This window comes from Hakea prostrata, chromosome 2 (genome assembly GCF_041222555.1).
Source record: "Hakea prostrata isolate BN-2017 chromosome 2, UWA_Hpros_2, whole genome shotgun sequence".
NCBI lineage: Eukaryota > Viridiplantae > Streptophyta > Magnoliopsida > Proteales > Proteaceae > Hakea > Hakea prostrata.
The window spans coordinates 71880498-72024676 of NC_142601.1; the positions used below are offsets into that span (position 1 = coordinate 71880498).

The 144179-nt window shown below is 40.7% G+C and overlaps 3 protein-coding genes across 4 annotated transcripts; 2 read left to right on the forward strand and 1 right to left on the reverse strand.

The window, feature by feature from the left end:
• Positions 1 to 59834: 59834 nt before the first annotated feature.
• On the forward strand, positions 59835 to 97808 carry LOC149026254 (anaphase-promoting complex subunit 8-like). 2 transcript variants are annotated; one of them, XM_089143278.1, is made up of 5 exons: positions 59835 to 59957; positions 60042 to 60348; positions 63343 to 64593; positions 64746 to 64867; positions 97716 to 97808. In XM_089143278.1, exons 1-4 carry the CDS (start codon positions 59872 to 59874, stop codon positions 64830 to 64832), a joined length of 1731 nt encoding a protein of 576 aa, XP_088999404.1. In that variant the 5' UTR covers positions 59835 to 59871; the 3' UTR covers positions 64833 to 64867; positions 97716 to 97808. The 2 variants fall into 2 exon arrangements, with proteins under 2 accessions (XP_088999404.1, XP_088999405.1); XM_089143279.1 differs by lacking the exon at positions 97716 to 97808 and adding an exon at positions 65001 to 65254.
• On the forward strand, positions 81464 to 82324 carry LOC149026255 (uncharacterized). The gene has a single exon (XM_089143638.1). It carries the CDS (start codon positions 81464 to 81466, stop codon positions 82322 to 82324), a length of 861 nt encoding a protein of 286 aa, XP_088999764.1.
• A 15020-nt stretch (positions 97809 to 112828) lies between the features above and the next one.
• Positions 112829 to 114991, reverse strand: LOC149026256 (aldehyde oxidase GLOX-like). Its single transcript, XM_089146501.1, has one exon. The coding sequence runs from the start codon at positions 114917 to 114919 to the stop codon at positions 113279 to 113281; it is 1641 nt and encodes a 546-aa protein (XP_089002627.1). The 5' UTR covers positions 114920 to 114991; the 3' UTR covers positions 112829 to 113278.
• Positions 114992 to 144179: the final 29188 nt, after the last annotated feature.

Sequence of the window (144179 nt, forward strand, 5' to 3'; positions counted from 1 at the left end):
GGCCGGACATGGCCTCCTAAGGCTTTCAAGGATAACAACATTGAAATCAAGGTCCAACTTCAAGGTCTAACATCAAACAAGTCTTTCTTTATCCCAAAACAAATAGGGTATCCCGGGCTAGGTTTGGGTTGGATTTCACAGGGAGCGTCTGACCGTGATTGATGAAGTCTATTTTTATGAAGACGTTCTTTATAAAGTAGAATAGACTATAGCTTAGTTAGATTATATCTTTCTTTCTTGTCTTTAGAACCAGTTGTAATCTTCTTTGACTTTTGATTTGCATTCCGTTGTACTCATGGAGTGAGATTCCACCTCACTCTACATTTGATTTTATATATCTATTGGTATCATTTCCGCACTTTGATGATTATCTCGTTACTTTACTTTGATTCATTTAAATAATATTGTTAACCTTGATTTAGTCTTGTTCTTGATTATATTATTGTGAATGTGGGAGGTTGATTTACTTGATACTAGATCTTATTGACTATGGATCACACACTCGGGTATGCCTGATAGGGTACCGGCTGGGTGGATGTGACAGAGTGGTATCAGAGCCCATAGTTCCAAGTAAAATCCTAACCACAGAAACAATGATAGAACATTCCTAAGTCATAAATCCAGAAGTGAATACTAGGACACTTAAATTAGAAACTTAAAAGTCAAGAATAATATATTTTGTATAATACACAATAAGTATGATTTAACAAACATCACATAATGCAACAAAAGAAAATGCATAATGCACAATAAGACGGTGAAACAATAGTGAACTTCATTAATTCTAGGAAAGTTCTACAACAAGTTACATTTGAGAAACATAAAAGGAAATCCTAATACAATCTATCTAGATTACTGTCTCTGCTCTCTCAGTACTTTAATATCCTCTACAACCTGAGTCAACTGTGACTCCATCCTCTCCTGCCTCGCCTCTATCCTCCCTAAAATGGATGTCATAGAGCGCATCTGCGCACATAGCTCTGCAGTCTCTTGAACTGTGAGTGAAGGACCTCTGATATCAAAATGTGATGATGTGGGGATCTATTGATGACCCTGATCTGCGTCATGCATCTCAATGTCATCTCCAGTCTAGTCATCTGTATCTGGACCAGCATCATAGTCACCACCATCCGACTCATCATCATCCTCATCTGTCTCACCATCATCCTTATCATCTGACCTCTCAGTCTGAGTAATGTGCATCTGATGAATAGTTCTCGTCCCGATATCATAGCCCAGCAATCGTGTCTGCATCAGTGTATCCTCCAGCCTCACTCCGAAATGCCGGAAGATAAGTATGAGTAGACGTCCGAAGCAAAGGTTCCGTACGCCTGGAGATGTCACAACCTCTAGCATGACGTTCTGGATGATGAAGGAAAGATCAATCTCGAAACCCCGGTATATGCGGAAAATCAGTAGAGCATCCATCACTAATACTCTCTCATGATGCCTCGCCTTCGGGATGATGTTGCAACCCACAATGCGATCGATGATTCTAGCCGAATATGTCATTTGTGCACTAGTCCGTGGTGTATAGCACCCATCATCTTTCCAAAGTGTGATGCAAATCTCATGCAGCTCGTGTGGTAGTAGAAAAGCATCTATCTCTGCCCGAATAGGTATCCATACACACTCATGAGGGTAGTGAGGTACCCGGAAGATCTCTGCTAGTGTGCTAGTAGAAAATCAAATCTGTGTCTCTCGAACTCGACTCTCTAGGATCAACTCGTATGGACCTCGCCTCTGACCCTCCTTGACTAATGTAAGGTTGTTGAAGAACAACCTCACTAAGTCCGGATAGACCGGAAGATCCTCAGTGAAAAGATGCGTCCACTCCATCATATCGAATCTCTGACGGATCCAGAAAGTGCTAAGCTGTCGTAGCCTGAGTACTCGGCCATACTCAATGTGGCACCGCTCGAAGAAGACCTCATACAAGTACTGTAAAACCCAACCTTAACCTTGACCCGGAAACCTTGTTATTTGTAGGTCCGATGACCCGAAGTAAAGTAAGAAGTCAGCTTTGGGCCATCCCAGTAGAGGACTTGGTGTCTGGCTTTGGATCCATGAAAGTTGATGATGAAGTTCTATTTATGGAAACTGAATCTTGATGAAGATCGGATTAGTTGTTGGACTTGGAGTGCTCTCTATCTTGGTTTGAAGGCATTTCTACCTACTAGGTAAGTCACTTGACAGGTGTGCAAAACCCCTTTAGGATTGGATTTGATCTGGGCCTTCAATTCCCTGTTTTGGATTTGTGTCCAGCATTGGTCGACTGGGCCAGTCGACCAATCCACTCGACCAATGAGTGCTGTCTTTGGCAATTAGGTTTTTCTTGCTCTATTTAAGTCCAATCTCGAGTCCACTTCGTATTTGCTGCCTCCAAACTCTTTGGAACGAACCAAAGACCTCTGCAAGTCATCTCCCTTGCATCCTTGGTGTTTTTTCTTGACGGATCTTCGTCGAAACTCTTCCTTCTGCATCAAAAGGTATGTCTACACTCTCTTCTTCTCCTCTATCTCTTATTTTCTTTCCTTTTTGAGTTGAGACAGTAGAGGAGATGCTGCATTCTCTGTTGCAAACATCTCTGGACTTGTTCTCATGATCATCCTAAGGATTAGAGGCTAGAACAATGATCTTAACCATGATCATTGCAAGCTTTTGAAGGAATCATGATCAAACCATGATCTAATCTTTGTTAAACTTCTGATTTGAATTCTGATCTCCTTGGATCTTCTATTTTGATCATGTGAGTAGTTAATTACTATGTTTTCTTTTCATGATCCATGATCTATCAATCTCTAGTTGTTCTCTTCTACCATACTATGTGTTCTTCATGAATCATGGTAGTTACATATATGGTAGGTTTTGTTTCCTTATTTAGATTTATGCTTCTAAGCCTATTTCCTTGAAGATCTAGGTATGTTTTCATGATACCTTTACCTGAAGCAATGATCCATCATCCTATTGTTCTTGTCTTTGATTTCTATTTCGAATTCATCAAGATCCATGGTTGATCTAATTATGGTAACTTTTTGTTTCCTAATTTGGATCTTGATGTCTTGTTTGAATTAATGTTTTGAGGTCCCCTATATGTTAGAATACTACTGATGTAGTTTACCCCTTGATTAGTACCCTTTTGAACCACCAAATTCGGATTTCATATCTTAAAACTCTGTTTTTTTAGGCTTATCGTCTGCATTGGTCGATGATTGGTCGTTGGACCGATCGACCAATCCACTCGACCAATGAGTTCAAAGCAACTCCAGAATTGGTCTGTGTTGGATGTTTTGGTATCTTTTCTGTTAGGGATCTTTCCTAATATGTTGTATACACTTGTTTAGGACCTTCTTCTCAAGTTTGCCAAGATCTTACTTGACTTCTTAGGATTCCTTTGCGAGTTATAAAAGGTAAGGATGGTTATTCCCTTAATTACATAGATAGCATGAATCTAGTTTCTATATTTGAATATCATTGATATGTTTCCTAAATTAGATTCTTACAATGATATACTACTGTTGCATAATCTTGATTACAGTAGCATTGCTTAAATTGATTCATGTATGATTTACTTACCAATTATATACAAGTTGATTGTAATTATTGATTTCTTTCCATATATGAAGTTACCATATATGTGATGATATGAATTGATGCATGTGTATGCTTAAGTATGGTTTGGAAAGGAGAGGTGTCCTTTTGACACTTCTGTCCTTGGACTACTACGGGAATATTATGGGATGTTTCCGGAGATGCCCTCTGGACACCTTCCTAAACTGTTGGATGACATATCTAGGATTGTCTAGTAGTGTTTGGCTAGGATGTCCTGTTATGTCAGACCCTAATCGGAGGGGTATTGAGACCGAACGACCCGTGGTAGCAATGGGGATTCATGGGCGCTCAAGACCGGTAACCAACTCTGTGAGAGGACAGGGAATCACATTGTGGGGGCCATTTATTGGTAGGGTTGCATATGGTTAGACTTGGGCTCACGGGCGCTTAAGACCGGTAACCAACCCGTGAGAGGACGTGAGAGCTTCCCGTTTACCATATGTGGATGATCAATAGGGTTGATGAGTCCGTAGTCAGGGACTATGAGGACTCTAGTGTGAAGGATACCGGAAAGGATCGTCGGGGACGAGGAATGGACGTATCTGGATCGACTTGATGTAACCGAGTAGAAGACTTGCATTTGGCTAGGTTTTACCCCGACATGCGCCGGTACTTATGCCAAATGGTTGTGAGAGAGTGTGTTGACTTAACCCCCTGCCATGGTTAGTCCTGAGGGATGAAGGACCCATTACCAATCGGCTGCTCAAGACCGGTGAAATGATCCGTGAGAGAATCCAAGATATCTTAAATGGTTGAGGATGTGAGCGGACCTTCCTAAAGAAGTATGGTGCTATGACTTAAAGCATGTCTGCCAATAGAGACCAGCATACATAGAGTTAGATTCATTCATTCATTGCTTGTCTCATATCATATTGCATTTATGTTTGTTCTGAAATCCTGCCATTTATGATATTATGGATTTAACTGCCTTACTGAGTTTCTTTGAAACTCATTCCTTTATTGTACAATGTTTGTTAGACTATCCTGCAGGTACTGAATACTATGACGGTCCCTATGAAGAAGCACAAGGCGAGGAGGCATATCTCCAGGAAGGTGATTGCGGTTACCACAATTACACTGAAGATCCCGTGAGTGGTTATGCTCCGTACGATGCTTAGTCCGACCATTGAGTGGAAGCGTCCTTGTGCCATTTATGAGATTTACACTTATAAGGATGTTGTCTATAAAGTGGAGAACAATTTAGTTACCCGATGTACTTGCTACTGGGATTAGATTCTGTCTAGTTTATTCGAGCTACTTTTCCGCTGGTTGTAGAGTGGGATTTTTGCCTCACTTTACTTATCTGTCTGACACTCTGATTATATCTAGTATTCTGATTTATTTATGATTCATTCTCTCCTTATTGGATCTATGGTTTATCTTCCGCACTTTTATTATGATTGTTCATGATTATGTTATTGTTTATGTGGGAGGTTGATCACTCGATACCTGATCTTCGGGCTGTGGATCACACTCTCGGGTACGCCAGATAGGGTACCGGCTGGGAGGACGTGACAAGTACTCTGCTCGGGGTGTACTAAACAGGTCTCCTCGAATGACTACATCTCGTGGCTCCAAAAGTGGAACCTAACGTCTGCCTCTGCCTCTGCCTCTCCTACCACCCATATGTCGACCACGAGGAGGCATGATGTCTGTATAGCTGTAAAGAAGACAAAAAGAGACTTGACGTTAGTAGAATTACAAAATTCAGCATGAAGGGTATTTTCGTATTTTTTTCGAAAATTTTCGATTTTGGTGAAATTTCAAATTGAGCATACTAGCATGTGCACGGTACTTAGAAGAGTGTGTTAGCATGTTTTATTTGAGAAAAACATTCCAATTTGGTGGTTTAAGGTCAAAATTCAGCAAGCATAGAAAGGGGGAAATTCCCAATTTAGGTCAAAATGCGAATTTTGAAGTTTGGATTTGGCTCAATCAATTTACATGCACATGTTTATCATATCATCGCAAGTATGTAGGAATTGATTTGAAGTCGTAACTCTTTTTGGTTTGAAAATGTGAGAAGATTTTCAAAAGAGGGTTTTCGGTTGAGAAATCGTTAACAAGAGACCATGAAATTGATAGCAAGCGTTGTAAAGACATGGCATTGTGTTAAAATCACCTAGAACACGTTCCTATATGTTCATAAACATGATTCCTAACATTTATAACAAGTAAATCATGTTATTTGGAAGAATGCATATCAGTTTGAAGTTGTTAAGCAAGGAAAAGAAGGAAATTTACCTTAGTTGATGTTGCAAGAATATTGGAGACTTGTTGTTGATGCTAAATGGCTTAGAATGACTCTTGAAGACCTTAGAGAACCTTGCCTTAGAGCTCTCCCTCGAAGTCTTGTGTTTTGGAATGAGTTTGAAATGAAAAATGTGATTTTTAAGGTGCTTTTCGTGCACTATATGCGTGGGTCGACTGGATCACTTGACCCAGCCAATCGACCCAAAGAGTAAAATTTTGGAACTTTGGATAAATTTGGGGATTTTGATATATGGTTCATGAATGACTATTTGATGATTAAAGTGATGATTTGAAGCCTTATTTGGATACGCTAAGACTAAGGTTGAGTGATTATTGATGGTATTATTGGAATTTCGGTGTTTTTGACTTTGTTTCGTTTTGCAGAATGGTTGTGCTAAGGAATCACAATATTAGTTCTAATAGTACTGGAAATGAGGAAGAAGTGTTTCACGAAGATACTCCTAATGGTAGCACTGGTCAGCACACTCATGTGAATAGTGATAATACGACATGTATACCTAATGCTCCGGAAGTGAATAGTTTTCGTGATATTGCCAATATCATGGGCAACGTCATGCAGGAGCAGTCAAATCAATTCAACCAGATGATGACGGGTTTCATGACACTACATAATGAGACTCATACTGGTGTGAATGGAATTCCTCATACCGCAGCCCCTAATGCGGAAAGGCTAGCTGGAACTCCTCATACTCGTCTGATGGAAAGTTTTCTGAAGATGCAAGTGCCTTCTTTCACTGGTGTTACTAAGGACACCTTGTTCCCTAACAAGTGGCTGAGGGGATTATAGAAAGCATTCCGTCACCTGCAGTGCTCTGAGGCACAGAAGATCTTGTTTGCCGAACAGAAGCTTCAGCAAGAAGTCGACGCTTGGTGGACCTCCACTCGTCCTATTTTGGAAACCTTGCATATTGGTGGATTGACTTGGGAGATTTTCGAGGATGCATTTTGTAAAAACTATTTCCCTGAAGTAGTGACTGATGCTAAGGAAGCTGAGTTCATGGCCCTTATGCAAGGACCTTTGTTTGTGTTGGAGTACCAACAGAAGTTTGAAGAACTATTTTACTTTGCCCTGAATTCTGTGAGACCTGATGTGCCAAGGCAAAGAAATTCTTCAAGGGATTGCGTCCTACAATCAAGGCTTATCTTACTGTGATTCTGATTGAGAGCTACGCTCAAGTAATTCAAGTTTTGAAGAAGATTGAAGAAACTGAGAAGGAAAGTGCGCGTGTACAAAGAACGTGGCAGCCAAGGAACACTGGTTTGGTTGACCGTACGGAGAGAAGGTTCACTAGACCTACACCGTATCCTACTCCTAATTTTCAACCTAGGAGTGTAGGCCAAAATTCTAGTTTTGCACCTGTAAAATCCAGCTTTTACCTAACCTTGACTCGACCCGGTCATTGTTGTGTTTGTAGGTCTGAAAACCCAAAGTGGTGGTAGGAGGGACTTATGGGCCCTACTGGTTGATGACGTAATGTCAGAACTCCAGTTTATGGACATTGATGATGTTGCTCCTTCCTTGAGCACATTACCAGTGTTAAGTTAGAATCTGCGCACTGATGAAAAGTGAGACAGTTGAGATATCAAACGGACTCCAGTGCAAAATCCGAAGGTACTCCCTAAAACTAGACCTCTTGAGTGAACTGTAGGAGAAAACCTCATGCAATTTGACCTTGTATAGCCCTCCAAGTCCGCACCTAAAGTTGCTGAACTATTCTGTAAAATTCTGCAGAAATATGTTTTGGTCGATACTATTGGTCGATACCATCGACCAAAGGTATCGACCAACAAGTTTGCTGAACCCAAATTTAAAGATTCTTGGAATATTCTTTTCTATTTATTTATTCCTCGAGACTGGAGCCCTATTCTCGCGTTTTTAACATCTGGGAACGTGGGAGAGCCTCCCAAGAACTCCTCCTTGGTAGTGGTGAAGCATCTTCTTCATCAATCATTGCCAATCACTCATTCTTACTTTCTTGTTCCACTTTAAAGGTATGACTCTCTCTCCTAATCACTTTCTCACTCATCTTTCCTCTATTTCACTGTTGGGACCATGGCCGAGGTGCTGCAACCTTGCATACACCTTGCCATGAACCTTCTAAACCCCATACAATGATGTTTTCACCGATATGACTATGATGGATTCATCTTATGATCATTAACTACACATTTCCATGATTTATTGCTTACCAACTTGCTTTATTTACCAAAACTGAGATGAAGCTTATGATTAACCTAATCTATACCTTGCATATTAGTTCAATGTTACTTCTAAATGATTCCCTACCTAATCCCCCATGCTTTTCCCCAATTTGCATTAAGATGTAGCCAATGCCATGATTTACAACTCTTAACCTTGGTATGTCAATTTGGGGATTTCCAAATGGGCCATTGGATTATGAAAATTTTCTTGATAATTAGTGTCCCCATGTTGTGTTTAGACTATCCTCCAAGTTTCGTGTCAATCCGAGACCCGGAAGACCAAATCTAGGCAAGAATCCAAAAAGCTAGCTTGCTGTCCTGGAATTGATTTGGTCGATACTATTGGTCGATACTATCGACCAAATGTATCGACCAATAGAGTTGCTGTTAGCAACTTTTGCCTAGTTCTGATTCATTTGATCTCTAATTGTTCTGATTTCTTCTCTAACCTTTCATATATGCTTGTTTAGGACTTTAAGGCTATTTGGGCCACTTGCTTGTGATCTTGGACCATTCTCATCTCCGATTCAAGGTAAGGATAGTTATCGATACAATTACCTAAGATATGCAATCTTGACTTGGTATCCCTAACTTAGTAAATATAGTTTCTATTTCATATCCTTATCATGTTAGACTTGCTACATATGTCTTTCAACAGTAGCTTTGTGTCTACATTATGCTATTTCAATGTCTTATCATGTTTATCAATTTCAATATATGATGACTTATGTCAATGTTATGAATTAAATGTTTATTATGATGTTGTATCTTGTGAACTGATATGATGGACTTGGGCATGTGATTGCTTAAGTATAACTTGGGATTGAGGGTTACCCTACTGGTGCTTCTGTCCTTGGACATCGGAGGGAATAGTATGGGATGTTCTCCGAAGGTGTCCATCGACGCTTCCCGGGTTATTAAATGACATACATAGGACTTGTCTAGATGTATGGCTAGGATGTCCCTATCATATCAGACCCGATTCGGAAGGGCATTGAGACCGAACAACCCGTGGTATTGGTGTGGATTTGTGGGCGCTCAAGATCGGTATCCACTCCGTGAGAGGACATAAATCGCATTACGGTTACCCAAAAGGGGCCATTTATTGGTAGGGTTGCAAATGGCTTGACTTGGGCTCACGGGCACTCAAGACCGGTGAAATGATCCGTGAGAGGGACGTGAGAGCTTCCCGTTTACCATTTGTGGATGACCAATAGGGTTGATGAGTCCGGTGAGTAATATCCGTGACTCTAGTGTGAAGGATACCGGAAAGGATCCCGAGAGGGGAGGAATGGACGTATCTGAAATTGACATGATATGATTAAGTAGATGACTTGCATTGGGCTAGGCTATACCTTGACATGCGCCAATACTTAGACCAAACGGTGATGTGAGAGAGTGGTGACCGAAACCCCCAACCATGGATTTGTCCGAGAGGGATGCAGGACCCAATTTCCCCCGGTGATGAGTGACTGAGACTACCCAAAGAAGTATGGTTCTATGACTTAAAGCATGTCTACCATAATGACCAGCATACTTAGAATAAAATCATATTGCATTATATGCTTCATATCATCTGCATCATGTTATGATTATCTTGTGGTTTATGTGTGGTGGAATAACTTCCTTGCTGAGTTCTTTTGAACTCATTCCTTTTCTGTTGCAATATTTTGTTAGGCTATTCTACAGGTGATTACTCTAATGACACCCTCTTTGAGGCGGACCCGGATACCTCATACTACTATCCGGAGGCTAGCTACACTGAAGACTTCGGTGACCATACCGAAGAAGATCACCCGGCGTACCAGGGTTAGCCCTGGAGTTGTATGGGAGCAATCATGTTGGATCTCCATGGTCCTCACCTTTGAGGAGGACATATCCATTGTGGAGGAGACTTATGAGTAGTTACCCCTTCTTTTTGTGACAGTTAAACTTAGAAGAATTGTAATAACTTTAACTTACCTTCATAACTTGAGACTTGTACTTAACTAAATTTTGACCTCACTTCTGCTTGGTGAAGGAGTGGATTCCGCCCATTGCCTTCTTAATTTATCTGATTTGATATTTATTTCCGCACTCTGATTATCCTTGATATCTTATTCCTGAATTCTATTTTATTGGTTGTAGCTTAATATTGATTGTTCATGATTGTGTTATTGTCGATGTGGCTGATGTGGTCTCTGAACTATGGATCTTCGGGGCTGTGGATCATATCCCAGGTATGCCAGATAGGGTACCGACTGGGTGGATGTGACAGCACCGGCCGGACAACATCGTCAATTCATTGGGAACAGACCAATTGTGAATGTTCCAAATGCTAGGCCAGTGAATGTGAACCCTAGATCTATGGGTCAGAAGCCTCCAGTGGTAGCACCTTCAGTTGGGCAGCCGGTTTGTTTTGTTTGTAAGCAGCCCGATCATTTTGTGCGTACATGTCCCAAGAAGCCTAATCAGCCCTATGTTCATGTAGCGAAGAGTGTACCTGCCCCTGTGCCTGGAAAAGTGTTTAGTATATCTAGTACTGAACAAGATGCAAGCCATGAAGTTGTGATAGGTACTTTGTTAATCGCTTCTATTCCTGCATTTGTATTGTTTGATACGGGTGCATCTTATTCGTTCATCTCATCTACATTCGTTAGGAAGACCGACTTGTTACCCAAGAATTTGTCTAGTTGTTTAGTGATTAGTACTCCTACTAGATCAACTATGAAACTAGATAAAGTGATAGAAGATTGTCCCATTTTGATTTGCGAGAAGGAATTGAAAGCCGATTTAGTGATTCTTGACATGAAAGACTTTGATGTTATTCTTGGAATTGATTGGTTGACAGCCCATAAGGCTGTAATTGTTTGTTCTTCAAGGAAAATTCAATTTCAGATTAGTAGTAATTCAGCCTTTGAGTTTCAAGGTGATAAAGGAAGAGTTAGCAAGAAGACTTTGACTGCTTTGATACAAGTTTGTGCACTAGTAGAAAGTGCTACAGCTGAAAGTGAAGTCAAGGAAATGAAGAAGAAGCTTGAAGAAGTTGAAATTTGTTTGTGATTTTAAGGATGTCTTTTCAGATGATTTATCATGATTTATCAGGATTACCTCCGGATATAGAGTTGGAATTTTTGATTGAATTGATTCTAGGAGCTGCTCCGGTATCCAAAGCTCCATATAGAATGGCGCCTACCAAGTTGAAAGAACTACAAGACCAGCTGAATGAACTCTCAAATAAAGGTTATATACAGCCTAGTGTATCGCCTTGGGGAGCCCTTGTTTTGTTTGTTAAGAAGAAGGATGGTAGTATGCGTATGTGCATTGATTACCATGAGTTGAATAAATTGACCATTAAGAATAGGTATCCGCTACCTCGGATTGATGATCTTTTCGATCAGTTGAGAGGTGCAGCAGTGTTCTCAAAGATTGATTTGAGATCCGGATATCATCAGTTGAAGGTGAAAGCTAGTGACATTTGAAGACAGCTTTTAGGACAAGATATGGTCATTTTGAGTTTAGAGTCATGCCCTTCGGTTTGACTAATGCTCCTGCTGTGTTTATGGACTTGATGAATCGAGTATTTCATGATGTGCTAGATAAGTTTGTTATTGTCTTTATCGATGACATTTTGATTTACTCAAAGAATGAAGAAGAGCATAGAAAGCATATTGGTATTACTTTGCAAAGACTAGAGAGAAGAAGTTGTATGCCAAGTTTAGTAAGTGTGATTTTTGGCTTTCAAGAGTGGTATTTCTTGGTCATGTCGTTTCAGCCGAAGGTATTCATGTCGATCCTGACAAGGTTAAGACAGTTGCCGAGTGGGAAAGACCGAAGACTGTGTCAGAAATAAGAAGTTTCTTAGGTTTGGCTGGTTATTACAGGAGATTTATTGAGAACTTTTCTAAGTTGGCTGCTCCTATGACTAAGCTAAGTAGGAAAGAGGAAAAGTTTGTTTGGTCTGACGCATGTGAGAAGAATTTTCGAGAATTGAAGGATAGATTGACAAGTGCCCCGGTTTTGACAATACCGGATAATTCTGGTGGTTTGGCAGTCTATACCAATGCATCTAAGATTTGTTTAGGTTGTGTTTTAATGCAACATGGGAAGGTGATAGTTTATGCTTCAAGGCAATTGAAAGAATATGAGCGGAATTATCCCACTCATGATCTAGAACTTGCAGCCGTTGTTTTTGCCCTAAAGATTTGGAGACATTATTTGTATGGTGAGAAGATTGCTATCTTCACAGATCATAAAAGCTTAAAGTACTTCTTTACCCAAAAGGAGTCAAATATGAGACAATGAAGATGGTTGGAGTTAGTCTCTAATTATGACTGTGATATCCAATATCACCCTGGTAAAGCAAATGTTGTTGCTGATGCTCTTAGTAGAAAAAGTAACAAGAAGGAACTAGATTTGAATGCTTTGAGCAAGTTGTTGTTGAAGTCAATTTCAGATTCTGAATTGGAAGTTGTTTCACAAAGTTCAGATGTTGTGCTTTCAGCCATGACAGCAAGATCCACCCTTAGGGATCGAATTGTTGCCTTGCAAGATTCGGATCCGGAATTGAAAGAGAAAATAGAGAAGGTTTCTTTAAATTCTGATTTGGACCCTGATTTTAGTATATCTATGGATGGTGCTTTATTGTTTAGAGGAAGACTTTGTGTGCCTGCAGTTGAAGAAGTTAAAAAGGAAATTTTGAAGGAAGCACACCAGTTGATCTTTACCGTACATCCTGGAGGTACTAAAATGTACAAGGACTTGGAAGAACATTTTTGGTGGATTGGATTGAAGGCTGATGTAGAAGATTTTGTAGCTAAGTGTGAGACTTGTCAATGTGTTAAAGCTGTTCGACAACCCCCGTCTGGATTATTGCAGCCCCTACCTTTACCTAGTTGGAAATGGGAAAACATTACTATAGACTTCGTGACTAGCTTGCCTTGAACAAGTAGAGGTAATGACACTATATGGGTAATTGTTGATAGGTTGACCAAATCAGCCCACTTTATTCCTATGAAGATCACTCATACTATGGATAAGTTAGCTAGACTTTATGTGGACAATGTTGTTCATCTGCACAGAGTGCCTGTGAGTATTGTGTCTGATCGTGACCCTAGGTTTACTTCAAGATTTTGGAATAGTTTGCAGAAGGCCTTAGGAACCCAATTGAATTTGAGTACTGCTCATCACCCACAGTCTGATGGACAGTTTGAGCAGACAATTCAGATTTTGGAAGATATGCTCAGATCTTGTGTTGTTGATATGAGTGGTAATTGGGATAAACATTTAGCTTTGGTTGAGTTTGCCTATAACAACAGTTATCAGTCGATGATAGGCATGGCTCCATTTAAAGCTTTATATGGAAACACTTGTAGGACACCCTCGTATTGGACCAAAACTGGAGAAAGGAAAGTGTTAGGTCCAGAAATGATTGAAGCTACAAGTGCGATGGTAGACATGATAAGAGAAAGGATTAAGTCTGCTCAGTCAAGACAAAAATCTTATGCTGATAGAAGAAGGTCAGATTTGGAATTTCAAGTTGGCGAGAACGTTTTCCTAAAGGTATCACCTATGAAGGGTGTAATGAGGTTTAATGTTAAAGGAAAGCTTAGTCCTTGTTACATTAGACCTTATGAGATTCTTGAAAGGATTGGATCTGTTGCTTACCGTTTGGCCTTGCCTCCGTCACTCGCTGAAACTCATAATGTATTTCATGTTTCAATGCTTCGGAAGTATGTTGAGAACCCAGATCACATACTACAGCAAGAAATTGAAGGACTTTGTGCTGATCTGTCTTATAAGGAAGAACCGACCAAAATCTTGGATAGAAAGGACAAGCAGTTAAGGAATCGAACTATCCCTTTGGTGAAGATTCAGTGGAAGAACCATACCCTGAATAAGCGTCTTGGGAGAAGGAAGAAGACATGAAGGAGAAGTTTCTTCATCTTTTTGGAAGTTCAGGTATGCTTTCAATTTTGAGGACGAAATTTCTTTTAAGGAGGGGGGAATGTGAAACCCGGCCCTAACCTTAACCCGCATACTCTTTTGTCTGTAGGTCCGAAGACCCGAAGTAGAAGTGAAAGTCAACTATGGGCCATATCAGTAGAAGATATAGTGCTCGACTTAGAACCTATGGAGATTGGCGATGATGCCCCATATTTGAAGATAGCGTTGGATATAGAAAAGAGACTACGCCTTGATGAAGAGAAGATTGGTTGATGACCTTAGAGCTTGGTGGGATATGATTTATAGCCATTTTTCCACGCTAGGTAAGTTATAGTATGTGTGTTTAAAGTTTTGTTTGATTGAGTAGTGGAAGGCCCTTAATTCCCTGACTTTGGCTTTGCTGTCTGCCTGGGTCGACTGCTCGGGTCGATTGGGCCAGGCTACCCAGCCAATCGACCCAAAGATGCTGAACTCGACCAGAATCTTCTGTTTAGGTTATATTGCTATATATACCTCATGACTTCGTGATTTTAGTATCCCTAGCCTCCAAAACACTTAGAGAACGAAGGGAACTCATCTCCAAACCTCCAAAAGTGTTGAAGAAGACCTAATCTTGCAAACTTGCTAGTTCTCTCTCTTGTTCTTCAATCAAAAGTTAGTATTCAATCTATTGTGTTATTGATTCATTCTTTCTATGATCACTCTCTTCTCTAAACCGAGATTACGATGAAGATCCTGCAACCTTGTAGTCATATCTTTACAATCTCTTTTCATTCTCTTATGCCATGATCATCTTATTCATTCTCAATATGATTTTTTTTATTTCTTCTTAAACTATGATCATATTCTTATTTTGATTTATTCTAGCATTGTAGATGCCTCTCCATGATTATTCATACCTCTGATTTATTGTGTTCTTGTACTAGAATGAGATCTCATCATCTCTAGTTCATCTCTTTCATCCATAGCATGTTTCCAATGAAAACCATGATTTTTACCAAAATAGAAAGTATGATTTCAAATTAGTAAGTAATGATTTTAATCGTTGTTTGATGTCTAAATTATGCTTTTTAGTCTTAGACTACTGTGTTAGACATTCTCTCCAAGTTTCGTAGCATTCAGGATTGTATAGCATAGGTTTCGGATCAAGATTCTATTTTTGAACTCGGATTTACTCCTGGGCAGATTGACTGGGACAATGAATCAATCAACCCAGCCAATCAACCCGCAATGACAGAATTGGATTTCTTCATCCGTTTCGATTCGATTGATGCTCATTCTTTTAGGACTACTTCCTAATGACTGTATGATGTTATTCTATGGTTTGTTTGCTAACTTTGGATTCATCCTCTTGTCCGTCCAGAATATATTCGGATCTATTTAAGGTAAGGAAAGTTGTTACCATATTAACATAGATTGCATAGAATTAGTTTCTAATTTGGGAACTACTTAGATTTGCTACTATTATGTTAGTTTCTATTATGATATGAATGTTGTAAGGATAGTAGAATCTTATTTCCTTATTTAATATATGTACTTGGATCATGTATGAATACTTATTCATGTATGTTGCTCATTATTTCGATATTGTCTTATTATACTCTTTCATATGATGAGATATCTGTCGTGGATGATATGACTGAATTATGATTGTGATTGTTTAGGTATGATTTGGGATTGGGGAATGTCCATTTGACATTTCTGTCCTTGGACATCATTGGAGATAGTATGGGATATTTCCAATGTTGCCCTTTAACACTTTCCCAGATTATTGGTTGTCATACCTAGGACTTGTCTAGCAGTGTTTGGCTAAGATATTCTCTATTATATCAGACCCGATTCGGAAGGGTATTGAGACCGAACGACCTGTGGTAGCAACGGTGATTCATGGGCACTCAAGACCGGTAACCAACCTGTGAGGGGACATGAATCACATTGTGGGGGCCATGTATGGGTAGAGTTGCATATGGATAGACTTGGGCTCATGGGCGTTCAAGACTGGTAACCAACCCGTGAGAGGACATGAGAGCTTCCCATTTACTATATGTGGATGACCTAAAGGGTTGATGAGTCCGTAGTCTGGGACTATGCTGACTCTAGTGGAAAGGATACCAGAAAGGATCGCCCGGGGCGAGGAATGGACTTATCTGGACCTGAGTTGATAGGACTAAGTAGAAGACTTGCATTGGGCTAGGCTATACCCTGACATGTGCCAATACTTAAACCAATGGTGATGTGAGAGAGAGGTGACCTAAACCCTTAACCAAGGAATGTCCAAGAGGGATGCAAGACCCAACTACCACCGGCAGACCCAAGATGCCAAGATGGCTGAGGGGTAGTGATTGACCTTCCTAAAGAAGTATGGTGCTATGACTTAAAGCATGTCTGCCTATAGAGACCAGCATACATAGAGTTAGAGTCATACATGCATTGTCTGTCTCATATCATATCACATTATGCTTTACTTATGTTATCATGATATTTATGTAATTATGGAATAACTTGCCTTGCTAAGTTTCTTTTGAAACTCACTCCTTTTGTACAACATCTTTTGTTAGACTATTCTACAGGCATTGATGACTATGAAGGCCAATATGAAGAAGCGCAAGATGAAGAAGCGTACAACACTCAAGGTGTTGGCAACTATGAAGATTAAATTAAGGATTCCTCGAGTGGTCTTACTTGTTACCAAGATTAGCCCTACCGTGGAGTGGGAGCGTCTGAGCGTGATTGATGAAGTCTATGTTTATGAAGACGTTCTTTATAAAGTAGAATATACTCTAGCTTAGTTAGATTATATCTTTCTTTCTTGTCTTTAGAACCAGTTTGTAATCTTCTTTGATTTTCGATCTACATTCCGCTGTACTCATGGACTGAGATTCCGCCTCATTCTACATTTGATTTTATATATCTATTGATATCATTTCTGCACTCAGATGATTATCTCGTTACTTTACTTTGATTCATTTAAATAATATTGTTAACCTTGATTATATTTAAATAATAGAATCCTTGCCTTAGAACTTTATAAGCCAAAGCCTTCCCGCCTAGATGACTTCCACAGATTCCTTCATGGACCTCTGCCAGAGCATACTGTGCATCGGATGGTCCCAAACATTTCAAGAGTGGACCCAAAACTGTTCTTTTATATAACAGTTCATTCTTTACAATAAACTTTGCAGCTCTTCTTTTCACAGTTTTGGCCTTTCCTCTGTCTTCAAGGAGAATACCCTCTTTTAGATACTATATAATAGGATTCATCCAAGATATTTCTGCATCAATTTCCATTATCTCTGGCTCTGAATGTGCTGGGATATCCAGTTCCTCAATGTATATAGCCTGCGATAAAGAAGTAGATTTGGCAGATGCTAACTTCGCCAGAGAATCTGCCAACGTATTTTGATTTCTAGATATTCTCATGATCGAGAATTGTGAAAACCACCCTTTACACTCCAACACCTTCTTGAGATAACTGATCATCCGATCATCCTTCGCACCATACACTCCTATAACTTGATTGACCACCAGCTCAGAATCACTTTTTACTTCAATGTTCTGCACACAGAGGGATCTAGCCAGTCGTAAGCCCGCAATGAGAGCTTCATACTCTGCTTCATTGTTTGAAGCGTGAAAATTAAATCAAAGTGCATTCTGAATTACAAATCCGAACAAACTTTGTAAAATCACACCTGCTCCTAATCCCTGTGAATGAATTGATCCATCCACATGTAGAGTCCACTCAGCAGATATTTCATTGGAACCTTTTTCTTCTTCCGGTGATAAAATACTCTCAGCAATAAAATCAGCCAACACCTATGCCTTTACTGCAGTTTTGGGTTTATAATCTATATCATGTTCTGTCAGCTCTACCGCCCATGACACCATTCTCCCCGCAAGATCAGGCTTATGTAATATTTTCTTTAAAGGACAGTTAGTAAGAACAATAATTGGATGAGCCTGAAAATAGGGCCTAAGCTTTCTGGCCGCTATTATCAAAGCTAAAGCCTATTTTTCAAATTCTGGATATCTAGACTCTGCATCTAACAATGTATGACTCATAAAGTAGATAGGATTTTGGATAGTACCTTCTTCTCGAATTAATACCGCACTCACTGCCGCTTTCGAAGAAGATAAATATATCTGCAAGACCTCTCTTGGCTTTGGTTGAGATAGAACTGGTGGACTGGTTAGCCTCCTTTTCAAATCTTTAAATGAACTTTGACAGTCTTCTGACCACCTGAATTCGTTAAGTGCATTTAGATTTTTCAATGCCTTGAAGAATGGTGCGCATTTATCTCCTGATTTTGATCTAAACATGCTCAATGCCGCAACTCTTCCTGTTAAACTTTGAATTTCCTTCATACTGCTGGGTGCTGTCATATTCAAAATAGCCCTGATTTTCTCTGGATTCGCCTCAATACCCCTCTGTATAACCATATAACCAAGGAATTTACCAGACGAAACTCCAAATGCACACTTTTCAGGATTGAGTCTCATTCCATTCCTTCTGAGTACATCAAAGCATTCCCTTAGATTAGTGAGATGATCAGATTTAAATTAACTTTTTATGAGAAGATCATATCACATCCTCCCAGCCGGTACCCTAACTGGCATACCCGAGAGTGTGATCCACAGCCCCGAAGATCAGGTATCGAGTAATCAACCTCCCACATAAACAATAACATAATCATGAACAATAATAATCGATGTGCAACAGATAAACCAAAGGTCCAAATAAGGAAAGAATGAATCATATATAAATCAGAGTACTAAATATAATCAGAGTGTCTAAATCAAATAAGTAAAGTGAGGCGAAATCCCACTCTACAACCAGCGGAAATGTAGTTCTAAAAGAGAAGAGTGAAATCTAATCCCAATAGCAGGTACAATAGGTAACTAAATTGTTCTCAATCTTATAGACAATATCCCTATAAGTGTAAATCTCATAAATGGCACAAGGGCACTTCCACTCTATGGTCGGACTAAGCATCGTACGGAGCATAACCACTCGCGGAATCTTCAGTGTAATTGTCGTAACCGCAATCACTTTCCTGGAGATATGCCTCTTCTCCTTGCGCTTCTTCATACGAGCAGTCATGATACTCAGAACCTGTAGAATAATCTAACAAAACATTGTACAAAAGGAATGAGTTTCAAAGAAACTCACTAAGGCAGTTAAATCCATAATAACATAAATGGCAGGATTACAAAACAAACATAAATGCAATATGGTATGAGACAAACAATGAATGTATGAATCTAACTCTATGTATGCTGGTCTCTATTGGCAGACATGCTTTAAGTCATAGCACCGTACTTCTTTAGGAAAGTCTCATTCACTCATCATCAGTTGGTAATGGGTCCTTCATCCCTCAGGATATTCCATGGCTGGGGGTATAGGTCACCACTCTCTCACATCACCATTGGTCTAAGTATCGGCGCATGTCAGGGTTAAAGCCTAGCCAAATGCAAGTCTTCTACTCAGTTACATCAAGTCAGATCCAGATACGTCCATTCCTCGCCCCTGGCGATCCTTTCTGGTATCCTTCACACTAGAGTCCTCATAGTCCCTGACTACGGACTCATCAACCCTATTGGTTATCCACATATGGTAAACGGGAAGCTCTCACGTCCTCTCACGGGTTGGTTACCGGTCTTAAGCGCCCGTGAGCCCAAGTCTAACCATATGCAACCCTACCGATAAATGGTCCCCACAATGTGATTCCTGTCCTCTCACGGGTTGGTTACCGGTCTTGAGGGCCCATGAATCCCCATTGCTACCACGAGTCATTCGGTCTCAATACCCCTCCGATTAGGGTCTGACATAACGGGACATCCTAGCCAAACACTACTAGACAGTCCTAAATATGTCATCCAACAGTTTAGGAAGGTGTCCAAAGGGCATCTCCGGCAACATCCCATAATATTCCCGTAGTAGTCCTAGGACAGAAGTGTCAAAAGGAACACCTCTCCTTTCCAAACCATACTTAAGCATACACAAGCATCAATCCATAACATCACATATATGGTAACTTCATATATGGAAAGAAATCAATAATTACATTCAACTTGTATAAAACTGGTAAGTAAATCATACATCAGTCTATTTAATATAAACAAGTAATGCTACTGATATCAAGACAGTACAACAGTAGTATAACATTGTAAGAATCTATTTAAGGAGATAAACTAACAAGATTCAAATATAGAAACTAAGATATACAACTTATGTTGTTAAGGAAGTAAACATCCTTACCTTATATAATTTGCAAAGGAATCTTAAGAAATCAAGTAAGATCTTGACAAACTTGAGAAGAGGGTCCTAGACAAGTGTATACAACATAATAGGAAAGATCCCTAAAAGAAAAGATATCAAAACATCCAAAACAGACCAACCAAATCTGGAGTTGCTGTACTCATTGGTCGATTGGATTGGTTTACTGTTTCAGTCAACCAATCAGTTGACCAATGGAGACAGTGGCCTACAAAATCAGAGTTTTAAGAATAAAGAACCGAATTTGGTGGTTCAAAAGGGTACTAAACAAGGGGTAAACTACATTGGTAGTATCGTAACATATAGAGGACCTCAAAACACTAATCGAATCAAGTTTTCAAGTTACAAATTAGGAAACAAAAAGTTACCATAATTAGATCAATCATGGTTCTTGAAGAATTCAAAATACAAATCATAGACAAGAACAATAGGAGAATGAATCATTGATTTTGATAAAGATATCATGGAAGGCATACTTAGATCTTCAAGAAAATAGATCTAAGAACATGAATCTAAATAAGGAAACAAAACTTACCATAGATGTATCAGTCATGATTCTTGAAGAAAGCATGGTATGATAGAGGAGAAACAACTAGAGATTGATAGATCATAGATTATGTAAAGAAAACATAGCGATTGACTACTAATATGATCAATATAATAGATCTAAGAACATCAGAATTTAAATCAAAGATAAATGAAGACGAGATCATGATTTAGATCATGATTCCTTCAAAAGCTTGCAATGATCATGATTACGGACATTGCTTTAGCCTTTAATCCTTAGGAAGATCATGAGAGATAAGTTCGGAGATGTTTGCAACGAGAGAATGCAGCATCTCCTCTCTTGTCTCAACTCAAAAAGGAAAGAAAACAAGGATGAAGAAGAAGAAGAGAGTGTAAACATACTTTTTTGTATAAGAACACAAGTTTTGACGATGATCCGTCAAGATAAACACCAAGAGTGCAAGGGAGATGACTTGCAGAGGTCTTTCGTTCATTCCAAAGAGTTTGGAGGCAGAAAATACGAAGTAGACTCGAGATTGGACTTAAATAGAGCAAGCAAGACCTAATTACCAAAGACAGAACCCATTGGTCGAGTGGATTGGTCGACTGGTCCAATCGACCAATGAGTCGACCAATTAGTTCAGCAAGTTCAAAACAGGGAATTGAAGGCTCAGAACAAATCCAAACATAAAGGGGTTTTGCACACACACCAAGTGACTTACCTAATAGGTAGAAATGCCTTCAAACCATGATAGAGAACACTCCAAGTCCATCAACTAATCCGATCTTCATCAAGATTCAGTTTCCATAAATAGCACATTGTCATCAACACTCATGGATTCAAAGCCAGACACCAAGTCCTCCACTGGGATGGCCCAAAGCTGACTTCTTGCTTTACTTCAGGTTGTTGGACCTACAAACAACAGGGTTTCCGGGTCAAGGTTAGGGCTGGGTTTCACAGATCATCTACATAAACCTCCATATTTCTTCCAATCTAGTCAGCAAACAATTTATTCATTGCCCTCTGATATGTTGCTCCAACATTTTTTAATCCGAAAGGCATAACCTTATAACAATAGCTTTCTCAATTTGTCATAAATGTTGTATGGGGTTGGTCCTCCTTCACAAGAATTTGATTATAACCAGAATAAGCATCCATAAAGCTTAACATTTGTTGACCTGATGTAGCATCGATCAACTAAATTCGTTGCAAAGGATAACAATCCTTAGGACATGCTTTGTTCAAATCAGTATAATCCACGCACATTCGCCATTTGCCATTATGTTTCTTCACCATTACGACATTCGCCAGCCATTTGGGACATTCAATTTACTCAATAAATTTAGGTTTTCTAAGCTTTTCCACTTCAACCTTGATCGCATCATGCTTTTCTGATGAGAAATTTCATCGCCTTTGTCTTACTGGTCTGATAGATTTATCTATCCAGAGACAATGTTCTGCTACCTCCCTGCTTAAACCTGGCATATCCTGTGCTGACTAGGCAAAGACATCTGCATTTTGTTGAAGAAATTCTTTCAACTGGTCCTTGTCTTGATTGGTCTGATCAGCCCCAATCATGGTTCCCCTGTCTGGATTTTCAAGACCAAAACAAATTTTTTCTAGCTTTTCTACTGGTTCTCCTCTTTGAATTTTTTCTTCATCCCTGTTATCCATGACCTCCGCAGTAAGAGCAAGAGCTTTACCTTGTGATTTTGAATCTTTCAAAAAAGTTGTATAGCTTTGCCTCAAGGTTCTCTGATCAGATTTGCATTCTCCAATGCCTCCTTCAGTTGGGAATTTTACTTTTAGATGCCTCGTTGAAACCACAGCTCCGATAGCATTCAGAGTTGGCCTTCCCAGAATAATATTGTAAGCTGACAGATTCTTTATCAACAAGAATTTAGTAACCGTAGTTACTATTTGTGGATGTGTTCCCAATGTGATTGTTAACTCCACAGTTCCCTCCACCGAAGTAGATTCTCCAGTAAATCCAAATAATCTTGTCCTGCAAGGCTTTATCTTGACCGTATCCATCTTCAACCGTTGAATCATAAGACATAATGTCTACAGAAGACCCCGTATCAGTTAAAACCCTATGAATATCCCTGTTTGCCACCTCAATGACTACCACAATGGCATCATCATGTGGCTCTTGAATTCCATCCATCTCCTCTTCTATGAAGACTATCTCCTTCATCTTCTTGATTCTTTTAGGAATAACATGAGATTCGACAACATTGGCATACCTGGCATGTGCCTTAGACATTGAAATTGAATTTAAATCTAAACTCCCCAAAAATCTCCCTTCGCCTGGTCCTCCCTTACTGGTGTCCGGACCTCCGTTTCTCCTTTGAACATAGTGATCCAGTCTCCCTTGACTGATTAATCGTTCAATTTCATTTTTCAAGATTCTGCAATCATCAATATCATGACCATGATCCCTGTGATCTCTGCAAAATCTGTTTGGATTCCTCTCCTATGCCTTTACTATCATTGGTAATGGCCATTTTATAATTCTCTGATGTTGACTTCGCATCAAAATTTCCAACCTTCTAGTATTAAGAGGAGTGTAATTTTCTTGGAATGGCCTCGGAATATCCCTTTTGAAATGGCGATCAGGACCATTTCTTGGAAATTTTCTATTATTCCTTCGATCCCTCTGATCAGATCTAATGACTCCATCTTTTTTCTTTTTGCCTCCATCGCCATCAATCTCCTTCCTCGCCTGAAGAATATCTTTCATATTAGCATACTGATTACAGCAAGTTGTCAACTCTGCAATATTGGCTGGCTTGTTCATGATCAGGAATTCCTACAAATGATCGTCCGTCAAACCTCTGAACATAGCATCATACGCTATTGCCTCATTCAAGTTCTTTATCTGAATTGATTCTTGATTGAATCTTTTCATATAACTTCGAACTGACTCTCCTGATTTTTGGCGAATCGCAGCTAAATTATCCACTGTTTTACTACTCTTCATACTACTTTGGAATCTCGACAAGAATATTTTTGTCAATCTCTGAAATCTCTAATAGAATCCGGTAATAAACTGAAGAACCAAGTTGTTGCGGGACCTTTCAACGAAGATGGAAAGGATCGACACTTTAAAACATCGGAATTACTCGCCCGGCATCATAACGGAATTGAATTGAGCCAGATGCTCCATTGGATCTGTGCTTCCATCATACATCATAAATACCGGAAGCTTAAAATTGTGCGGCAATGGCGCTGACATAATATCCTTAGAAAATGGATTCTGATTCATCGCTTCTTCCACTTTTTCTCCGTTATCTTTGTTTGTCAATCTTTGAATTTGATCATCCAGGATAAGAAATCTTTTACCGATTTTAGATCCCGAACCTCGAGATCTGCTACCTTCGACCTCCTTGTTTCTCTTTTATCTCCCCTATCACCAAGACTTCTACTCTTTTTACTTTGAATGTGGCTTAATTGATCGTCCTTGGATGATCCTTGATCTTCGGATTCTAGAAGAATATAATTTGGATTTGCACTTTCTCCCAATCCTTCCCGAGAATTGATCTTCTTTGGCCTTCTCTTGACCTCCGGATCGAGGATTCGGAACAAAGATCATTTCAGCACGAGAAAGAGTTCGAGATCTTCTAGCTAGTGAGATCGGAACTCTTCCCTCTGGCTGAATTCCAATTTGCTTGATGAATGTCCTCATCAGATTTTGAGTTTCCAGTATTTGATGTTGCATACTTTTGAATCGCTCAGTAATTTGATTCGGATCCAGTTCCAGATGAGATGCTGTCAACGTATCTATGAGTTGCTTCTCTTGTCTTTCGAACATGTCAGCAGGATGAGGTGAGCGATCTTCAGTCATCCTTTGTCTTTGCCGAGTCTGCATAGTCGGAATTTGCAGCGCTGGTACCGTTTCTCTTGTTCTCCTTTTCTGATTTACTCTCCTTGGTTCCCTCTGGCTTGTTTCTGCCATTTCAGCCGGTAATACTTCTTCTCGCTCAGGTGATTGAGCCATAACCTCCGTTTTGAACTTCTTCTAGTTAAATTTCCCACAGACGGTGTCAAAATGTTGGTGCTAAAATTGTTGATAGCCTTGAACCGCCACCTTTGCACCGAACTCCTCAGATCTAGATTGATCTGGTTGGTTTGATTCCTCCGTTAGTCTCTCGTTCACTAGAAAAATGAAACACACTGGTTAGAAACGGAGCCGATCGTCTTGATCGACGTCGCATCTCCGACGGTCTAATTAAATTTATGAAGACAGTGCTAGAGCTCGAAGGAGCTTCTGAGGTGTTCTAGTGGAGTAAAACCAGGAAAGAATCCAGTGTTTGAATTGATCTGAGAGACTTACCCTTTACGAATCCTTCTTCCCCTTTTATATAGAATTTTCCACTCATAATGCTTTCAATCATGATCGTCGAGATCATGCCTCGATTGAATGGTATTGATCATCTTTTCTTTATAATCTCGGGCGAACCCATAGGTTCTTTCATCTCATCAGCTGAATTCGGTTAAACCTGATTAGACCGGTATAAACCGAAAGTGGATATTTTAGTCACAACAGCCCCAAATTAGACTATAAGCCGAAAACTAGGCCAAGAAAAATATCCACTTGGTGCTGAAAACTAGGCCAAGAAAAATATCCCCAAATTAGTCACACAGCCCCAAACTAGTTTTGTAACCAATTAATTATGACCTTTGAGAAAAAATGAATATAATATTGATTATTATTAGATGTATGTAACGTAAAATTACAATATTAGGCATTACTTAGCCATATAAAATATACAATTGTTAAGGATTTTTGAATAATCAATAACTAAGCACCCAACCCTATCTTTTACAAAGTAATTAGGTCTTCCTATTGTGATGGAATACGACCCTTCCGTAGCGCCTTTTGATCTTCTACTCTTTTCTCTAACTAAAAAGGAAATGTTACTTTAGGAATTCAAACTATCATGCCAATGGTCCCAACCATGTTTCAAGTCTTGACAACCAAATTGGTCAAGAGCTTTCTTGGGTTCATGGGAACCAAATGCACTCTTAAAAGGAAGATCGTGTTCTACTTTATGTTGATAAAAGAAGAGGCCTAATGATTCTTGAAGAGTTCCTTAAATCTATAGGTTGGAGTTTCTTTTACTGTTGACCCAAAAAAAAAAAAAAAAAAGAATGGAGATTTTGAAAATTTTTAATTTTTAATTTTAGTTTGAGTAAATTACAAATACACCCATTGAATCTATATATTGTTACATCAACAACCTGAAAAGATTTTTTTTCTATTATGTTTGCACTTCAGATTGTATATCAATTAAATACCTACTATTAGAATAATGAGGATAAATACTAACTCATATTAATTGCAAGAAGATAAAATGAAATATATTTCACTAAAATTTTTTTTCACTCATGATCTTTAACAAAATGGTGAAATCAATGTTCAACGAATTCATTCAAGTAATAATTTGCACTCTTTTTCCCTTTACCAAAATTTTGTTCCACTGTATTTTTTTAACAAGGTTTTTATTGCAGCAACTGACAAGACTTATTATTTAGATATGTATATTATTTTTCTTTCATTAATATATTTTTTTTCCCACATGGTTTTTTCTAAGTATGTTTTTAAGGATGTATATCATCTATTGATAAACATCTAATTGAAAGTGTTATAAATAATATTGATTTGTGTATGTCCATTATCACCAAAAAGATAATACCAAAAGTTATATATTCCAAATTAATATCTCAACAATTTCAGTGTGAAATCTTGGTGATCCACATTCCCATATAACTGAAGATCATAACAATTTATCCTTCTCAGTAAAGAGTATCTTATTTTTTACATATATTGTATTTCTTTGTAGACTCTAATATTTCTAAATCAGAGAATATGATACTTCTACTATAAATATGTAATGCATACAACTCAGTGAGAGAGTTCAATTCATCTTGTCCTAATTTTTTCCTTGTCTTTAATATATCTTCTCAATTTTATAACAGTTACTTGTAATATTTTGTATCTCATAATATAAAACTACAATGAAATTTACGACTTTAGTTTACTAAAAGGACTACTTTAAAGTCAATAAATTAGAGTTAGTTTAGAAAATATGAAATTATTTAGTTTTCTAAGATAGATTTTAGAAGGTCACTTGCCAATTTAGTATAGTTTTAGGATGTTTGTACTTTTTATCAATTAACTTGAGGTGACCCTAAAATTTCTTTCAATACTTAAGAAATAATAACTAGAAAATCAAATTTTATTAGGGTCAGTTGCTAATTTCAACCATGGTTATACAACTTGAAGGTTCCATGAAATTCTTTTTGTTTATAAAAAAGAGGGTAATTTTCATATGGACCCCCTAAGGTTTGATCCATGTCATTTTGAGTCAAAAAAAAAATGGATACTTTGCATCTGCCTCCTCTGAGGTATTCAATAAGATCAATTAAAGACAATTTGTGAGTTTTATGACCAAAATACGCTCACATCTATTCTACCATAAGATTTGCATATTATCTTCACAATTAAATCCAACGATGAAAATCAAAAGAGTAGGGTGTTTACTGGATTCGCTCCTGTACCGACATCCTCCCATTACCTCCAGTTGGCCGTTAGATTTTAGACACCTGGGTCATTCCAATCGGATGAATATAAATCTATTTGAAAAAAAAAAATACACATTTCTAAATCCCAATTCTCTCTTACATCCTTCATCGTCTCCATCTTCGTCCGGCGTCGCCACCATCTCTGCCTTTTCCTCCTCTTCAACTCCAGCAATAGTAATGTGTTCATGTGTGTATGATTTTTCTGGTTTTGCGACAGGAATTTCAGGATCAACTGCAGAATTCTCTTCGGCATTCTCAATTTCTAGTTCTCCTTCAGAATTGGGCTCTAACAATGAAAAGTGGGTTCTTACGTCGAGCGATTACAAGAACGAATTTTAAGTCAAAGCCATTTGAAGAAACCCTAAGTGATAATTCGGGTTGAGCAGAGAGAGGATGAGCAAAATGAGGATGGTGAAGAAGACCGTAGCTTCTTTGAAGAGTAAGGAGAATGACATGGATCAAACCTTAGGGGTCCAGATGAAAACTACCCTAAAAAAAGAAGTAGAAACCAAACGACAGGAAGCAAAAATCATAATGATAATGTTAGGCTCCATGGTTATTGTTTATAAATTTATACAAGCTACCTGTCAGCAGTGGCCCAGAAATCTTGTATCCTTTCATTTGTTCAAAGATCAAGTAGGAAAAAGATGGAATATTGCTGCGGTTAGTGGACCATTTCCCCAAAATCTTTAAGTCAATTAATCACGTGTTTTACCATTTCTATCATTAAAGACAGTAAAGGTCTCACAAACCACTCCCAACTTTCTGTAACTTCATATTTTTCCCCACCCCCACCAAAAAGAAAAGAAAGTGAAAAGATAAAAAATGGACCACTAGGCACTATCCCTATCCATCTATTTGTTCCTTGGTGGGCTATTAAATCTAGCATAGATATGCTGCCTTTTATTAAAAGTTGAAACAAGACTTAAAAAAAAGAATGACATGGGCAATCTATAAAGAAAAAACTAACACTGTTTGATTGTGTTCCATTAGTCCCACCCACACCCACACAAAAAAATAAAAGATTGTGTGCCCATAGAGATGGTCACTTCAGAACATGATGCGTGTAAAAACGATTTGTTTACTGAAATGATCCGGTTCACATTAAAATCTATCATTAGTAGAAATTGTGAGACCAAGTTGGTTGGTAAACCATTTTCGGTGATTAAGTCAGTAAAGAAACACAACACTTCCCCAAAGTTAAAGCTAAGAAAATCCAGGCGTTGTTATCTTTGTAAGTATAGTCTTGAAGCAAATCTTGATCCTCTAGAGGATATGCACGTTTCCTCGCTCTCCTGAGCTGGTGCTGTCACCTTAGGGATCACCACGATGAACCCCCAGTTAACCCGGATTTGAAGTGGTTGGTTCATTCAGTTGGGATAGAGCCGGTCCACTTGGTTGAATCTGTCACCACAGGACACAAATATTCTTTTAAGAATGAAAAAACTATTGTGAATTATCTCAATTTGGAAATGATAATTTCAAGATATTCAAATAGTTTGTGTTAGGGACATAATCCGCATCTTGCGCATGATAGAATAACATATATCCATTGATTATAATTTAATAGTGATGTAACTTCATGGGTTTGAGTCAAAGCATATGCTTTTAACCATCATTTTAAGGCATAGGGGGTGTCAATACAAACCACTACTTTAGCAGTAGGTGGGCAAGGCACTCTTTATCACATTAATAGAAAATTAATGGTTTGACAAGATGACTTTGAATCACTTTAGAATTCCTCAAGAAAAGCTGATCTTACCAATAGATAATGGATAGAAGACTCCTTTTTAAGTTTGAAAAAGCATCATGAATTGAACCATTGAAATGTGATGATTATGATTGCAAATCTAACAAGAAGAATGGAAAACCAAAAAAAAGAAAAAAGAAAAATTCCATTGCAAATCTTCTTGGACCATTATGAAACTTCATACCTGTATTCTTGTATTTTTCCTCCCATTATTCTCTTAATTTCTATGATTTTTGGTGACTTTAGAGGTCGTTTCGTTCTTTTTATCCTCTATATTTTCATTAAGAAGATGATTAAAATGGAGTGTGACCAAGAATAGACTTCCCTTTCAATCAAAAGTTCTCATCATTTATTTATTTTCCAATCATATAGTTTCGAAAGAGGTGTACCATTCTTCTTCAGATATGCACGCTCGTAGAATATGATTCTTGATAAGATTTTGAAATTTTATTTTGTCATGCTCTACCTTATCTGAAATATAGAGAGTTTGTTTTGGAAGACAACATTAAGGTGATGGCTTGTCCACATAATCCAGCAAGTGTGAGATTTAGAGATTCTTAACCCAGTCCATGTTCTTCTGCTCTACGGTGTGTCCTTTTGCTAGTGCGGGTTTGCCACACTCCATCCAATATAGGCTGGGTTTACCTGTGTGACTTGAACTTATTACAGTAACTATGTACAGAACAAGAAAATCCATCAGGTGCGATCAAGCACAAGCACTGACCTGACAACCGCAAGTTACATCAAACTACACATTCTCTGGCGAAGTAAATGGATACATGAATTCTATGCACAAAATCCCAATCAATTAAAATGCTAGGTCTCCTAAGAATCATGCTGATATAATTAAATGACACTTGTATTCCAGGAATCACCACTCAACAATGACTGGCTTATCTTCCTTGCAATGATGCTTCAAAGATGTACACAATAGGTGAGAGGTCAGAGAATAGTGAATGCGAGGAGTTAAGGGTTAGTTGATCACTTGTAATAGTGTATATTGAATGCAAAGGGTCAAGTCTTTACTCTCAAGGTATGTGGGTATTCACAGTGGAGGTGGTGTCTTATGACACATCCCAACGGCTCTTTACTAGTCACATTTCAGCATAAACGGCTCGCCCTTTGGTGAAACGCTTGCCATTTCAGTATGTGATCATCGGAAAACTAGTTGTTGGGGGGAAATGGGTTGTTGTTTGATGAAATGCTTGCTGTTACATGTCCTAGACCTATCTAGCAATGAAATGGACATGATGCATGAGTGTGTGTTACCATGGACGTGTTTGTTTTAGGTGCAGTTGTTCCACTTGAGCTTAGTTGTCGGTTGATCTTCGAGTCTTTCAGCTGCAAGCTTTCACACTCTCACTTCATTTATTGGGTCCTGACTTGGGCTTCATTTGTCTTGATCCACCTCACTTGTGTCTTGGTCATCTTAGTCTTTGTTACATTTACTTGACTTTCTTCATTAGGCTCAATCTAATTTGACGTAACTTAAACAAGACATTAGAACGATGTATTTGTTATCATCAAAATTAATTAAGAACTAATGTGGCATTCCCGACAAAAACACTCGATCGATTCTATGGTGATCACAAGTTTGGTGGGTGAGGGAGAGAGGAGGGGTGGAGGGAAGGCAAACCTCCCCACTCTCTATCTCTACCATAGAATGACCACCTCTTATAGTGTCTTAATTTTCATTATTGGGGGTGGGGGCATATATTCAAAGCCCTGAAAAGATTGAATGTGCCACTTAGCTAAAAATGAATAAGTTTAACCTTTTCGGGTACATTTTGCATTTTGCTTTTGTAGAATTGTTGGATCAATTACAACCCTTGGCTAAGTGCAGGATGAGATGACACTAGCAAATGGTTTGGCTTTCAAACCATACCTTTATAATTACATTCACCATTTCTTGGTTGATTGGTTCATAAACAGGTTTCATCTAAGAACTTTGATTGTTACAGTAAGTTTATCTTTTATACGGTCCACAAATTGTCATACATAGCATTTTTTAAATCTAGCGACTATGATAATAAGGATAAGGGAGATTACATGACCATTGAAATTCAAAATACCACATATCATGATTTGAGAATTACACCAGAAATGCCTATACTAACAGCAAATAAAAATTCTTCATCTAAAAGGTAAGTGAATTCTAGACACATATTTGGTGGACAGATCTAATTAAATCTCGACCCATTAACTAGAATGGATCTTATGGGGTACGCACTAGCGAAACAGGGAGCCCATTATTATTAGCATCTCCATTAAATGATGCAGAAGCTATTTCAAGTCCATGAAAAGAGGGAAAAAAGCTATTGCTTTTCTTAGGATAAGATTACTATATATCCTTCTCCCCTGATATGGATTGTAATATCAAAGGTGCCCAAAGCACAAGATAAGCTCTAGAAGACAAGGTAAAGTGGCTTAGGGGGAAATGAAATATAAGTGACCCTAAAATGCTCTTATGTTAAGTTCACAACATTGGCACTTGTACTGAAAAGACAAAGAGATATTGGATGAATTGGAGATTTTCTTCCTAGATGGAGCGATCAAGTAAATAGCAAGATTCAATATTGGATGCATGTATACCATGTAGATATCGATATCAATATTAAGTCAATACAATAGAACTCATGAGCCCGACCCTCAACATATGCAACCCTATCATTGCATGATAATAATGAATATGTATCTCCTCACGGACTGGATACCTCTTTTAGACGCTCATAGGACCCAACTACTACCATCAAGGATTACTTAGCTTCAACTCCTTTGCCGAAAAGGTGGTAGCATGTAGTGGATAATCTAACCATGCATTTAGACTTCCTAAACATGTAAAATAACGACTAAGAAATATACAACAAGCACCAAAAACAATGGTCAAAACCATAGTCCCTGATGTTTAAGGCTAAGAATACGAATCCAGGCATTCCTCAAGTCAAAGCCACACAACCATCATATTACATCATATATTAAAGTAAAGAATAATGATTAATTATTCATGATTCACATATAGTAAACAATCATGTATAAACAATAATTACAACATATTAATATGTCATAGATATGCAGAGGATATTAAGGGAACTTGCATATCAAACAATCCAATATAACGTAATTGTTTCATTACCTATTTAATGGATAAAATCCAATAAATTACCTAGTTCCACACAACCCAACACTCTAGTAGATTCAGTAAGTCCTATGATCATGCCCATATAGTTACACTTATGCTTAGGAATAAAAAAATACCAAATACAACATCGAAATAGATTCTAGGACAGGATTAGTTAATTGAGTTGGTTGGTTCAATCAACCTCCTACAGCAATCCCTTGGTTAAACAGACCATTTCGAAATCCAACCTCTAATCTCCCATTCTAAATAGACTTTGAGGTGATTCTAGGCTTATATTATGACCTTGACTCACCAAAATAGCATTCCCAACTTTGAAAACACGGAAAACTAAATAAAACTCAGATTTAGAACTTATAAAATCCTCTCTGAAAGTATCTACGATTAAAATAGATATAAGATCTATTCTCCTGGCATGATTTGATTGAGATCATAGGTAAATAAATATTTTCCTAATTGAATCCTTTTCCAACAAAGGTTTTGCACGAAAAACCACCCTTAGAATAATAGAATAATGAAGAGAGAGAGAGAGAGAGAGAGAGAGAGAGAGAGAGAGAGAGTAGTTAGTCTACATACTTCTAAGATCCGAAAGTCAACGAAATTCCATGAGATTCACAGCAAGAATGGGTGCTCCTTTCATCAACAAGTGCTCTCTAACTTTGCAGCAGCCCACACCATCCTATTGCATTAAAATAATTCAAAAATGGGTTTAGGAGGCTTTAAATAGAGTGCCAAGGGATGAAGCGGTAAATCTGCCTGTATAGTCCAATAGACTTCCTAGGTGGCGGTTGCTTGACCAATCAAGTGCCTTATGTGACCGCCCCCTAGTACTTTGTTGTACTTCGGTGCTTTGCTCTCTCAGTTGGTCCCAAACATTGGTGTAGGCCTAGGGATCATTTAAAAGGCTCTTACCTTGCTCATTGGCACCTCTCAACTTTGTCTTTCTGGAAGTAGATATCCACCTGCCCAACCCATCCAGATTCTAACTGGATCTTCTTCTGGTTCCCAACAAGGTAGGAGTATCACCATCTTTACCATCAAGAGCTGCATGGGTTCTAGGCCAAATCATGGGCTTCAATTCAGATGGCCTACAACTTCATCCTAATGGAGGCTCAGGTTCTTGGACTTGCAATTCAGGTTTCATGTTATGATCACGGGGGTTATCACAAAATAAATGAAGCATAATGAACCTAACATGATAATGCATGATAATGATGTGAAATAAATACTCACATAATGATAGAAATCAAGTGAAGCATAAGACACAATAATATGAAGAAAATAAACAAAGATAAGTGCATAAGTCATAAATAGGTTCATATTGACCCAAAATAAAATGTAAGCGCATAATGAAACATGCATTGTGATATCCATCCCTAACCTTGACCCGGAAACCTTGTTGTTTGTAGGTCCGACCCGAAGTGAAAGAAGAAGTCAACTACGGACCATCTCAGTGGAAGACATGGTGTTTGACCCAGAACCCATGTAAGTTGATGATGGTGCTCCATACTTGGAAGCTTTGGCAGATTTGGAGATAAAACTGCACATTGATGAAGATGAGATTAGTTGATGGACTTAAAGCCTTATTGGACATGGTTTGAAGGCATTTTTCTATACTAGGTAAGTCATATGTTGAGTTGGGAGAAGCCCATTTGATTTGGATGAGATTTGGGCTTTGATGTCCCTAGTTTGGCCTTGCTGACATGCTTGGTTGACTGCGCCAGTCGACTAGCCAATCGACCAACAAGGACCAAATCTTTGTAGATCTCCTGTTTAGGTCTTTTGGTGCTCTATATATTAGAACTACGTGTTTCTTAGCCTCCTTTACTTCTAAAACCCTTAGAGAACGTGGAGAACCTCTCTCAAAGCCTCTTTTGGTGTTGAAGAAGATCTACTTGCAAGTTTTCAAGTTTTCATCTCTTGTTCTTCAATTAAAGGTTAGTAATCTTTTCTACTTGCTATCAAATTCATTCTTGCCATTATCAAATTCTTATTATTGAGATTATGAAGAAGGTACCGCATCCTTGCAATTATCTTTTCTACAATCTCCATTCATTCTTATGGTGCTATGATCTTCATACTTGATCTTAGCCATGATTCATATGATTTATTCATGAAGCCATGATCATTCTTTTGAATTGATTTCTCTATCATGTTAGATACATCTTCGTGATTTTTCTTATCTCTGATCTACTATTTTTAATCTACTAGAATGAGATCTTATCATCTCTAGTTCTTCTTTTGAGTTCATAGCTTGTTTTCATTGAAAACTATGATTTTTACCAAATTAGAAAGTCATGTTTCCAAATTAGTAAGTATTGATTTTGACCATTGTTGGTGTCTAATCTATGCTAGTTAGTATTAGATTACTGTTCATAATGTCCCTTTGAATTTTTGGAGTGTTTTGAATCCTGGAAGATGAGTTTCGGATCAAAATTATGATTTCTGTTGCGTACTGTTCATGTGGTCGATTGCTTGGTCGATTGGACCAAGCTACCACCCAATCAACCAAGGCTGACAGTAACTATGTTCTTCATCCGAATTGATTTGTTTGACCTCTAATCTTCTAGGTCTTTTTCCTAATGTTGTATTTATATTTGTTTAGGGTTTATTTGCTAACTTTGTAACCATTCCATTTGATCTTCGGATATCCATCAAAGTTAATTAAGGTAAGGACAATTGTTTCCATATTATCTTAGATTGCGTGAATCTTATTTCTAAATTGGGAAACACATGTATTTGCTACTATTATTACATTTTCTAATTATGTTGTTACTGTTGTAAGTACAATAGGACCTTACTTATGTATTTCTTTTATTACTTGATCATATACGGATACTTATTCATGTATGTTATTTATTCAATTGATCATGTCTTTATGTATTCTTTTATGTGATGAAATATCAGTTGTGTATCTTATGACTGAATTGGGAATGTGACTGATTAGGTATGATTTGGGATTGGGGAATGTCCTTTTGACGTATTTGTCCTTGGACATCAGTGGGAATGATATGGGACATTTTCGATGGTGCCCTTTGACTCTTTGCAGGATTATTGGTTGTCATACCTAGGGCTTGTCTAGTGGTGTTTGGCTAGGATGTCCTTGTTATATTAGACCTAATTCAGAAGCATATTGATATCGAGTAACCTGTGGTAGCAATGTGGGTTTGTGGGCACTCAAGACCGGTGAGTTATATCCGTGAAAGGACATGAATCACATTGTGGAGGCCATTCATTGGTAGGGTTGCATTTAGTAGACTTGGGCGGGCTCATGGGCATTCGAGACCGGTGAGTTATATCCGTGAGAGGACATAAGAGCTTCCTGTCTATTACTTGTGGATGACCAATAGGGTTGATAAGTCCGTAGTCTGAGTTGGTTGTAGTCATAGGATACGATACGATACGCTGACTTTAGTGAGAAGGATACTGGAAAGGATCCTAAGAGGGGAGGAATGGAAGTATCTACTTTGAGTTGATATAACTAAGTAGAAGACTTGCATTGGGCTAGGCTTGACCTTGACATGCGCTAGTACTTATACCAAATGGTGGCGTGAGAGAGTGGTGACCTAAACCCCAGCCATAGAATGTCCGAGAGGGATGCAGCACCCATTACCAACTGGAGAACCCAAGATATCGAGATGGTTGAGGGAGAGTGATTTGGACCTTACCCAAAGGAGTATGGTGCTATGACTTAAAGCATGTCTACCAATAGAGACCAGCATACATAGAATTAGATTCATACATGCATTGTCTGTCTCATTTCATTTTGCATCGTGTTATGTTGTGCCAACATGCTTTATTGAGTTGCTATGGATATAATTTGCCTCACTGAGTTCTTTTTAACTCATTCCTTTTTGCAAACATCTTTGTTAGATTATTCTACAGGTATTGACGAATATGAAGGCCATTACTATGAAGCGCAAGCCGATGATGCATACTACTCTCAAGGTGCTGCAGTTACAAAGATTACGGTGAAGATCCCTCATGTGATCATGCTGTGTACCAGCATTAGCCCTATTTTGGAATTGAAGCAGCTGTGCTTAGTTTCTCTAGTTTATGTTTATGAAGACGGAAGAGACCTTAGTTTAGTTTGATTATTTCTTTTATTTCCTTCATTTGGGAATCAGTTGTAATATTTTCCTTTTAATTTTGAGCTACAATTCCATTGTAGTTGTGGAGTGATTTTCCACACACGCTACATTTTGATTATTATATTGGTATCATTCGTTCCACACTCTGATTATATTGTCATTATCTTCTTCTTATCTTGATCTCTTTGTTTATATAATGTTACATTGATTTTATCTTGTTCATGATTATGTTATTGTATATGTGGGAGAATGATTTCCTTAATACTTGATCTTCGGGGCTGTGGATCACACACTCGGTATTCTAGGTAGGGTACCGGCTAGGTGGATGTGACATGCACAATAATTTATACAACATGTCCAGCATCAAACATAAACTGAAATGAGATAACTAGTAACTGAAATTGTCATAGGACGAGCAAGAACATCAGTGGTCACGTGGTGGTGGTGGAATCAGGTACTGGTGAAGGAAGTCCTCCCAATAAGTCACTCGACGCAGGACCTCATGCAACTGTTGGGCATCTTCCTTTGTCGGGCCTCCATTTGGACCTAACGGGTCTCCATATGATGCTAGTAGTCCTTGATCCTCCCAAGTGCAGCAAGAAGTATAGGCCACTGAGTGGGATCCATTAGAGGGGCAGTTGGTGCCTCCAAAGCATCTTGAGCTTGAGAAGACTCATCGACCTCCACATGGCGTTCAGGTTGATCCTCCCCATGAGTCTGATCCTTACCACCCTCAACTCCCTCTCTTGGTAGCGTAGGTGAACAAGCTCCCTCTTGAAGGCCCGTCTGGGATATAAGCCTTTTGCCGATGTGGTCCCCCATGCCACTAGTAATATCCTTGGTGTTGTGCAAGTTCATCCTAAAGTGTCGGAAGATGGGAATTAAGATGCCCGAGTGCCATATTTGCCCCACTAGCATGCTCAACTCTCTGAATCATGGCCTTTGAATGATATAGGCCAGATCAATATGATACCCCACATATAGAGTGAAGGTGATGAAAGCCAGTAAGAGTGAGATCTCATCCTGGTGCCCTCCCTTGGGCATGATGTTCCTACTCACATTACGAGAAATGACTCTAGTAGAGAGGAGCATATAACTACCTCGACAAACTTGGTCACACTCTTTGTTGCAAAGCATGGAGAAGATAAGAAAGCGCTCAATGTAGTGAAGTGCATCGTCACCGCCCATGTGGGATCCATCTCTTCTCCTCAAGAATGTAGGGCACACCAAGGATACTTGAAAGTGTCTCAGTAGAAAAGTGAATGAAAATCTCTAGAACGCAGGAGGTGATTGCAAGTCATGTATGTCACATCCCCCTAGCCAATACCCTAACTACGATACCCGGAGGTGTGATCCACAAGTCCCATGGTCAAGTTAAGGATGATCATATACCCACATTACACAATAGCACAATCACGAGCAAGGAATAATCAATGTTCAATGATGTTAAGAAACAAATCCAAGAATATATCTTAAAGTATAATCAGAGTATAATTAGAGTGCGGAACAATATGTACCAATCAAAGAATAACTATAGAGTATAGTGGAAAATAACTTTATAGGTCAAATGCGGAAGAGTAGATCACCCTAAAGTATAAACTATTACAACTAAAATAAAGTCTAGAAGAATAAAGACTAAGAATATTCTAAGTCTTCCATAGGCTCTTCGTGTTCTTCTTCTTCTTCAGTCTTTGTCTTCTTCACGTTGGGTTTATGCACCTGCATCTTCGGATTAGCATCTAACTCACGATCCCAACGGTGAACAAGGCGGTGTCTAGTGCTATCAATATGAGCCGTCAAAGTGGTCCATACCGGTTTATGGGTCGTACCACTGGTCACTAGCTTCTCCCATTGAGTCTATAGCTGCATCAAATAAGGAAGGGTCCTCCATATTGGTGCACGGAATCTCTTTCAAACTTGCAAAGTCATCTAAAAGCATATCCCCTGAAGGGTAAGCTAAACAGAACTTAGCAAGTAGTTTAATCACAATAAACAACTACAAGCATTTCAAAACAAGCATGATGCAATGATATGAAACAATGAATGCAAGTACGCTTCTAACTCTATATATGTTGGTCTCTAGTGGCAGACACACGTTAATATAAAACACCATACTCCTCTGGGTAGGTCTCATTCACTCTTCCCTCACGGGCTCTGAAGTACGTCTTTTGGGTTCTCCGCAGTAATTGGGTCATGCATCATTCTCGAACATTCCATGGCTAGGGTTTAGGTCAACTCTATCGCTCACCACCATTGGCATGAATATTGGTGCGTGTCAGGGTTGTACCTAGCACAATGCAAGTCATCTACTGAGTCACATCTACTCAGAGTCGGATACCTCCCTTACGTGACTGTCTCAGATACCTCCCTTCCGTGCACTAGATAGTCTGTTCCGATATGATAGCCTCCCTTTCGTGCCTAGACAGTCCGTTCCTGTATCTCCCTCCCTAGAGTCACCCTCACCCTCTCAATTGCGTAGACTCTTAACCCTATTTGTCATCCACATATAATAAACGGGAAGCTCTTACGTCCTCTCACGGGTTGGTTACCGGTCTTGAGCGCCCATGAGCCTAGGCTAATTATGTGCTACCCTACCAATGAATGGCCCCCACAATGTGATTTACGTCCTCTCACGGGTTTGTTACCGATCTTGAAAATCCCCATTGCTGCCACGGGTCACTCGGCCTCGATATCCGTTCCGATAGGGTCAGATATGACAGGGTTTTCCCTTGCCAAACTCATCTAGACTCAACCTAGGTATGTCATCTAGTAGTTGGGGAAAGCGCCAAAGGGCACCATAGGAAAGCATCACATACCACCTCCACTAGTGTCCAATGACAAAAATGCCAAAAGGGCATTCCCCAATCCACAACCACAAGTTAGGCAATCACAACACATCAGGATTCCATAAATATCACAATAGAATCCAACTCACAATTAAATCAATCACATTCAATACAAGGATGTAAATCATATCATGAATAGCATACTGTAATTACAGGAATATAACATTAAAGAAAGAGCAAATTGCACTGGCACCCCAAAATGGAGGCCTTAAAGCACTGACACCCCACTTTATGTTTAAAAAGCACAGAGACCCTAAAAATGGATTTTCGTTGGATATATTTGTCAAATTTATCACTGAAAACAGTTAAATCACTAGTTATTTTCAAAAATATCCCTATAATAAATAGTGTTTGAAAGGTTTTCAATGATAAATTTGACAAATATATCCAATGAAAATCCAATTTTGGGGTCTCTGTGCTTTTTAAACATAAAGTGGGGTGTCAGTGCTTTAAGGCCTCCATTTTGGGGTGCCAGTGCAATTTGCTCTTCATGAAAAGTACTAACTACAGTAGCTAACACATGCATATGAGTCTTAACATATCAAAGCATATAATCATGTAAATTGTGAGTGACGTACTCACCTTATATTCACTTTTGTAATATTCAAGAAAGAGATCAAAGTGCAAGTCCAAAATCACCAAAATTACCCTAAACAAACATGTATAGAATATAAGGAACAAACCCTAAAGATCTAAGATGAAGTGGAGACAAAACAAGCAAAGCTTGTTGTCTAGGCTCCCTTTGGTTGCTTGCTTTGGTCACTTGGGGTGACCAAAGCATCAATGTACGGGCAAAAACTTTCAACTTTGATCGGAATCTCTTTGTTCGAAGTCCGAACACTCAGAAATTAATAGGAGAATTATAAAATAATGAACTAAGACTATCTATGATGTTTTAAACATCAAACAAGGCCATTGGGATAGAAATCTAATAAATCACATAATATGCTTGATATGTTGATTCTCACGGAAATACTAGAATTAATGGGGATTCATTCTAAAGATAAGAAAATAGTAGATCAGGCATAGGAAACAACTTAGGAATAGATCTAACATATAATAGAATCAAATAACTCCAGTAAGAATAGATCATAGTCTTCATACTAGGTTAAACATCGAAATCCCACCGTGACTACAGAAAGAATAGAGCGAATGGGAATTCACTTTAAGACTATGAGGATGAAGAAGTAGGTCATTACAATTGTGAAATCCAGCCCTATCCTAACCCTAACCTTGAGTCGGAAACCCGGTTGTTTGTAGGTGCGAAGACCTAGAGTAAAGGAAGTAGCCAACTATGGGCCATCTCAGTAGAAGACATGGTGTTTAACCCAGAACCCATGGAGATTGATGATAGAGTTCCATACTTGGAAGTCTGTGCTGATCTGGAAAGAAAGCTGCAGTTTGTTGAAGATGAGTCTAGTTGATGGACTTGAAGTATAGTTGGACATGATTTGAAGGCATTTTTATATACTAGGTAAGTCATATGTTGTGTTGGGAGAAGCCCATGAGGTTTGGACTTGAGTTGGGCCTCCAATTCTCTATTTGGGCCTTGCTGACCAGCTTGGTCGACTGGTTGGTCGATTGGGCCAATCGACCAAGCAATCAACCAACAAGGTGTTAAATCCGAGAAAATCCTCTGTTTAGGGTTTTTCACTTTCTATTTAAGTAAACTTTGTGTTCTTAGTATCATCTGCCTCCAAAACAGTTAGAGGACGTGGGAAGACTCTTTCAAAGCTCTCTTTGGTGATTTCGAAGGATCTTTGCAAGATCTGAATATCCGATCTGTGAATCTTAGGTTAGTAATCTCTTCTATGTTATGATTTACTCTTCTATGATCTTATTCTTGATTGAGACTAGGAAGAAGATGCTGCATCGTTGCAACCATCTCTTCCATAATCTCCTTCTATTCTTAAGGGTTTATGATCATCATAATGACCTTAACCCTAACCCTGGTAAACTCTTCTTGAAACCCTAAATTTTCCTTTTTGATTCACTTTCTTATCATGATTGGATCTAATTTTCATGATGGACTTGTGTAGGACTTCCAATTATCTTCTAGAATTAGATCTAATCTCCTTTAATCTTTCTCGAGGTTTCATAGTATATTTTTTTTATCGAAAACTAGGGTTTTCACCAAATTGGGAAAACTAGGATTTCAAATTGGAAGGTAGTGTTTTTAATCATTGTTAATGCGTAATCTATACTCCTTTAGAATACTGTTCTAAAGGTTTCTTCCAAATTTCATAGAGTTTCGAATCTTGTAGATTGAGTTTCGGACCAAAATTCATGTTTTTGCTTCGTACCGACTCAGTTGGTCGACTGGGTCAGTAGACCAACCAATCAACCAAGTAAGTCAGTAGCTTTGTAACAGATGGTATCGACCAAAAGGATCGACCAAAATATTTCCAGCAGAAAACTAAGGTTTAGAACAGCAACTTCAAGTAGGGATTTGAAAGGCTATACAAGGTCAAATTGAGTGAGGTTTTCTTCCACAATTCAATCAAGAAGTCTAGTTTCGGGGAATACCTTTGGATTGTGTACAGGAGGTCATTTGGTACATCAACTCATGGCAAGGTGTTTGCAAGGTTGCAACACCTTGGCCATGGTCCAAACAGTAAAAATAAGAATATAGATGAGTGAGAAAGAGACTAGGAGAGAGAGTCATACCTTGAGAGTAGAGTAAGAGAGTAGAAGTGAGTGGTTGGCAATGATTAGTGGGGAAGATGCTTCACCATTACCAAGGAGGAGTTCTTGGGAGTCTCATCCACGTTCTCAGGTGCCTCAATGATTAGAATAGGGTTCAAAACACGAGGATGGAATAAATAGAGTAGGGAATATTCCACAGAATCTTTACTTCGGATTCAGTAACATTGTTGGTCGATACATTGGGTCGATGGTATCGACCAATAGTATCGACCAAGACATGGTTCTGCAGAATTTTTCAGAATAGTTCAGCAACTTCAGGTGTGGACTTGGAGGGCTATACAAGGTCAAATTGCATGGGGTTTTCTCCTATAGGTCACTCAAGAAGTCTAGTTTTGGGGAATACCTTCGGATTGTGTACAGGAGTCTGTTTGATATCTCAATTGTCTCACTCTTCATCAGTGCGCAGATTCTAACTTAACACTGATAATGTGCTCAAGGAAGGAGCAACATCATCAATGCCCATAGAATGGAGTTCCAACACCACGTCATCAACTAGTAGGGTCCACAAGTCCCTTCTACCACCAATTCGGGTCTTCGGACCTACAAACACAAGAATTTCCGGGTCGGGTCAAGGTTAGGTAAAAGCTGGATTTTACATTAGTAATCTCTTTAGCGTCGTGAATTGTCTTTCGATCTTGTTCTTGATTGAGATCAGGAAGAAGATGCTGCACTCTTGCAACCATCTATTCCATGATCTCATTTTATTCTTTGAGATCTATGATCATCATTGTGATCTCAACCCTATCCCTGAATATTCTTCTTGAAACCCTAATCCTTGTATGATCGTTTTGGAACCCTTGGGTAACCTCCCATGTGAGGGTAGCCACATGGGTTATGTTTCTGTTAACCTAAATCTTTTCGAATGACTTTCTTGTCATCAAATTACTAAGCAAATTAATCCCTTTCATCTTGTAACCCTAGCCTTTTCATGAGAGCCATAAGATTGAAACCCTAATTTCTTGGTTCAAATCAAGAACCTATCTTTTGACCTTGACTTGATGTTTTGACCTTCCTAGATAGTTCTAATATGCTCTAGGAAGCTCCCCTTCGAATTTCGGATCAATCGGACTTCAAACGAAGAAGTTATGACCAATTTAGTTTTTGCAATTCCGTACTGACTCGGTTGGTTGACTGATTGGTCGACTGGGTCGCAGGACCAACCAATCGACCAATAAGGACAGTAGCTCTATTTTTTGCTCGATTTGATTCGTTTGCTCTCTGATCTTTCAGGCTTCTTTCCTAATGTTGTATATATGCTTGTTAGGGGTTTAATTGCTAAGTTTAGAATCTCTCTCTTTGATCTTTGGATAATCTTCGGTGATAAGTAAGGTAAGGACAATTATTTCATAATAACATACATCGCGTGTACTTTGGTTTCTAACTTAGAAACTCTGAGTTTAGCTACTAATATTGTATCTTATACTTATGATGTACTATTGTAAGTACAGTAGCACTTACTTATGTTCTCTTTTTCGTTATTCAAGCTTATATGAAATGCTTATTACTGCTTGATGTTTAATGATCGGATTATGCTTTTACATACTCTTTTATATGATGAGTTGTTGATTGTGTATGTCATGATTGATCTGAGGATGTGATTGATTAAGTATGGTTTGGGATTGGGGAGTGTCCTTTTGACACTTCTGTCCTTGGACATCGGAGGGAATGGTATGGGATGTTCTCCGAAGCCCATAGACGCTTTCCCAAATCATTGGTTGTCATACCTAGGGCTGTCTAGCAGTGTTTGGCAAGGATGTCCCTGTTATATTAGACCCGAATCAGAAGGGTATTGAGACCGAACGACCCGTGGCAGCAATGGGGATTCACAGGCGCTCAAGACCGGTGAGTTATATCCGTGAGAGGATGGGAATCACATCGTGGGGGCCATTTATGGGTAGGGTTGCATATGGATAAACTTAGGCTCATGGGCGCTCAAGACCGGTGAGTTATATCCGTGAGAGGACATGAGAGCTTCCCGTTTACTATATGTGGATGACCTATAGAGTTGATGAGTCCGGTGAGTGATATCCTTGACTCTCGTGTGAAGGATACCGGAAAGGATCCCAAGAGGGGACGAATGGATGTATCTGGATCTGACTTGATGTAACTAAGTAGATGACTTGCATTGGGCTAGGTTTTACCCTGACATGTGCCAGTACTTAGACCAATGGTGATGTGAGAGAGCGGTGACTTAACACCCAGCCATGGATTGTCCGAGAGGGATGAATGACCCACTACCAACCGGCATTGTGAGATGAGACCTACCCAAAGAAGTACGGTGTTATGGCTTAAAGCATGTATGCCAATAGAGACCAGCATACATAGAGTTTAGATGCATACATACAATATTTGTTTCATATCGCATTGCATCTTGTTACGTTCTGTTGCATGTTATTTATGTTGTTATGAGTTAACTTGCCTTGCTAAGTTCATTCGAACTCACTCCTTTTTGTGCAACCTTTTTGTTAGATTATTCTACAGGTACTGTGAAATCCAGCCCAAACCTAGCCAGCACACCCTATCTGTTTTGGGCAAAGAAGGGTTAGTTTAAATGTTACACCTTAAGGTTGGACCTTGATTTCAGTGTTATTATCTTTGAAAGCCTTAGGAAGTCAGGCAAGACCTTTCCCTTAGGGTAGATCTGTAATGTCCGGCTTATCCTAACCTTGACCCGGCTTGGAATCTGTTATGTTTGTAGGTCCGAAGACCCAAAGTGGGGGAATAAGAGACTTGTAGACCCTTTTGGTTGATGATTTGGTGTCGGAGCCCAAGTCCATGGACATTGATGATGATGCCCCTCACTTGAGAGCATTGTCAGTGTTAGTGAGAAACTGCGAATCGAAGAGGGGTGAATTATTTGAAGTACTTAATGAACTCCCGTGCTCAATCCGAAGGTATTTCTAGAAACTAGACTTCTCAATTTACTTGTATGAGAAAACCCCACTCAATTTGACCCCGTATAGCCCTCCGAATCCCTGTTTGAACCTTGCTGTTCTGCTTGGTCGACTGATTGGTCGACTGGACCACTCGACCAAGCACTCGACCAAAGGATTGTTAAATCCGAGAAAATGCAATTTTAGGGTTTTTCACTTCTATTTAAACCCAACTTCGAGTTTCTTAGTTACGGCAGCCTCCTAAACACTTTTTGAACGTGAGAAGACCTCTCCGAAACTCTCTCCAGTGATTTCGAAGACTCCTCTGCAGATCTGAAGCCTCTCTTCTTTGATCTGACAATTCAAGGTTAGTATCTCTTCTAAATTTCTAATTATTCTTTCTTCGTTCTTGTTCTTCATTGAGATTAGGAAAAAGATGATGCATCCTTGCAACCATCTATTCCATGATCTCATTCTATTCTTTGAGATCTATGATCATCATCATGATCTTAACCCTAGCACAATAAATTTCTTGAAACCCTAACCCTTGTATGATCTTTCTGGAAACCTTTGGTAACCTCCCATGTGAGGGAAACCTCATGGGAAATGTTTCTATTAACCTAAACTAGAATTTCTATGATTTCTTGTTATTTTCTTGATAACAATCATTCCCTCTTTTTTCGTGATCATAACCTTTTCATGAGAGCCATAAAGGTTGAAACCCTAGTTTCTTGGGTCAAATCAAGAACCCATATTTTGACCATGACTTGAGGATTTTATCTTCCCATATGATTCTAATACATCCTAGGAAGTTCTCCTTCGAATTTCGGATCAATCCGACTTCAAACGAAGAAGTTATGACCAATCTAAATTCTACAATTCCGTACTGACTCGATTGGTCGACTGCTTTGTCGACTGGGTCAGTAGACCAAGGCACTCGACCAATGAAGGCAGTAGCTTCAATTTTCGCTCAGTTTGATTCGTTTGCTCTATGATCTTTTAGGTATCTTTCCTAATGTTATATCTATGATTGTTAGGGGTTTATTTGCTAAGTTTGGAGCCTCTCTCTTTGATCTTTGGATTATCTTCGGCGATAATCAAGGTAAGGACAGTTATTTCATAATAACATAGATCGCATACTCTCTAGTTTCTACTTTAAGAAACTTTGAGTTTATCTACTGTTCTTGTATTTTATATTTCTGATATACTATTGTAAGTACAGTAGTACTTATTTATGTATTCTTTTTCATTATTCAAGTATATGAAATGTTATTACTGCTTGATCGGATTATGCTTTTACATTCTCTCTTATATAATGAACTGTTGGTTGTGTATGTCATGACTGATCTGAGAATGTGTTTGATTAAGTATAGTTTGGGATTGGGAAGTTTCCTTTTGATGCTTCTGTCCTTGGACATCGGAGGGAATAGTATGGGATGTTCTTCAAAGATGCCCATCGACGCTTCCCCGAATCATTGGTTGTCATACCTAGGGTTGTCTAGCAGTGTTTGGCTAGGATGTCCCCGTTATATCAAACCCAAATCGGAAGGGTATTGAGACCGAACGACCCGTGGTAGCAGTGTGATTCACGGGCGCTCAAGACCGGTAACCAACCCGTGAGAGGACGGGAATCATATTGTGGGGGCCATTTATTGGAGGGTTGCATATGGCTAGACATGGGCTCATGGGTGCTTAAGACCAGTAACCAACCCGTGAGAGGACATGAGAGCTTCCCGTTTACCATATGTGGATAACCAATAGGGTTGATGAGGTCGTAGTCCGGGACTATTAGGACTCTAGTGGAAAGGATACCGGAAAGGATCGCCCGGGGCGAGGAATGGAAGTATCTGGACCTGAGTTGATGTAACTGAGTAGATGACTTGCATTGGGCTAGGCTTTACCCTGACATACGCCAGTACTTAGACCAAATGGTGATGTGAGAGAGAGGTGACTTAACCCCCAGCCATGGATTGTCCCGAGGGATGCCAGACCCACTACCAACAGGAGCCGTACGCGTGACCTACCCAAAGAAGTATGGTGCTATGACTTAAAACATGTCTGCCAATAGAGACCAGCATACATAGAGTTTAGATGCATACATACATTATTTGTTTCATATTGCATTGCATCTTGTTATGTTCTGCCGCATATTATTTATGTTGTTATGAGTTAACTTGCCTTACTGGGTTTCTTTCGAAACTCATTCCTTTGGTACCATATCTTTTGTTAGACTTCTCTACAGGTTCGGAATACCATGATGGTACGTACGAGGAAGCACAGGGTGAAGAAGATGAAGAATGAAGAAGAAGAAGAGCTGACTTTTATGTGGAATAGTTTTCTCTACATTCTTCTTGACTTTTACTTTACTTGTATTAGCTTAGAGCTTTACTTAGATTTCGATCTACCTTCCGCATATGTTGTGGAGTATATTTCCACTATACTCTACGGTTATCTTTTGATTTGGTATCTTGTTAATTCGCACTCTAATTTTCTTAGTGATCCTTCTGAGATCTTTTCTTGAATTTTATTATTAACTTATTAGAATACAATGAATTGTTCTTGCTTTTGATTATGTTATTGTGCGGAATGGATATGATCGTTCCTAAACTTGATCTTTTGGGCTGTGGATCACACACTCGGGTATGCCAGGTAGGGTACCGGCTGGGTGGATGTGACAGATGGTATCAGAGCCTAAGTTTTCGGACAATCATAACCATAGAACACAGTAATGAAATCATCCTTGAGTCATAGATCCAGAAGTGACTCAAACTTTCTTAGAAGTGAATAATAGAAAATTTGAATTAGAAACTTGAACAAACAAAGCATAATATACCAAGTTTGAATAATACATAATAATTAAAGTTTATGACTTGTAGTTGGGTTGTAGTCATGGTTAGAGTTAAGTTGTCAGTTTTAAGTTATTGGGTATGTGTGTTGAGTTGTGAGTTCAGTCTTGCTTTGAAAGTTGTCGTGGTGAGTTGCTTTTGTGAGTAAGTTTTCATTGTGAGGTGTTGTCGTCATGAGTTGTCATACGAGTCTTAGTCATGTTGTAGTCATGTGTTGTCGTATAAGTCTAAGTCGGGAGTTGTCGTTGGGAGTAATGGTCGTGTGTAGTCATTATGAGTTATAAGTCATAACCAAACATTAACAACTACTAATGCAAAGAGATGCATAATGTACAATAACACAAGTGAAACAAACTAAAATTCATTAATCACATAAGAGATTTTTACAAGTCTAAAAGGAAATAAATCTAAGAAAGCATAAAAGGAAATTCCTAGTACTATCTATCTAGGTGATCGACTCCGGTGATCTGTCTTGTCCCTCCTAGATCTGAACTCTTTTTCCAATCATGCAAATTTCTCTCCCAAGGTATACATATAGGACTCTATCCTCTCCTGTCGAGCCTTTATCCTCTTATGTGTGGAAGAAATCAATGACTGATGAGAAGCCACACCTGGAACCCCAAAAGTTGTATGTGACGGACCTCCAATCTCACGGAAGCGTGGTATAGGAATCTCCTTGTGTCTCGGAATCTCACCCTGATCTTGATCCTCATCTCCCTGATCATCAATAACATCCTCAACCTGAACTAGAACCCCATCATGATCATCATTGTCTCCATGCTCATCCCCATCATCATCATCATCATCATCACATCACTGTCGTCGGCATCCTCATCCTCTATGTCATCAGCCTTGACAATGTCACCCTCATCCTTTGACCTAGGTACGTCGCGAAGCCCCTATGATGTCCCTGGTAGTGAAACTGATAGCTCTGCCTCTAACCGTAGACTCGATGACAATTCTAGTGCTATTTGTTTAGGAAATTGTTCCTGCGAATCGAGCTGACCTCTCATTGTGAAACCCAGCCCTAACCTTGACCCGGAAACCTTGTTATTTGTAGGTCCGATGACCCGAAGTAAAGTAAGAAGTCAGCTTTGGGCCATCCCAGTAGAGGACTTGGTGTCTGGCTTTGAATCCATGAAGGTTGATGATGAGGTTCTATTTATGGAAACAGAATCCTGATGAAGATCTAATTAGTTGATGGACTTGGAGTGCTCTCTATCTTGGTTTGAAGGCATTTCTACCTACTAGGTAAGTCACTTGACTTGTGTACAAAACCCCTTTAGGTTTGGATTTGATCTCGGGCCTTCAATTCCCTCGTTTTGGCCTTCCTTGTCCGCATTGGTCGATCTGATTGGTCGATCGGGCCGATCGACCAATCCACTCGACCAATGGGTCTTGTCTTTGGCAATTAGGTTGATTCTTGCTCTATTTAAGTCTAACCTCGAGTCCACTTCGTATTTGCTGCCTCCAAACCCTCTCGGAACGAACCAAAGACCTCTCGCAAGTCATCTCTCTTGCATCCTTGGAGTTTTCTTGGCGGATCTTCGTCGGAACTCTTCTTTTTGCATCAAAAGGTATGTCTACTCTCTCTTCTTCTCCTCCATCTTTGTTTTTCTTTCCTTTTTGAGTTGAGACAGTAGAAGAGATGCTGCATCCTCTCGTTGCAAACATCTCCGAACATGTTCTCATGATCATCCTAAGGATTTAAGGCTAGAACAATGATCTTAACCATGATCATTGCAAGCTTTTGAAGGATTCATGATCAAACCATGATTTAATCTCTGATAATTTCCTAATCTGAATTCTGATCTCTTTGGATCTTCTTTCATTGATCATGTTAGTGGTTAATGGTTGTGTTTTCTTTCTATGATCCATAATCCATAGAATTCTAGTTGTTCTCTTCTACCTTACTATGTGTTCTTCATGATGCATGATAGTACATATATGGTAGGTTTTATTTCCTTATTTAGATTTATGCTTCTAAGCCTTATTCCATGAAGACCTATGCATGTTTTCATGTTTTCATTACCGAAAGCAATGATCCATCCTCCTATTGTTCTTGTCTTTGTTTTCTATTTCAAATTCATCAAGATCCATGTTTGATTTATTTATGGTAACTTTTTGTTTCCTAATTTGGATCTTGATACCTTGATTTGATTAGTGTTTTGAGGTCCCCTATATGTTAGAATACTACTGATGTAGTCTACCCCTTGATTAGTACCCTTTTGAACCACCAAATTCGGGTTTCATACCTTAAAACTCTGATTTTTAAGCTACTGTCTGCATTGGTCGACTGATTGGTCGACTGGACCACTCGACCAATCCACTCGACCAATGAGTACAGCAACTCCAGAATTGGTCTATGTTGGATGTTTTGGTATCTTTTCTGTTAGGGATCTTTCCTAATATGTTGTATATACTTGTTTAGGACCTTCTTCTCAAGTTTGCCAAGATCTTACTTGATTTCTTAGGATTCTTTGCGAGTTATAAAAGGTAAGGATGGTTATTTCCTTAATTACATAGATAGCATGAATCTAGTTTCTATATTTGAATATCATTAATATGTTTCCTAAATTAGATTCTTACAATGATATACTACTGTTGCATAACTTTGATTACAGTAGCATTACTTATTCATGTTGAATTGATTCATGTATGATTTACTTACCAATGTTATACAAGTGATTGTAATACTGATTTCTTTCCATATATGAAGTTACCATATATGTGATGATATGAATTGATGCATGTGTATGCTTACGTATGGTTTGGAAAGGAGAGGTGTCCTTTCGACACTTCTGTCCTTGGACTACTACGGGAATATTATGGGATATTTCCGGAGATGCCCTCTGGACACCTTCCTAAACTGTTGGATGACATATATAGGATTGTCTAGTAGTGTTTGGCTAGGATGTCCTGTTATGTCGGGACCCTAATCGGAGGGGTATTGAGACCGAACGACCCGTGGTAGCAATGGGGATTCATGGGCGCTCAAGACCGGTAACCAACCCGTGAGAGGACAGGAATCACATTGTGGGGGCCATTTATTGGTAGGGTTGCATATGGTTAGACTTGGGCTCACGGGCGCTTAAGACCGGTAACCAACCCGTGAGAGGACGTGAGAGCTTCCCGTTTACCATATGTGGATGATCAATAGGGTTGATGAGTCCGTAGTCCGAGTTGGTCGGTGCCATAGGATACGCCGACTCTAGTGTGAAGGATACCGGAAAGGATCGTCGGGGACGAGGAATGGAAGTATCCTGGATCTCGACTTGATGTAACCAAGTAGAAGACTTGCATTTGGCTAGGTATTACCCCGACATGCGCCAAGATTTATACCAAATGGTTGTGAGAGAGTGTGTTGACTTAACCCCCGCCAAGGTTTGTCCCGAGGGATGAAGGACCCATTACCAATCGGCTGCTCAAGACCGGTGAAATGATCCGTGAGAGAATCCAAGATATCTTAAATGGTTGAGGATGTGAGTGGACTTTCCTAAAGAAGTATGGTGCTATGACTTAAAGCATGTCTGCCAATAGAGACCAGCATACTTAGAGTTAGATTCATTCATTCATTGTTTGTCTCATATCATATTGCATTTATGATTGTTCGGAATCCCGCCATTTATGTTATTATGGATTTTAATCGCCTCTTACCGAGTTTCTTTGAAACTCATTCCTTTATTGTACAATGTTGTTAGACTATCCCCAGTGTACCGAGTACTATGACGGTCCCTATGAGGAAGCGCAAGGCGAAGAGACATATCTCCAGGAAGGTGATTGCGGTTACCACAATTACTCTGAAGATCCCGCGGGTGGTTATGCTCCGTACGATGCTTAGTCCGACCATTGAGTGGAAGCGTCCTTGTGCCATTTATGAGATCTATACCTACAAGGATGTCGTCTACAAAGTGGAGAATAATTTAGTTACCCAATGTACTTGCTACTGGGATTAGATTTTATCTAGTTTATTCTTTCGAGCTACTTTTCCGCTGGTTGTAAAGTGGGATTTTTGCTTCACTTTACTTATCTGTTTGACACTCTGATTATATCTATTATTCCGATTCGTTTATGATTCATTCTTTCATTATTGGATCTATGATTTATCTTCCGCACTCTTGTTATGGTTGTTCATGATTATGTTATTGTTTATGTGGGAGGTTGATCACTCGATACCTGATCTTCGGGCTGTGGATCACACTCTCGGGTGGGCCGGGGGGGGTGCGGGGGTGGGGGGGGGGGCGTGACACTCATAGCCTGAGACTTTCATCTTAGTCGTGTCAATTGATCTTCTATAGTGTATTTGTGTGCCTCCATCCTCAAAACTGTTGAGCTAGAATAGTTCCCTCCTCGTCTAACTGAACTTCCTGATTCTCCTCCTCATCATCTTCATCCTGATCTTAAACCTCACCTGAAGTTTGGATTGTTGTCTCCTTATCCTTGTATTATTTCTGCTTATAGCATAGGAATAGTACTCTGATCCTCATCTCTGCCTCCCCTAATCCTTAAGTGTTTTCTTCGTGGTGGTTTGATGGGACTTTGAAGAGTCAAGTTGAGTTTTGCATTGCATGAGTAAAGGATGTTAAGCAATGCAATATTTGGTGAAGAGGGGCATTTTGGTACATTTTTGGAAAAGTTTGTTTTCGATGGAAACTGCGATTGGGACATGTTAGCATGTGTATAAGAGTTGGTTTAACATGCTAAGAAGGTTTGTTTGGAGAAGATCCATCGAAACCCCTGGAGTTTGGAAAAAATTCTGCAAGAAGGGCATTTTCGTAATTTTTTTTTAAAAAAAATTTTGATTTTGTCAAATTTTCGATTCGAACATTCTAGTGTGTTCATAAGACTTGGATATACATGCTGGGATGATTTGTTTGAAGAAAACCCATTAATTTTGCTTTATGGACATGAAAATTCAGCAACTTTGGATGAAGGAATCCTCTTATGGACAAGGTGTTGTGATTTTTGGAAAGTTGGATTTTGACCGAACGGAGAGTGGGAGTATCTTCCCCATATTAAATCAGTCTTGTGGGAATTAGTTTGATGTTAAAATTCAATTTGGTTTGAAAATGGGACAAGCGTTTGTAAAGTTGGAATTTGGTAAAGGTGAATAGTATTTTTGAACCAAAGTGTGGGAATCTTTTTTTGTTAAAGCTTGGTTTTGCTTGGAAAATAATGGGAACATATTTCTAAACATCCCTAGGCACTATTCTAACCTTCAGCCTCAAGTATTTCTCAGTTTTGAAGAAAAACATACCAATGGTAAATGAAGTTTGAAAGAAAAGAGAAGAAAGAGAAGGTCTTACTTGTGTTGTTGATCAATGAAGGTTGTAAGTTGTCGTTGAAGCCTCTTGAGAATCTTGGAACCTTAGGAGCCCTAGATAACCTTTTTCCCTGAGCCAAACTTGAAGTTGGAAGTGTTTGAAATGGGATTGAAATAGAGAAAGTTGTCCCTTTAAGGCTGTTTTTCAAGCAGGGCGATTTTGCTGTTTTTTTGGGAAATATTGATTCTGATGCATTGTTTGGATTTTAATGACATGTGCAGTTGAAATCAAGTATGTTTGACATATTGGAAGTGAAATTTTGAATTTGGACATATTCTCGTAGATTTTTGACTTTCGATTGGTTTGTTAGAATGACCGGAAGGAACTATGGTGCTTCCTCAAGTCGGAATGGAAAGAGAGTTGTTCCTAAAGCTAGAGTGTCCTCTGGCAGTGTTGAAGCCCAGAAACCTTCGACAGGTCAAGCGACCGGTAACCCATCCGGTGCTCCTCCAGTGGTCAACTACCAAGAAATCATTAATCTTATGGGGGATATGTTGCAACAGCAGAGTGCACAGTTCAACCGAATCTTGACTGGGATTTTGGCCATGCACAATGAGACCCGTGCTGTTGCCCAGGCAAACCCTAATCTCGCTACTGTGCCTGATGTTGGAAGAAAAAAAAAGAGAAGTTTGGTCACCAGAAGTCCCTACCCAGTAGAAATTCTAGCTATGTTAAAAGGACCGACAGAAAGTTCACTAGGCCTGCACCGTACCCCACCTCGATGTATCAGCCCCGGACTGTGGGACAAAGTGTTGGGAATGCAAACCTCAATCAAATTGCTGCAGACCTGAGGCCAGTGAATCGAAGATCTCTAGAGCCAGTGCGACCTTTAGGACAAGGAAAGTTTGCTTGTTTTTACTGCCGTCAAAAAGGACATTTCGCCCGTCGCTGCCCTCATAAGCAAGTCGTCGAGCTGCTTCAGCTACAAAGTCAGTTCAAGCCCCTTCTGCCAGTAAAGTGTGTAGCGTAGTTGGAAGCGAGTTAGAACCAAACCCAAAATCTTGCAACCGGTACGTTGCTCTTATCCTTTAACTTCTGCTATTGATCTATTCTTTACTTATGCATTGTATAAATACCATATGCACTGCTTTGATTTATCTTTGCTTGCGCATTGTATGAATACCACATGCATTGCCCTGATTTATTCTTTACTTATGCATTACATACATATCATATGCGTTGCTTGATTCCATTCCTTACTGATGCATTGCATATAAGCCATATGCATTGTTTTGATTTATTCTTACCATATGAGTTTACCTAGTTCGTCTGTATGAAGTGCATGTGAGTATTGTTTTGAATTCCTCTTAGCTGTTTAAGGAGTCAGCCAAGAGTCCAATGTTCTTTACCTATTAGATCTATTTTTCGTTGTACCTTCCATCCCTTGGTAAAAATTCGGTGGAATAATCACACCCCTGAAGAAGTTTCCTCATCTTAGTGGAAGCCCAAGGATGTTTTCAATTTCGGGGACGAAATTATTTTAAGGGGGGGAGATTGTGAGATCCCACTTAACCCTAACCTTGTTGTGGTACCAAAGGCATATATACCATATGCATTGTTCGATTTATTCTCTGCTGTACGAATTGCCTAGTTTCGTTTGGTAGAAGTTTACCCCAAAGCTGATCTATTCTCTCCACGATTTCTCCTTGTGCCTTACATTCCCTTTGATAGGAGGATGATCTTAAACCATTCCCATGACTGATCCTTCTATCCCTTCTGTTCTAGAGTGGATCTCCATACACTCTATAACCTTGTGAATTCTCCACATGATGATTTCGAAGAGAAATCAAGTGTGATCTTCATGATTTGTTATTCCTTCTAATTGTTTCAAGACTTCAAGCTTTTCATCTCCTATTCTTCATCCAAGAATTGTAATCTCTCTTGTGTTGTATTGATCTACTCTTGCTATGATTTATTCTTTGAGATTGAGAGTATGAAATAGATGTCGCATCCTTGCAACATATTGATCCTTGCAACCATCTCTTCTACAATCTCCTTTCATTCTTAAAGCTTTATGATCCTCATATTAATCTTCGCCATGATCCTTGTGAAATCTTCAAGAAGCCATGATCATACTTTTGATTTGATTCCAAAGCATGTCAGATTTACTCCTTGTTTTCTTACAAAAGACTTATTGTTATTTGTTTTCGATGACTTTGGGCGAAGGAAGCCAAGATAATAGGAAAGTACCCCTGTCTTTCGGAATCCAGGAAGTCTCCCAATTTCGAGGACGAAATTATTTTAAGGGGGGGAGAATGTGAAATCCAGCCCAAACCTAGCCAGGACACCCTATCTGTTTTGGGCAAAGAAGGATTAGTTTAAATGTTACACCTTAAGGTTGGACCTTGATTTCAGTGTTATTATCTTTGAAAGCCTTAGGAAGTCAGGCCAGACCTTTCCCTTAGGGTAGATCTGTAATGTCCAACTTATCCTAACCTTGACCCGGCTCGGAATCTGTTATGTTTGTAGACCCGAAGTGGGGGAATAAGAGACTTGTAGACCCTTTTGGTTGATGATTTGGTGTCGGAGCCCAAGCCCATGGACATTGACGATGATGCCCCTCACTTGAGAGCATTGTTAGTGTTTAGTGAGAAACTGCGCATCGAAGAGGGGTGAATTATTTGAAGTACCTAATGAACTCCCATGCTCAATCCGAAGGTATTTCTAGAACTAGACTTCTCGATTTACTTGTAGGAGAAAACCCCACTCAATTTGACCCCGTATAGCCCTCCGAATCCCTGTTTGAACCTTGCTGTTCTGCTTGGTCGACTGATTGGTCGACTGGACCACTCGACCAAGCACTTGACCAAAGGATTGTTAAATCCGAGAAAATGCAATTTTAGGGTTTTTCACTTCTATTTAAACCCTACTTCGAGTTTCTTAGTTACGGCAGCCTCCTAAACACTTTTTGAACGTGAGAAGACCTCTCCGAAACTCTCTCCAGTGATTTCGAAGACTCCTCTGCAAATCTGAAGCCTCTCTTCTTTGATCTGACAATTCAAGGTTAGTATCTCTTCTAAATTTCTAATTATTCTTTCTTCATTCTTGTTCTTGATTGAGATTAGGAAAAAGATGATGCATCCTTGCAACCATCTATTCCATGATCTCATTCTATTCTTTGAGATCTATGATCATCATCATGATCTTAACCCTAGCACAATAAATTTCTTGAAACCCTAACCCTTGTATGATCTTTCTGGAAACCTTTGGTAACCTCCCATGTGAGGGAAACCTCATGGGCAATGTTTCTATTAACCTAAACTAGAATTTCTATGATTTCTTGTTATTTTCTTGATAACAATCATTCCCTCTCTTTTCGTGATCATAACCTTTTCATGAGAACCATAAAGGTTGAAACCCTAGTTTCTTGGGTCAAATCAAGAACCCATATTTTGACCATGACTTGAGGATTTTATCTTCCCATATGATTCTAATACATCCTAGTAAGTTCCCCTTCGAATTTCGGATCAATTCGACTTCAAACGAAGAAGTTTTGACCAATCTAAATTCTGCAATTCCATACTGACTTGATTGGTCGATTGCTTGGTCGATTGGGTCAGTAGACCAAGGCACTCAACCAATGAAGGCAGTAGCTTCAATTTTCGCTTAGTTTGATTCTTTTGTTCTCTGATCTTTTAGGCATCTTTCCTAATGTTATATCTATGATTGTTAGGGGTTTATTTGCTAAGTTTGGAGCCTCTCTCTTTGATCTTTGGATTATCTTCGGCGATAATCAAGGTAAGGACAGTTATTTCATAATAACATAGATCGCATAATCTCTAGTTTCTACCTTATGAAACTCTGAGTTTATCTACTGTTCTTGTATTTTATATTTCTGATATACTATTGTAAGTACAGTAGTACTTATTTATGTATTCTTTTCCATTATTCAAGTATATGAAATGTTATTACTGCTTGATCGGATTATGCTTTTACATTCTCTTTTATATAATGAACTGTTGGTTGTGTATGTCATGACTGATCTGAGAATGTGTTTAATTAAGTATGGTTTGGGATTAGGAAGTGTCCTTTTGACGCTTCTGTACTTGGACATCAGAGGGAATAGTATGGGATGTTCTCCGAAGATGCCCATTGACGCTTCCCCGAATCATTGGTTATCATACCTAGGGTTGTCTAGCAGTGTTTGGCTAGGATGTCCCCGTTATATCAAACCCAAATCGGAAGGGTATTGAGACCGAACGACCCGTGGTAGCAGTGTGATTCACGGGCGCTCAAGACTGGTAACAAACCCGTGAGAGGACGGGAATCATATTGTGGGGGCCATTTATTGGAGGGTTGCATATGGCTAGACTTGGGCTCATGGGCGCTTAAGACCGGTAACCAACCCGTGAGAGGACATGAGAGCTTCCCGTTTACCATATGTGGATAACCAATAGAGTTGATGAGTCCGTAGTCCGGGACTATTAGGACTCTAGTGGAAAGGATACCGGAAAGGATCGCCCAAGGCGAGGAATGGAAGTATCTGGACCTGAGTTGATGTAACTAAGTAGATGACTTGCATTGGGCTAGGCTTTACCCTGACATGCGCCAGTACTTAGACCAAATGGTGATGTGAGAGAGAGGTGACTTAACCCCCAGTCATGGATTGTCTCGAGGGATGCCAGACCCACTACCAACAGGAGCCGTACGCATGACTTACCCAAAGAAGTATGGTGCTATGACTAAAAGCATGTCTGCCAATAGAGACCAACATACATAGAGTTTAGATGCATACATACATTATCTGTTTCATATTGCATTGCATCTTGTTATGTTCTGCCACATGTTATTTATGTTGTTATGAGTTAACTTGCCTTATTGGGTTTTTTCGAAACTCACTCCTTTGGTACCATATCTTTTGTTAGACTTCTCTATAGGTTCGGAATACCATGACAGTACGTACGAGGAAGCACAGGGTGTAGAAGATGAAGACTGAAGAATAAGAAGAGCTGACTTTTTCGTGGAATAGTTTTCTTTACATTCTTCTAGACTTTTACTTTATTTGTATTAGCTTAAAGCTTTACTTAGATTTCGATCTACCTTCCGCATATGTTGTGGAGTATATTTCCGCTATACTCTACAGTTATCTTTTGATTTGGTATCTTGTTAATTCGCACTCTGATATTCTTAGTGATCCTTCTGAGATCTTTTCTTGAATTTTATTATTAACTTATTAGAATACAATGAATTGTTCTTGCTTTTGATTATGTTATTGTGCGAAATGGATATGATCGTTCCTAAACTTGATCTTTTGGGCTGTGGATCACACACTCGGGTATGCCAGGTAGGGTACTGATTGGGTAGATGTGACAGGTACTGACTACTATAAAGGACAATATGACGAAGTGCAAGCCGATGAAGCATACTACACGCAAGGTGCTGGCAACAATGAAGATTACACTGATGATCCCACGAGCGATCACGTTGCATACTACGATTAGACCTAACGTAGAATAGGAGCATCTATGTTGGATTGATGAAGTCCACTATTTTGAAGATGTCATTTATAAATTAGAAAACTCGTAGTTCAGTTTGACTTAATTTCTTTACTTTCCTTTAGAAACAGTTGTAATTCTTTTTAGATTTACGTACTACATTCCACTGTAATTGTGGAGTGAGATTCCGTCTCACTCTACTTCTTTTGATGTGCTTACATCTGGTATCATTTTCCGCACTCTGATTATACTGATATTCATTTCCTGATTTGGATATTTTGTTTATAATATTAAAACCTTGATTATTTCATGTTCATGATTATGTTATTGTATATGTGGGAGGATGATTTCATCGATACTTGATCTTTGGGGCTGTAGATCACACACTCGGGTATGCCAGATAGGGTACCGGCTGGGTGGATGTGACTGTTTTCATCCCGTATGCTCTGTTCTGCAAAAGAGGAAGAAGGAGGTGCTAATGGTGGTGGTGGCATCAGTGTTACAGGAGTTGAAGGTGGAGAGGGTGAAGTAGTGGAGAGTCGAGTGAGGAGAGAGAATAGATTTGGCCCATTTTTTTCTCCTTAAATTTTTGTAAGGGCATTTTTGGAATTAAAGAAAATAAATATTGGGTTAATGGTTTTATTAACAATATGAATTGGGTTGTCTGTGTTTTACAAACTTAAAGTGGGGTGTGAGTGCTTTAAAACCCCTATTTTGGGTGCTAGTACAATTTGCTCTTTAATAACATTGTAGGGCTTGACAGTAGCATAGGGAGATGAATGCTCAAGAGTCAAAATAGCCTCTGCTGCAGATCTACCTTATTGAAGTTGCTTCTAAGCAAGGATCGAAATGTCGCCGGGTGTCGCCGTGTCGGTGCCCGGTGACATAGGCGACATTTAGGTCGACTTTTTGAGAAAAAATCAAACAAAATCAATGATGACATCTGCAATGGGAGAGACCAAGAGCGGTGTAGAGAGAGAGAGAGATCTCTGACTGGGATTGTGGGAGAGACCGAAAGAGATCACAGAAAAGAGAGCGGGAGAGAGTCGTGAGGGTGTCAAGAGAGAGAGAGAGATCTGTAGTGGGAGAGACTGAGAGAGAGAGAGATCAGTCATCAGAGATCGCAGGGGTGAGAGAGAGCACGAGATTAACGGCTTCTTTAGGTACTCCGCCATGGTTTCCGGTGGCTTCCATTTTGCAGAGAAAGAGAAAGGAAAGAAATAGAAGAGATCGCAGATTTGCAGGTCACAGAGATATTTTAATATTTTTAAATGAGAGAGTAGTTGATGCGAAATTTTCAAAATTTGAATTTTTAAATTTTTCGATATTTTGAGAATTTATCGATATATAGCCGATATTTTGACGATTTATCGTCGATCTTTAGAAAAATCGTATCGCTGGTGTACCGTGCTTCTAAGTTGGGGATTTGTTACTAAGACGCAAGCGTTGCACAAAGGGAAGTTGAAGTTCAAATTGGTGTAATGGGTTCGAAAGAGAGTTGCAGAAATGAGCTCCGAATCGCAGTTCGTCAACTAAGCGATCGATGCCTATACACTGCTTCGAAATGGTACCTGGAAAACTGGAACCCAAAACCGTGGTCTAGTTTTGTCTAGTTTCTATGCTCATTCTTGTTCCTGTCTATTTCTTGCAGGGCAGCTGAACAACTGGTTGGAATTGAACAAGACCCAGCGAAGACAACACCTTCTCACACCAGATTTCAGCGTGGCAGTTCCAGCATTCGCCGGAGATTCCATACAACTGACAACCTTTCAACACCTGTTGCAGGCGTTTCATATGTGACTACTCCAGTTCTTGAGGAAGATTACACTGTTGATGGTGACTGTTACCTTCTTGCCAAGTCATACTTTGATTGTCGTGAATACCGAAGGTCTGCCCATGCACTTCGAGATCAGACGGGGAAGAAAGCAACATTTTTGCGCTGCTATGCCCTTTATCTGGTTTGGTTTGATCTCTTGCCCTTTTAGTTAAGTTAAAATGGGTATTCTTTATTTTCATTTTATCCTTTTTATTTGTGAAGTCATTGATGAAAAGAGAAAGGGATCTTATCTTTTTAATATTTCAATATGCAACATGATTGGCCTTGGGAGAGAGAGATGGAAGATTTTGATTCTATTAGTTGATATGTTTCTGTAGCGAAAACAATTACTCTTCTCAAATGGCCAAAGGGCTAATTCATTTTGAGAGATGGTACACTATTGATGCTACTTACGTGGAACATTAGGGCAAAACAGAGGTTGGAGTTATCAAAATCCACTATCCAGAACTGAGAATTCGTTGCCCCGGCTAATAATCTTATTGTTACATCAAAATATTGTTCTAGATATTGTATTTTAGTGGAACTTGAAAGACTAGCTGCCAAAATTTATTGTTTACTTCTCTGTATCACACAATTTTGATTATAAGGCTTTTCTGTTTTTAGTACTTGATGTCTCAAAAACCGTAGTACTTTTGAATGCAAGTAGTTTTCATATTATCTGCAATGTATCTGATGTAAACTACGGATCTAGGGTTAGGGTTTGGGTGTAACTTCCCGAGAATGTGGCTGCCGAGGAGGTTTCCTGCAAAGGTATAGAGAGGGTATTCTGGGGTTTCTTCAACTGTCTAGGTCTGCTGAAGTTTCAAATCCTAGGACAGCTGGGTTTTGTCTATGGTTTGGGATGGGTCTAGGGTTGGCTTTCCTGCATTCAGAATACTAATGATGCACTATTCTGCATTGTAGAAACTGATTTTGAGAAACAGAGTTGAGGTTAAGGGTTTAGGAATTTTCTAGAATTTCTCAAAACTCTGCAACTTCCACTCAAAGAAGATGAAGTGCAGAAATTCTGAAAAGCAGAATTTAGGGCTGCTTTGGGGAAACTAGGGTTAGGACTTGGTTGTATAGTCTTCTCTGATTCTAATAGAGGTAGAATGGTGTAAAACCGAGCAAGGGATAGGGGAATCCCAAAGTGGTTGGGATTTGGGAGCCGTGGGAAAGAGGGAGGAAGGGGGGGGAAGGGTCTTTAGGGTTTGTAGAAGGGGCTGGGTTTGCTGGGACTTGAAGGCGAAGGGACAGGGACTAGATGCGATGGGATTAGGGGTGGTTGCTAGGTCAGACAAGAGGGGGAAGGGGCTGGGGAAGGGTGCACAAGGCAGAGAAGGTGGGGGAGGGCTTGCGTGGGGCAGAGGGAAGTGGGAAAAGGGGCTGTGACTTACTGGGGATTCCTGGGATCCTTAAAAAGGCTGCTGGACTTGATGATGGAGGCTTTAGACTTGATTGTAAGCTTGCTTGAATGCTGGAATTTAATTTAAGAATGCTCACAGAGACAACTGTAGGATCCCCCTCTTAGGAATCCTGCCAACACTCGGGCAATTTCTTAAACAAATTTTAATTCATCAAATCTAGAAATTAACATTGCGTAAAAGGTTATTTATAGCCTAAATTAATAGACTCTGACTCAACCTAGGAGATCCTTGACAGATAAGGATTCCAATTATATCACATTGGACTCTTAATAAGGAAACAACTCTAACTGGATAAGATAGGGAATCCTATCCTATCTCAACTATGATTCATGACTCTTTCAAACCTAACTTCGATTCAAGATAAAACACTTAAATAAAATCCTAACCAGACTCAAACTGACTTGACAAAATTTTGAAATAAATTCTAAATTAACTCGAGGAGTTAATTAAGGGCTAAAATGCCCAAAATACCCCATGTAGGGTTTGGCCACTTCATGGAGGCTTATTGGATCCTTCATGGGGCCCCCACTTAGGGTTTCGGCTAGGGAGGTCTTTGTGTTCACATCAATATCATAAATAAAAATAAATATTGACCAGTCTAAGTCATAACCAGTTATCAAGAGGATCACAAATTGGAAACAGTGAGCAATTTGATCAGTTCTCAGGTGTGCAGGTTATTTGTTACAATAAAATAAAAAAAGAAATCAAAGAAGGATTAAGAAAGGGTAGTTTTCCTCAGATTTGGATATCTCATCCATGGCCTTTTACTCTGTTTGTTCTTTCACCAGTAGCCTCTCATCATAATCTCACAGGGAAAGTACTCTGTGCGTTTTCTTTTCTCCTACCTCATTAATAAAATTCATGCACAAGACTGTAGCCCCTAGCAGACTCAATAACTGGCTGAAACACTAAAAAGGATAAGGTTATATAAACTGACTAGGAAACTAAAATAACAAAAGAAACTGACTCAAAACAAGATTGGTAACCACTTGGAATGGATGAAATTCATATTTAGAGGGGGGGGGGGGAGAAACATTGAAGTAAGCTTAAAACTCCCACATAGATGATTCATTGTGAACCATGAACGAGCTGAGTTGGAATGGAAGAATCATCTTTCCTAATTCATGCCATTATATCCAATAGATTTTGGACTGGATAATCATCTATCCAGTTTTATTGTCTTCATTGTGGCATTCTATTCATTTTCTCCTCACTTTGTAAACACTCTATAACCTTGAAACTTATTAGAAAAAAAGAACTAAGATATTTGCACCCCAAAGACAACCAACCAGTCGAATTTGTTGTACGTACACAAAGAATAGTTCACAGCTCATTAAGGGTTACATTGATGAATATTTTCTTCAGTTACAACAACAAGAGTAGGACTTATCTGGATTATTGCATCCTCCTCATCGTGGAAGTTCCAGCCATGAAATACAATGGAAAGTAAAAGTACTTGCTCTATATTCTAGCCTGGGTGTGTAGTTTTCCATGTTTTTCCTCTGTTAGTTATGTTACTTTACATACGTTGCTTATGAAATCTCAGAACTCGTGTCAGAGTTTTAATCTCATTATCAATAATTTAGAATGTTTTGATTTTAAACTATAGCTAAATGACTGAAACTTTTTCATATAATACGTAAAAATGAATTTATCCTTGTTTATTCTTTTGGGTGAATTTATTTATCCTGGTTTATTGCTCAATGTAGGCTGGTGAAAAGCGGAAAGAGGAAGAGATGATAGAACTTGAGGGTCCTTTAGGAAAGAGTGATGCTGTGAATTGTGAACTGGCTTCTCTTGAGAGGGAGTTGTCAACACATCGCAAAAGTGGCACCATTGATCCCTTTGGACTCTACTTGTTTGGGCTTGTGCTTAAAGGGAAAGGGCGTGAGGATCTTGCACGGACAGTCCTTATAGAGTCTGTGAACAGCTACCCCTGGAATTGGAGTGCTTGGTTGGAGCTGCAGTCACTATGCACCAACATTGACATCTTAAACGGCCTCAACCTCAAGAACCATTGGATGAAGGACTTCTTCCTTGCCAGTGCATACCAAGAACTCAGAATGCATGGTGAATCCTTATCAAAATATGAATATCTACAGGGAATTTTCTGTTTTAGTAATTACTTACAGGCACAGGTTGCAAAAGTTCAGTACAGTTTGAGGGAATTCGACCAAGTAGAAGTAATCTTTGAAGAGCTCCTGAGAAATGATCCTTATCGAGTGGAGGACATGGATATGTACTCAAATGTGCTCTATGCAAAGGAATGTTTCTCTGCCTTGAGTTACCTTGCCCACAAGGTGTTTATGACTGATAAGTACCGACCTGAGTCTTGCTGTATTATTGGAAATTATTATAGTTTGAAGGGACAGCATGAGAAGTCTGTCATGTATTTTAGGAGGGCCCTCAAACTTAACAGAAATTATCTATCAGCTTGGACACTGATGGGTCATGAGTATGTTGAGATGAAAAATACCCCAGCTGCCATTGATGCCTATCGACGTGCTGTAGATATAAATCCTTGTGATTATCGAGCCTGGTATGGGTTGGGACAAGCGTATGAGATGTTGAGTATGCCCTATTATGCACTCTATTACTTCAGAAAATCAGTGTATTTGCAGCCAAGTGATTCTCGGTTGTGGATTGCCATGGCGCAATGTTACGAAACTGAACAGCTTCACATGCTGGAGGATGCAATCAAGTGCTACAAAAGAGCAGCTAATTGTAATGATAGAGAAGCAATTGCATTGCACCAACTGGCAAAGTTGCATAAGGAACTTGGGCACTTAGAAGAGGCGTCGTTTTACTACAAGAAAGATTTGGAGAGGATGGAAGCTGAGGAGAGAGAAGGCCCAAATATGGTAGAAGCTCTTTTCTTTCTTGCTGGATATTACAAGGAGCAGAAGAGATTTGAGGAAGCAGAAGTTTACTGCACCAGGCTTCTGGATTACACTGGCCCTGTAAGTTTTCTTCCAATCTCTCACAATTCACAAATATACTCAGTTTACGTTATTTTGGAAGGATAAATAAATGAAGTGCCTATCTTAAATGATACCTTATAATTTCCTCTGATTTTGCATTGACACTGCTTCCTTCATGTCCGTGGTTTCAGGAGAAAGAAACAGCCAAAAGCCTTTTACGGGGAATGAGGGCACAGGCTGGTTTGCCTCCAATGGATGTTGAGCATTTCCCTCAGTGAAATAAAGGGAATATTCTTTTTGAAATGATATCCAGGTGAGAAAGGTTTAATTCTTCACTGTGTTCTTGCACCCCCCCCCCCCAAATGGGCTTTTACCTTCTTTTTTCTTTTTTGGGTGTATCTAGAGATGAACTACTTTTCATTATTAGATTTGTTGTGTTAAGCCAGTTTATATCCCTAACATAGTACGGATAGAAGAGGAATGGATCTTGCCAATGCTTAAAAGGAGCTACTGTGAAAATTGCCCCTCAATGTTTGCAAGACAATGCTGCTGATGGTTCCTTTGATGTGGTATCTACATTCGAAGAAAAGGTTTTTGATGTGGTTGTTGAAGGTTAATATGTTTTTCATTGCATTGATTGTTTATTGCTGGCAGAGCAACCTGGTTATTGTTCCGTCCAATATATATTGAATCAAATGAATAGGGCTTTGAGTAGTTTTTATTGGTAATAGTTCGATGATAATTCTTGCTTGAAACATGAATATAGCTTACGATTGTCCTTCCTAGCCCTCTTTTTTTGTTTTTGTCTGAACTGCATCAGGGCTTTAAATTGTATTTATGGTTCAAGTTAGACTGCTACTGAGGGATGTATTGTTAGTTTAATGGCTGCTGGTCTTTGATACTTCTTGTGTATCCCCTTTTTAGGGTATTGGCTGTGGTCTTTAGCTACAATTTTATGGCAGTCATAAAACTATTGTCAAAATGAACACCAAAGAATGTACAAACAGAAATGAAAACAAATCACAGGTCTGAGCAGAACAGATCATTTGGGTCCCCATCAAATGTGTTAAAGAGTAGGTCAATCTTCAAATGAGGTAAAACATTTCGAGGCACACATAACGGATTTTTATCCGCTCCAGTACTGACACCCTCCCGTTACCTCCAGTTTGCTGTTAGATTTTAGACACGAGGATCATTCCAATCAGATGAACAAAAATTCATCTGAAAACACACACCTTTCTAAGTTCCCAATTCTCTCTCCTCTCCTACACCGTCTCCATCTTCGGGCTGGCCAACAGCGTCTTCTATGGGGAAGGTTTGGTGGCAGACTGCCATGTCTTACCGGCAGCCTCAGTCTGGGCTTCCAAAGGGGAAGAGATACGGTAGTACATCAGTGCGGCTAACGGTGGAAATAAGAAAGGCCGCGCCTCAAAGTCGACAGCGACGACGATGATCACCTTCAACATCTTTCTCTGCTAGCTCCGGCGATGTCCTTGGCTTGCAAGTATGTATCTGGGATAGGGCTCCAAGTCGGTCAAAAACCCCATCATTGCTTCCTAAAATGAAATCACTACAGCCGAAACTGAACACAATTCCAAATTTCAGATCTGAACTTGTTCACGAAAAAATGAAGTTCCTCATCTCCCATAGATCCGTGCTTATGTGGAGTCCGCTGCTGAAAGCAGCTCACCTGGAGTGGAGTTTGGTGACCATATGATCGGCGCTGATGACGAACGTGGCAGTCTGCCACCAAACCTTTCCCATCGAAGACGCCGTTGGCCTGCCGAAAGATGGAGACGGTGAAGGAGAGGAGAGAGAATTAAGAACTTAGAAAGGTGTGTTTTCAGATGAATTTTTGTTCATTCGATTGGAATGATCCACGTGTTTAAAATCTAATGGCGAACTAGAGGTAATGGGAGGGTGTCAGTACTGGAGCGGATAAAAATCCACACATAACAGCTACTCTTTATGTGGGTTAAGTGTTCAGCACTACAATAGTATAGGCGTGTTTGCTTTTGTTTTTGTTTTGTTTTGTTTTTTTTTTTTTTATTTAATTTTTGGTTTTGCTAGCCTGGATGATTTTCACATGAGTTTCTGATGAGAATTGAAGCAGTGGTTCAACATCAAGGAGGCCTATTTGTGGTAAAAAAAAATGTTATCCTAGGGATGGTTTAAAATATTAAAAAAATGTTTTGATCATTGGAAGCATTACCTATTAAGGTCAGTTTACTGTCTATACTCTTGTTTGTCTAAGTTGGTGAGTCCTGGCACAGTGGTTAAGTTGCACCATTTCAAGTTTCGGTTGCGAGTTCAAAACTGAAATAGAGACTTCAAAAGCTGCATATGTTTGCCAATTTCAGACCCTGCAGCTGCAGGTGTCCTGTGCACCAGAATGCTGATGTCCAGGAAAACCTATAAGCCAGGGTTCCTACAAAGGCTGGTTGGCAAGCAATTTTAAAAGAAATAAACCCTAGGTGTGGACCATAACCATTGACTGGGAGCAGGATGTTTGATAAACATCAGCGTAAAACATAATTCATTGAAGCATTGAACAATGCTTTAACTTTCTCAGCCTATCATGCTGGCTGGTTGAATTGAATATGACGGTAGCTCTCTTGGCAACCCAGGAAGGTGACTTCTTTATAATTTTTCTGGATATTTCCATAACTGTATGGCAGAGTTAATGCCTTAAATTGGAGTTGAAAAGAGGTAATGGTCTCATGCTGACCTGTTTATAAATTGAATGTGACTTGGTGGCAGTGGTGCTTATGGTCTCAAAGAACTTGGTTTCCTGGTTTGTTTGGTACCAATAGTTGGAGCTTCCAAAATATCTTAATTCCATGGAAGGTTACTGAATGCTACAGTAAAGCAAACTGGTGGCACATTTTCTTACAAAATCGTCACCAAAGTTGGAGTTTTCCTCTCAGTTAGATTCTTAGCCAGCTTCAGTATTGGATGAGTTGCGAATTGATGCTCAAGGAAGATTCAGATTCCGTTGGTTTAAATGTCCCTGCTCATTTATTTTTCTTTGTAGCTGCTTCCTTTCCTCCTCACCCAAAAAAGGATGCTAAGAGGGGCATAGCATAGAAGGTTTTGATATTTTTCAAGTTTTTGTCTATGGTGGTTCCTTTTTGTAGATTCCCTTTTCACCTTAATACAATTCCGACTTTTAGTTGGAAAATTGGCTGCTGCATTAGGTCTTTAAATATGCAGACAGTAAACAGAGAAATAGCAGGATTGAATGCAAATAACCTGTAGAATAATGCATTTACATTAGCAATTAAAACTATAACACGCAGGAAGGGGGGGAAGGAATTTGAGTGCAGTTGATTTATTTTATTTTTATTACTTCTGTGCGGTTTTGGGGGGGGGGGGGCGGAGGGAAGATCACCGATGAAGAACAAATAGAAGAAATCCATTATTCTCCGCTATATAGTGCTATTGTTCATGGTACTCTAGCAGCAACAAACAGAGAAGAAACAGAAGAAACAATGGGAGAGAGATGGGATCTTGAACTTACCTTTGCACCAAGAGGAGATCAAGAGAGGAGAACCATGAAGGAGGGGAGTCGTGGGAGAGGCATCCAGATTGATTATATTCACTTCGAAGTTTGATTCTGTTAGGAGTTGTTTAGGATTTGACTTACTTTCTCTTTCTATGGTTAGGGACAGGATATTTTCTCAGCTTATAAACCTTGTAAGACTGGCCAAATTGATTACCGATGGAATAAATAGAAACTAATATGAATCCAAAGTGCCCATGTGGGGCTGAACTAGAGAGGGTAACTTCCCCGAGAGGGTTTCGGGCAAGTCGAGTTTCATCCTGATCATCCTCCCGGTTGGAATGTTCGTCTCCATCTTCCCTGAGGTTTTGATCTTTTGGGCTTTTGTCTCTAGTTGCAGTATTTTGCCGGGTAGTTTGTCCAGTATTGTTCATTCATCTTGTCATGACTTGTTATCTTTCCAACAGACGACGCCAAAGACTGTTGTGTCTCAGATCTGACTGGTCCCATCTAAAGTGGATTGACTCCTGATTGAGGTCCCGACTATAAAGAAGATAAGACCTGCAAAAGAAGTTAGACGCAGGCCGGCTTAGATGTTGGGCAACTGCCTCCGATGGCTAAGTCAGTCGAGGATCAGATGAGGATTCCGAGCGAGTGTTGCTCAGAGATTATCCATAAAATGTTCGTGCCCTTACTTAAGTGTTGAGACCTTGTTAAATGATGTATGGGTTACCTTTCTTAGAACCGACAAGGTCCCAAGCACTCGCCTGCCCAACTATTTCTAGGAGAACCTTCTGTCTATGTTGGCATTTCCTTCTGTCTTAGCGTTAATGGAGCATTCCATATTTGTTACATCTGACCAGGATATGTCCCAACCATATAACTAGTTGGAAACTCGAGTATAAAGCTGACCCTAAACAGTGCATGTCTACATGTGTGCATCTTATCTGTAACACATGGGAATGGTGCAAATCCTTGAGTAGATCTGGTGCATCTGATTTGTTATTATTAGATGTTGGTTACATCTGCTTCACTAATTGTTCTTATTTATTCCTTAACCAATTTTCCTGTTGTTAATGGGGGCATTATCATCCTGCTAATTAACCAAGCAAAATTTAGGCAATTTAAATGCTTGCTCAGATTAGCTTATGAATGTGTCATGTAGCAGCTAGGGCTCTGTTGGTAATTCTTTTCATGTAATAAGAATTATTAATGTATTTGTATGACGATTTTTTTAATTTCTTTTTTGCGACGGTAGAAAAATTCTGCAGCGAAAGTTATAACTCAAAGTATTTGCAACGGTAGGAACTTTTCGTAGCAAAAGACAAAGTCCATGGGTTCCATAGTAGCAAACTATTTGCTACAGTAACCAAAAACCGTAGTAGAAAGTGAAGAAAAGTTGACCCTCACGGATGGTTAAATTTTTGCCTACGGGGGAGACTAAAAAAGAACGGAACCCCACCCAACTCCCCTGTTTTTACCAATCGCCTGCGCTGTCTAACCAATGCAAATGCGACGGAAATTTTCCGTCGGGTCAAACTAATTGCTACAGTAATTTACCTTGGCAAAAGCCCTTAGTTGTTGTAGTGATCGGCCATGATTGAGTTATAGCTTTTCAATCTTCTCCCAAACTGGCTCCAAACAAAACATCTTTTCTGAATACTTTCTACCAAATGCTTAAACAAAACACGCAATTCTCAATCTTCTACCACAGCCTCCGCCCTGAGAAAAGGTTTAACAAACACTATTTCATGGTTCGAAAACATCTTTTACACAGACCAAGTCGAGCGTTGGAAATCTGTTCTATTAGTTATGACTGAAAATGAATTTAGTCGCCGTGTTTGGTGTGCTTTTGAATTTTCTCTCTTAAAAAAATCTTAAATAGTTATTTGGGTAATCATTGAAGAACTTATATTTCTGTTTACTTAAAATTTACTTCATTGGGCAATTAACGAAAAAAGATTAACTTGAAGAAAATAAAGGTAACGATTGAAAAATATCAAGTGAAAGCGGTTGAGTACCACAACCTTCAAGATTAAGGTATCAGGTGATGAGGTAGAATTAATAAGTGAAGTCGTCTGATGTACTAAGTGCTAGTGGTTGCTGTGATAATATGTTTGTTGAATAAGTCCAATTTAAAACTTACGGTTGTTTGGATAAGACCATTTCTTTTATGAAGTCATTTAAAGCTAGTAATATATAGCTGATGTGAAATTATTATTATTATTATTTTTTGGGTACAAAGAGGCTTAATGGGGATAGGAATATTAATATGCCTTAACAAGAGTCAAACATACGACCTCTTCACTAAAGAGGTGTTGGTTTCATCAATAGAACAGCTCTGCGTTGGCAGAAATTAATTTTTAAATCCATACATTATGTATCTAACCAGTTCGTCTCAACAGCAATACGGATTTTGACTATCGTCCATTTTGGATCATAACTTGGTCGATGTAACTTTGAATATTTTGATTCGTATTGCATTTTAAATTAGGATAAAGGACTTATTTTCATGTGGGTCAACTTATGCACGTCTCAATTATATCCTTATGATATATTTTTTAGATAATTTAAATATATCACTAGAGAAAGTTGAACCTATAATCTCTTCACCGAGAGGTAATGGTCATTGTTAACTGAACAACCCTTTGGCGGTGTGAAAACCATCATTACTGTAGGATCTATCTGGCCAATTTGGTAGATTTATTTGGCCAGGTCTAATGCTGTAGGATCTAGTATCATTCTCGAGTCACCATCCTTTAAGTGTAGGTTTTGCAAATGCCCATGTTCCTACATGCTCATGGACTTGGAATCCAATTGGGTTCTTACGAAAAAAAAGAAAGAATCTAATTGGGTGATCTAGCTTTGTTCAACTAGGTCTAGCAAGGACTCGAGATTTTAATCATGCCCTCTTTGGTAGTGTTAATGATCAAATATCTAAAACGGACCGACCACGGTTCGGTTCGACCAACACCCAATCCAATGAACTAGTCAAGTACAATTGATGAACGGTTCGACCATAATGATGAATACGGAGATCAGTTATCAAGACCAATCAGAGTTCTAATCGCAACAAACTACCAAACAGATAAGGTCAAGTGATTCCCCGAATAAGATGAGTCTGGAATGAACTCATCAGCAAGAGTCCGAGCAAGACTTAATCACTAAAGGGAAGGTAAACTTCTTAGAATCTATATAAACAAATTTGAGGACGAGAAGAAGGTAAGAAAAACCATTCCTGAATTCAGAGAGCTTGCCCATTTTATTTCTCCTTATTGATCTCCTGCTAACTTGCTCGTCAAAGACGCATCTCGACCAGCATAGTCAAATTCGTTTGTGCAAGCTAGCAAATCTTGGTGGACGAGGAGGATTTTTGAAGCAACAATTGGTGTCGTCTATGGGAAAGTGATCAAAAAGTCATCATGCATACCAAGTCGGGCAGGTTAGTTGGAGAGGAATCAAGTGAAGGAGAGCAGGAGATTAACAAAGAGGAGGCCACATCAATAGTTGAAAAAAAATTCTTGAACATGATGCCCTCCCAGATCTAGCTGATCAATTTGTGACAATGGGTCGATTCAACGAATTGCAAAAGCAAATCCTAGACTTTAACGAGTTGATTAGGGCAAGCATTCGTCAGCAAGTGGCAACAATGCCAAAAACTAGCCCACAAATTATTCCCATCAATCTTGATGACAATAAAGAAAGTCAATTCATGCGATAGGAGGTTAGAGCACATAACCTCGACCACAAATCTCGACCATCTCAAAGAAACCGAGAGAAGGGAAAGGAAAAGGTCGGGGAACATTCCCGACCTTCACAAGAGGTAGCATCCAAGGATCCTCATCCAGGCGACCATCTTAATGATTGAGATAGCAGCTCTCGGCCAAAGGATAATGTCCACAATGGAGAAAATAATGAACTCCTAGCGTAGCATGCTGATTACGTGAACAAGCGATTTGAAGAGCTTGACAAAAATTTGAAAAAGTTAAAAGACTCGGGTAAGGATGCTTTATACTCGGTACTGAAGGAAGATCCATTCATCCAAGCAATTCGAAGCCAGAGATGCCAAGAAACTTTAAGTGCCCAACTTTTACTATGTTCGATGGGACAAAGTGTCCAAGGCACCACATAATGCATTACAAATTTGTTATGTCCTCATATAGACATAGTGAAGCGGCCATGTGCAGGATCTTCCCTACCTCGCTTATTGGATCAGCATTCGAATGGTTTTTGGGACTCCAGAATAATACGATAGAAAATTTCGACCACCTTGGTCAGGTATTTTTATCTCGCTTTCAAAGTGGAGTAAGCACGAAGAAAAGGGAGGACACCTTATTCGCCATCAAGCAAGGGCGTACCGAGTCAATTAGAAGTTATCTTTGGAGATTTAATGATCTGCCCATTCAGATAGAAAATCTGGATGAGAAGATAGCCTTCCATGCTCTATATCATTGACTCAATCATGAGGGACTCTTAGAGCATCTTTTGTTAGATATGCCTGAGACATATGCAGATCTGTTGAAGCGCTTCCATAAACAAGCTGAAATATCTGAAACCAAAGAATTTTGAAAGAAGGAGACAGCTGTAGAAGCAAATACTAACAGGTAAAGCAAAAATCCGACCACAAATCCTGGCAGAAGTGGTCGGCCTAAGTCGACCAAACAGCTTGAAGGAGCATACACCCAGCTAAATACTAAAAGGTCGAAGATTCTTATGCAAGTCAAGGATCGAGGACTTCTGAAGTGGCCAAGCAAGCTTGAATCCCGACCAGAGTATCGCAATAGGAGAAAATATTGTGAGTTTCACAAAGATCATTATCATTGGACCGATGACTGTAGGCGGCCGAAGTCAGAATTGAGAAGTTAATTTCACAGGGGAACAAAATATGTCCGAACAAAGCAAATAGCTCCCCCCCCCCAACCAAGTGGGGATAAGAAGAGACTAAGGTCGATCAGCAGAGAATGACTAAGGAGTCCAAGTAGAAACCGAGCAAGACTCGGTAACGACAAGGAAGTGATCTCCAATTTACATAATGCTCGGTGGCCCAACAGAAGAATCTACCAGACAAGCCAAAAGGAAGGCGCGTTACTTTGGTATGCAAAGCTAGAAAGAACAGTTCCAAGGACTGGCTCAGAGCCAATCACCTTCTCATCCACAGACATGCAAGGATGGAAAATTCGCCACGATAATGCTCTAGTCGTAAAAGTTATGATAATAGGAACTGAAGTTCACATAGTTCTATTAGATACACGCTCTTCAGCCGACCTGTTATCTTTAGAAGCATTTAGGAAGTTAAAGTTAAGTGAAGACATGCTCGTCCCTTATGGAACACAATTGTATGGATTCACAGGATCTTCAACTCGAGCAGAAGGAACGATCATGTTAGATCTTCGAATCGAAGACCATCCACAAGACAGGGTCATTCAATCAAATTTCATAGTCATTTGTGATCTGTTCGCATATAATGTAATCTTAGGGAGACCAACTCTTTGTGCTTTAGAGGCGGTGGTCTCAACATTGCGTATGAAGATGAAATTCCCGACCAAGAACGGGATCGGAGAATGTAGATCAAAAGACTAGCTGGTAGAGTTACGTCAATTACATCAGGAAGAAAGCAAAAACTAATTCGACCATTTCCATCGAAATTAGAGATGATCGTGATGAGGAGGCAATGCAGAGTGCCGAACCGGTCAAGAAGCTGGAAAGAATTAGTTTGAATCCTGAACAACCAAGTCAAGGAACTTTTATAGGGGTTGAACAAGAAGCAAACTTCAAGACTAGGCTAACTCGATTTTTGGAACAAAATTCAAATGTTTTTGACTGGTCGGCAGACAACATGCCCAGAATCGACAAACAAGTAGTCGAGCACAAACTATGCATTGATCCTCAAGCCATTCTGATTGTCCAAAAAAAGGGGGGAAAAAAATCTCTATTGGGAAACATGAGGCAATCCAAACAGATGTTCAAAAGTTAAAGCAATTTGACTTCATAAGCAAATTGATCATCCTACTTGTCTTGCAAATGTGGTAATGGTCAAGAAGGCTAATGGAAAATGGAGGATGTGTACGAATTACACTGATCTAAACAAGGCATGTCCCAAGGATTGTTATCCACTTCCAAGAATCGATCTTCTTATAGACGCCACTGTAGGACATGAATGCTTAGCTTCATTGACGCTTATTCGGGGTACAATCACATTCTGATGCATCCAAATGATGAGAAGTACATTGCTTTCATGATGGATAGGGACAATTACTACTATAAAGTAATGCCTTTCGATTTAAAGAATGCAAGAGCAACGTATTAGCTAGCAGTCAACAAAATCTTTGCCAACCAGATAGAAAGAAACATGGAAGTCTATGTAGACGACATGTTGGTCAAAAGCACATCAACAACTAACCACCTAGATGACCTGGTAGAGGTGTTTGATGTGCTCCGAATATACAGACTGAATCTTAATCCAGAAAAGTGTGCCTTTAGAGTATCATTTGGAAAAATTTTAGGCTTCATGGTGTCTCAAAGAGGAATCAAAGCAAATCCAGAGAAGATAAAAGCCATCATTGAAATGAAGCCACCAAGGAATGTCAGGGAAGTCTAGTGTTTGACAGGTTGGGTAGTGGGATTGAATATATTTATAGCCCGGTTAGGAGAGAAGTGCTTGCCATTCTTCAAGGCCCTAAAAAATATTACCAGTTCGAAGAGTGAAATCTGGAATGAAGAGTGTCAGAGAGCTTTTGATGAGCTAAAAGAAAAGTTATCCCATCAACCTTTGCTCATTTGTCCAACTCCCATAAAGAATTGCTTCTGTACTTAGCCACCTCGCCAACCACTGTCAGTGCTATGTTATTTCAAGAGAATGACATTGTTCAAAACCCGGTTTATTATATAAGCTAGGTTTTGATTGACGCAAAAACAAGATACCCTGAAGTAGACAAGCAAGCACTAGCCCTGGTAAATGCTGCATGAAAACTCAGGCCATACTTTCATGCGCATCCGGTCACTGTTCTTACAAACTTTCCATTGAAAAAGATACTTCACCAACCAGAGTTGGCTGGTCGGCTTGTAACTTGGGCAGTTGAACTAAGTGAGCACCAAAATACAGTTTCACCATCAAAGGTCAAGCATTGGCCAATTTTGTTGTTGAAACCCAATATCCTAAACACAGTCAAGCGGAGGACGAGCAAAGTTCCGAGCAAATCATAAGATGGATCTTGTTCGTTGATGGATCTAGCAGTTCACAAGGAAGCGGAGCAGGCTTACTTCTACAAAGCCTTGGAGGGTTTGTGATAAAATACACATCAAATTCAAAACTTCCAACAATGAAGCAGAATACAAAGCACTTCTAGCCGGACTTAGATTAGCGACAACCCTGGGGATCCAAAATTTGGAAAACAGAAGCGATTCGTAATTAATTATGAATCAAGTAAATGGAGCATACGAGGCTAAAGAAAAAAGGATGGAAAAATACTTGAGCTTGGTCAACAAATATAGACCAAATTTCATTGATTTATTGGTGAAACAAGTACCCAGGAAGGATGGGAAAATACTTGAGCAGATGCACTATCTCGATTAGCAACAAAAGACCTGGATATTGCCAAGCCAGTAGTATATTTGGAAGAACTCATGAGTCCAAGCATCTATATGACCGACCACATGCAGATAGTTACTAAACATGGCTGGATGGAGCTGATCATTCAATATTTAACAATCAGCTTCCCGAAGATCAAAAAGAAGCTTGCACAATATAGCAAAGATTTGCTAGGTACAATCTCAAAGAAGGGTGATTGTACAAAAAATGGTTAACTCGACCATTTCTACGGTGCTTAAGACCTCCAGAGGCGATCAAAGTCTTGAGAGAAATCCATGAGGGAATTTGTGGGGCACACATAGGAGCTCGGGCACTAGTAGACAAAGTCTTGAAGCAAGGATTCTTTTGGCCGACCATGCAAGCAAACGCAAAAGACTTCATTCAAAAATGCAATAAGTGTCAAGCCCATTCGAATATACCACACAATCCTTCTATGCCACTAACATTAGTTCAATCACTTGTTCCTTTTGCAAGATGGGGTATAGACTTGGTAGGAAAACTACCTAAGGCTTCAGGTGGAAGAGAATATATGGTCATTGCAGTTGATTATTTCACAAAGTGGGTAGAAGCAGAACCCTTGGTGATGATCAATGTTGATCAAATGAAGCACTTTGTCAAGCAGAATATCATATATAGGTACGGAGTACCAAGAATATTGGTCACTGACCACAAAAAGCAGTTTGAGAATGCCACCTTTGAAAATTTCTGTAAAGAACATGGAATTGAACATCATCTTTCCTCGGTAGCATATCCTCAAAGTAACAACCAAGTGAGGTCACCAACAGAATTATGCTCGACGGCCTCAAGAAAAGGCTCGACTAAATGAAGGGAAGATGGGTTGATGAATTGCCCAATGTCTTATGGTCGTATCGAACAACTGGAATGACGACCATAAGAGAAACACCATTTAGGCTCACCTATGGAGCAGAAGTTCGAGTACCTATTGAAATACAGATCAGGTCCCTAAGAGAAGAAGAATTCGACGAAGAAGCTAACATTGAAGGAATGAATAGCAACATAGACCTCATAGACGAGGCAAGAGATAAGGCTCAATACCGACTAGAAGAATACCATAGAAGAATTGCTACAAAATTATAGTGCAAAGGTAAGAATGAGGCAATATCTTCCTATCGAACTCATTCTTCACCGAACAGTTGCTTATGATCCAACCAACCAGGGAAAGCTCTCCCCAAATTGGGAAGGACCATACATAATAATACAGCAAGTCGCCCCAGGAGCTTACCATGTCACATCCTCCCAGCCGGTACCCTATCTGGCATACCCGAGAGTGTGATCCACAGCCCGAAGATCAGGTATCGAGTAATCAACCTCCCACATAAACAATAACAAAATCATGAACAATCATAATAAAAGCGCGGAAGATAAACCATAGATCCAATAAGGAAAGAATGAATCATAAATAAATCAGAATACTAGATATAATCAGAGTGTCAAAACAGATAAGTAAAGTGAGGCAAAAATCCCACTCTACAACCAGCGGAAAAGTAGCTCTAAAAGAGAATAAACTAGACAAAATCTAATCCCAGTAGCAAGTACAATGGGTAACTAAATTGTTCTCCACTTTATAGACAACATCCTTATAAGTGTAAATCTCATAAATGGCACAAGGACGCTTCCACTCAATGGTCGGACTAAGCATCGTACGGAGCATAACCACTCGCGGGATCTTCAGTGTAATTGTGGTAACCGCAATCACCTTCCCGGAGATATGCCTCTTCGCCTTGCGCTTCTTCATAGGGACCGTCATAATATTCGGTACTGCAGAATAGTCTAACAAACATTGTACAATAAAGGAATGAGTTTCAAAGAAACTCGGTAAAGCGATTAAATCCATAATAACATAAATGGCAGGATTTCAGAACAAACATAAATGCAATATGATATGAGACAAGCAATGAATGAATGAATCTAACTCTATGTATGCTTTGGTCTCTATTGGCGGACATGCTTTAAGTCATAGCACCGTACTTCTTTAGGAAGGTCTCAATCACTCATCATCGGTTGGTAATGGGTCCGGCATCCCTCGGGACATTCCATGGCTGGGGTTAAGTCACCACTCTCTCACATCACCATTGGTCTAAGTACCGGCGCATGTCGGGGTAAAACCTAGCCAAATGCAAGTCTTCTACTTAGTTACATCAAGTCAGATCCAGATACGTCCATTCCTCGTCCCCGACGATCCTTTCCGGTATCCTTCACACTAGAGTCCTCATAGTCCACGACTACGGACTCATCAACCCTATTGATCATCCACATATGGTAAACGGGAAGCTCTCACGTCCTCTCACGGGTTGGTTACCGGTCTTAAGCGCCCGTGAGCCCAAGTCTAACCATATGCAACCCTACCAATAAATGGCCCCCACAATGTGATTCCTGTCCTCTCACGGGTTGGTTACCGGTCTTGAGCGCCCATGAATCCCCATTGCTACCACGGGTCGTTCGGTCTCAATACCCCTCCGATTAGGGTCGACATAACAGGACATCCTAGCCAAACACTACTAGACAATCCTAGATATGTCATCCAACAGTTTAGGAAGGTGTCCAGAGGGCATCTCCGGAAACATCCCATAATATTCCCGTAGTAGTCCAAGGACAGAAGTGTCAAAAGGACACCTCTCCTTTCCAAACCATACTTAAGCATACACATGCATCAATTCAGATCATCACATATATGGTAACTTCATATATGGAAAGAAATCAATAATTACAATCACTTTGTATATAATTGGTAAGTAAATCATACATGAATCAATTTAAGCAATGCTACTGTAATCAAGGTTATGCAACAGTAGTATATCGTTGTAAGAATCTAATTAAGGAAACATATCAATGATATTCAAATATAGAAACTAGATTCATGCTATCTATGTAATTAGGGAAATAACCATCCTTACCTTTTATAACTCGCAAAGGAATCCTAAGAAATCAAGTAAGATCTTGGCAAACTTGAGAAGAAGGTCCTAAACAAGTGTATACAACATATTAGGAAAGATCCCTAACAGAAAAGATACCAAAACATCCAACCAGACCAATTTCTGGAGTTGCTGTACTCATTGGTCGAGTGGATTGGTCGACTGGTCCAGTCGACCAATCAGTCGACCCATGCAGACAGTAGCCTAAAAAAAACAGAGTTTTAAGATATGAAATCCGAATTTGGTGGTTCAAAAGGGTACTAATCAAGGGGTAAACTACATCAGTAGTATCCTAACATATAGGGGACCTCAAAACACTAATCCAATCAAGCCATCAAGATCCAAATTAGGAAACAAAAAGTTACCATAATTAGATCAACCATGGATCTTGATGAATTCAAAATAGAAATCAAAGACAAGAACAATAGGAGGAGGGATCATTGCTTCAGGTAAAGGTATCATGAAAAGCATACTTAGATCTTCAAGGAAATAGGCTTAAAAGCATAAATCTAAATAAGGAAACAAAACCTACCATATATGTAACTATCATGATTCATGAAGAACACATAGTATGGTAGAAGAGAACAACTAGAGATTGATAGATTATGGATCATGAAAAGAAAACACAGCAATTAACTACTAACATGATCAATATAGAAGATCCAAGGAGATCGGGAATTCAAATCAGAAGTTTAACAAAGATTAGATCATGGTTTGATCATGATTCCTTCAAAAGCTTGCAATGATCATGGTTAAGATCATTGTTCTAGCCTTTAATCCTTAGGATGATCATGAGAGACAAGTCCAGAGATGTTTGCAACAGAGAATGCAGCATCTCCTCTCGTCTCAACTCAAAAAGGAAAGAAAATAAGAGATAGAGGAGAAGAAGAGAGTGTAGACATACCTTTTGATGAAAAGGAAGAGTTTTGACGAAGATCAGTCAAGAAAATCACCAAGGATGCAAGGGAGATGACTTGCAGAGGTCTTTGGTTCGTTCCAAAGAGTTTGGAGGCAGCAAATCTGAAGTAGACTCGAGATTGGACTTAAATAGAGCAAGCAAAACCTAATTGCCAAAGACAACACTCATTGGTCGAGTGGATTGGTAATGCTGACAGCAATTCCAAAACAGGGAATTGAAGACCCAGATCAAATCCAATCCTAAAGGGGTTTTGCACACATGTCAAGTGACTTACCTAATAGGTAGAAATGCCTTCAAACCAAGATAGAGAGCACTCTAAGTCCATCAACTAATCCGATCTTCATCAAGATTCAGTTTCCATAAATAGAACTTCATCATCAACTTTCATGGATTCAAAGCTAGACACCAAGTCCTCCACTGGGATGGCCCAAAGCTGACTTCTTACTTTACTTCGGGTCATCGGACCTACAAATAACAAGGTTTCCGGGTCAAGGTTAGGGCTGGGTTTTACATACCATCTTCGTAATCCAGAGACTGAGCAACTGATTCCTCGATCATGGAACTCGAGCAACCTTAGAAGGTATTATCGGTAAATTGGGTCACTACCTTGGCCGAGTAGCTTTATTTTGAAGACAATTTAGACTTTGCAAATTTCTTTTTGGGTTGCCAAACCAAATTTTGTTATAATATAACTATATCAAGCAAATTAACTCAATTGTTTTCTTAAAAGAATCTATATCTCTAAACACACACGTTCTAAGAAAGTATATCCGAACAGACATGTTCTAATTACTTATATCATAGCACATCAGTTCTGAACAATTATATTAGAATATACATGTTCCAATCACTTATATCAAAAAACACACATTCCAAGCAACTATATCCAAACATACATGTTCCAATTACTTATTGATACGAGGGAAATTGCACTGAACGTTTTGAACTGGGTTCATAATCTATGTTCTGATCAAACCATGACGGGGACTCACTCAAACCCTAATTTAATGATCATAAGGGCGCCGCAGATCAATTAATAGTCTGGTACGACTTCCCGAATATTATGGTAGGAAAAGCTAACTTGCAGGAGGTGACTGTCATGAAGCGGAGAGGAAATCGTGCCAGGATAAATATCTACTTACGGCCCCGAATATCTAGGGAAAAACCCTAGGATCGGACGGTCATTAAAGGAGATCAATAAGCCATTTCAACAATCGAAGATTAGAGTAAAATCTATATAAACCAAGGACGAACAACCCATCGGTATCTTGAATCGTTTCCTAATATGTATTCATTATTCTTATGCTCTGCAATTAGTTAGAGCTTTTTGTGATCAATCCAGTTATTGACTTAAGCTTCAGAGGTGGCCTCCCGACCTTAGCGGTCGGGCCACGTCTAACATTATTTTTGCAAGTCATCTTCACAGATCCATAGGCTTAACAATTTTCGGACGCATCATTTGGCGCCGTTTGTGGGAAACGCTTCAAAAAATCATGGTGACTAGATCAGCAGCAGCAGCAACGGCTTTACGAGAAATTAACATTAGCTCTTAAATGGAGATTCCGGTCATTAGACCCGAAGGAAGCAAACTTCCGAAAGTTCAGGAGGGTGGAAGGGAAGAAAATCAGGACCCTCCCAATCCTCTCCAGGAACAAATGGAGCAGTTACAAACCCAATTCTTGGAAATGCAACAAATGCTCTGTCTACTAGCTAGACAGGTAGTTGCACCACAAGCACCTGACCAAATAGAGGCAAGAGAACGCGCACAAGAAGCGATCTTGACTCCACCAATAGCCCCGGCACCGGCACCCTCTCATCAAGTAGATAAACGGCAGGGCAAAGGCTAGAATTACGGCCAAAGCCGCCAAGGGAACCGTCAGGATCCAGCCCGAGAAGTCAGAGTCGGCGAACCCCTCGGGAAAGATGAGCGGCACGATAGGCCGCAGGCGAGCCAAATGGGAACAACCATGAGGAGGCGAAGGGGAGTCCATACCCATTCACCAACCTCAAGACGTTCAGGAAGGGAAACTGTCCGGACGGAGGATGGACGATCACTTCATATTGGCCGTGAACTCGCCAACATAAATCAAAGATTGGGGCAACTGTCTCGAGGTAGAAAGGCCGATGATATTTACTCAGTCATCCGAAAGACTCCTTTCACCGATGCTATTGCTTTATTCGAATTTCCACATAACTTTAGGCTTCCAATGTTTACGACATTTGACGGATCAAGGGACCCCACGGCCCATTTATTATCAACAAACGATGGCAGTGGCTGGAAACGATGCTTTATTCTTTGCCGAGTGTTTGCTTCTTCCCTAACCGGGGTAGCCCAGAAATGGTTTTCAAACCTTCCTTCAGGAGGAATTAGTGGCTTTGAGAATTTGGCACGCAAGTTTATTGGCCGTTTCCAGAGTGGGATCCAGATCAGGAAGACAGAAGAGACGCTCTTTACTATCAAGCAAGGAAGGAGCGAATCAATACGGGAATACCTAAAGAGATTCAATAAAGTTACAATGGAAATTGGCAACTTAGATGATCAAGTGGCCAAAACGGCCCTCTTTACAGGGTTAACTAACCGGAAGTTACTGGAGTATTTACTACAAGATATGCCGACCACTTACGCCGAGTTAGTACAACAGTGCCAAAAGCAGGCAGAGGTGGCGGAGATACTTGATGCCTGGCAAGGGGAGCCTAAGGTGGTGACAAGAGAGATAAAGTTCCGGAAAAAGGACCAAAGCAGAAACTGCCCGATCGGGAACGCGTGCGAAAGTCACGCTCGTCCTGGAGAACGCGATCCCCTGACCAAGATGAATATACACCGTTAAATACTACTCGGTCTGAGATACTGATGCAGATAAAGAATCGGGACATTCTAAGATGGCCCCCCAAGATTGTCACAAAGATAGGCGAAAAGAACATGGAGGAATATTGCTGCTTCCTTAAAGACTATGGTCATTATACTAATGACTGTAGACATCTCAAGGCAGCTATCGAAAGGTTGATAAATCAGGGACACCTTACGAATTTCTGAAAAGTAGGGAGGATGATAAGGGAGCGATCAATGAAAAAAAAAAGAGGTCGTTCGCCAAACCAGGAGCGTCGGATTGAAACATCAAAGGCCAAGAAGGGAAAGGAAGTCGCGGGACCCAGCAGGTCCCCGATCCTCACTATATTTGGGGGACCTGAACTCGAATCCTTACGAAAGTTAAAATCAAAATTGAGCTTCATGGGATCGGGAGAGGCTCAGAAAAGAAAAAAAATGGACGAATTATCAATTACTTTTGGTGAAGAAGACGAACGAGGCGTCTGCATCCCCCATGATGATGCGATAGTCATCAAGGTAGAGATTGGACGGAGGGAGGTGCACAGGGTCCTGGTTGACACAGGATCTTTAGTTGATCTTCTATCTTACGAAGCTTATGAAAAGCTAAATCTTGAATCAGGGTTGATGAAACCATCCTCAACTCATCTATATGGATTCGCTGGTTCGTCGACCGTGGCGGAAGGAACAGTTCAGTTGGATCTCTCTGTAGGGAATTTCCCGAAAGAATCAACCGTTCGGGCAAATTTCTTGGTAGTTCGGGATCTTCTTGCATATAACATGATTTTGGGTAGACCTTCGTTAGCAAAGCTGGGTGCTGTGGTATCGCCAAAACACATGAAGATAAAGTTTCCAACGCATAATGGAATCGGGCAAGTAGTTTCGAATAAAAAACTATCCCGGCAGTGTTATGTGGCTTACCTAAAGGACAAAGTAGGACCCAAAAAGGCCACCGCCCTGCCAATTGAAATAAGAGATGATCGGGACGAAGACATCATGCAAAGGTCCGAACCAGTGGAAAGATTTGAACGTATATGTTTACAACCGGAGGATAATGTGAAGTACACTTACATCGGTTCTGAACAGACTGAAGCTTTCAAAGAGGAATTGACAATTTACCTTCGGGAAAACATAGACGTATTCGCGTGGTCAGCCAGTGATATGCCAGGAATTGACAGAACTGTGGCCGAACACAAACTATGGCTCAATCCCGATTTCAAAGCTGTAATTCAAAGGAGACGAAATTTCTTAATAAAAAAACACGATGCTATCCGGGTGGAGGTGGAAAAACTGGAGAAGTCTGGTTTTATCAAGCCCATTGAGTGTCCAACATGGTTGGCTAATGTGGTAATGGTAAAGAAGCCCAATGGAAAATGGAGAATGTGTACCAACTACACCGACCTCAATAAAGCATGCCCAAAGGACTGTTATCCTCTGCCGCGAATAGATTTCTTGATCGACGCCACGGCAGGATATGAAACGTTAAGTTTCATGGACGCATATTCTGGATACAACCAAATCTTGATGAATAAGGAAGACGAAAGGTTCACGGCATTCATGACTAATCGGGAAAGCTGTTTCTATAAAGTCATGCCAATCGGTTTAAAGAATGCAGGGGCTACATATCAAAGGGTTGTAAACAAAATTTTTACCAACCTTATCGGGAGGAATATTGAAGCATACATGGATGATATGTTGGTAAAAAGTCTTTTACGAACAGGTCACATTGAGGACCTTCATGAAATATTTTCCGTCTTAAAAAAGTATCAGATGAAGTTAAATCAGGAGAAATGTGCCTTTGGGGTTTCTTCGGGCAAGTTCTTGGGATTCATGGTTTCTTAAAGAGGAATCAAGGCAAACCCTGCCAAAATACAAGCATTGATTGACATGGATTCCCCAAAAACAGTTCGTGACATATAGTGTTTGACAGGACGAATAGTAGCTCTAACCCATTTCATCTCGCAAGCGGGGGGAAAATGCTTACCTTTTTTCTAGGCGTTGAAGGACTTGAAGGGAAATAAAGAGGCTCGCTGGACAGAGGAATGTCAAAAGGCATTTGAGGAATTAAAGAAAAGACTCAGACAGCCGCCATTACTTTCTCGACCCGAAAAAGGTGAAACCCTGCAGGTATATCTAGCAACTTCACAATCGGCGGTAAGCGCAGTCCTCATTCGAGAAAAAGACAGAAAACAATGGCCTATTTACTATGTAAGCCATGTACTCTTGGATCCTGAAAAAAGATATTTGGCGATCGAAAAATAGGCGTTGGCCCTTATGATAACAGCCCGCAAGTTAAGGCCATATTTCCAGGCTCATCCGATTGAGGTACTGACCAACTTCCCTTTGAAGAAGGTACTTTTTAAATCGGATTTGTCAGGAAGAATGGTCGCATGGTCGGTAGAGTTAGGGGAATTCCAAATAGACTTCAAGCCCCGAATGGCTATAAAGGCACAAATGCTAGCGGATTTCATAGTAGAATCCGTAGTACCAAGCGAGGGGGAAGAAGAACCTATTATGCCTAGCATGTGGCACGTTTAAGTCGACGGCTCAAGCAACAAATCTGGTTTCGAGGCGGGCATCCTGTTAAAAAGTCTGGGAGGATTCTTAATCCGGTATGCTTTGAGATTCGAGTTCTAGGCGAGCAATAATGAGGCTGAGTATGAAGCTCTTATTGCAAGGCTCAGGCTAGCAAAAGCGTTGGCGGTAACTGAAGCAACAATATACAGTGATTCCCAACTTATCGTCAATCAAGTAGATGGAGAATATGAAGTAAAAGAGCTACGTCTACAGAAATACCAGGAGCTGGTTCAGATCCTGAAGAAAGGATTTAAAAACTTCAAAATATGCCAAATACCTCGGAAGGAGAATTCGGTAGCGGATGAACTTTCAAAATTGGCCAATGCTAAGGAGAAAACCTTGGAGCCGTCAGTATACATTGAGGAACTAAGTCTCCCAAGCGAAAACATAGAATTTGTATCATACATCGAGAGTACAAGATGTTGGATGGATCCAATCATCGAATACATACAAGATGATAAACTCCCCGAAGATATAAAAGAAGCCCGATCAGTTAGAAATCGCATAGCAAGATTCACCATCCAGCATGGAAGATTATATCGCCAGTCTTTTGCGGGACCCCTACTCAGGTGTATCAGCCTAGAAGGGGCCAGTACAGCGCTGGCTGAGGTTCATGAAGGTATATGTGGAGCACATTCTGGAGGACGAACCCTGGCACATAAAATCCTTCGCCTTGGATTATATTGGCCCAAGTTACAAGAGGATTCCTTCAAGTACGTTCGGGAGTGCCCCCAATGTCAGATACACTCAAACGTGCCCAGACAACCAGCTACGATGCTTACGTCAATACTTAACCCAATTCCCTTCGCAATGTGGGGAATAGACTTGATGGGCGAGTTACTGCAAGCAGCGGGAAGGAAAGAGTATTTAATCGTGGCAATCGATTATTTTCCAAAATGAGTAGAGGCTGTTCCGCTAGCATCAATCAAAGAAAAGCAAATGGAAAAGTTTGTACGAGAGTCAATCATATTTAGGTTTGGGATTCCCAAAGTATTGGTTACCGATCATGGAACGCAGTTCGACAATCCCCAATTCGAACACTTTTGCAACACCTATATGATAGATCATCAAATGTCATCGGTAGCATACCCTCAAAGCAACGGGCAGGTGGAAGTCACGAACCGAACGCTATTGGAAGGAATAAAGAGGAGGCTCGAGACAAATAAGGCCTTATGGATAGAAGAACTTCAAAATGTGCTATGGGCATACCGAACAACGGTTCGAACCCCAATTGGAGAAACTCCATTCAAATTAACTTATGGGGCGGAAGCACTGACTCCAGTAGAAGTAATGGCAGGAACCATTAGAGAACGAGAATACGAGGACCAGGTGAACGAGAAAGGAATGCTAGATAGCCTTGAGCCATTGGATGAAGTATGCACACGTGCAGTAGCACGAACTCAACAGTATCATTGGAAGATAGCTTCATACTATAACGCTAAAGTCAAGAACCGACAATTTCAGGTGGGAGATTTGGTTCTAACAAATACTCTGGCCTCCGACCCACGTCACCAGAGAAAGCTGGATCCCACGTGGGAAGGACCTTATATGGTTATAAAGAAGCTTGGTCCAGGAGCATACAAGCTAAAACATTTAGAGACCGACCGCATTCTGGATCAATCGTGGAATGCAAGGCATTTGAAGAAATTTTTTTCTTGAAGTCAAATTACACTATCATTGTTTAGCAATTTTGACCTATGATTATTTAATGCAAATGAATGCTTCCTTTTTAATTCTTTTTGATTAAGGGACCATATAAAGCATAAAGTAGCGTACATTCAAAATCAAAAGAATCATCAAGGCATCGGGAAAATACCTTCAGGTAGTACTGTATGAGACCATCGGGCGTACATCCAAAATCAAAAGAATCATCAAGGCATCGGGAAAACACCTTCGGGTAATACCGTATGAGACATTCGAACATCCCAAAGTATTCCCCGGAATTTTTGGGTAAAGGCATCGGGTAGCACCGAGTGGGCCCTTCAAAAACCAAAGAAATACCTTTTTATAAAGGAAATTTCTTTAGGTCTAAGGCTCCGGGTAAAATCGGGTGGGTCCTTTAAAAGCCTTGATGGAATTCTAAGAAATTTCCTAAGGTAAAGGGTATCGGATAAATTCCAAACGAACCTTAAAAGCCTAGGAAGTTTAGTAAAAAATCTTACTTTCTAAGGTAAAGGCATCGGGTACCGAATGGGTCCTTCGAACGCCACAATTTTTCAATGAAAATTTTGTGGTCACAGGCATCGGATAATACCGAATGAGACCTTGAAAATTCACGAAAGTAAAGAAATTTTTGGGGATCGGGTATAATCGAAGGTACACCGAATATAACTTTTGTATCCTTAGAAAAATTTCTTAAAAACTTTCGCGAATCAAAAATGGTAGAGAAATTGGCTAAAACCAGTATGCTTGATCCTTTATTCATTTATGAAGGCCGAACTAAACAACAGTCTGTAGTTACAAGGCATTCTAATATCTTGGACAAGGAACATTTCAACAATCAAAATAGCCTTTGGAAAATGAGAAAAATCTTGGACAAGGAACATTTCAACAGAAAAAACAAAAGCTTGACCAACAACTGGGAGGAGTAGCCCGAATCCATCGACTAACTTTTCCAGGATCCTTATCCTTCAATTGACAAAGAGACCTCATCTTCGGTCGCTGAGATAAGAAGGAAAAGTAAATCTGGCAAAGCAGGGCTAAGCCCAATCTCCTCCTGTTCTTTGGATCATTGTGGAAGAACGATTGATGCCCTTCGGATTGAGATTTGGAGCGTCAACTTCTTCCTTGTTTTCTGCAATCTCCTCTGATATTGGAGAAGCAGGAGGCGAGTCGTCAAGGTATAGCGTGAGGTCCGGATTAGGAGTCGGCAGATCTTCTACATCTTCGGCCCATTCGGGAGGAGGAAGCCCTAACTTGGTGAAGACTTCGGGATGGCACAGGAGCTGATGAGGAGCCGTGTCAAAATTCGGATTTCTCCTCAAGATTGATTCAAACACCTCATTTTGACTGTCCCGATAAGCATGATCATTCAAGATATCCAAAAGATTACGAAATGGCTTACTGTCTAGATATTACGGACGCAGGCCCTTCGGGTTTCGGCAGGGATAAAATCAAGATCGGGAGGAATTATCTCTTTCCGCAGCTCTTCAACCTTGGCTTCGGACTTATTTAGTTCTCCCGAATGATTAACAACCCTTCGCTCAAAACCACGAATTTGTCCATGGGCGGTATCAAGAGCATTAGAAAGATGTAAAATCTCGGTATTCCTTACCTTTACCTCTTCCCAAAGCCTATCCTGAAGGCGAGCGATCTCCCGATCCTTGGACGAAGACTCAGCTCGAACTTTGGATAGGTCAGAGTGCATTTTTCCAATTCGGTAGGCCACCTCCGCTTGTTTGTGGAAGTTATCCACATTACTCCTGCAACAAAGCATTTTCAGAATAATCAGGAGGCATAGACTGAAGTGATGCATGGACTCAAAGAAACTCACATCACCAAAGATTTAAGGAAGGCGTCATCGGAAACAGAGTCAAAAGCTCTGTTTTCAGCCGGAGTTTGGGTCAAGCTGCTCCACTCCAACGCTCGGTCAAAACTACTGGTAACACGATCTGAGTGTCGCAACTTCCAGGGAGGCCTATAAATGTCCTCAGAAAGGAAATGGCAAGGCTCAGAAAGTTGCTCTTCTCTGGATTTCTCTCGTCCTGTACACTTCAAGGATGTTGCAGCAGAAGGAGCATCAGAAGGATCCATCAGCAATAACAACATTTTTTACAGGTTGTTGGTTTGAAACGCCAAAGGTTCACAAAAAAGAAGTAAAAGCCAGGGTTTAAATAGACATAGAAGTCATGGCGCTAGAAGGATGACGAATCATCCAACGGTGAACATAAGGCGACACTTCAAATTTTGGAGATCCAACGGCGAAATTCCAGGGATGATTCAAATTTTTGATCAATGGATAAGAAACAACGGAAAATGGGAGATGATAGCAATGAACGGTGGATATAAAAAGATGCCTGGATTAACAAATATCGAGGACTTAACATCTCTCCACGTGGCGAGAAGGCGCCGATTACGAAAATCGGCGGATTCAGGAGGATAACCGTCAATCAGAGCATTAAACACTTGAGTGACATTTGACGTTCCCTATAAAGACAAAATTCCAGGATAGGCTGGTAAATACATTAACTGCTTGAAGACCGAACGCAGACAAGGGATACCCGAATCATCCGAATGCCAAAACTGCAAATAATTTGGATAAGGGGGCATGGAAGTATCAGATAACAACGGTAAATCCAACAATTTCTCAGTTTATTATTGCTCATGTTCCGAATTACACAAGTTCGCGTTCGGATTGTACTGGAAAAAGCAACCAACAAAATTACGGCAAGCAATAAGCCTGAAAAGGCACCATAAAAAAAAAAGTGAACATTTACATATTGGCAGAAGACTGAGGGTTATGTTCAGGATCGACGTCGGGAGTTCTTTGATCGGAGACGCCTTCGGGAGTTTGTTGATCCAACTTTTGAGCGGAGGGAATATTATCCGCGGCTTCTTCGGCATTAGAGGGAAGAGCAGGCTCGTCATCCAAATATTTGCAAATAATGGTATAGCTGGGGTTGGTTGGTGGAGGATTGTTCTTTTTAGCAACCCAGGCAGGAATAGGAAGATCCAGATCCACGAAGGTCTCCTCAAAAATCAAATCATTATGCTCCTTGATCGGGAAGGAAGGGTCATTTGTGAGAATACTTTTCCACACATCTTTAACACCCTCCCGATAGGCAACAAGATTGTACAGATTGAGCAAATCACCGAAGGGCACGCTGTTCAAATATTTTAGGATATAGGCTTTCCGAACCTCAAGTTTCAAATCCTTAGGACCTTCGGGAGAGGCCATGAAGGCCAGTTTCTCTTTCAACTCCTCCTTCTCTCGAGAAGGAAGGGTCGTTTGTGAGAATAATTTTCCACACATCTTTAACACCCTCCCGATAGGCAACAAGATTGTACAGATTGAGCAAATCACCGAAGGGCACGCTGTTCAAATATTTTAGGATACAGGCTTTCCGAACCTCAAGTTTCAAATCCTTAGGACCTTCAGGAGAGGCCATGAAGGCCAGTTTCTCTTTCAACTCCTCCTTCTCTCGGGTAAGACCCTCGATTTGACATTCTGAGGATCGAACGCTGTTCTTCAACTCCGCCAATTCTTTCTTTGAATCCTCCAACCGGGCCTTGGCAACTATAAGCTCACCCGAGACTGGACGAAGACGGGACACCTCTTCCTCCAGTGCGGAGATTTCCCCTAATCTTTTAGTAGCAAGTTCCTGACTGAGACGAATGTCTGCACTCAAACGACTGACTCTCAAATTTGCTTCCATCTCGCGATGGAAGTTCTCGGTTAGAACCCTGTTGCAACAACACAGAAACTAATAAGTTGCTTGGAGAGATCATGGCCAAAAAGACGAACATAAACACAAACTATGGAGTTCCACAAACCTGATATTGGAATTCACCAATTCGTCATCAGGTGTTTCGTTCAAAGTTATCCGATCGCAGGGGGTCCGGGCATTGACAGCCCAGTCAACAGACGCCTCAGTATTCAAAAGGATGGGATCGCGGAGAGTAACTTTCCATTTGGGAACGTAGATTTCCCCTTGGTCAACTTTGCTTCTCTTCGAAGCAGCATCATCGGTCAGGTCCCTTTATCTTTTAACAAGGGCGGTATCGTCATGGGTAGATTCCTCGACAATCACTGGATCTTTCCCCCTAGCAGCACGGCCGGGCCTAGACCTTAAAAGCCCCCTCGGAGGAGTAACCCCTTTCGGGACGGCAATAGACGAGGCCCTCTTCGGCGATAGGGGGAGCATCGGCAGTATCTCTTCTCCCCTTTCGGGAAACTCTCTCTTCAGCCTCGGCAAAACTTTGTTGGGCCAGAGACTTAACGACATTACGGTAAAATTTGGGAGGCACTACATTACAAAAAGAGTAAAAGTTATTATAAGAATTCCCAATACAAAGGAGAAGGGCAGAAGCTTTTAAGCGCTCACCATAACTTAAACCCCAGTAGCGGAGGACTGCCTCATACTCCATGACATATCCATGGATTTCGGAACACCAGGGAATGGATCTAATGACTCGAATGGCATCTCTATCGCGATCGGAGGGAACCGAAAGACGGTTGATTTGGGTATAAGAATCCCGAATGTTCTTTTTCAACGAAAATCCAAGGCAAGATTCGGGAATTCTACAGAAAATAAATTTCTCCCGCCATCCTTTGTTGTTGGAGGGGCAAGTACCCCCTACGAGGATTCCCCCTTCCCATTTCAGTTCGACTCTCGAACGCTTGGAAAAGAATACCCATCCGGGAGGATTCGACTTATTCAGGATGTGGAAATGGCGAAAAACACCCAAAGAGGGGGGTATTTTAAGATCATGGCACAACCCCAAGTAACTAATAATAAGCCTCCAGCTATTCGGGAGAAGCATGCTCGGGCAAATATCCCAGTGTGTGAGAATTTCAGTGATAATGGGGGAATAAAACTGTATCCGAACCCCACTCTTGAAGGAATCGTCATAAAGGGAAAACTCTCCGGGAGGATCAGAATTAACCCTTTCATCCTCGCCCGGGACACGAAGAAAGCAAGAAGAAGGAATTGAGTAATCAGAGTAAAATTTAGTAAGACCCTCCGGGTGAACGGAAGATTTTACATTTGAGGGTTCTGTAGAAGGCCTCTTGGATGGACGGATTTTCCTGGCCGGTGGTCTTTTAGTTATTTTCCTTTTCTTTAAGGAAACTCCTTGAATCAAGGGGACATTACCAGAAGGATCCCTGGGGACAGCAAAAACAGACTGAATCCAGCCTACGGTTACCCTAGGCCCCTGGTCATCGGAAGATTCGAGGGAAAGCGGTTGGGGATCTAAGTTCAGCGGACTCTTTCCCTGAAACCAAATGATCGATAGAATCACGATTGGCAAAATCATCATTAGAAGTCTGACCACTACCCATACTAAAAAGAAATAAGTTGAAACGAAGAAGGAAAACAAAAGCAAGAAGAAAGAACTTACTTGTGATTCCTGAAACTCTAAGTAGACAAAGCTTGGTTGTTGGTGAGACTGAAAAACCAAAGCAGGAGCTTTTTTTAAAAACACGAGGAGATGAAGGAGAAAAATATCTTTTATGGATTAGAAACATGAATATAATTGGTGGAGAAAGGCACACACCGATCCGCCCGAAGGAAGTGAACGCTCAGGATTATCATCCATCAATGGCCGATAATCCTCGACGGTTCAAAAACCGTCATTATGGCAAAAAAAGCTAGGGACGCGACGGTTTGCGGTAACTTGACAGTGTGTATACTTTCCCGATTGACACGTGGCCACTATGCACAAGAAACGAAGCGTTCAAAGCATTTCGACGGCACCTCGTTGGCGAAAGGTGTCAGTGATATTAACTACAAGGTTGTTCGTGACTAAAAACAAAAATATCTTGAACTTACTCACATTCGGACGAAGCATTGATCCAAACCAAGCATCCCACATCTGACTCGAATGCTTGGCCTGTGGGGCAAATGATACGAGGGAAATTGCACCGAACGTTTCGAACCGGGTTCATAATCTATGTTTCGGTCAAACCATGACGGGGACTTACTCAAACCCTAATTTAATGATCATAAGGGCGCCGCAGATCGATTAATAATCCGGTACAACTTCCCGAATATTATGGTAGGAAAAGCTAACTTGCAGGAGGTGACTATCATGAAGTGGAGAGGAAATCGTGCCAAGATAAATATCTACTTACAGCCCCGAATATCTGGGGAAAAACCCTAGGATCGGACGGTCATTAAAGGAGATCAAGAAGCCATTTCAACGGTCGAAGATTAGAAGTAAAATCTATATAAACCAAGGACGAACAACCCATCAGGTATCTGAATCGTTTCCTAATTACGTATTCATTATTCTTATGCTCAGCAATTAGTTAGAGCTTTTTGTGATCAGTTAAGTTATTGACTTAAGCTTCGGAGGTGGCCTCCCGACCTCAGCGGTTGGGCCACGTCTAACGTTATTTTTGCAGGTCATCCTTCAGATATCCATAGGCTTAACAATTTTCGGACGCATCACTTATATCAGAACACATCAATTCTGAACAATTATATCCGAACATGCATGTTCTGATCACTTGTATCAAGAAACATAAGTTCTGAGCAATATAATCTATACACATATGTTCCGATCAACACAGAGAAAACAAAGCCCGAACAAGGAAACTTAAGGGTTCCCAAACAAGGAAACTTACACGCATCATGTAAAATGATAGAATGTTAGCTATACAACAAAGAAATACCAGCGTTGCGATAAATATCCATCTGACCATAAAAGGGGCGAGAATTTAAGTTTACAATGCCCAACTTACAAAGTACTTAGAAAAATATTCGAGGAAAAGCACCCGAGAAACCATGGAATGAGCAACATAACTTAGAAGAAGAAAAAAAATACAAGGAACAAAGTTTTCCTAAGGAACAAGGTTTTCCTTGTACAAAATAAGGGAAAAGTAAAACAAGTTACTTTGTACAACTAAAACTACAAAATAAAGTTAGAAGTAACATTGTTCAAAAAAAAGGTCATGCATTGGTCGAAATAAGAAAAGAAAAGAAGCTTGAAATCAAGTGGACGGTTATTCTTCATCAACTTGCTCGAAATTCATTTGATCGTCATTGGTCGGCTCAGTTTCATTTGAAGACGTGCTAGCATGAGATACCTCCTCAGGGGTCGGCTCCGAGTCAGAGTCGAGAAAATCCCGAACATCCACTTCTTTTGCCCGAGGAAAGCTCCACTTGCCCACTGCCCATTCTGGTCGGAAATCTTCCAGATCATCAAAGATGCTAGGGTCTATGAACTTCTCAAACTATTTTAAGTCAAGACCACGGAACTCGCCTATAATACTAGCAAATGTATAACGACGACCATCATTGAATCCCAGAGCAGCCACCTTTGCAATGACCTCTCGACACTTCTTGGTCTTAACCCATCTACGAATGACCTCATTTCTGAGTTCGTTGGGAAGATCCTCGAAAGCGGTCAAGGAATACCAGGCAATTTGTTCTTGAAGCTACTTGACCAACTGATTGAAACTCGTTTTCTCTCCTCGAACAACTTCAACCTCCTTCTCTTTGCTCGCTAAAACAATCTTCTGCTCCTCCAACTCTTGTTTAAGGGCGGCCACCTGATCCTCAGCAAATTTTGCTTGACGTTCCAAAATAGTGATCTTACCTTGCAGCTCGGTCTCCTTGCTGACCAAACGATCATTTTCTGCTCGGAGGTTGGATATTTGGATGCCCATATCCTTCACTTTATCACCCAGTTGGTGAGCGGCCACGTGATCTTTACAGGTGGCTTCCAAGGAACCGCCCAATGCTTGTGTCAAACGACAAAGCAACCTAGTACAAATTCAATACAAGTATTAATACTCATAAAAGAAAGTTGAATTCCAAAAAAAATAAAAAAAGAGTAAGAGAGAGAGAGAGCAAAAGGATGTGCTAACTCACTTGGTCGTGACATCATCTGTTCTCATATATGACATATACTGCTCAAAAATTGCTGATCGGCTAGAAGGAGCACCCTAGACATCCAATCATGAGCAACTTTTGTTCCCTTTTGTTGTTTGTTGATTATATATGAATCAGAGGTCAAGGTCCAACTAGGATGAAGAATAGAGGAGTCCAAAGTGGAAGTGCTTGGGGAAGTGCTCGAAGACGGACGAACAGGGCTTGAGGGTGGAAGAAAAGGTTCCACTTCTACCTCCCCTGAAGATGTACCAACAGAAGTAGCCAACTTCTTTTCTGGTAAGGGTGGGAGATTAGAGGGAACTTTGTGTGAAGTACCTCCTTTCTGAGTCAATTTGGGGGCTGGGTCGGTTTGTTCCTAGACCTCGAACGTTCTAGCTTGGTTGGGCAATGGTTTTCTGCTTCTTCCATCTCCTTATTAGCTGCCCGGGCACATTCTTCTAGATTTAGCAACACTACAACAAAATGAGATGAGTATCAAAAATCCCGACCAAGCAAACATAGAAAGAAAAAAAAAAGGTGAGAATATATGACAGAAAATCACCGGGAAGAAATCCACAGTGGTGCAAGACATTAGGGTATTCCGGACAATGGCCGTTAACAGCAAACCGGTTCTTATCCTCAGAGGGTAGCTTGAGGATGCACACCTTGGCTCGCTCCTCGGCTTCAAAGAGATCTGGGATATCATTAGACCCTTCAGCTGGTCCTCGAACCCAGAAGACCGGGAATGAAGGTTCAGAAGGTGGTCACACAAAGAAAAATTTGGGGCGCCACCCCTTGGTATTGGACAGGAGCGTACCATTCCCAACAAAGTTCCTGTCCCAACCACAGAGGGAAGAGGTTCGCTTGGATAAATAAAACCATCCATATTGTTCTTGCTTCTTCACCATAAAAAAGTGGGGAAAAAGAGCAAGTGTGAAATCCCCCGGATTTCTACCCCTTTAACCCGTGGCTTCAAAACCAAGAAAACCGGGCCTCAAGTTGACGGAAAATGTGGGCCATTCAAGTGGAGCCCGAAGGGTTGGAAATGGAACCAATGTTGGTGGATGACCCTTCTGATGACTCATCAACTCTCCTAAAATATAATTGAAGAGAGAAGATTAATCATGATGGTGCAAAAAGGGTGATCTTGGAACGGCCATAAATCGGTGATGGAGAATCCGATTGACACGAATAAGGTATCAAAATGAAGAGCGTCGAAAGACCTTTCCAACAAGCCAAAGATCTCCCAATTTGGATTTCATTTGGCTCCTAAACCAGGGCCGGTCGTTCGGGCCGATTGAAAGGCAGGTCGACCGCCCCCAACCCAGTTCGGGGCAGAATCGGGTTTTACCCTTTAAAACCCTATTTTGAAGCTCTCTTTCACTCATACTCGCATTTTATGTTGCTAGTACGAGGCTGAGGCTCAAGGAGGAGGTGAAACCAAGGGAGAGGAAGGTTCCTAACCGTTCGGACGTGTGCTGGCACCCGGATCATTGCGGAAACGTTAGGAAAGGTAAGTATCATCAAACCCTCTTTTTTGGGCTTTGTTTTAGGAGTAGTTCTTCGCTATAAATGTTGGATTTGAGTAGTTGTAACATGATAGGTGTTTTAAATGCTTGCAAATAGTTTCATTTATGTTTCCCTTTTGTTTGTGAGTGGTTTGTGCAATCGTTGCAAACGATTTTGCATTTTGGCTCTTAGACTCAGTCGAGAGCACTCGCGAGAGCCCAAAATTGGGGCTTTTTGATTGAAATGGAATTAGATCAAATTGAAGGTATACTTAGGACCCTATTGCTGCCAATTATACATTCCCAAAGTTTCGTTTCGATTCAACTTTGAATCGATGGTGAAATTTGAGTTTCGCCGAAACTAGGTTGAGAAAGGTGGGTTCGACACTAGTTGGCAGATTAGGCTTTTGTTGGGTGATTTTGGGAACTTTATTAAAACCCAATTGACTTCTAATTTATGTCTAATGATCCTCTTACATGATTAGGTTTATTTTGATTATAATCACCAACTCGTAAGTGTGACTTTGTGGAACTTTGGAGAGCTTATGCTAACTAAAAAGGTGAGGAATATACTAAACCTTGTCTTGCATGTTTAATTATGTAATTAAATTTCATTATTGATATATTGCCTTGCTTCAATATTTATTACCTTGTGATTTTGTGTGGGACTTTGCACGAATGAAAGGTAAGCAAGTATCTTTGCTTCTATTTTTAATATTCTTTGAAAACAATATGAGAATGTATGAGATGGGTGAGAATGAATGGATTGAGTGTTTTCTTTTATTTTCAAATTCTAAATTATTGATATGAAAATATATGGATGATGTTGAATTAAATTACTCTTTTTATTTTCTGTTCCAAACTAGGGTTGTGGGTTCGCCCATTACCTTAGTGAACTTACATGAGTATGCATCTAGACTTAAGTACATGAATGCTAAGTGTCTAGAAGTGTTTGGCTAGGTAACCTCATGAGTACTACTACCCTTCCGGCAGGGGTATTGAAGCCGGTTAACCCGTGATGTTAGTGGCTGGGTCCTGAGTGTCAAGCAGGCCCACTATCATCATAGAGAGGTAGGGTTGCATATAATAGATAAGGGCTCCTTGGCACTCAAGACCGGTGAAATGATCCGTGAGAGGACATGGAGAGCATCATGTCCATTATATGTGGATGACCACTGGGTTAAGGAATGTGATCCAACAGATGCCTCCTGTTGAGGATTCCATTCATAGGTGGAAAGGTATTGAACCAAAAGGGCACTAGGCATTAGGGGAGATATCCGGACCATATGTAGTATGAGACCGTATGACTTTGCACTGGGCTAGGATTATCCTTGACACGCGTCAATCTCATACCAAACGGTGATGTGAGAGAGTGGTGACCTATACTCCAACCATGGCTTGACAGGACTTTACCCAACAACCACGGAGAACCCAATAGACGTCTCTTGTTGAGGGAGAGTGATTGAGACCGCCCAAAGGAGATTGGTGTACAAACTTAATGCGTGTCTACCATAGAGACCTCATGATAGATTTAGGAGCATAATATCATAATCATTCATACATCATATTACTATCATTAATTACATTATCGATACTCAAGCTATGTGTGTGGTGTGGGATATTGTGTACGAATGCATGATATGATATGGAATCTTGTGTACGAATGCATGATATGATGTGGAATCTTGTGGACGCATGTCTGGTAAGATGTTGAGTTGACCTCACTGAGTTCTGTTGAACTCATTCCTTTTTATATGTCTGTTTCTATTAGAATATTCTGCAGGTTATGAGGACTCCTTCCAAGTGGAGGATTCGTCGCCGGCAAGCTTTCTTGAAGGAGTGACTGAAGAAGATGCAGACTTGCATGGAGCTTCATGCCCGGGCAAAGATTGTTCTTATGAGGTTGGATTCCATTAGGGAATCAGTTTAGTTTAAATTCCGCTATGACAATCTATGCTTCCTTCAAACTCTGATGTCCATTTTGATTAACTTTAGATAATGGATGATTGTAACCTTTTGATAATTCAGATTTAATAACTTATTATTAGAACTTGATTTATTCTTGTCCTTTTAATTATGCTATATCCTGTGTTGTATGGAATTGTCACTGAACCTAGGTCCTACGGTGTATCACCCCCACGAGTATTAGGGTATGGCCGGATCCGGCTGGGTGGGGTGTGACAGCAAGGGATGGTCGGACTCTAACCTCCTTACCTTGGCAAAAACCCCAAAAATAGATAACATTGCGCCAGCTATTTGGCACTAGCATACCCGGGCACATTTGGAAATGTATCAAAATTTCTTTGAACAATGTTTGGACGGGAAGCCGAAAACCCTTTTGAAAGCATCTTCGTAGATAGAAAATTCCGTTGGTTGGGGAGTGTTAGCTCTCTCATTAGACAAAGGAACGCGGAGAATGTATTCGGAAGGGATCTCGTACGTATGATGAATATAATCCAATCTTTCTTCGGTCATATTGGAAGGTTGGAATCATGGACTTGAAATAGTCAGATCACATAGTTTATGTGGTTAGGGGTTAGATCTTTGTTTTGTTCTAACTTATACTCTGCAAGGGATAAACTATCCTTCCACCTTTTTCTCTCAACTTTGAAACGAGCCTGAGCACTCAAGGTAGTCCGTTTTTGGTCGTGGTGCTCTGAAGGTAGTGGTCGAATTTCTAGTCTGGATACTTCCTCGTCATTTCTTGGTTGGTCACTGTAACAACCCCCATATTTCTAATCCGGAATCCGTATTGCAGGTCCGAGAACCCGAAGGTCTAGTCAGATTAATTTTGTGGAATGTCTGGATAGAAGTCCATGATCCATATCCAAAACCCATGGATCTGGATTCTCTTGTTGAAGAACCTACCTTACTGGGAAGTTGGATCTCTGGTAGAAGGCAAGTGGTGTTTGGAGATGTTCGGAATGAAAGTAAGACCTCCCCCATGTCTTCATTAGGGCTAGGTTGTGTTTGGGTTTCAACCCCCTGAGCAAAGCACTCTTGTATAGCAATATACTTGGGGGTGGTTGCTAGTGGAGGTTGATTAAACCAAGCGACCACCACTTTCTGCTTGCAGGAAAATGCCCTATTTTGCCCCTTGTTCATTATAAATAGCATCCCTCGCCCTATTAACGCATTATTATGTTCGGGATTGCTATTTTGGGCGATTAGGCGGCAGTGGAAACGTGCTGGAAGGTGGGCGAAGTGCTGTTAGTGATCTAGAACATTTTCCTTTCTATTCTTGGTGATTCTAGTTATGGTAATGAATCTCCATCTGCTATTCTCTTCTTTTTAACCTCTAATTGATATGAACCCATCCCCATTTTGTTAGTGGTTACCCAATTGATTAGTTGTAGCTCTCTTTCCAATGTTCTTGATGAGATCATGTCCAGAAATGAATCCCTGCATTTGTTAATGGATGGATCTAATCAAGGGGAATGATTTGGGTGGTTGATCTTTGTTAATTTTAGGGTTTCTTGTTACCCCTTTGTTCTAGACCTATTAAGTTTGAAATTCGGACTAAGATCATCCCAAAACATATTGAAATCAGATGATCAAAAGTCTGATTTTCAGAGTTGGAAACTGTCTGAAACAGGGGCGGTTGCTTGTGGAGGTCGCTTAACTTAAGCAACCGGCACAAGCAACCGGCTGGTTTCCAGTGACTGTGTAGGTTTGATTTTGGATTTGTTTTGACTCTTGACTCTTAAACATTCTTGTAACTGATAACTCTATGAAATAGAGTTAAGATTTATAACTTTTATACTTGAGATGGCTTGATTTAGGAGTATTTTGTCTTTGTTTTAGTGATAGTATTCATTAGGTGTTGTCTTATTTAGTCTTAACATGTTGCATTTTGTTTAGTTCATTTTTGTCACCATTGCATGAATTTCCCTTCTTTTTATAGATGAATTTGACTGTTTCTCTTTCTCTTGAACATGTAGGTGAAGATTCATAATAGAAGAACATGTCCTCTAACTTTGTTGTAGAGTTGTTGCTGCATTGCTACAACAACGGAGCAGAATATTCTCAGATCCAATTCAAATGGAATTGACCAAAAAGGGCTAACTTAAGTGGACTAAATTCTTGTAAATACATGATGGTTTTCAGCCCTTGATCTCAGGAGGAAAGTTCTAATCCTATGGCCAGAATCTAACCTAATGATTGAAGACATTTATGGAAGAAAGAGAAGAGAGGCAAGGAGGACAAGAGGGGAGATTCGACCAAGGTGTGGAATAGAGACTTGGCTGAGAGGAGGGAAGATAGAACCAAAGCTGGAGCTCTTGTGGAAGCAAGGAGCTGCTGGAGTTGCTGATTTCTTTGAAGAAGAAAATTTGGAGCTCATGTGGAAGCATTGAAGCCTTAGTTTATTCTTGTTTTTATAACTCTATCTTCTTATTTTCTAGTCTCATGTCAACTATACTTGGTTTTATGCATTTGAATTCTGTTATGGGCTAAATCTTAGCTGTGTTGGGATGATAGTAGTACCTAAACCTGAATTTTGATATGTAACTAATCATGTGTTCTTTAGTTTTATTGCAATCCACTTTATTGTTAATGAATTCAGCATGTTATATTGACTAATTTCAGTTCTTGAATGATCTTTCTTGAATGAATGCTATGATTTCATTAATTGGAAAATTAATGAAGTCTAGGTGTTTGTTGAATGGTGTAAGTTAGCATCATCTTTAATTAGGTTGTGTTAATTAGTAGGTTGGGTAGGAATACCCAATTACCTCACATTACCATTGATTGGATTGGGTTTAAATTGCATTCTTAATTCAATTCTTCATAGGAATATGCTGATGTTGATTTAGGATGCTAGCTTATGTGTATTGGAAAATACCATATTGCCATTCATTCCAAGTTCTTGATTTATCTTGGGGTTGTAGTATTGCTTTAGTATTTGTGTTTTAAAATTCAGGGGAAGGGAAACTTGATTCCTAACACACTTGTCTCTCATTAAGTTTCTTCCATTGCTCAAATCTACATTTTAGTTCCTTAGTTTTCTTTACCTGTCATTTGGTTAATTAGTTAGACAAATACCAATCAACCTTGTTAATTTCATTTAAATCAATTTTATTTTTACATTGAAAGTTAAGGATATAATTCTCCGTGGGATCGATTTTGTACTTATCATTTATTACTTGATTGCGATACGTATACTTGCGTAATATCTTGAGATACAAGCAACAGTAACCTTGCATATAGGTGTCCTCTGTTTCTACTTAAAGTTTTATAATTGTATTTGGATTGCAATTTAAAGGACTCCTACTAAATTACAGGTAAGGACATGCATTTATATTTATATGCAATTACATATATGTTGGTGCAACCTAGAGGGGGGGTGATTAGGTTGCAACTAGTGGATTGTCCCAATTTTTTGGTTTGTGCGGAAATACACGGTAAATTGAAAATTCAAATGAAACTAAACAATACAAGCAACCACAACATGAGATTTATAGTGGTTCGACTATACAAGTCTACGTCCACTCCTCTCTTGGCCTCAAGAGAGTATTCCACTATTGATTCTCTTTCAATACAATGGGTAGAGATCAAACCCTTACAATAATCTTTGTTGTGGGGCAAGAGAACCCTTTACAATCTTTGTTTAACAAGCAGGGCAAGAGCACCCCTTAACAATCTTTGTTTATGGGCAAGAGCACCCAATGACCAATTCTAATCTACCAACCTAGACTAGAATTGAAACAGTTACAAAGGAAGGATGTTACCTTAAGAGGTGTGACACTTTACCTCTTGTGTGAATGTGATGCAATGTGAGTTGTATGCTCAAATGGAAATGTATGCACCACCGACGCCTTCAATCACCTCAAGCTTGGCTTCCACAAGCTTAGAAACACCTTGGTATATTTCTTCAAGGTTGGGAGAAGGTGAAAGGCAAAGCACAAGGCTTTCTTGCAATTTGAGAGCTTTAGGATCACTTGGGGGGTGGGTGATCAAGTGTGAGTGTTGTTACTCTCAAATGCGGTGAATTGGGTTTATATAGAGCACCTTTGAGTGCCAAAACCCAATCCCCAACAGATAGAAAACGGACACATTTTTGTCCTGTTTTTCAGCCCAGACGGACGTCCGTCTGGTCAGACGGTCATCTGTCTCAAAATTATCCGTTGCAAACAGATGTAGAGGATATTCTCTTTAAACTAGCCGTTATAGTCAAATCTGGGCCAGACGAACATCTGTTTGGCCTGGACTGGCTCAGACGGACATCCGTCTGCCAGACGGAAATTCCGTCTGGCCTTCTGTTGTTTTCTGAGAAACAGAGTTATCAGTACAGACGGACATCCGTCTGCTCAGACGGCTGTCCGTCTGAACTCTATTTTGCTGACTTAAGTTGGGGCTAGGACATGGCTTGGGTTTTTGGACTTTTTGGTCAACCCTAAGCATTGTACACCTCACTAACATGTCCTAGGTCACTCTAGTAATATGAATTACATATAATTGATGCATTTACATGAATGTGTATGCGAGAGTGTCCTAAGCCCTAATTCAACCTAAGTCTTGATCTTCGACTTGATCTTCAACTTGATTTTGTGCAACGGTCTTCATGTCCATCTTGGCATGGTCATCTTGACTTAGACTTCATGTCCATCTTCATGTCTGTCTTGGCATGATCTTGGCTTTGACTTGCATATGGCTTTGACTTGGAGTTGGTCCACTTGTTCTCATCTTGAACTAAAACATCATAACTCAATATAGCCATTAGTAATTCATGCTTATTATCATCAAAACCAATAGAGGCTGATGTGGAAAATGCTGACATGGCATTTCCCAACAATATACATGATGGTTCAGCTGTTCTATTTACTATTCTTTGATCATGTAACTTGTTGTAAGTGTATAAAGCATGTGAATCTTATTGTATACTTGTTGTTTGTGGTGTTCCTTGATGTACTTCATCTTTTATGATGTTGCACAACTGTTCATGGTATGATAAAGAGTGATGTAGTGTAATTGTGATGGAAAGGGTATTCCATTGGGATATCTTGCCAGGAGATATCAGAGGGTTGTGGTATGGGACACATGCTCACTGATGCCTCTAGCACTATCATGATTACTGGATGACATACCTAGGAGAGTCTAGAATTGCATGGCTAGGTACCCCACATGCTATTACCCTTTCGGCAGGGGAATTGAAGCCGGGTGACCTGTGACAATGGTGACGTGGCTCTGTTTCATCCTACAGTGGTAACCAATCCCGTGCGAAGACTCAGTGGTCCACTATTGGTCATGCAATGGTAGGGTTGCATATGTTAGGGTTGGTGTCACATCCACCCAACTGGTACCCTATCTGGCATACCCGGGATGTGATCCACAGCCCCGAAGATCCATAGTTCAGAGACCACATCAGCCACATCGACAATAACACAATCATGAACAATCAATATTAAGCTACAATCAATAAAATAGAATTCAGAAATAAGATATCAAGGATAATCAGAGTGCGGAAATAAATATCAACTCAGATAAATAAGAAGACAGTGGGCGGAATCCACTCCTTCACCAAGCGGAAGTGAGGTCAAAATTTAGTTAAGTACAAGTCTCAAGTTATGAAGGTAAGTTAAAGTTATTACAATTCTTCTAAGTTTAACTGTCACAAAAAGAAGGGGTAACTACTCATAAGTCTCCTCCACAATGGATATGTCCTCCTCAAAGGTGAGGATCATGGAGATCCAACATGACTGCTCCCATACAACTCCAGGGCTAACCCTGGTACGCCGAGTGATCTTCTTCGGTATGGTCACCGAAGTCTTCAGTGTAGCTAGCCTCCGGATAGTAGTATGAGGTATCCGGGTCCGCCTCAGGGAGTGTGCCATCAGAGTAATCACCTGTAGAGTAGCCTAACAAAATATTGCAACAGAAAAGGAATGAGTTCCAAAAGAACTCAGCAAGGAAGTTATTCCACGACACATAAGCCACAAGAAAATCATAACATGATGCAGATGATATGAAGCATATAATGCAATACGATTCTATTCTAAGTATGCTGGTCATCTATGGTAGACATGCTTTAAGTCATAGCACCATACTTCTTTAGGTAGTCTCAGTCACTCATCACCGGGGGGAAATTGGGTCCTGCATCCCTCTCAGACAAATCCAAGGTTGGGGTTTCGGTCACCACTCTCTCACATCACCATTTGGTATAAGTATTGGCGCATGTCAAGGTGAAGCCTAGCCCAATGCAAGTCATCTACTTTATCATGTTAGTTCTAGATATGTCCATTCCTCCCCTCTCGGGATCCTTTCCGGTATCCTTCACACTAGAGTCACGGATATTACCCACCGGACTCATCAACCCTATTGGTCATCCACAAATGGTAAACGGGAAGCTCTCACGTCCCTCTCACGGATCATTTCACCAGTCTTGAGTGCCCGTGAGCCCAAGTCTAGCCATTTGCAACCCTACCAATAAATGGCCACTTTCGGGTAACCGTAATGCAATTTATGTCCTCTCACGGAGTGGATACCGGTCTTGAGCGCCCACAAATCCACACCACTACCACGGGTTGTTCGGTCTCAATGCCCTTCGAATCGGGTCTGATATGATAGGGACATCCTAGCCATACATCTAGACAAGTCCTATGTATGTCATTCAATAACTCTGGAAGCGTCGATGGACACCTTCGGAGAACATCCCATACTATTCCCTCCAATGTCCAAGGACAGAAGCACCAGTAGGGTACCCCTCAATCCCAAGTTATACTTAAGCAACCACATGCCCAAGTTCATCATATCAGTTCACAAGATACAACATCATAATAAACATTCAATTCATGACATTGACATAAGTCATCATATATTGAAATTGATAAACATGATAAGACATTGAAATAACATAATGTAGACACAAAACTACTGGTGAAAGACATATGTAGCAAGTCTAACATGATAAGAATATGAAATAGAAACTATATTTACTAGGTTAGGAACACCAAGTCAAAATCCCATATCCTAAGTAATTATATCGATAACTATCCTTACCTTGAATCGGAGATGAGAATGGTCCAAGATCACAAGCAAGTGGCCTAAATTGTCTTAAAACCCTAAACAAGCATATATGAAAGGTTAGAGAAGAATTCAGAACAATTGGAGATCAAACGAATCAGAACTAGGCAAAAGTTGCTGACAGCAACTCTATTGGTCGATACATTTGGTCGATAGTATCGACCAATAGTATCAACCAAATCAATTCCAGGACAGCAAGCTAGCTTTTTGGATTCTTGCCCAGATTTGGTCTTCCGGGTCTCGGATTGACACGAAACTTGGAGGATAGTATAAACACAACATGGGGACACTAATTATCAAGAAATTTTCATAATCCAATGGTCCATTTGGAAATTCCCAAATCGACATATTAAGGTTAAGAGTTGTAGGTCATGGCATTGGCTACATCTCAATGCAAATTAGGGGAAAACATGGGGGATTAGGTAGGGAATCATTTAGAAGTAACATGGAACACATATGCAAGGTATAGATTAGGTTAATCATGAGCTTCATCTCAGTTTTGGTAAATAAAGCAAGTTGGTAAGCAATAAATCATGGAAATGTGTAGTTAATGATCATGAGGTGAATCAATCATAGTCATATCGGTGAAAACATCATTGTATGGGGTTTAGAAGGTTCATGGCAAGGTGTATGCAAGGTTGCAGCACCTTGGCCATGGTCCCAATAGTGAAATAGAGGAAAGATGAGTGAGAAAGTGATTAGGAGAGAGAGTGTCATACCTTTAAAGTGGAACAAGAAAGTAGGAAAGAGTGGTTGGCAATGATTGATGAAGAAGATGCTTCACCACTATCAAGGAGGAGTTCTTGGGAGGCTCTCCCACGTTCCCAGATGTTAAAAACGCGAGAATAGGGCTCCAGTCTCGAGGAATAAATAAATAGAAAAGAATATTCCAAAAATCTTTAAATCTGGGTTCAGCAAACTTGTTGGTCGATACATTTGGTCGATAGTATCAACCAATAGTATCGACCAAAACAGTTTCTGCAGAATTTTACAGAATAGTTCAGCAACTTTAGGTGCGGACTTGGAGGGCTATATAAGGTCAAATTGCATGAGGTTTTCTCCTACAGTTCACTCAAGAGGTCTAGTTTTAGGGAGTACCTTCGGATTTTGCACCGGAGTCCATTTGATATCTCAACTGTCTCACTCTTCATCAGTGCGCAGATTCTAACTTAACACTGGTAATGTGCTCAAGGAAGGAGCAGCATCATCAATGTCCATAAACTGGAGTTCCGACATTACGTCATCAACCAGTAGGGCCCATAAGTCCCTTCTACCACCACTTCGGATCTTCGGACCTATAAACATAACAATGACCGGGTCGGGTCAAGGTTAGGTAAAAGCTGGATTTTACAGTTGGGCTCATGGACGTCCAAGGAGCAGATAGAGTGTCGTGAGGAGTCATGAGAGCATCCGCCCAATAATATGTGGATGACCATAGGGTTAAGGAGTGGAGTCCAACAGCGGTAGCCAGTCTGTGAGGGTTCTCACTCCTAGGTTGCGAAGGATACTAAACCGAGTTGGTTGGTGCCATAGGGGAAGTATCTGGGCTTCATATAGTATGTTACCATTATGACTTGCATTGGATTAGAAACCCCGACATGCGCCAGTACTCATTGCCAATGGTCGTGGTGAGAGAGTGTTGACTTATCCCCAGCCATGGTTTGAGAGCCAAGTGTGGACTTACCCTTTTGCCCAGGATTCTTACAGAGGTAACCAATCCTTGCCGGATCAGAGTGACTAGACCTACCCAGAGGAGGGCTGGTGTATATCTTAAAGCATGTCAGCTGTTAGAGACTTGCATAGTTAGATCTTAGTAGCATTCATATTTCTGCATATCATCCATATCATTTCATGTATGCATTCGTGGATTGTATTGACATATATATGAGAATTGTCTATTCCTTACTGAGTTTGTCAGAACTCATTCCTTTCATTGTATATATTAATATGAGTTGTACAGATGATGGCACAACGTCGGAAGTTGGAGATGATTCGTATGAAAGAACCTTCTCGTATGAAGCTGATGTGGCACAGACAGTGGTACATGAACTTGCAGAGCATGAAGACTCCTGAAGATGCTTGGTGTGCGCTTTTAGCACCATTTGATGGGCGGAGGAAACAGGTTGCCAAGCAATTTGCCCTTCATATGGAGAAAGATTGGAGGACCCCCTTTACTTGTTAATTTAGAAAACCAGTTTTTAGATTTAGAAAAGAAAACCGGAAAGAGGATTATTTAGTTTATTTATTTTGCTTCCGCTGAACTCGGTATTACATTTGATTATTGATTCTTTCCTTTGATTCTTTCTTGGATATTTAGTGGAGTATTTGGACTCCTGTAACCTTTTTATTAACTATTGCTCTTATTCTTGCTCTTGATTGTCTATACTTGTGTTTATTATTATTGATGGGTAAGACCATGGATCCTGTGACGGTTCACTCCCACGGGTTGTCTGGCGGATAACCGAGACGGGCGGGTGGGGTGTGACAGTCACGACCAAAAAATGATAAGGAAAAGTCTTCGGACTGGTCACTCATATGAGCCTTCGTTTCTCTCAGTTGGTCGTTCTCTGAATCAGTAACTGTTGCAGAACCTGAGGGTTTCTCACTAGAAGAAATTTTCTTAGGTTTAGAAACCACTGTCTTTACTCTCTTAACTAAGACCATGGTTATCTTAAGACTACAATGAGAAGAGAGAAAAACAAGCACCAAAGCAAGAGTAATGAACAAGGAGCATAGCAGAAAAAGACAACAAACAGAAAATAAAACAAAGAAAAGCATGTTAAGACATGTATGATCACAACAATACGAAAGGAGTGAATAAAACAAGGACGGATCAACTTACTGATTCAAATGGAGATTCACTTGAAGGAAGTCTTCAACAAAGCAAAATGTGAGATGACTAAAATTTCAAGGTTGCAGAGTTTGCAGAAAACACAAAGAAGTAAGTAAAATGAAGGAAGGAAGAAATATATACCTTCCATTCGGTCCTAATTCAACAGATCAGATAAAGTATCCATCAACGGCATAGATGCAATGACCTTTGAGATACTAAATGTGAAATCCCACCTAACCATAATCCGAAGACCCTATTTGTTTTGGAAGAAGAAGTGACTTGAATGAAGTTTGACTTGGAAGTTGGACCTTGAGTTCAGTGTTGTTATCTTTTGAAGGTCCTAGGAAGTCAGGGAAGACCCTTCCTTAAGTTGGTTGAGGACCCAAGTGTTGGTTTTGGCCTTTGAGATCCAAAATTCAGCAAGCTGCGAAGGGGGACTGTCTGGTCTATCCTCCCTTGGTTGATCCCATCGACCAAGTACCATCAACCAAGGCAGCTCTTGACAGATTGTTCTAATTTTGGAAGTTTTAGATTTTGGATCTCTATATATATGCAACCTCGATCTAAACCTAAATACTTTGCCTATTTACTATTGGAGAATGTGGGAAGAACCCTAAAGCCTCCTCCTCAAGCCAAGGAAAATCCCCAAGCATCTAAGCAAGGATTCCTCCTTTAATTTCTCTTCTACAAGGTAAGTATTCAATCTTATTCTTCTTAGATCTACTCTCTCTACTGTATCTTCTAGTTGTTTTGATTGTGAAGAAGGTATCACTCTACTGTAATGACCCAACCTCTGATCTCCTTTGTCTTAAAGTGAATCCCCATTCCCTCTGTTGTTCCATTGGCCTAAAATGAAGGTGTTGTCATTGTTGGCAACTTAAGTGGGCTTTGATATGGTACAGCAACACAAAAAAAGGTTCCAAGAGAAAGAATCCAATTCAAATAAAGAAAACTCAAGAATCCCGTTTTTGAGGGTCTCTGTCCAGTTTTGATCAACCTCTTCATCGAATGGTCATCCAGTGTCCGATTGAGCTGATTTTTTGAGGAGAGCTTCACGACTTCTTGATCTTCAAATCCAACGGTGGTATTGTTCATTGGAGATCTATAAGTTAGTCCGATTTGTACGTCAAAACACTCCTTGTTTAAGTCAGATAGGAACTCTGAGTTTGATTCAAACTCTGAGTCCAGTTTTGATCAACCTCTTCATCGGATGGTCAGCCAGTGTCTGATTGAGCCGAAATTTTGAGGAGAGCTTCACGACTTCTTGATCTTCAAATCCAATGGTGGGATTGTTCATTGGAGATCTCGAAGTTAGTCCGATTTGTACGTTAAAACACTCCTTGTTTAAGTCAGATAGGAACTCTGAGTTTGATTCAAACTCTGAGTTAAATTAATCTATAAAAGGAAAGCAAACTCCAGCAGAAGAGTAAGGCCGTTTTGAGGAGCTTGGGAATAGCGTGGAGGTCGAACCAGAAGACGTTGGTTGGCTTTGGAGATCTGAAGCTTGGGAATAAGAAGTCTTTTGTTTTGCTGAACAAGAAAGAAAGTGAAAGAGAAGGAAGAAGAAGCAGCAAAAGAAAAGAAGGGAACATGGTTGTATGGTTTTTGTAAAGAGAGAAAACTGAAAAAGATTGAAAAGAGAAAGAAAAAAAAGAGTTGGAGAAAAAGAGAAACAAGTATTGTTATCATGCATCTTACACAAGTTGAGGTAACCCGTATTCACAAGTGATTGTCTATTATTTTCTAGGTTATGTTTAATGATGAAGAATCTAGCTCATGAATGTAATTTGGGGAACTTGAATTATTGGTTTACATTGTGACCTAGCAAGTTGGAGCTTGTCTAGGGGTTGGGGTTGGTGCCCTTGTCTGAATTGCATTTTAGACTATAACAGGGATTGGTGTTCCTGGACTGTTGTAGCAGTCAAAATATCTAGGAGTGTATTGAGTAATATACGAAACCCTAGGTAGGGTATTACTTCGTGGATGCAGGTAATTTGGCCGAACCACGTAAACTCTGGTGCATTGCGTTTTTGTTTATTTTTCTTTGTTGCACATATTGGAGTGCCTTGATTGCAGAGTGGTGGTACACTATCTGGTAGACCCAGCCACATAGTGGTGTGTGGTGGACGTGTCCTTGTGCAGTTGATAGCTACGAGAATGTTCTAATTAATCTTGTTTCAAGATTAAAGAAGCTTCACATTGAAGTGAATTTTTGAAGACACTGATTCACCCCCCCTCTCAGTGTCAATCTGGGAATAAAACCCTCTATGTTTTCCTTGAAGCCATATGGTGTTTTTCTATGTTTTGATCTAGCATGATGCCATAATCTTCTCTTACTATAGTTTTCTATTCTAATCTATGTTAGATATGTTCCTAAGTAGTTTTCTATATATGATCTACTATTTTCTATCCTTTAGAATGAATCTCCATTCATTCTAGCCTTTCCGTGAAGATCCACAGTTTAGGCCAAATAGATGATTTATTGGAATTCTATTCCAATGGTCTTTTTAAAAGGTTAGATCATCATAGATAGTCTTAGTATGTTGTTTTAGAATTTTCCTGTTAATTACGGAGTGTTCAGATGTGTTTCGAAGAGTTTCCGACCAAAGTTGGGAGTTACTGTTTGTACACAATATGCTTGGTCGATCTTGCTAGGTCGATGTCGTCAACCAAGGGACAATCGACCAAGGGTGCTGCTGACAGCAACTTTCCTCTACGAAGTTGGATACAAGGTGAATACATTCACTCACAATTGACAATTTTCATTATGTGCTTTGTTAAATTTTGTTTACTTATGATAAGCTATTGTTTAGTGTTCTTTTATATATTGTTTCAATTCTGTAATTATAGTAGGGTATTCATAATGTGATTTACATACTGAAATTGATTATGAATGATGTAATCGTGAGATGGACTGTGTTGTGATATTCATGGAATCATGATGTGATGTGATTGCCTAGGTTGTGGTTGTGGAATGAAAATGCCCTTTTGTCGTTTTTGTCTTTGGACACCAGTGGAGGTGGTATGAGACGCTTCCTATAGTGCCCCTTGGTGCATTCCCTGACTACTGGTTGATATACCTAGGATTGGTTTAGAAGTGCTTGACTAAGGAAAAGCCTATCATATCTAACCATATCGGTAGGGGAATTGAGACCAAGTGACCCGTGGTAGCAATGGGAATTTGTGGGCGCTCAAGACCGATAACTAACCCATGAGAGGACATGAATTATATTGTGGGGGTCATTCATTGGTAGGGTTGCACGTAGTAGACTTGGGCTCGTGGGTGCTTGATATTGCGGGAAGCATGAGAGGACACGAGAGCTTCCCGTTTATTATGTGTGGATGGCCAATAGGGTTAAGAGTCTACGTGGCCGGGAAGGAGACGGAGACTCTAGCGGGAAAGGTATTGGAAATGATCGCAGGAAGTGAGGAATGGACGTAACTAACCCTAAGGTAAATGTGACTCAGTAGATGACTTGCATTTGGCTAAGTTTAACCCTGGAACACACCAATACTCATACCAATGGTGGCGAGAGATAGTGTTGACTTTAACCCCAGCCATGAAATGTCCGAGAAGGATGCCTTGAACCAATTACCGCAGAGAACCCAAAAGACCGGGAAGGTTGAGGGAAGGGTGATCTGAGACCTACCTAGAGGAGTATGGTGATTTATCTTAATGTGTGTCTGCAAATAGATGAGCTTACCCTTCGGGGGATATGATTTTTAGATGCTTTTACAGGTATGGAAGAGAACCCGTGTTCCGATACGGAGGACACCTCCCTATATGGTTCAGCTACGAAAGTCATTTGAAAAGGTTATGACTAGTAGTGCAACCAGTACACAGGTTTGGACCACACTAATGGCTCCTATTGCTGGTAACAGACATCAAATATTTAAAATGGACCAACCACGGTTTGGTTTGACCAACACCCAATCTAATGAACCAATCAAGTACAATTGATGGATGCTTCGACCATAACGGACTAATACGGAGATCAGTTATCAAGAACGATCAGAATTCTAATCACAACAAACTACCGAACAGATAAGGTCAAGTGATTCCCCAGATAAGATGAGTCCGGAACAAACTCATTAGCAAGAGTCCGAGCAGGACTCAATCACTAAAGGGCAGGTAAACTTCTTAGAATCTATGTAAACAAATCCGAGGACAAGAAGCAGGTAAGGAAAGCCATTCCTGAATTCAGAGAGCTTGCCGTTTATTTCTCCTTATTGATCTCTTGCTAACTTGCTCGTCAGAGATGGATCTCGATCAACACGGTCGAGTTCGTTTGTGCAAGCCAGCGAATCTTGGTGGACGAGGAGGATTTTTGCAGCAACATGTAGCAACCCGACTTGATCAATTGTTAAAATGCTAGACTTAATGGCAAAATAGTAATTGGAATCGCATCATAGGGTTAATCATGAATTTATTACCAAGATGATGGTTTCATTTGCTTAGGGTTGTAGTATTGCTTTATGGTAAAAGGTTAGAGTTAGTGTCATGCTCTAGTTCAGGGTCAAGGCCCGGGCCCAGCCCTTTAAAATGAATCAGGATCTGAACAATTAAGGTTGACCCAATCACCCAACCCAGTTAGGGACAACCATGGTAGATCAAGGTCGGTTTAAGGTATTCAACATCAAGGCTAAGGTCGGGGTTTTGAAAACCTAGTTAACTGGAACCCATTGCAAATTTAGATGTAATTATTTTTCGAGTAGAACTTGGGTGAATGCTTTTTGAATTACAAGCCAACGATACAGTAGGATACTAGGATGGTAAACCAAAAGGACAAGATAGAAGACATTTATTTGCAAAGGTACATTAAATGTAAATTAAGGTGCAAGTTAAGCCTTGATGGCTCGAAACTAGTGTGAGCCTAAACATGATTTGGATAAAAATTAAGTGTTTGACAGAAATTTGTTAATCGACCCTATCACCTAGTTTTTTTATTTATTTTTTGTTGAGAAAAAAATAAGACAATAATGTGAAATTATAGTTAGAATCAAGATCAAATTTAAGGTTAAGGTTAAACGTTTAGTCTAGCCAAGCAATTCGACTCTATAAATTAGTGTTTGAACAGGGAAATTTAAAATTAGAGTTGTGGTTTTAACAAGCGCGATCCAACCAACTCTGTTACAATCCTCATGTAAAAAGTTCAAAGTTAATGTCTTTGCAAAGGATACAATCATAAAGACTATTGATTTTGGTTATTTCTTTATCAACCAAAAGTGGCCGAAAATTAGTTTTGTCAACTTTAAAAACTATAAAATACATAAGCATCAGATCGCCAAACTTAATGCGATCCTCGCGTTATTCGTAACCTCAATCTTAGAGAGTGAGTGAACCAATTGCCATTAGCTACGGTCCTCCATATACCTGACACATGGCAGAACGATCAAGACCTCTCACGGCTCTCACAACCACGTGTCTGAACCCTACATCCACGTACGCTCAAACGTGGCATGACCCAATACAAACGTAATCAAGATATCACTTGTACCCACTTAGCGACACTTGGCACTCCTTGATTAACCACAAATGCCATGTAATACCCGGGTGGAGCAACCTTAGCGTTAATCGGAGCCGTACACGATATTCTATACCGCCCTCCACCGACCGATTCCGGCACCGCGGGTGTCACTGTTAACTTGACCAATCGTTGACCTTGTGAGAACGAATGTGTGGCGAAGGGAGCGCTTCCGAGATTCAACTCCATCTTTTCCACAACTGTCAATGGAACGGATACCACCACATCGAAACCCTCACCATAACGAATCTTCTCCGGAACTCCTTCGATTACCGGTCGGAGATTCGCACGGTCCGCCGACAAATATTCCGGCGAGAAAGCTTCAATTCTTAATTCCGTCGGGAATTCAGCGTCAAACTTGTAGAAGTAATGGGGGTTACTTCCGGCGAGTAGCACTCTTCCGTCCGGTAACAGATTCGCCGTCGAATGATACATTCTTGGAACTGAACCAGGGTTTAATGTCATGAACCGTAATCCGACAGGTTGGTCCGGCCGGTACAAGAGTGGATATAAACACGGGTTCGATGCCATCTCAAAGCCTTGTGTTCCTGCCTGAGCACCGTTGATGATCAACACTTCACCGGTTGGTAACATGACCATGTCGCCCATAATCCGACCAAAGGCCATGTCTTCCATTTCCCAATTGGGTTCAGGATCTGTTGCTACGATACGCCCGCAGCTACCGTGCGCTGGGGTGCCTGTGCTCCTTAGCATGAAAGCACCGAACTGGGCTCCACCACAGACTACAATCTCGGCAGTGGAGTAGTCACCTTGGAGTGCAAGCATCACCGATGATCCACCCGAAGGATAATTGCGGGGCCCACCATCCAACGGTGGATAATCGCGTACGACGGCGTTTATTGCGTAATCGTACTCTATGGCCTTGTTGTTTGCAAAGATGAAGAGGTGACCGTTGGGAAGGAGGTGGACGTAAGGGTAGAGATTGTCCATCTGCTTGTCTTCCACGTCAGCAAGAAACGGTAACTCTACAGTTCCTTCGCGTTTAGGAGGATAGAATTCTATGTTATTGGCGGCTCGACCGCCGATGATGATAATTGAACCCTCAGGAAGAATTTGGTTCGTCGCATACCACCGGCCCGTGTTAAGCTCGACGTCTTCAAGCTCTTCCCAGTCACAGAAGTGGTCGGCTCGGCACGGAACGAACTTCCGAATCTTCTTTAAACCGTCTAAATCACCACCGGTTTGCAAGAGTGTGCCATCGGGGAGGAATTGACCGGAAGAACACCAAGTGTCGGTGAGGATCATCAACGGTCGGATTTGGTTGGTGGAAGGATCGAAGAGCACAGAATGAGCATAACAGTCGCGTTGAAGGACTCGATCGTTGGGGTCGAACCGGCAATGGCCCTTACGCAACATTCTCCGGGATGGACCGATGTTGGTCCGGTCGAGGAGGATTACGGTGCCGTAGTGAGTGACGGCTGTGTGCATGGAAGAGATGCCGGCGTTGGAGACGAGAAGCTCCCACGTGCCGGGGAGGTCTGCACGAGTGATGGTTACATGTAAATAAAAATGTAACGAAGCGATGAAGAGAGAGACGAGTCGTGTTGTGCTTGAAGAAGAAGAAGTAGAAGCCATTAGAGTCAGAACTGAACTCAGAGAAGATTGAGAGAGAAGAGATCACATAAGAGACTAGTGGAAGTCAGTGGGGCGGCATCAGTGTGGGGAATCGTATTACAGAAGGTAACGAAGAATAATCAAGGAGTTTCCATAAGAATTTTGAAAAAAAAAAAAAAAGTTTATGTGAAAATGAAGGGCAATAAAAAATTATCCGAAAAAGGGCAAAAAAAGCCAATAATGGGAGAGTGAAAGGGAAGCGTTAGGTTTACCCAAAAAAAAAAACAGAAAAAGACAAGCGTTAGGATAATGGGTCCCACTAGGATGACAAAGCTGACATAAAACCAACCATTTATCAGTGAGAACGGCGATGTTGATGAGCTTTTCATCACGCCTTCGGGCCCACAACGAGTGCACGACAACCGACTGTGGGCCCTAGGCAAAAGTGTATCTTTATGGTTTTTTATTTTTTAAGAAATGAATATTACTTATGGAAATAAATGGAAGGTCAGGATTTAGTCGGTAACGAAGGCAGTGTTTGGAGTGAAGGTGGTGAGGTGAGGAATAAGGACCACAGGTCCGCAGCCGAGTCTGGTCCCACAGTTGTCACTTAAGTGGGGCCCACCACGTGGGATGATGAGATGGAACCTGAAACAATTGGAGATAGTGACAACATGGAAGTGTGGATTATTGTCACCAACAGTTTTAGAACCTTCCCAAGATAATCAAAGCTGTGGAAAAATATTCAAAATTTAAAAAAAGAAATTTCAAAATAATTATTTATTGGAAATGTGATGATTGAACGGCTACGTAAATTGTTTGGCTAAATGCTCATAGAATCTCTACTATTAAATTTGATAAGATTCAATTACATTTTTTTATGCCTTATTGATATTTATCACATGAAAATATATACTTGAAATCATTAAGGTGGAAGGTTATTAATTTTTTTTTTTTTAAATCAGGGTGGACCTTTTTTTTATTCAAATGGTGGCTTCTTTGAGCATGCATTTATCATTCTCTAGTAGCACGGGAACAATGAAGACTATTGATAAGCATGCATTTATCATTATTTACTTGATTTAATTTCTCATATTTAGTTAATTAAGAGAGAGCTAATTGAGTAATGTTGAGATCCAACTTAATTAATGCAAGGAGAGCACTAATTTCACACCCCACCAGCCTGTTTAAGTTATCCGCCGACAACCCGTGGGTGTGAACCATTACAGGATCAACGGTTTTACCCATCAATAATAATAAACACAAGTATAGACAATCAATAGCAATAATAAGTGCAATTATATATCAAAAGGTTACAGGAGTCCAAATACTCCGATAAAATCAATGAACAAAACAAAGGAAAGAAAATCAAGAGTCAAAGTAAAATCGAATTCAGCGGAAGCAAAAAGAATAAACTAAATAATTTTCTTTTTAGTTTCTTTTTCTTGATTTAAATAATATTTCTTATGAATAACAATGAAGGGGGGGGGTCCTCCAGTCTTCATCTATACGCTCCTCAAATATCCTGGCAATCTGGCTTCTTCTGCTATCAATGGGAGCTATAAGCGTACTCCAAGCATCCGCAGGAAACTTCGTATAAGCCATCTTCATCTCCCACTGACAGTGCCAAGCCTTTTTCATAGCTAAAACTGGACCCAAACGGATCCTCTCTAATTTCTGATGCTGTGTCACAATTTGTACAGCTCATATTATAAATGCAATGAAAGGAATGAGTTCTGATGAACTCAGTAAGGAACAAACAATTCTCATATATATGTTGATACAATCCACGAATGCACATAGAAATGATATGGATAGTATGCAGAAATATGAATGCTACTAAGATCTAACTATGCAAGTGATGCGTCCAAAATCTGCTCAGCCCTTAGATCTCCTAAATATGACTTGCAAAACAAAGTGTCAAATGTGGCCCGACCGCTGGTGTCACATCCACCCAGCCGGTACCCTATCTGGCATACCCGGGATGTGATCCACAGCCCCGAAGATCCATAGTTCAGGGACCACATCATCCACATCGACGATAATACAATCATGAACAAATAATAATAATAAACTAACAATGGATAATCATAAAATTCAGAAATGAGATACCAGACATAATCAGAGTGCGGAAGTAAATATCAAATTTGATAAATTAAGAAGGCCATGGGCGGAATCCACTCCTTCAGATAAGTAGGAAAGAGATCAACACTGATAACCTAAACTTACAAGTCATGAAGTAAAAATATAAGTTATTACAATTCTCCAAAGTTTTATTGTCACAAAAGAGGGGGGTGGGTAAATATGTCCTCTTCAAAGGTGAAGACCATGGAGACCCAACATGACTGCTCCCATACTATCTCAGGGCTAACCCTGATACGCCGAAGGATCTGCTTCGGTACCGTCACGGAAGTCTTCATTGTAGCTAGCCTCCGATAGTAGTATGAGGTATCCGGGTCCGCCTCAGGGAGTGTGCCATCAGAGTAATCACCTGTAGAGTAGCCTAACAAAATATTGCAACAGAAAAGGAATGAGTTCCAAAAGAACTCAGCAAGGAAGTTATTCCACGACACATAAGCCACAAGAAAATCATAACATGATGCAGATGATATGAAGCATATAATGCAATACGATTCTATTCTAAGTATGCTGGTCATCTATGGTAGACATGCTTTAAGTCATAGCACCATACTTCTTTAGGTAGTCTCAGTCACTCATCACCGGGGGAAATTGGGTCCTGCATCCCTCTCAGACAAATCCAAGGTTGGGGTTTCGGTCACCACTCTCTCACATCACCATTTGGTATAAGTATTGGCGCATGTCAAGGTGAAGCCTAGCCCAATGCAAGTCATCTACTTTATCATGTCAGTTCTAGATATGTCCATTCCTTCCCTCTCGGGATCCTTTCCGGTATCCTTCACACTAGAGTCACGGATATTACCCACCGGACTCATCAACCCTATTGGTCATCCACAAATGGTAGACAAGAAGCTCTCATGTCCCTCTCACGGATCATTTCACCGGTCTTGAGTGCCCGTGAGCCCAAGTCTAGCCATTTGCAACCCTACCAATAAATGGTCCCTTTCGGGTAACCGTAATGCAATTTATGTCCTCTCACGGAGTGGATACTGGTCTTGAGCGCCCACAATTCCACACTACTACCACGGGTTGTTCGGTCTCAATGCCCTTCCGAATCGGGTCTGATATGATAGGGACATCCTAGCCATACATCTAGACAAGTCCTATGTATGTCATCCAATAACCCGGGAAAGCGTTGATGGACACCTTCGGAGAACATCCCATACTATTCCCTCCGATGTCCAAGGATAGAAGCACCAGTAGGGTACTCCTCAATCCCAAGTTATACTTAAGCAATCAGATGCCCAAGTCCATCATATCAATTCATAAAATACAACCATCATAGTAAACATTTGATTCATGACATTGACATAGTTCATCATATATTGAAATTGATAAATATGATAAGACATTGAGATAAAATTAATGTAAACACAAAGCTACTGTTGAAAGACATATGTAGCAAGTCTAACATCATAAGAATATGAAATAGAAACCATGTTCACCAGGTTAGGAATACCAAGTCAAAATTTCATGTCCTAGGTAATCATACCGCTAACTACCCTTACCTTGAATTGGAGAAGAGAATGGACCAAGATCACAAGCAAGTGGCCCAAATAGTCTTAAAACCCTAAACAATCATATATGAAAGGTTAGAGAAGAATTTAGAACAATCGGAGATCAAACGAATCAGAACTAGGCAAAAGTTGCTGACAGCAACTCTGTTGGTCGATACATTTGGTCGATAGTATCGACCAACAAGCATCGACCAAAAAGATTTCGGACAGCAAGCTGGCTTTTTGAGAAGTTCTTGAGAGGCTCTCCCACGTTCCCAGATGTTGAAAACGCTAGAATAGGGCTCCAGTCTTGAGGAATAAATAATTAAAAAAGAATATTCCAGAGAATCTTTAAACCTGGGTTCAGCAAACCTGTTGGTCAATACATTTGGTCGATAGTATCGACCAATACATGTTTCTGCAGAATTTTACAGAATAGTTCAGCAACTTTAGGTGTGGACTTGGAGGGCTATACAAGGTCAAATTGCATGGGGTTTTCTCCTACAGTTCACTCAAGAGGTCTAGTTTTAGGGAGTACCTTCGGATTATGCACAGAAGTCCGTTTGATATCTCAACTGTCTCACTCTTCATCAGTGTGCAGATTCTAACTTAACACTGATAATGTGCTCAAGGAAGGAGCAGCATCATCAATGTCCATGTACTGGAGTTCCGACACCACGTCCTCAACCAGCAGGGCCCACAAGTCCCTCCTACCACCACTTCGGGTCTTCGGACCTACGAACACAACAATGACCGGGTCTGGTCAAGGTTAGGTAAAAGCTGGATTTTACAGCTGGGGTCGGGAGTCCACCTCCGAAGGCTAAGTCAGTTGATTAATTAATCATAAACGGCTCTGCTAGAAGCATAAAGCTAAGGAATGAATAACTAGGATACGATTTAGATCATAAGCATCTGAGTATTTACGTCCAAATGTGTGTGTATGGATCTCCCTTTACCTTGTAGGTAGGTGATGTTTATATAAAGTGTACCTTCGAATCTTCTTCGTTGGATGTATTTGAGCCTTCTTCGGATAGTCGCTGGATCCTAACAGTTAGATCCGTTAAGCGATAGACTTCTACTAGTTTGAACTAGTAGAGGACTCCTAGGATAACCTCACGGTTGTTTGATGGTTATCCCTTCAATAGTGATAACTCACAGCTGCCAAGTTGTGTCTGCCATCATTAGGGTAATTAACCTAATCCATAAGTCGGATTAGGGCGTGCTTGTGGCTGATTTAGTTTTCTTCCTCAGCAAGCTATCTCTTGGACCCGGCTTGCTCATAAGCGAGTCGATTCTTTTTATCCCGACCGGAGTCAAAGGTCAAACCAAGCATGAACCAGGTTCGATCATATTTTCTCCACATCACGAGCCCCCCAGATCAAGCGTTTGGTCAATCCCGAGGACTTGGTTTTTAACTGGGTTCTTTGTCAAGCAATGGTCTTTGCATAACCCACTAAATGTCATCTCACATTTAATGCGGTGGTCACTTTTTCCTCGAGCGTTGTGAGGGCAATGCCACGCATCCTTTTTGGGGCCAGCCTCACGTGGCTCCTCTCTTCTCTTATTAACAAAATTGGACAAATGTCCCTGAGATATTAATCTCTCAATATTTGCCTTCAAATGACGACAATCATTGGTATAATGACCGTAATCCTTGTGGAAACGACAATATTTTTCTCGATCCTGTTGCTCTCCAGATTTTAAAGGAAGCTTTGGAGGCCACTTCAAGATATTTTGCTTTTTAATGATATTTAAAATATCAGCCCGATGAGTATTTAATGGAGTATACTCACTTTTATCGGGAGATCTCTTCCGCCATGCTTGAGGCTTTCCAACTTGATCACAAACATTCTGGCCTTGGCTTCGCTTGTTCTCAGGAGCCTTTTGTTCTTTGGTGGAGGCTTTATTGTTCCCTTGGCGTGCATCTAAGATTTCCGTGACTTCCACCTGCTTTTGGCATCTCTGTACCAACTCAGCATAAGTTGTAGGCATATCTTGAAGTAATAACTCTAAGAGTCTTCGGTTAGTGAGTCTAGTGAACAAAGCAGTTTTAGCTACTTGCTCATCTAGATTCTCTATCTCCATTGTAACTCTATTGAATCTTTTCATATATTCTTAGATCGATTCGCTCTTCCCTTGTCTTATAGTAAACAAGGTTTCCTCCGCCCTATGAATTTGCGTGCCAACTCATCGAAGTTTACGATCCTTCCTAATGGGAGGTTCGAAAACCATTTCTGTGCTGCTCCGGTTAAAGATGAACCAAAAACCCTGCAGAGAATTTCATTAGAATTACCTGCAACTGCCATAGTCTGCTGATAATAACCGATGTGGGCCGTAGGATCTCCAGAGCCGTCGAATGTTGAAAAAGTTGGCAAACGGAAATTGTGAGGAAACTAGTATCCCACAATTGGCTCGGCAAATGGAGTCTTTCGAATAACTGAATAGATATCATCAGTTATCCTTCCTCTAGCCAATTGTCCCAGCTTCGATTAATATTGGCCAATTCCTGACCAATATGTGTTGAATGATCTTCTGCAATATGATCACGACCTTGAACAAAACGATCATCACGAACTACTCGATCATCACGAACATCCCGCTCATCACGAACAGCTCGTTTAACAGTTGGCGAGTGAGTTCTCACTCATGTAATCAACCTCGTATTCAAATCGGTTGTACTACCTTGCGGTCTGTCAAACCGATCGTCCCGCCTAGGTAGATCGTCGATTCTCCTAGGAACTCGGTCACCTTCATGAAAGTTCTGACCGATATTATGATCTTCAATCAACCTCTGATCCCGTGGCAATACTTGCCTCCCTGCATAGCGATGATCAGGTTCTTGTGGTAATACCACTCGTCTGGTTAGCACACGGAGTGCTTGACTTACTTCCAAAAGTTGGACTTTCAATTAATCCAATTGATTTTGGAGTGTCTCTGGAGGATTGTGTCCCCCTTGACCGCCATCTACTTCGAGAGGTGGTAAACTTCCCTGAGGAATATCTGGATTGTTTACTCCAGGGATTTGGACACCATTATCACGTTGTGTAGCGGCTGCTGCTGCGGTTGCTATTGCTGATCTAGTCACCATAGCTTTCTGAATTGATTTCCCACAGACGGTGCCAAATGATGCTTCCAAAATCTGCTCAGCCCTTAGATCTCCTGAAGATGACCTGCAAAACAAAGCGTCAGATGTGGCCTGACCGCCGGGGTCGGGAGTCCACCTTTGAAGGCTAAGTCAGTCGATGAACTTAATCATAAATGGCTATGCTAGAAGCATAGAGCTAAGGAATGAATAACTAGGATATGATTTAGATCATAAGCATCTGAGTGTTTACGTCCAAATGTGTGTGTATGGATCTCCCTTTACCTTGTAGGTAGGTGATGTTTATATAGAGTGTACCTTCGAATCTTCTTCGTTGGATGTATTTGAGCCTTCTTCGGATAGTCGCTGGATCCTAACAGTTAGATCCGTTGAGCGATAGACTTCTACTAGTTTGAACTAGTAGAGGACTCCTAGGATAACCTCACGGTTGTTTGATGGTTATCCCTTCAATAGTGATAAGTGACAGCCGCCAAGTTGTGTCTGCCATCATTAGGGTAATTAACCTAATCCATAAGTCGGATTAGGGCGTGCTTGTAGCTGATTTAGTTTTCTTCCTCAACAAGCTATCTCCTGGACCCGGCTCGCTTGGAAGCGAGTTGATTCTTTTTATCCCGATTGGAGTCAAAGGTCAAACCAAGCATGAACCAGGTTCAATCATATTTTCTCCACATCAGCAAGTCTCTAACAGTTGCCATGCTTTAAGATATACATCAGCCCTCCTCTGGCTAGGTCTAGTCACTCCAATCCGGCAAAGACTGGCTACCTCTGTAGGGATCCTGGTATAAGGGTAAGTCCACACCTAGCTCTCAAACCATGGCTGCGGTTAAGTCAACACTCTTTGTGAAACCCAGCCCTATCCTAACCTTGACCTTACCTTGATCATTTGATGTTTGTAGGTTCGAAGACCCGGAGTGGTGGAAGAAGAGACTTGTGGGCCCTCGTAGTTGAAGATTCGGTGTATGACTCAGAGCCTATGGATATTGACAGTGATGCCCCTTACTTGGATACACTGTTAGTGTTCGGTGAGAAACTACACCTAGAAGAGGGGAAGCTTAGTTGAAGTACTTGATGCACTTCCAATCTTGTTTCGAATGTATTTCTCTAATTTAGACTTGTTGATTGACTTGTAGGAGAAAACCCAACTCAATTTGGATCAGTCTGATCTTCCATTTCCTTATCTAAAGTTGCTATCATGGCTTGGTCGACTGGCTCAGTCGACCAGCCAGTCGACCAACAGATTATTAAATATGAAAATCACAAATTTCTTGATTATTTAAGTCTACTTATTGGGACCTTGTGAATAGAACCCTATTCTAATCATTTGGACTCCAGAGAACGAGGAGTGAGCTTCCCAAAGCCATTTCTTGAAGTTGGTGAAGATTCTTGGTCTTAATCATTGCATTCCACCTCCATTTGCTTCCTCAAGGTATGATTCTCTCTCTCATCCTCTATTCTACTTTACTCTACTCTTTCTTGCTATTGAGACCATGACTAAAGTGCTGCAACCTTGCAAACACTTGGTCATGTGTTTTCCCTTTCATCTCCATTAGTTTCTTTCCATTCTTGCTATGCTATACTACCATTTTGATTATTAGCATTGCATTTCCATGATTCTTTTCATTCAAACTTGTCTTATTGACCTAAACTGATGTGTAGATGTATGCTAGGTCTGATTTATTATTGGTTTATGATTCTAATCTAGTTCTTATCACTTCCATAGCTAATTCCCTATCATTCCTTGCCATTGCAACAAATTCCAATTCAATTCTTGATGTTTAGCATATAGAACATAGGGTTTCAATTTGGGTATTCCTAATCGGACCATTAGATCATGCTAATACTTGTTGTATAGTGTCCTTATATTGTTACAATCATTCCCTCCAAGTTTCGGATCGATCTGAGCCCCGGAAGATTGGTTTCGGTCCAAAATCACTATGCTGTCCGTTACTATTCATCTTGGTCGATTGAGTCAGTCAACCAGCCAGCCGACCAGCTGAGAACAATAACTCTGTAATTGCTTGGTTTTCTCCATTCGAACTCCAATTTGATTGTTTCCTTCTCTAATGCTACTTATATGTTGTCTAGGGTTCAAGCACTGATTTGGAAACTATTCTAGTGACACTTGGTATTATTTTCGATTCAATTAAGGTAAGGATGGTTATTGTCATAATTACATGAATTATGTGAATCTTGCCGCTATGTTAGAAATGTGGTAGATTTACTTTCTTTGAAATATTTTAGACATCTTGTGACTGCTGTATACATTTCATAACAGTAGTACCATGTTATATATCATTTTGAATTTCCATTCTTACTTATTTTGATAATGACATATGTGATCAATCGTGTTACATTGTATCTCTTTTTATATAATGAGATGTCAATCATGTATGATATGATGGAATTGAGCATGTGATTGATTAAGTATGATTTGGGATTGGGGAATTTCCTTCTGACATTTCTGTCCTTGGACATCGGAGGGAATAGTATGGGATGTTCTTCGAAGATGCCCATCGACACTTTCCCGAATTATTGGATGACATACATAGGACTTGTCCAGATGTATGGCTAGGATGTCATTGTCGTATCAGACCCGAATCGGAAGGGTATTGAGACCGAACGACCCGTGGAAGTAGTTTGGTTTGATGGGTGATCAAGACCGATAACCAACCCGTGAGAGGACATAGATCATACTGCGGATACTTGAAAGGGGCCATTTATTGGTAGGTTGCAAATAGCTAGACTTGGGCTCACGGGCGCTCAAGACCGTTAACCAACCCATGAGAGAAAGTGAGAGCTTCTCGTCTATTATTTGTGGATGATCAATAGGGTTGATGAGTCCATGGTCCGGGACAATGCTGACTCTAGTGTGAAGGGTACCGAGAAGGATTGCCGGGGGCGAGGAATGAACGTATTTGAATCTGACAAGATATGACTGAGTAGATGACTTGCATTGGGCTAGGCTTTACCGTGACATGCGCCAATACTTAGACCAAATGGTGATGTGAGAGAGCGTTGACTTCAACCCCAGCCATGGATTTGTCCCGAGGGATGCAGGACCCAATTCCTGGCTTGAGTGATTCAGACCTACCTAAAGAAGTATGGTGCTATGACTTAAAGCATATCTACCATAGAGACTAGCATATGTAGAGTTAGAATCATATTTGCATCATATGTCTCACATCATTTCGCATCATGTTACGTTTTGTATCATATGACTTATGTATTATGGAATAACTGCATTGCTAAGTTCTTTTGAACTCATTCCTTTTTGTGCAATTGTTTTGTTAGACTATTCTATAGGTTTTGAAGAGACTGATGGCACGTCCTACGAGGCACCCTATGATGAGTCATACTACCCTCAAGGTAGTGGCTACTATGAAGATCACGGTGAGTATCAAAGAGGATCATGCTTCGTACTAGGATTAGTCCGGTACTGGTGTGGGAGCGGCCGTGCTGGGTTTCTTATATTTATGATTAAGAGGACATATTGTATAAGATGGAGGAAACATTGTTTAGTTATCCATCTTTTAAATTCTTCTTTTAAGACTTGGATCTGTAATTATAACTATCATTGATATACTCTTCAAATTTTGGACTTGTAACCTTACTTGAATTATCTACTTTCCGTTGCCATGGAGGGAGTGACTTTCCGCCCACTCTCTCTCTCTCTCTTTGTATTATATATATAGGTATCATTTTATTCCGCACTCTGATTACCTATTTATCTTATTCATGATTCTTTTATTATATGCTTTTACCTTGATTATTATTGTTCATGATTGTGTTATCGTGTATGTGGGAGGCATGATTGCTCAATACTTGATCCTTGGGACTGTGGATCACATACCCGGGTATGCCTGATGGGGTACCGGTTGGGTGGATGTGATAGAGTGATATCAGAGCCCGAGTTCAAGTGAAACCCCAACCACATAAATGATAACGGAACATTCCCGAGTCATAGATTTAGAAGTGACTCCTGTATTCTTAGAGTGAGTAATAGATAACTTGGACTAGAAACATAATTAATGAAGCATAAGTGAATTGTTGAATAATATACAATAATTATAATTTAACAAGCATCACTTAATGCAATAAAGGAGAAAGTGAATAATGCACAATAATAAAGTGAAACAAAAGGCGAATTTCATTAACTAAAGAAAGTTTTACATCAAGTTACATATGAAAAGCATAACTGAAATCCTAGTACAGTAAGTCTATCTAGGAGACCGTCTCTAATCTCTGTCTGGACTCTATCTGCGCATGTCTCACCTCCATCCTCTCATACATCTGTGTATGCCTCGCCTCCATCCTCTCATACATCTGCTCGTCTGACCTCCATCCTCTCTAGCATGGAAGTCATGGAAAGCATCTGTGCATATAAGTCAGGTGTCTCTGGAGCAGCATGTGATGGGCCCTGATACGGAAAGATGAGCACCAAACGGGTATAACCCGAATATTGCACATTGTCATATTAGTCGGGTTACACCCGGTTCTAACAGGGCGAAACATGATCGGGTCCGGACCGAATGGGGCTCCACATGCTAGTTAATCGGGAAGGATGCCGATCATCCATGACCAAAAGCGTAACGTACGCCACAGATATGGCAATCGTCCTTGTTATAGAAGGTCAACTCAATAGCTGATTAAAAGGGACTAACGGCAAGGGAGCATGATCCAAGGAGAGACGTCAGCCCTCGTCCAGCTGATTTAACATGTACATGAAAGGTAACACTCACACTATAAATGCACAGATCTACCCCTCCGGTAAGCAAACCAATACACTTTTGAGTATAATCTTGTGTAGCTTTTGCACGAGTCCTTACTCTGTTCATTATCTGACTTTGCCATCGGAGGTGGCTGCCCGGCACACAAGCCGGCCTGCATCTAACCTTTCTTGCAGGACTCATCGTCCCGGATACGAGAGGAGGCTCAGTCGGATCCAGAAGCATAATTGATCCGCATCAGTTTGGCGCCGTTTGTGGGAACGACAAAGCTTGGAAGTCATGGTGCGACGAACTAACGGACGTTCCCGACAAGAAAGTACAGGGGATGATCGAGTAATTCCCGAAGAAATGATTAATCCATCGGTTCACGAGGAACAAGAGGTACTTCCAGACAACATGGTTCTGGACGATCCAAATGAAGAAGGAACATCGCGAGGTCCCCGGGACCAGGCCATTATGGCAGATATGGACGAGATACGCAAAGGTATGCTCGAAATGCAAGGGGTATTACGCGGTTTAGTGCATCAAATTGGGGTCGAACAAGGACCAAGGCGTAATACCCGGCTGGAAGGCTAATGAAAGCCTTCGGGACGGTACGAGGAGCCCGACATCCAAGGCGAATCCCGAGAACAAAAATTACTCGGGAACAAAGGGAAATACAACCCGATCGTAGCAAGCGCCAAACCACACCTAATGGGACAAGGATCAGTGCTTTAGAACGCATTTCGTTGCTGCCTAAAACAGGATCCTTGCCCCCCAGGGATCGACGGGAAGATGTCGATGAGATCGTGGATAAGGAGGAAGAAGGGGAAAGCCAACCCCAACCTTCAAGGTCGAGAATTTCGACCTCTCGGGCACCATCCCAAAGGAAGGAGACTACAAACCCTCGTTCAAAGGGGGAACGTGTCGAATCCGATGAGGATGGTACAAGGCAGAACCGGCTGCGAAGGCGAGTGGCCGAGGTCGAGCGAAAGCTAGAAGATCGGGATCATGACGAGGATCTTGACGTAGTAGATCGGGAGCCGTTCTCAGACGAAATCATGAACATGCCTCTCCCAAGAAATTTTATCATGCCGACCTTTACCCCTTTTGAAGGGAAAACAAATCCAAAGGAGCATATCAGCTACTTTAAATCAGGAATGACTGTGCTAGGTCGGGAGGATGAATTGCTTTGAGAACTTTTCAGCGCCACTCAAGGGCCCGGCTATTAAATGGTTTAGCGTCTACGACCGGCACGATAAATTCATAGCCCGATTCGCCCGAGCGCAATCGGGAGTAAAAAGACGTCCGACGGTCTCTTTGGCATACGACAAGGCCGAAATGAATCCATTCGGGATTATCCGAAAAGATTTGCGGTTGCCATCGAGATCGAGGAGCTTGATGATCAAGTAGCTCGTGCGCTTTGGAGCGGCATTACTCACCAAAGGCTTCGGAAGTCTTGCCGCGGCAAGCCGAGAACGTATGGAATGTTGTTACGAGGTGTCAAAAGCAAGCGTGTTTATGAAGTGATAGATGCTCGAGTTAAGGCAGATCGGGACAGAAGATCAGATCGGGACGTGGAAAAACCATCCTCGAGTGACAAGCATCAGAGGCCAAAAAGTAATTGGAAGCGTGAACAAATAAACTATACTCCTCTAAACTCGAAGCCGTCGAAATTCTGATGAATATTCGGGATAAAAAGGAGTTGAAATGGCCCGGAAGATACGAGCACCTCCAAGAACGGGATATGACGAAATATTGCGATTCCACCAGGATTACGACCATCATACGGATGCTTGTCGAAATCGAAGTTTGAAATAGAAAAATTGATTCAGCAAGGAAAGTTGGGTCAGTATATAAGGCAGTCGGGGAAGAGCCGAGCGTATTCACCCGCGCCAAAGAAAAGAGGCCGATCCCCAAGTCCAAAAGAGGTTGTCAAAAAAGCGGACAAGGGAAAGGAGAAGGTTGATCGGGAAGAAACACGTGTACGTCATTATGGGGGGACCAACTGTGGAGTCAATCGAAGGCAAAGCAAAGGCTCGGTTCGTGGGGGCTGTTCATTTGCCTAAGAAAAGGCAAAATCCGGTATGTCCCGAGCCCATAACTTTTACGGACGCAGACTTAGATAGTGTTACGTCACCACATGATGACGCGATTATCATCAAAGTCAAAATAGCAAACCGGGAGGTTCACCGAGTTCTGGTGGACACAGGATCCTCTGTCGATCTCATCTCGTATGATGCCTTCAGAAGGTTGAAGTTGGCTGATGATTTGTTAACACCATCATCAACGCCACTATATGGTTTCGCATGATCATCCACAGTGGCAGAAGGAACGATCCATCTGGATCTCAAAGTTGGAAAGTCACCCCAAGATACTTTGGTTCGGGTGAACTTCATGGTGGTCAGGGAGCTGTCGGCATATAACGTCATTCTGGGACGACCAACATTGAATGCACTTGAAGCAGTGGTGTCTCCCAGACATATGAAGTTAAAGTTCCCGACCGAATCGAGAGTCGGGAATGTTGCTCAGATCAATCGGCTTCCCGACAATGTTATACAAACTACTTGAAGGAAAAGCGTAAGCCAGAAAGTTCAGGAACAGCCATGAACGTCGAGGTTCGGGATGATCGTGATGAGGAAAGCATGCAACGGGCGGAACCCGTGGAAAAGCTGAAAAGGATCCAACTTAGTCAATCCTTTCCTGACCGAGGAACGTTTATTGGCTCAGAACAACCGGAAGATTTCAAGGAAGAACTTACCCGGTTCTTGTGTGATAATGCGGATATCTTTGCATGGTTGGCAAATGATATGCCCGGGATAGACAGGCGGGTAGCGAGCACAAGCTCGGATACGGAAGGATGCGACCCCGGTCATCCAGAGACAAAGAAATTTTGCGATTGAAAAGCATGAGGCAATCAGGGTCGAGGTTGAAAAATTGGAGAAGTCGGGTTTCATAGAACCAATCGAATGCCCGACCTGGCTGGCCAATGTAGTTATGATTAAAAAAGCAAACGGGAAATGGAGAATGTGTACCGACTACACTGACTTAAACAAAGCCTGCCCTAAGGATTGCTACCCTCTCCCGAGGATTGATCTTTTGATCGATGCCACTGCTGGTCACGAAGTCCTAAGTTTCATGGACGCGTACTCGGGATATAACCAGATCTTGATGAGTCGGGAGGATGAGAAACATACTTCCTTTATGACTGATCGGGAGAGTTATTACTACCGAGTAATGCCGTTCGGTTTGAAAAATGCAGGGGCAACTTATCAAAGAGCTGTCAATAGAATTTTCCAAAGGCAAATCGGGCGAAACATGGAGGTCTATGTAGACGACATGCTTGTAAAAATCTTGGTTCGGGCAGGACATTTGGCTGACTTGGAAGAGACATTTGATGTTCTCGGACGTACCGAATGCGCCCGAACCCCGAAAATGCGCCTTCGGGGTTTCCTCGGAAAGTTCCTTGGGTTCATGGTTTCCCAAAGAGGAATCGAGGCTAATCCAGAAAAGATTCAAGCACTGATCAAGATGACACCACCAGTCACAATAAAAGAAATCCAGTGTTTAACCGGGAGGGTGGCCGCTTTAAACCGGTTCATATCCCGAGCTGGGGAAAAGTGCAACACGTTCTTCAAAGCCTTGAAGACTACGACAAGCTCGGGAACAGTCACTTGGACACCGGAATGCCAACAAGCCTTTGATCATCTTGTAACGTATCTCGGGACAACACTGCTTTTGGCCCGACCCCGTCTGGGGAGGTCCTTACGATCTATCTGGCAATTTCGCCAACGGCGGTCAGTGCAGTTTTGGTTCGGGGTGATACCGTTCAGAACCCGATCTACTATGTGAGCCATGTGCTTATAGATGCTGAAAAGCGGTACCCGGACGTTGATAAACAGGCGTTGGCGCTTCTCGTGGCATCACGAAAACTAAGGCCCTACTTCCAATCACACCCGATAATAGTCCCGACTAATTTTCCATTAAAGAAGATACTTGTAAAACCCAGCCCTAACCTTGACCCGGAAACCTTGTTATTTGTAGGTCCAGTGACCCGAAGTAAAGTAAGAAGTCAGCTTTGGGCCATCCCAGTAGAGGACTTGGTGTCTGGCTTTGAATCCATGAAAGTTGATGATGAAGTTCTATTTATGGAAACTGAATCTTGATGAAGATCGGATTAGTTGATGGACTTGGAGTGCTCTCTATCTTGGTTTGAAGGCATTTCTACCTATTAGGTAAGTCACTTGACTTGTGTGCAAAACCCCTTTAGGATTGGATTTGATCTGGGCCTTCAATTCCCTGTTTTGGACTTGCTGTCAGCATTGGTCGACTGGGCCAATCGACCAATCCACTCGACCAATGAGTGCTGTCTTTGGCAATTAGGTTGTTCTTGCTCTATTTAAGTCCAATCTCGAGTCCACTTCGTATTTGCTGCCTCCAAACTCTCGGAACGAACCAAAGACCTCTGCAAGTCATCTCTTTTGCATCCTTGGTGTTTTCTTGACGGATCTTCGTCGAAACTCTTCTTTTTGCATCAAAAGGTATGTCTACTCTCTCTTCTTCTCCTCCATCTTTGTTTTTCTTTCCTTTTTGAGTTGAGACAGTAGAGGAGATGCTGCATTCTCTGTTGCAAACATCTCTCGAACATGTTCTCATGATCATCCTAAGGATTTGAGGCTAGAACAATGATCTTAACCATGATCATTGCAAGCTTTTGAAGGAATCATGATCAAACCATGATCTAATCTTGTTAAACTTCTGATTTGAATTCCGATCTCTTTGGATCTTCTATATTGATCATATTAGTAGTTAATTACCGTGTTTTCCTTCCATGATCCATAATCTATAAATTTCTAGTTGTTCTCTTCTACCATACTATGTGTTCTTCATGATGCATGGTAGTTACATATATGGTAGGTTTTATTTCCTTATTTAGATTTATGCTTCTAAGCCTTGTTCCTTGAAGATCTAAGTATGTTTTCATGATACCATTACCCGAAGCAATGATCCATCCTCCTATTGTTCTTGTCTTTGTTTTCTATTTCAAATTCATCAAGATCCATGGTTGATCTAATTATGGTAACTTTTTGTTTCCTAATTTGGATCTTGATATCTTGATTTGATTGGTGTTTTGAGGTCCCCTATATGTTAGAATACTACTGATGTAGTTTACCCCTTGATTAGTACCCTTTTGAACCACCAAATTCGGATTTCATATCTTAAAACTCTGTTTTTTAGGCTATCGTCTCGCATTGGTCGACTGATTGGTCGATGGACCAGCGACCAATCCACTCGACCAATGAGTACAAGCAACTCGAATTGGTCCGTGTTGGATGTTTTGGTATCTTTTCTGTTAGGGATCTTTCCTAATATGTTGTATATACTTGTTTAGGACCTTCTTCTCAAGTTTGCCAAGATCTTACTTGATTTCTTAGGATTCCTTTGCGAGTTATAAAAGGTAAGGATGGTTATTTCCTTAATTACATAGATAGCATGAATCTAGTTTCTATATCCGAATATCATAGATATGATTCCTAAATTAGATTCTTACAATGATATACTACTGTTGCATAACTTTGATTACAGAGCATTGCTTAATCATATTAAATTGATTCATGTATGATTTACTTACCAATTGTATACAAGTGATTGTAATTATTGATTTCTTTCCATATATGAAGTTACCATATATGTGATGATATGAATTGATGCTTGTGTATGCTTAAGTATGGTTTGGAAAGGAGAGGTGTCCTTTTGACACTTCGTCCTTGGACTACTACGGGAATATTATGGGATGTTTCCGGAGATGCCCTCTGGACACCTTCCTAAACCGTTGGATGACATATTTAGGACTGTCTAGTAGTGTTTGGCTAGGATGTCCTGTTATGTCAGACCCTAATCGGAGGGGTATTGAGACCGAACGACCCGTGGTAGCAATGGGGATTCATGGGCGCTCAAGACCGGTAACCAACCCGTGAGAGGACATGAATCACATTGTGGGGGCCATTTATTGGTAGGGTTGCATATGGTTAGACTTGGGCTCACGGGCGCTTAAGACCGGTAACCAACCCGTGAGAGGACGTGAGAGCTTCCCGTTTACCATATGTGGATGATCAATAGGGTTGATGAGTCCGTAGTCAGGGACTATGAGGACTCTAGTGTGAAGGATACCGGAAAGGATCGTCAGGGACGAGGAATGGAAGTATCTGGATCTGACTTGATGTAACTAAGTAGAAGACTTGCTGTCACACCCCGCCCGCCAGGCCCGGTTAACCGCCCGACAACCCGCGGATGTGAACCGTCACAGGATCCATGGTTTTAGTCTATCAATAATAATAAATACAAATACAGATAATCAAGAGCAAGAAAAGTGCAATAATTAATAAACAGGTTACAGGAGTCCAAATACTCCAATAAATATCCAAGAAATAATCAAAGGAAAGAATCAAGAATCAAATGTAATATTGAGTTCAGCGGAAGCAAAAAGAATAACTAAATAATCTTCATCTTCAGGAGGCTTCATGCTCTGCAAGTCCATGTATCACTGTCTGTGCCACATCAGCTTCAAACGAGAAGGCTCTTTCATACGAATCATCTCCAACTTCCGACGTTGTGCAACCATCTGTACAGTTTATATAATACATACAATGAAAGGAATGAGTTCCAACGAACTCAATAAGGAACAAGCAATTCTCATATATATGTCAATACAATCCACGAATGCACATATGAAATGATATGGATGATATGCAGAAATATGAATGCTACTAAGATCTAACTATGCAAGTCTCTAATGGCTGACATGCTTTAAGATATACACCAGCCCTCCTTTGGGTAAGTCTCATCACTCGATCCGGCAAGGACTGGTTACCTCTCGTAGGGATCCCGGGCAAAGGGGTAAGTCCACACCTGGCTCTCAAAACCGTGGTGGGGGTTAAGTCAACACTCTCTCACCACGACCATTGGCAATGAGTCCGGCGCATGTCGGGGTTTCTAATCCAATGCAAGGTCATAATGGTAACATACTATATGAAGTCCAGATACTTCCCTATGGCACCAACCAACTCGGTTCAGATCCTTCGCAACCTAGGAGTGTGAATCCTCACGGACCGGCTACCTCTGTTGGACTCCACTCCTTAACCCTATGGTCATCCACATATTATTGGGGCGGATGCTCTCATGACTCCTCGCGACACCCGGTCCGCTCCCTGGACGTCCATGAGCCCAACCCTAACATATGCAACCCTACCATTACATGACCAATAGTGGACCACCGAGTCTCCGCACGGATGGCTACCGCTGTTGGATGAAACATAGTCACGTCACCATTGTCACGGGTCACCCGGCTCAATTCCCCGCCGAAAGGGTAATAGCATGTGGGGTACCTAGCCATGCAATTCTAGACTCCCTAAGTATGTCATCAAGTAATCATGATAGTGCTGGAGACATCAGCAGGCATGTGTCCCATTCCACAGCCTTCTGATATCCCAAGCCAAGATATCCCAATGGAATACCCCTTCCATCACAATCACACTACAACACCCTTTATCATACCATGAACAGTTGTGCAATATCATGAAAGATGAAGTACATCAAGGAATACCACAAACAGCAAGTATACAATAAGATTCACATGCTTTATACAATTACAGCAAGTTACATGATCAAAGAATAGTAAATCGACAACAGAATCATCATGTATATGTAATTGCATATAAATAAGAATGCATGTCCTTACCTGTAATTTAGTAAAACTCCTCTAACTTGAATTCCAGAAACTATTATAAGACTTCTACTTGAAACAGAGAACACCTATATAGAGGGTTACAAGAATATATAAGTCACATAAACCAAATTGAATCAAAACCGAAATCTATTTGGTCACTGTTTACCAGCCGGTCGCTTGTGCCGGTCGCTTAGGTTAAGCGACCGCCACTAGTGACCGCCCCAAAAACAGTGAGCTTCAATTCGAAACTCAGGCTTCTGATTACTCGATTTCAATCCGGTTTTCGAGTAATCTCATCCTAAGTCTCGAATTAAACACTCCCTAAGCCAAAAGGGTAAGAGAAAACAATCCCCTATCATCAGTGGATTATCCCTAACCCTCTCCTTTATTGAATTTTCCATCTCACAGAAGCAGGGTTCTGTTTATGGTTATTCCATCTCACGCAGATAAAAAAAAGGGTAAAGAATAACCAAGGGGTAATCACAGTGACGAGGAAAAAGGGTAAAATCAAACTAACGGAGATAAGAGAGTAGAGAACGAAGGGTTAGCTTAATACCTTACACCAGAAAGCCAGAGAAGAAGAGAACTGATCCCCCAAACCACTGTCAGTACTCCAGAGACTCTTTCGGATCTTCCCCGCAGCCGTCTTAACTCCCAAATAAGAAATAACGAATAAAGTAATCGTTAAAGAGCGGAGTTTGCCTTTTATAGAAGTTCTGGGGCAAAATAGGGCAAAACCCGAAACAGACCGGGCGGTCGCTTGGCGCTTAGGTTAAGCGACCGCCACTAGTAACCGCCCCCATGAAATTTGTCATACAAGGGTGCTTTGCTCATGGGGTTGAAGACCAAGTACAACCAAACCCAAATGAAGACATGGGGGAGATCATAGTCCGAAAAATCAATCATAATAGGTTTGTAACAAATAGGTTAGGGTTTCATCATAACATATGGCTCATGAAAAGGTTATGATCACGGAAAGAGAGGGAATGATTGTTATCAAGAAAATAGCAAGAAATCATAGGAAATCTAGTTTATGTTAAGAAACATTACCCATGAGGTTTCCTCACATGGAAGGTTACAAGAGGTTTCAGAAAGATCATTCAAGGGTTAGGGTTTCAAGGAATTTATTTGGCTAGGGTTAAGATCATGATGATGATCATAGATCTCAAAGAATAGAATGAGATCATGGAATAGATGGTTGCAAGAATGCATCATCTTCTTCCTGATCTCAAACAAGAACAAGAACGAAGAAAGAATAATTAGAAATCCTAATTAGGTTAAACATGGATCATGAATAAAATATAGTGATCAAGTTTAGGTTAACACAAATATCACCCAAGGGAAAGAGAAACAAAGAATGCACAATCTGAAAAAGTGTTGGGGAGTTTCCAACAAATAAAAGAACAATAGGGTCTCAGATATGGTTACCTCTCATGAGAGTTGGTTACCTCCCATGAGAGTTACCCATAAATAATTCTCACAAAACAACCCAAGATAGATAAAGGAACATCTCATTAGTATTTTAAAATAAAGAATGGAATTAGGAAGGGTCTACTAATGAGAGAAAACAGGTTCTCAATTAAAGTGAAGGGAAACAAATTCAAATATACAATTGGGTTTACCACAGATCCGTGTATCCGAAAAGACTAGGGAGAATAAAGATTCCCCTAGGGCAAAGAATTTACAATCAAGAAAGGTTTTGGGGAGAGTCCAATGAATTGATAGAAAATAGAAGGGTTGCCAATTGTTCCAAAGAAAAACAAGGATCAACTCCTCAATCATGAGGACACAAGGGAAGGTCATGGTAATAATATGAGACCTTCCCCACAATAATAAAGATAGGTAGGAAATTAGGGAAAGTATCATTAAGAGCTTTGGTGGAATCAAATTCAAGGATCATCGCCATATGGCTTCAAGATCATAGAGTGAATTGGGGGATTCACTCTAGGGCTAAAAGAATTAAAGAAGAGGTTATTACAGCAGTGTAATACCCTTCTCATGATCAGAAAATCAGAAGTAGAGAAGAAAGAATGAATTAAAGAAGAAGCGAATTGAATACAAACCTTTTAGAAGAGAAACCATGAAGAAACTGAAGATACTTGATGATCTTTCTTGGCTTCGAAGGAGAGGTTCTAGGGATCTTCCCACGTTCTCCCAAGGCTTAGAAACAGATTGAGAGTGAAACACATGGAGTTCCCCCTTTTAAATAGTACAAAGAGTTCAAGAGTTACTAGGGTTTCACCAAACTGACCAAACTGACCCTGGTAGTTGATTGGTTGCCAAAGAGGAAGTTCAAAGGTCGATCCCAAACTATCTAGAGGTTTAGAAACATGGTGGGAATAGTTTACCACGAAATTAAAAGAAATAAAGCTTTTGAAAACCTTCAAAACAGATATTTACCAAAATGCCACTGCCCGGACAGCTTATTCAAAAATAGGGATTTAATGGGCCTAACTTCAATATTTTTGGATGGGCTTCTTTCAACACATCATACTACTTACCTAGTATGGAGGGATGTCTTCAAACCAGGTCCAACTAAGCTTTAGGTCCATCAATCAAGGTCTTCTTCACAAATAAATAGTTCAACACCAAATCAAATAAGGTTTCCATAAGGAAACACCATCATCAATATCCATGGGTTTTGGGTCAAACACCATATCTTCTACTGAGATGGCCCACAAAGACATCTTCCTAAGATTTTCAAAGATAGTAAAACTGAAATCACGGTCAAACTTCAAAGTCAACATTAAACAAAACCCGACTTCACGCAAAACTGATCGGGTTTCCGGGCTAGATTTGGGCTGGGTGTCACACTTGCATTTGGCTAGGTTTTACCCTGACATGCGCCAGTACTTATACCAAATGGTTGTGAGAGAGTGTGTTGACCTAACCCCCTGCCAAGGTTTGTCCTGAGGGATGAAGGACCCATTACCAATCGGCTGCTCAAGACCGGTGAAATGATCCGTGAGAGAATCCAAGATATCTTAAATGGTTGAGGATGTGAGTGGACTTTCCTGAAAGAAGTACGGTGCTATGACTTAAAGCATGTCTGCCAATAGAGACCAGCATACATAGAGTTAGATTCATTCATTCATTGCTTGTCTCATATCATATTGCATTTATGATTGTTCTGGAATCCGCCATTTATGATATTATGGATTTTAATCGCTTTACCGAGTTTCTTTGAAACTCATTCCTTTATTGTACAATGTTTGTTAGACTATCCTGCAGTACGAGTGTTATGACGGTCCCTATGAAGAAGCGCAAGGCGAAGAGGCATATCTCCAGGAAGGTGATTGCGGTTACCACAATTACTCTGAAGATCCCGCGAGTGGTTATGCTCCGTACGATGCTTAGTCCGACCATTGAGTGGAAGCGTCCTTGTGCCATTTATGAGGTTTACACTTATAAGGATGTTGTCTATAAAGTGGAGAACAATTTAGTTACCCAATGTACTTGCTACTGGGATTAGATTTTGTCTAGTTTATTCTTTTAGAGCTACTTTTCCGCTGGTTGTAAAGTGGGATTTTTGCCTCACTTTACTTATCTGTTTGACACTCTGATTATATCTATTATTCTGATTCATTTATGATTCATTCTTTCTTTATTGGATCTATGGTTTATCTTCCGCACTTTTATTATGATTGTTCATGATTATGTTATTGTTTATGTGGGAGGTTGATCACTCGATACCTGATCTTCGGGCTGTGGATCACACTCTCGGGTATGCCAGATAGGGTACCGGCTGGGAGGGCGTGACAATACTACAAAGACCTGATGTGGCAGGGAGGATGGTCGGGTGGTCCGTGGAGCTTAGTGAGTACCAGATCGAATTTAGACCAAGGACGGCCATAAAAGCCCAGGTACTGGCCGACTTTGTTGTCGAAAGCACAATACCACGGAGGAACGACCAAATACCAATGGCTGGAGTTTCCGACTTGTGGATTCTGCATGTAGATGGTTCGAGCAATGTCTCAGGGTCGGGAGCAGGCTTGACCCTCTGTAGTCCCGGAAACTTCATTATTAGCTATGCTATAAGGTTTAAATTCCAGCCTCAAACAATGAAGGAATATGAGGGTCATAGCGAGCTTGGAGTGGGAGCCCTCGGGGTTCGGGAGCTGGAGGTAAGAAGCTATTCTCAATTGGTTGTTAACCAAATCAAGGGAGAGTATGAAGCAAAGGATGAAAGAATGGCTAAGTATTTAGTCAAGGTTGGACAGTTTCAAACTTTCTTGAACGGGTAACATACGACGGATACCAAGAAAAGAGAATGAAATGAGATGAACTTTCCGATTATCAATGGCAAGCTACAAAACTTGGACTCAGCGGTTTACATTGAAGAATTAAACAGCGAGTATCCAGGAAGTAGAAACCTTTGAGATCGGTAAGGAACGATGGACACACCTTTGATGGGTATATTCGGGATGACATTCTCCGACTGATCCAAAGGAAGCAAAAAGAGTCCGGAATCAAGCACGGTTCACATGGTCGGGGATCAGCTGATAGGAGGTCCTTCACGAATCCTCTTTTGAGATGTGTTGGGCCATCCCGAGCAAGTTATGCCCTAGCTGAAGTCCACGAAGGCATATGTGGGGCACACATGGGCGGGAAGGCATTGGCACAAAAGGTATTAAGATCGGGAATATTCTGGCCTACAGTACAAAATGACGCGATTGACTATGTCCGTAAGTGCGAACAATGCCAGAAACACGCTAATATCCCAAAGTTACCAGCGGTCCCCATGATATCCGTCTCCAACCCGACGCCATTTGCGATGTGGGGAATGGACCTAGTCGGGAAACTACCGAAAGCTCCTAAGAATCGGGAATATATGGTGGTTGCAATAGATTACTTCACAAAGTGGGTCGAGGCTGAACCATTATCTTCCATCACGGAGAAACAGATGGAAAATTTTTTTGAAGAGAAGATAATATATAGGTTCGGGATACCCCGGATCTTAGTGACGGACAATGGCAAACAATTTGAAGGCGCCGGGTTCAAATCCTTTTGTACGAGGTACCATATAGAACATCTATTTGCCTCGGTTGCCTACCCCCAGAGCAATGGACAAGTGGAGGTCACCAACAGGACGCTTCTCGATGGGATCAAAAAAAGGTTGGAGGATAATCGGGCAATGTGGGTCGAGGAACTCCCGAGTGTCCTCTGGTCATACGGAACTACGGTGCGAACCCAATGGCGAAACCCCTTTTGTTTAGCTTATGGGACTGAAGCCCTAGCTCCCGTGGAAGTATTGGCTGGATCATTGCGTTATGATGCGTTTAACGAACAACAAAATGATCAAGGGCTCAGGGAGAATTTAGATCTTTTGCAAGAATCCCGGACAAAAGCACAACAGAAGAATCTATAGTATCAAAGAAGAGCGGCACAACACTACAACTCTCGGGTTAAGAACCGAAGATATAGATCGGGAGATCTGGTTTTAAGACGTACGGGGCTTGGACCCGAGAAATCAAGGAAAGCTAGCTCCAACATGGGAAGGACCTTACCTGGTAGAAAAAGAAACAAGGCCGGGATCATACCGACTGAAGAGTATAGAAGGCGGAAAACCGATTGATCGTTCATGGCATTCCACCAATTTGAGGAAGTTCTACGAATAACCACTATAGACATCGGGTCAATTCCGTTTGTGACTTCGTCTTTTACCAGATCAAATCTTTCTAAGGAAGATACAATAAATTCGGGTCCATCCCGTTTACAGTTCTCCCTTGTTAAAGGAACTTGCATCTTTTCTTAAAGATACCATTCACTCGGGTTAACTCCCGTTTGATCAATAATTCCTTTTTTGAGGGAAATTGCATCTTTTCTTAAAGATACCATTCACTCGGGTTAACTCCCGTTTGATCAATAATTCCTTTTTTGAGGGAAATTGCATCTTTTCTTAAAGATACCGTTCACTCGGGTTAACTCCCGTTTGATCAATAATTCCTTTTTTGAGGGAAATTGCATCTTTTCTTAAAGATACCGTTCACTCGGGTTCATTCCCGTTTGATCAACCCTTCCTTGTTGAAGGAACTTGCATCTTTTCTTAAAGATACCATTCACTCAGGTTAACTCCCGTTTGATCAATAATTCCTTTTTTGAGGGAAATTGCATCTTTTCTTAAAGATACCGTTCACTCAGGTTCATTCCCGTTTGATCAACCCTTCCTTGTTGAAGGAACTTGCATCTTTTCTGAAAGATACCATTCACTCGGGTTCATTCCCGTTTAATTAACAATTCCTTGATGAAGGATTTACATCTTTCCTTAAAGATACTATTCGCTCGGGTCACTCCCATGTGATTAGTTACTCCTTTTTTAAAGGAACTTATATCTTTTCTTAAAAAATACAAGTCACCCGGCTTACTATCTTTTTTATCAATTACTCCTTTTTTGAAGGAACTTACATCTAGGAGATACAAATCACTCGGGCTTATCTCGATAATCCACAGGGGGAAATTGTTTGGTAGCTTATGTGCAACAAAAATAGAGAAAAAACTTGATTCATTTATGAAAAGATTACAATATTCAGTATCAAGCCTTAATCAATTTTCACTGAAGGACTCCCGGGAAGGTCTTCTCCAGTAGCTGGTTCAGTCGCGCCTTCAAGGGACTCCAGCATGCCTACAGTATTGGCAGGGGAACCTTGGATCTCTTCCTCGCCCCGATCATGCTCCTCTGGCAGCTCACTATCTTCTTCCCGAGCTATTGTTTCTTCATCTTCACCTTCCTCTCTTACTTCGTCTTCAGGAGAGGGTTGGGGAAGAGGATCAATATAATCCACAGCATCGGGAAAAGGGAAATCCTCAAGCTCGGGAAGACCTTCGGGACGAGGGCGTTTGAGCTCATCATAAATCAGAGGGTCCAGCAGCTTCTCCAACTCTCGGGGACGGGGAAGATCTGTCTGCTCCAGAGCCTTTTTAAAGGCAACTCGCATACCTCTTTTAAAGGCGGGAGTAGCAACAGCCAGAGTGAGACTCTTGAACTCTTGAGTCGTGAAGTATTCCTCCAGCACACCTCGTCTTGAGGCTCCAGGACCCGAGGACTCTAGCTCTTTCAACTTGTCTCTCAGCTGGGCATTCTCATTCTTCTCCGCCAATAAGAGGGCTTCAGACGCCCTCAAATCTTCAGACACCTTCCCGACTTTCTCTTCTAGGTCATTGACCTTCCCTTTGTACTTGCTTTTGCTTTTGGAAAGGACATCCCTTTCCTTCTTCAGCTTGGTCGCTTCATCTTCGGCGTCTTTCAGCTTCTTCTCCGCCTCTTCTTTTTCCGTGATAGCAGTGCGGGCCCGAATGTTCGACTCCCCGTGGAGCTGTTCGGCCAGCGCTAACTAGTTAGCCTGGTCCCGAGCCCTACGAAGAGACTCAGAAAAAATGTGGACGGCACCAGCAACATATCTGAAGAAAGATTTCCCGGATAAGAAGAATGATAGTAATGATTCGGGAGACAAAGGGAGGAAAAGATAGGTACCTGAATCCTTCATTAAAAAATTCCCTATTCGGGAGATTGCGCAGATACGTTGTATCAGCATCATTTGTAGCTTCATTCAGCCACTGTTCGGCATATTCGGAATCACTGAAAACAGTGTTAAAACCGAAATCGCCGGCTGAAGAAGAGGGGGCAACCTCCCGAGTTGGTTCGTCGATACGAACCCTTTTTTGAAGACGAGGAAGGCCGCCCGCTTTACGCTTCTCAGCTCCCGAGGAAGGAGCTTTCTTCTTCAGACTCTTCTCGGGAGATGATCGGTTGGAGGGGGGAATCATCTTTGCAGCCGCAGGAACTTGTGCTGGGGCTTTTTTGAGTACTCCCGAAGGAGGTTTGCTGGAAGGCACAGGTTTCCGTCTCCTTGCCTCGTCCATGTTCCCGAGCGCCATTGCCAGAAGATCATCCTCAGAGATATTTTGGCTCACTGGAAAACAAAGAATACGTATCAGGTCAGCACAACATAGATGACACAAAAACAATAAAACAGAGACTTACTCGGGGAGAAACCCCATAGCTGAAGAACTGACTCGTACTCCATGGAGTACCCATGGACTGCGAGCTCGTCATCGTCAACCGTGTTTATTATATCAATATAGTTTTCCTCGTCGGGATGTAGGGCGACAGGAATATTCAGACGGTCGATCTTCCCCTTGGGAACTTCTTGAAATTGAGTACGGAAGGGCTCGGGAGAAGGTGGTTTAAAGAAAAGGTAAAACTCCCGCCATTTCTTGGTGGTAGACGGGAGGGAGTCCTTTAAGATAAAGTTCCCTTGAGAAGGGGAAATTCTCTTGGATAGAAAAAACCAACCTCGTTGGCTGTGAGGATGAAGGGAGTAATAATGGTGGAATAAGCCGAAAGTCGGGAAGACCCCTAGTGACTTACAAAAGCCGACGAACCCGATCATAATCCTCCAACTATTCGGGCTCAAATTAGAAGGGCTGAGCTTATAATGGTCAAGCACATCTATAAAAAGATCATGCAACGGGAGACGTAACCCCCCGAAAAAGGCATCATAATACAAGGGATAGAATCCCTCGGGAGGACTGTTTACTCTTTGGCTATCAGTCGGGATAATAACCTGATATCCCTCAGGAATACCAAAACTACCCAAAATCTATCCGGATCCTCGGGAAACAGGAGCAGAGATAGAATTCAGGTCTCGAAGAGTTCGGACGAAATTAATGTGCCGGGGAGTTAAGGGTTCCGATCGAAGCATTTCTAAGGCTGCGGAGTCGAGTTTCTTACAATCGGGTTTACGGGGAATGGCCCCGGAAACCGCTAGGACGTTGAAAAGGTGGTCGAGGGGAGCTTTCGATCTACATACCCGGGAGGTAGACGGGACATCCGTCCGAAGGAAAGCTTGGGAAGATACAGCAGGGGGATCTCGGGAAGTGGTCGTAGACTCAGGTCTTAGGGCACTCTGGGCAGAAGGAGTAGCAGAATCAGAAGCAGGGGCAGGGTTCGAATTTGAACTAGGAATGGCTTCTACTTCAGCCTCAACTTCGGCCTCAACTTCGGCCTCTTCCTCGGCCTCTACCCCGGCCTCTACCTCCCCTTCTACTTCATCGGGTACGAGGGACGTAGTCAGGGCTTGCATCGCTTGTTTCTCTTTGTCCTTGCGGAACATCTCCTAGATCTCATTATAGAGCCGAAGATCGCCGTCCGGGATGGAGCAGCTGTTAGATTTGGATTTCTCCTCATCAGAAGATTGCTCATGGAGTTCTTTCAGACGATCCCCGGTCAGATTATACCTCTTGGTTTGATCGCTATCACCCTCACTCGTATAACCCTCGGCCCGACGACGCCTATCACGATAGATGGGAACGGGGACCTTATTTTGATGCCTAAACCCTCTCAAACTTACTTTCGGCTTCTTCGGGGCCTTATATCTCCTCGGGGCCATAAGAAAAGAAAACTTACTGATTAAAAGCAAGAAAGGCTTGAGGAACTTCAGAAGTCAGTCGGGAGCGTTGCTTAGTCGAGAGCAAAGAAAGCAGTAGGAAGAAAACGAAGAGGAAGGTTCCTATTTATATTGCCGGAAGAGGCGTTACACTTCTTGATCAGACGGTTACGACTCTTGATGATCGACGGTTACAAAGTGGAGACGGTTCGCCTCCCCCGAGGCTCTCATTATGAGCCTACGCCTAGCCACCTGACGTGTCAATCCCAGGTTGGGAGAAGTCCTGAGGATAGCCGTTACAAAAAACGGCTGATCACTTTAGTGCGCAGGCATTTAATGCGTCCATTAAAGGGTATTCTTGGAATCTCCCGAGGAAAAGGAACTCCAGGAATCTCCCGAGGAACAACTCACTCCAACCACCTAGCTATCCCGAACATCGCAAGCAACGATCGGGATAGGGGGCTTATGATACAGAAAGATGAGCACCAAACGGGTATAACCCGAATATTGCACATTGTCATATTAGTCGGGTTACACCCGGTTCTAACAGGACGAAACATGATCGGGTCCGGACCGAATGGGGCTCCACATGCTAGTTAATCGGGAAGGATGCCGATCATCCATGACCAAAAGCGTAACGTACGCCACAGATATGGCAATCGTCCTTGTTATAGAAGGTCAACTCAATAGTTGATTAAAAGGGACTAACGGCAAGGGAGCATGAT

Excerpts from the sequence above, each read along its gene's own strand:
- LOC149026256 (XM_089146501.1), bottom strand. The coding sequence starts at position 114,919 with ATGGCTTCTACTTCTTCTTCTTCAAGCACAACACGACTCGTCTCTCTC.
- LOC149026254 (XM_089143278.1), top strand. The coding sequence starts at position 59,872 with ATGGGTTCGAAAGAGAGTTGCAGAAATGAGCTCCGAATCGCAGTTCGT. Across the intron at positions 60,349-63,342 it reads GCTGCTATGCCCTTTATCTG|GCTGGTGAAAAGCGGAAAGA; the intron begins GTTTGGTTTGAT and ends TGCTCAATGTAG. Across the intron at positions 64,594-64,745 it reads TTCTGGATTACACTGGCCCT|GAGAAAGAAACAGCCAAAAG; the intron begins GTAAGTTTTCTT and ends CCGTGGTTTCAG.
- LOC149026255 (XM_089143638.1), top strand. The coding sequence starts at position 81,464 with ATGAGGAGGCGAAGGGGAGTCCATACCCATTCACCAACCTCAAGACGT.